The sequence below is a fragment of the Miniopterus schreibersii genome, assembly GCF_964146895.1.
Source record: "Miniopterus schreibersii genome assembly, chromosome: 14".
Taxonomy (NCBI): Eukaryota; Metazoa; Chordata; class Mammalia; order Chiroptera; family Miniopteridae; genus Miniopterus; species Miniopterus schreibersii.
In genome coordinates this window covers 12,122,369-12,262,514 of record NC_138114.1, presented here as the reverse complement: position 1 = coordinate 12,262,514, position 140,146 = coordinate 12,122,369, and the positions used below count along the sequence as shown (strand labels likewise).

The following is a 140,146-nucleotide window of genomic DNA, read 5'->3' as shown; positions in this document are numbered from 1 at the left end:
ACACATACACAGTCACGCACACTCACACACACACACTCACACACACTTCTCCCTCCTTCCCCTCGCTATCACCGTAGGACCCTCCCCCTCCCACTTAATTCCTTCCATCTGCAGAATCGCTTTGCGGGCCAGCGCTGCCAAGGGGGGCCCGGGTTCCTGCCCCAGGAAGGGCTCCCCGCCCCCTTCCCTCGCCTTCCCCCCTCCCTCTCCCCCTCTCCTGTTTCTGCTCTGGGGCAGCCTCGCTTCTCGCCCCTTTCCTCTCCCCCGGATCCGCGGTGCCCTGCGAGTTGCCAAGACACCAGATGGGTCCGAGGAAGCTCGGAAGACGACGGCCACCTCCACCCAGGACACCCAGCTAGTCCAAGTGTGCCTGGAGCGAGCCCCCGTCCCCACGGGACTCACCCCCAGCCCTGGAGCCCTGTCACCCTGGGGCAGCCACCCGCTGCCTGCGCTGCACCGGAGCCAGGGACCTAGTCAAAGCTCCTGGAGGTGGCCGAGTCACCTCTCCCACCTGAAACCTGGTTCTGGTGCCATTCCACCAGAGTCCAAGTGCCAGCTCTGCCACCTTCCAGCCAAGTAACCTCAGGGTGGCACCTAGCCTCTAAGAGTGAACCTGTAAAATGGGGCAGCCTCCATCCTATGTCAGGATGTTTGTGAGTTTACCAGTTTGAGCTTGGTAATCAGAATATATCCCATAAAAGTCAGGTCCTTGCCACCCCCTTCCACCAGGACTTCTCCCAGGACCTGCATCCACCCACCTCTGTGGGTACTTGGACATGGAAGGACTTTGGTGTTGGCCAGTGAAGCTCTTTGCCACCATGTCACTAATCAAGAACTCCTTCGATTTTTTTCCTGTCTTATTTGATCATGTTTTTAAAGATTTTGTCTATCAAGTGATTTGCAATTATTGATTCAAACCATAGCTCAAATACCAATCATATCTTAACATTTTTATTTATCAGAGAAACATCTATATGATGCCCTTTATATTTTAAAAGGGTTAAACCTATTTGTTTAAAGGCAAGGTACACATTTGTTAGGAATATGTGTGATAACCATTTTACTCTTGAAAATATTTGGGGTCATCTCTGGAACTCTGCTACTATCTTTGAGGATTGGGGCGGGCCATGGTGGTGGATAGAATTTGGAACCACTGATCTAGACTTTCCTTGGATTTACAGAGAAAACTGCTGTTGAGAGAGGGGACATCTTCCAATTGTACCAGCAGGTAGCTGGGGAGGCCAGAGGAGCCCCTGAGGCACCCACCTCCAGCTAGAGCTCTCGGTCTCTGCCTCCCAATCTTCTTCTGGGCAAGGGTAGTCCTGTTAGTTTGAAGAAGTCCTAGTATGGGTTGCAAATTCAAATTGCTTTAGAGGTCAGGCAGGTACCACCAGGTATAAGGCGGTAAACAGGTAGTGACGAAGCTTGTGGACTAAAGTGCTGGCCACACAAAACCCTTCTGTCCTGGTTCTCAGCCTGAGACTATGAGTCTGGCACCTGCTTAGAGAGACATGTGGCCTGGGTTCCCTGTCCTTCAGAGTGATTTGTTGCTGTGAGGGTGCTTGTCATACCTGGTGACCAGGCTGATGGCCTCTTTCCCTTTCACAACCCCCACCACATCCACCCCCTACACAAGGCCTGGTGCATCCATAGTAAATAACCCAAAACTGTTTGCTAGGTCGATGGTTAGATAACCAGATGACCAGATTATGCTCCCCTTTGAAGACTGGATGGCTCCTTTGGTGGTGTACTTTTCTCCCTCCCCTTGCCCACAGTACACCTGCTTAACACGTGGGCTCTGTACCCAGTGGGTGATCAATAAATTTGAGCAACTGACTGGCGGTTTGCCTGGATAACAGCTGATTGACCTGAGGTCAGCTCCGCAGCTGGATTCCCTGAGACAACACCTCCTGTAGAATGGGGGCAGGGCAATGGGTGAGGGTGACCCCATGGGCATCAGAGGCCTGGGTACCAGGCCCAGAAGACTGGGCCATAGTCACACTCCATGCCTCCCCATTCCCCATCACATACATATTAAAAAGCCTTGCATTTAAAATGTTAGAGGTCCTAGCCCAAGTCTTCGCTTTGCAGAGGAGGAGGTGCCATGGCCAGAGAAGGAAAGGGACTTGCCCAGGATCACCCAGGAAGCCTGATGGCTAAGCCATCTGCTCTTAATCCACTCCGCATCCTAACTCCCCTCACTGGTCCTGGTCTGGCAGTCTCCTGATGTGGCAGCACGGTCCTCAGAACTGCAGGTGGGAGGGAACTCCCAGGTGAGGCTTGAGTCCCTGTCCCCTTCCCTTCTGGTGACTCTGTCCACCCTGTGGTCTCCAGAATGAGGCAATGGAGAGAAGACAGGATTTGGAGAAAAGAAATCTGGCTGCTTGGCCTTAGGCAAGTCCCCTCCCTTTCTGTAAACCTCAGCTTTCTCAGTTAGGGGCTGATGGGGTCAGATGAAGGCGCGAACAGGAAGGTGCTTTGCTAGCTGTGAATAGAGTCAAGTGGCAGGAAAGCATAGTATCAATAATTTCAGTAAAAGTAATATTCAATTTATCTAGAGTGGTGGTTGGGAGGAGCAGGGTGCATGTAAGGAAGTGTCTGCCCCTGAAGTTGCCCAGGCAACAGGTCTGATAGGTGTTTGGTGGAGTTTCAAACAAGAGCCTTGACTTCAGAGAAGCAGGAGAAACTTTAGAAGGAAGAGCAAGCAGATCTTCGTGGGGGAATCAGCTTCCAATTTGCACTTGAAAGGCCGGCAGAGATGAGCAGAAGAAGTGGGGGCTTCACAGTCCTGTGCAGATCAATGCTGCTGTGTCTCTAAACCACATCGTATAGCGGTTTATAATACAAAGGAATCCCTAACCCTCTTGAACTTGCCTACAGTCCATGCCTCAGGAGTAAACAGCAAAGGACACACTGGGCGGCTGAGGTTCCCTCTCCTCTGGCCAGGACTGGGCACTGGGTTCCTTTGGGCCTGTTGACACAGAAGGTGTCGGTTTACAGCAGTGATAGCAAAATGGCAAATCCTCTCCCTGCAAGCGCCACTGCCCATCTCCTCCCCAGGACACAAATCACCGAGTGCAGAGCTCCTTCCCAGGCCACCAGATTCCTTCTCATCACAACCATCTGTGTTGCCACTAACGGTGGAGTTGGCCCAGAAGATGAAAAGAATTTACCATCCCTGACTTCTGTGCACCCTCCCAGGATACTTTCTAACCTATGCAGTGACTGTGCAGATTAGAAAAGAGGTTGCTCTCAACTCCAGTGGCCTCAAATCTTGTATAGGTGGCACCTAAAGTTGAGTATGCAGAGCTCCCTACATTGGGAAAAGTCTTACTGAAATCAAAGAATGGCAGAGAAGCTGGCTAACAGAAACTTTGGAAGGAGTGGAAATTGTCCTTGGTGACCTCTTGGTCTTCCTTGCCTGCTTAGAATCTTTCCATGGCTGCCCATTGGATAAAGTCCAAACACCTACTGGTCATGACATTCAGCCCTTTGTCCCCTGACTCCTGACCACCTTTCTACCCTGATTGCAGGTACCACCTACCCTCCAACCCCAACACCGCATGTGTACTCCTACCCTCTAATGAAATGAAACATCTGGCCTTTTCCCACTCAAGCAAGGCCTTCCTCAACTCCATGCCTTTGCATATGCTGTTCCCTGCCAGGAAGGGTCTCCTTTTTCAGTTTTCCCGGCAGTCTCCTGTCACCCTTGAAGACCCCATTGAAAAAATTACTTTCTCAAAGAAGACTTTTGTCATCATAACTCTGATATCCACTCTCACATGCACCCATTAGATACTCTTTCTTTTATTCTCAACTATGGGGTGTCCATATGGTATTATGATGTTTGTGAAGTGGTCAGTCCTCCCTTCTCATGCCCTTCCCTCCCAGCACCACTGCTCTGGCCCAGTGCTGGATCAGATCAGGCCCTCTGTCGACTTAATGAATGAATAAATGAATTAAACTCAGAGACAGGAGACTGTCAAGTCTGGTCCAGGGACTCAGGGGATTGTAGAAATGCAGGGACTGTTGCAGCTAGAGCTACTGTTCGCTCTGTTTCCCAGCCTCCCTTGCAGTTGGGCTGGGACCATGGGACCTGTTCTCAGCCAGAGGAGGGTGCATAGAAATATTGTGTCTCTAGTGAGGCAGCAAGAGAAGGTGTGGGTTCTCCACATTTTCAATCTCCTATTGGGGGGGGGCAGTGAAAGACTCCAGTATAGCAGACCCAGACCTCTAAGTCAGCATTGCAGGAAAGCTGACACGAAGCCTCTCAGACTGCAGAGTGAGCTAGAAACAAGCCTTCTGGTGGTCAGCCACTGAGATTGGGCTTATTTGTTACAGCAGCAGAGCCTGCTCTAGCTCAGCTAATAGAGTGGCTCAAAGACAATCTGGTCCAAAAAACTCACTTTATCTGTATGAAAGCTGATGCTCAAGAAGAGGAAAATTACAATGGCTTCTGGTTCTGTGATTTTTGAGTTGCCCCTCTGAAAACTACATGGTAGCAGCAGCCAAGTCTTCTGGTTTCCAATACCAACCTTCTCCCTCTCTTTTAGCCCAGGGTCATAGAATGCCATTAGCCATAATCCCTGGTTAGTAATATTTTTGCTTAATTGTTTGTTTATTAATATAATAAGTCCCTGTGGGCAAACCAGCCAACATAAAAACTCAGACTTTGACAAGAGCATATCTACCTATGAGGTCAGTCTCTAGTCAATTCCCCAGGCTCCCCCAACCAGAGAGAATCACCACGTGGAACCCTTCTCTTGCTTCCCAATGTATATAGTTTGTCTTATATATATGTATTCTAAAAGTATATATCTTTAATTTGTTGTTTAACTTTATTAAAAGAGCATCATGGTCTTTGACATCTTTGTGACTCACTTATTTCACTTAATATAGTATTGCTAAATGTTAATCATAGTGAGGTACGCCACTATAATTCAGTCATTTAGATAGCTGTGCTCTATCCCATGTGTGACTACAGCACAGTTCATTCACCCACTCTCCTCTTGATGGTTCTGCAGCAATGTGGCCAGGACTTTCCTGACACACACTTGCTGCACTGTGGAATATGTGATTGTTCATCTTTACAATGGACACCTAAGTGATTTCTAGCACAACAGGTCCTGTGGCTCCACACCCTCCCCAACACTTGAGTTCATTTTTATCTGGACAAATGTGTGTGCAGTTACTTCTGTTGACAATACCGCAGGCTTCCTGACCTCCCTGGACCTCAGTTTCCAAATCTGCTAAAGGGAGGTGATATGCTCCGCACCTACACAGCTCCCGAAGTGAAGTGGCTTGGAGAACAGTTAGCATCTGTGCAGGACACCTGAAGCCAAGGAACCAGAAGGCTGGCTGTGCTTCAGCTGTGGTCTTCACAGTGAAGGAAGGCAGCTACTCCCTCCGATGTCTCCAGGACCTGGCACATGAGGCCACTTCAGAGAAGGGGAAGCTGTAATCACTGTGCTGGAAGATGGAAAGCAGAAGCGGACAGGCATGAGAGCTTGGGGCTGGGAAAGGATTCCGGGCCCACCCAGATTCACCAACTCATCACAGACCCACAGTCGGGGGGTTTTCCTGTCGGCTCAAGAAGTGATATTAAGTCAGAGGTATTGTTTTCCCTGGCCTCTGCCTTTGATAAGACAGTGAAAAACAGCTCTGAAGATTGCACTGATGCCGCCAGCCCTTCCTGCTGCTTGTCTCCCCGTTGGAGTCCTTCTCTCCTATGCCCCTTCCTTTCTCTCCTTCCGGAGACTGTGACTCAGGCCAAGACGCCTGTGGGGCCAAGGACCAGGGGCTGGGCCCAGTTCTCACCTTCAGTGGCCCCAGTGGGCTCATAGATCCTTAATCTTGGACCTTCAGCCTGTCTGAGCCCAAAACACTCCTAGGCAGTGGTGTGCTGGATTCATAAAAGCCTATTGCTAAATGTTTAGGGATTTTGTCAGCTAGTTGTTAAATACAGTCATTATTAAAAATTAAATTATATAAGATTACCATGAAATAAATTATATTTTAAACAAAGATAATAAATACTCAAAATCCATCGCATCCTGATGGTTTGGTTATGTTTTGCTGTTATCTACGCTCTTGCAGTGATTTATGTACTTTATTCATGGTAGAAAGGCTGCCCCGCATCCCTTCCCAGCCTATGTTTGTCACTTAAGCACAAATGTGAAACTGGTGGCAGTATTGATACCACAAAAATCAGCTAATGTTACAAATCAAGAATTGTTTTTTGCGAGCTGGTTGCTAAACATTACCCAGGACACCTCTGCTCCTAGGTGCTTTCCCTAAGACCCTCCTCCAAGGAACCTGTGGTCCAAGAGGGCTCGAGATCTGACCAAGGCTACGCAGTGGGTCACAGGTAGTCCTGAGGTGAGAGTCCAGGTCTTCTGAGGATTCCACCACAACACACAACTCACTTGTCCCGTGTGCCCATATCACACACACTAGATGCACAGACCACTGTCTTTGTTTCCTATTTTTAAAACAAATTCTTTTTTTTTTTACAAAAAAATGTCTTTATTGATTTCAGAGAGAAGAAGGGAGAGGGAAAGAGAGAGATGGAAACATCAATGATGAGAGAGTCATTGATGGGCTGCCTCCTGCACGCCGCCCACTGGGGATCGAACCTGCAACCCAGGCATGTGCCCTGACCCGGTATCAAACCGCAATCTCCTGATCCTTGGTCGATGCTCAACCACTGAACCATGCCAGCCAGGTGGTGGTGTAAATTTTTGACAATGATAACATACAGTCATAGTAAGCACTCATGTAACAGATGTCAGCTATTACTAACTGGTCACCAGTGTCAATGCTGCTATTCAACTATCTCCACTACTGCCCGGCTGGCGTGGCAAAGTGGTTGAGCATCGACCTAGGATCCAGGAGATTGCGGTTTGATTCCCGGTCAGGGCACGTGCCCGGGTTGCGGGCTCGATCCTCAGTGCGGGGCGTGCAGGAGGCAGCCCATCAATGACTCTCTCACCATTGCCGTTTCTATCTCTCTCTCTCCCTCTCCCTTCTTCTCTCTGAAATCAATAGCAGCATTGACACTGGTGAAATCAATAAAGACATTTTTTGTAAAAAAAAATTAAAGCACCTGTAATCCCACCAGACAGTAATAACCAATGTTAGCTCTGTTATATGCATCATTCTAGTCTTTTCTCTGTGCATATATACATACATAATTTTTACCGCAAAACGTCAAAAATTGCATGCACTGCTTATGACCTGGATCCTGCTTTTACTTTTCAACTCTGCAATATAATGTGGTCATTTTCCAAGTGAAGATGCATTCTTCTCCCGCGATGGAGTAGCTCTTTCCTTGACAGAGCTATATTTTGCCATCAGGCTGACCTAGTTTAAATCTCAGCTCTGGAACGTATTCGCTGTGTGACTAAAGACAAGTAAAGTAACCTCTCTGTGCCTCTTCTGTAAAATGAAAATAATGAACCTATTTCACAGCATTATCTTGAGAACTGAATGGATATGTGTAACGCTCTTAACACTGCCGGGCACAGAGTACTCCCTGAGTAGATATTTTAACTGAGTTTTTTGTTTTGCCTTAACGTTTCACTCTGGAGCTGCTTTCTACCTGTTGCGTACTTTCTCTGGAGCTGACTCTAAGTGTAGAACAGAAACTATGAAGAGGAATGAAAGTGACATGGCCCAGACCGAACTCTTGGTGACCTGCAATCTGCTCCTTCCCCAGGTAACCCACGTCAGCAATCAGCACTACTGTTCCCCGGAAACCCAAACCCCAAAGCAAGTCATTATTAATTCCTCCTCTCTCTCCCTTTGCATCTGATTCACTAATAAGTCCCAGCCGTGCTGCCTCTAAGATGCATATCCCGGATCTGCCCACCAGCTCCTGTACTCACCTCCAACAGCCCAGGCCGGTCCTCTCTCCTCTTGCGCCTGGATCTGTGCAACACCCTCCTCACTGCTCTCCCTGCTGCTTCTCCTGCCTCCCTCCACTCTCAATCCCGAAATATATTCTACACCCAGGGCCAGAGTGATATTCTAAAAGCAGTGCAACATATAAGCTACAATCAATGAGCGGGTTGTGAAATCAATGTAGTGGGTAGTGGCCCGATTTTTATTTTATTGAAATAGAAGAATTGAGACTATCAGAATACATTGCACTAAATATCGATTGTTTTGTGAGACTTTTGTTTCATTTATAAAAAACATACACGTATACATCCCTGGTGTACCTCATCATGATATAACATTTCTTTCTTTTTCTCTTCTTTTTTTTCTGTTGTGTGTGTTTGTGTGTGTGTGAAAGAGAGAGAGCGATAAGAACACTGAACCTAAGATCTACCCTCTTAGCATATTTGAAGCATATAATACAATATTGTGAACTATAGGCACCTTGCTGTACAGTAGATCTTCAGTCATCTTGTCTTCCTGAAAATTTACACCCTTCAACTAATACCTCCCTGCTTCCCCTCCTCCCAGCTCTGGCAATCACTGTTCCACTCTCTGCTCCTATGAGTTAGTGGTATCATGTAGTATTTGTCCTTCTGAGCCTGGCTTATTTCACTTAGCACAGTATCCTCAGTATGTACTTCTTAAATATCTATGACAGATGCTATGACAATGCTGCTCAAAACTCTCAAATAGCTCCCACTACGCTCAAAACGAGTGCTTACCCTGAGCACGGACAGCCTGCAGAGCCTGCCCCTCCCTCTCACTTCACCCGCTTTCCTTCTAGCCACTGGCCTTCTTTCTGTTCTTCTAGCGCCCTCGGCTTGGTTGCCCTTGAGGACCTTTGTACCAGCCAGCTCCACTGCCTGGCCACTCGGCCCCAAGTATTTGCCTGGCTACACAGATACTCAGGCTTCTACTCACACTTCCGTCCCTCCCTGTTTATTTGTTCACCTATTTATCGTGTCTTCCCTCACGCCACCAAACACACCCCAGGATGTAGGTCTCATGAAGGCAGAGGCCTTGCCTAGCACAGGCGAGCTGCCTGGGACACAGGAGGGCATCGGTTTATGCTGGCGAATGAACGAACTGACCCCAGCACCTGGGGCAACACTCATTGTCTCCTGACAATTGGAAACTAGTTTGAAGGTCTCCAGAGCTCCTCTGAAGATCCCTCACTGTGAATCCCTCTTCAGCTCACCCCGGGGCTTTAGGGCAGAGGAAAGTGAGGCCCAGAGAGATAAGAGACGCCATAAGGTCACTGAGGGTGTCAGCTGCCTGACACCACTGTCCCTTGCTGGCCCTGGGCTCCCCAGTCTGCAACCAAAGGTTTTGTTCCTGAGGCCACCTCAGGCTTTCCTGAACCTTTATCAGAGGGGTGGACAACTTTTAGTGTTTTTAATTGTGCCATTTTATTTTGCTTTATTGTATTTTATTTTTTATTTAATTTCATTATTTTATGAAACAGTTCACAGCTTCTGTGTTCCAGCAAAAGCTAATGATTTACTAGTGGATCCCGAGCTTTGGTCATTTATCTTCTCCCAGCCTCTCCCTCTCTCTCCAAGCTGGCTCTCTCTGGCTGAGTGCCCTGCCCCTGCCCCCTCCCTGCTCCCTTAGTGGCACCATGCTCTCCAGGGCCTGGTGTAGGGTTTGCCATGGCTCCTGTGGGAGCTGGTGCCCTTTCCTAAGACCCCTTCCTTTGTGACTCCAACTCCAGAACCTCAATGAAACCTCCCTGGACCTCTGAGGCCTGGCTAGAGCTCTAGGCTTAGGGATCTGTGCTCTGCCTACTTCCCAGAGCTGGAGGAGCCAATAAAATAACAGATGGGAGTGCCCTTTGTGGGCTCCAAGGCTCTGCCTGATGTGAGCCAGTGTCAGAAAGCTGTTCGCATTCACTCCACTGGCACTGGTGTCCACAGCTGACTATAGGTTTAGAGTCGTTTTCCCACGCTAACCACCTCCTCTGGCTGACTCTCTTCTCTCAGCCACATTCAGATCTGGCCCTGCTCTCCCAGCCTCCTGGGCCACTAACAAGGCTCCTTAATCCACACTGCCATTCTGGTCTACTACCCTTCCTTCTGGATTGCCAGATTTAGCAAAACAAAACAAAAAACATGCAAACACAAGGTTGCCCTGGTAAATTTGAATTTCACATAAACAATGAGGTTTTTTTTTAGTATTAGTACCTCTCTGTGCAATATTTGGGGACATACTTATACTAAAAAACTATTTGTCGTTTATCTGAAATTCTGCTTTAACTGGGCGCCTTGTATCTTAGGTGGCACCCCTACTGCAGGGGTTTCCTTGGTTTGCCCTGGGTCAGCCACCTAAACCACACTCTGCCGAGGTTTCACTTTCTGAAAACGGGAAGCACAGGTGATCGCTCTCAGGGAAGTTATGAGGCTGCAAATGAATATTTGGAAAAGTCCAAAAGAGTGTGACTGGTGTGTGAGCTTGAACAAATCTCAATATCTAGCTTGTAACCCACCGGGCCTGGAAGTGGGTCTGTGTCTACTCTCCATCGCAGGGCTCTCCCCCGGGTGAGCCTGGCCTGCCGCTTCCCTGCTCTGTGCCCTGCTGCCTGCATGCCCCTCAGTCCCTGCGAATCACCCCAGGGCACTGCCTTCCTCTGTCCTGAGGCCTGCCATCAGCCTGAGTGCCTAGTGTTAAGATGACTATGTCCCGGTTTACTCGGGATGGTCCAGGCTCATGCCAGTCATTCCTGTGTAGATTCTAAGTTAATGATGCCTCCAACCAATCTCTCTTTCTCGCTCTCTCTCTCGCTCTCTCTCTGCCTCTGAAGAGCAATGCAAAAAAACATCCTCAGGTGAGTATTAAAAAAATAAATTAATGAAGCCTCCTTTCACTTCAAGAAGTGGATGGGAAATGATACGATGGTTCATCACCACCCTGCCCTCTCAGGTCCTTGACGGCCTCATTTCCAGGGACATCATCGCCACCGCACTCCAGTCACTTGAATCAACCCCCCTCTGACAGTGAAAATGCAACCTCTCTTTGTGCCCATAACCCTTCTCCTTCCAATGTCACCCCCACCTTCTCTTACTCCTATTTTTCGTCTTTCCTCATACGCCTTACGTGTCCTGGGACATCTTGTCTATCATTCTTGTGGGCACTCCACTGGTCCCATTGACCTGGCATCTCACCTGCCTAGAAAATTTCCAGTGTAGATTAATCCATCACCAGCCTTCTCTGCGTTGGCCTGTACTGTCAGGGGCTGCTGGACAACTTCAGACAACCGCACGGCCTGAGGCCACTCAGTTCTTGGATGAAGACAGGGCGTGAGTGAGTGTGTGCCGTGTGCCCGCCACAGGATGCCTTGGCCTCAGCGTGGAGCATCGCCTGGGGTGGGCCTAATGAGCAGAGACCAGAGGAACTGTTCATTCACCAAAACTTTACTGAGTACCCACTTCGTGCAGGCCCTGTTCTAGGTACTGGATGTAAAATAGTCTCCAAACACACAAAAACCTTTGCTGTCAGCAAGCTTACATTTTTGTGAAGGAATTTAGATAATACACAAGTGTGTTAGGTTCTCCAGAGGAGCAGAACCAATAGGAGATATTTATATCCCTATATCTATGTCTACCTATGTCTATATCCAGTCCACACCTGAGTCTGAAGGCAGGAGAAGACCAGTGTCCCAGCAGAGAGAGAGAGAATTCTTACTTACTTAGCCTTTTATTCTATTCAAGCCTTCAACGGATTGGGTGAGGCCACCGGCATAGGGGAAGGCAATCTGCTTTCTTCGGTCAACTGATTCAAATATTAATCTCATCCAGAAACACCCTCCCAGACATACCCAGAATAACATTTTACAAGTATCTGGGCACCCATTCAAATTGACACCCATAATTAGCCATCACAACAAGTAAATAAGTAAAACAAATAACTTGTTAGGAGGATAAGTGCCAAGTAGAGAAAAACAAATTAGAAAAGCCAGCAGTTGATGTTGTAGATGGGGCAACCAGGGTAGGCCTCTCTGAGGAGGTGGCAAGCGAGGACCTGAATGAATAAGACCCAGGACTGTCTTAAAGTAGAAGACAGTAAGGTTTATAGGGGAAATGAGGGCCCACACAGAGCCTCATGGTCATTGCAAGGAGTGTGGCTTTTATTGGGTGTGATATGGAGGGGCACTGGAGGGTTACAAGTGGAGTGACATGATCTGAATTATGCTTAGAAGTAGGGTAGTGCAGAAGCATGGGCACTGGTTGGAAGCCACGGTGGTAATGCAGGCACAAGGTGATAGTGGCTGGGACCAGCCTGTTAGCTGGCGAGGTGGTGGATATATTCTGAAAGTAAAGCTGGCAAAACTTCTTGATAGATTTCTTGTGGAGTGTGAGAGATAATACTAAGTGTTTTTACCTGAGCGACTGGGAAAATAGAGCTGCCATTAACAAACGGGAAAGACAGACGGCAGAAGAATCGGTCTGTGGGAAAGATTAGGAGCTCAGTTTTGGATATGGTTCCTTTGAGATGTCTGTTTGACATTCTAACGGAGATATCAAGTAGGCAGGTAGAGATATAAATGAAAGAGACCGATCTGGACTAGAGCTGGGAATCATCAGCATAGAGAGGGTATTGAAATCCATGGGACAGGAGAGATCACCCAGGGAGTAAGTATAGGTAGAAAATAGGAGTTAAGAAATGAGCTCCAGCCCGGCTGGGTGGCTCAGTGGTTGAGCATCAACCTAGGATTCAGGAAATTCCCAGTCAGGGCACATGCCTGGGTTGCGGGCTTGATCCCCAGTGGGGGCGTGTAGGAGGCAGCCGATCAATAACTCTCTCATCATTGATGTGTGTGTGTCTCTCCCTCCCTCTCCCTTCCTTTCCCTGAAATCAATAAAGATATATTAAATACTCAGAAACCTAAGCATATACATTCTTTTTTTACAGGAAAAAGGAAAGAAACCATTATTTGTACAGTTGATCTTGGAAAATATATGGAGTTTGTATGATGCTGTCTTTTAAATGCTGCCTTTTAAAGGTTAAAAAAAAAAAAGAAAGAAAGAAATGAGATTCAAGGAGCACCAACAGTTAGAAGCAGCAAGATGAGAGTGAACCAGTAAGGGAGGCTGAGGGGATGCAGCCCAACGGTTAGGAGAGCAATCAGGCAAAAGAAGCGTCCTGGAGACAAGGGAAGATGACCTCTCAGGATGAGGAGAAGTCCACGGGGTCAGACGCAGCCGGTGGGCTTGGTGGAAGGCACTGGAGATCTTCGAGAGCAATCTGGGGAAGTGAGGGAGTTAAAAGCCTGCTGGAGTTGGTAAAAGAGGCCCTAGAAAGACACAGAGAGGGAGTATGTGATGTTGCAATGTCCTGGGAAACTGACGGGGTCCCCCGCTGCACATGGGCCGTGGGACAGGGCAGGATGCAACCAGAAGACGTCCAAGAGGGTTTGGTGACCTAGCGGACATGGGGAATGGGGAAGGGCGAAGCTCTAGGATGCCGCCCAGCTTCCTGGCTTGGGTCACTGGCTGGATGGTCAGGTCTTTCTGAGACTGTGAACATGGGAAGAAAAGCAAGTTTTCAGGAGGCGATAGGAGTTAAGAGCGAGCATGGCGAGCTGGGGACCCTGAGGCTCCAGGTGGACAGGCCTGAGAGGAGCTGGATATTCAAGGCTTCAGGAGAGAGAGCAGGGCTGAGGTGCCCATTTAGGAGATTAAAGAAGGGATTAAAGCAAGACCAGGTCTGCAAGCTGGCTCTGTAGTAACTGATTACAGTACCTTCCACCTATCAAGCCCATCCTATCGGACATTAGACCCTTATAGGCCTCACATCATTTGCTCTCAGAGCCACCTTGCAACATCAGTGGCATCACTTCTCCATTTGTGGGACAAACATTTGAAGGTGTTAAGCGACTTACCCAAATCACACTCGAATTAAATGATAATTTAACATACAAACTGGTTTAACACCCAAACCCAGGCTCTTTCCGGGGCCTCTGAGTTTAGCAGGGACGTTGGACTCCCACCCAAAGCCCAGCTCTGCCAGGCCAAGCTCTGAGGGCCTGGGTGAGGGCCTGGGGTGGCACAGGCACACAGTGGGAGGTCTCAACATGACTGGATGGGAATGTGCTAGTGAGTCCTGCAGAAGTCTGTGAGTGTGGGCAGCCTGGGAACTGGAGCCAGTCAGTCGTGGTCCCTGTCCACTGGCAGGAGGTACGTACGCCTTATTCAGGGCTGGCTTGCCCTGGCAGAACCTGGGAAGATCCCCCAAGACAAGCTTCCCACAGGGCAGAGCGGACCCCAAAAAACTGCAGCCAGAAAGTGTCTCTGGAGACGAGGAGCTGAGCAGCACCTTCCTTGTGTCCTGCGCCTGGCTGCCTTGCCCACGTTCCCACCCTCAGCCAGAGCTGCCGGTGCTAGAGACTGGGTCTTGCCCAGGCAGCGCAGTTTTTTCTCTTGGAGTGGGAAAGGCCCCCACCACTGTCCCAGCACAAACTGCTGCCCTTGGCTTGGTGGGAAGCCAGGCTCAGTGGAAATCCTTGCTGCTGGTGGACAAGCTCCGAGCAGGTCAGTCACTGCTGACCCCCCCATTGGGTTTAAGTGTCTCCCCTTTTTGCGGGGCCTTCACATCAAAGTCCCCTCAGAACCTGTGAAGGGGAAATGGATTTGTTCTGCAATATGTGGTTAGACCTGAAGAAGAACTTACTGATCACTGGGTCATTATTGCAACCAAAGCTTTAATTAGTTTCACAGCGTGGACTAGTTTTTCAGAGTTGGCCACAGCCCTGGGAATTTGTAATTTCAGACAGGGAGACTTGCTGAAGATCTGAGTGATAGAAAGGACATTCGCAAACGTCAGGCAGAATTCAGAACTCCACAGGAGGGAGGAATGTGATCTTAAGGTTAAAGACTGAATATTCTTACATATGCCCCCAAAAGCATAAGTAACAAGTAAAATACATACATTGGACTTCATAAAAATTTAAAATTTTTGTGTTTTAAAGGGCACTATTAAGAAAGTGAAAGGAAAACCAATAGAATAGAAGAAAATATTCACAAATCATATATCTGATAAGAAATTTGTATTCAGAATATGTAACGAACTGTTGCAACTCATTAATAAAGAGACAAATAATCAATTTTTGAAAGTTGACAAAGGATCTGAATAGATATTTCTCAAAAGAAGACATTAAAGATATTTTTTTAAAAAAAATAATACAAATTTTCAAAAAAAGAAGACATACAAATGGCCAATAAGCCCATGAGAATATGTTCAACATCATTAGTCACCAGGGAAGTGCAAATCAAAACCACAGGGTGATACTACTCCACAGCCACTAAGACGGTTATTTTTCTTTTTAAAAGAAAATTACGAGCACTGGTGGGGGAGGTGGAGAAACTGGTGGTGGAAATGTAAGATGTAGCAGCTTTGACGGTTCCTCAAAAGGTTAAACCTGGAATTACCATATGACCGACCAATTCGACTCCTCGGCATATGCCCAAAAGAATTGAAAGCAGGTCCTCAAGCAAATATTCGTGCGCACGTGTTCATAGCAGCACTGTGCACAGTGGCCCAGAAGTGGAAACAACCAAAATGTCCATCAGCCGATGAATGGATAAGCAAAATGTGAATATCGCTCAGCCACGAAACGAAGTAATGACCCAGGCTGCAGCGTAAACCTTAAAAACGTTCCACTACGTGAAAAAAGCCACATGCCAAATGCCTCATTGTGTATGACTCCATTTACATGAAATGTCCAGGATAAGCAAATCTATCTATCTATCTATCATCTATCTATCATCTATCTATCTATCTATCTATCTATCTATCTATCTATCTATCTATCTATCTATCTATCTATCATCTATCTATCTATCTATCATCTATCTATCATCTATCTATCTATCTATCTATCTATCTATCTATCTATCTATCTATCTATCTATCATCTATCTATCATCTATCTATCTATCTATCTATCTATCTATCTATCTATCTATCTATCTATCATCTATCTATCATCTATCTATCTATCTATCTATCTATCTATCTATCTATCATCTATCTATCGAGAGAGAGAGAGAGAGAAGCAGTTTAGGGGTTCCCAGGGGCTGGGGAGAGCAGTGAAAAAATGGGTGTGGGGTTTCCTTTCATAATGATGTAATTGCTCTGGAATTAGTGGTGATGATTGCACAACTCGGGGACTACACTAAAAAACTCTGAAGTGTACGCTCTAAATGGATGAACTGATGCATGTGAATTACAGTAGCCCACCCTTATCCGTGGGGGATACAATCTAAGACCCCCAGTGGGTGCCTGAAACCGTGGATAGTACCGAACCCTATACGTACTATGTGTTTTCCTGTACGCACATGACTTTTCACTTGAAGGAGTAACTTTACAGCTTCTCTCTGGCATATCCAAATTGCCAGCATCACGACTCTTGCACTTTGGAGACATTATGAAGCAAAAGAAGGGTGACTTGAACACAAGCACTGAGATACCCCGCCAGTCAATCTGATAACCAAGATGACTACTAAATGACTAACGGGCTACCAGGTAGCACACATGGTGTGGAGACACTGGACAAAAGGGTGACTCATGTCCCTGACGGGACAGAACTGGGTGGTACTAGATTTCATCAAGCAACTCAGAATGGTGTGCAACTTAAAACTTACAAATGGTTTATTTCTGGAATTTTCCATGTAATATTTCTGACTTCAGTTACCACAGGTAACTGAAACAGCAGAAAGCAAAATCACAGGTAGGGGGAACTACTGTATATCTCAAGGCTTTTTAAAGAGCCCAGTGTCAAGTCTCAAGTCGTGTAGAGACCCATTCTCCAGCGCCCCCTATTGGTGGACACAGACTCTTGTTTGTTGCTCCATCTTGGGCTGTGTCAAGGAAACAAGCGTGGGGGCTCCGACAAGGAGCCCTTTCAAAGCAGCTTGAGCAAAAGGAAAGGTTTATCAGATAGATGGAGAAGAAGTTCGTGATGTCTGAGGGCAGGCAGAGCAGGACTGGGGGAGTGAAAACAAGACGAGAAAGCTGCCAGGAACCAAGGCAGCCCCTCCCCCAGCCCCCCTCTTGCCTCTGCTCCAAGCTCTATCTCTGCTTATGTCAAAAATCCACATGACTGCCCCCAAAGGCTGGTGTTTACCTCTAGAGCTCAGGGCTGGCTAATATCTGATCCTGACACTCTATGCTCCAGTTCTAAGATATATGCAATCCAGTCGGACCATTCCTGCTTCTGGATAGATTCCCATGTCAATCAGCTGGATGCAGACGAGGCTGGGGGAAATGGGCCATTCCCTTGTATGCTACGGATGGTTTGTGCCGCTAAGCAGTGGGACAGACAGGCTGAAGAACACCTGACCCATGGACTCCAACGTGCTGTGTCATTTGTTCCCCCCTCTCTCTGTGCCGGCTTTGTTTCCACATGGCTGCCGACAGCTGCAGATCTACACACCTTGGAGAAGGAAGGATTCTTTCACTTCCAATGTGAAGAATCAGAGAGCTCTGTTTAGCCCAACTTAGGTCATGGGGAAGGACATGAGGTCAACGGAGACCCAGCTATGGGTAGTAATCCAGCAGGGTGCCCCTCTATAGACATATGAATGGGACTAGGACAGTTCCCAAGAAGAAGGAGGGAAGACAGAACTACATATGTCTTCTATAGGGTCTCTAAAAGTTGGAGATTGGGACATTTGAAAACACTGCCCTGTCTGGTGGATATGTGAGGGCATCTTGGAGGAAGGCAGGAGTTCAGACGTGTTTCCATGACAGAAGAGTTCCACCTGGTGCCTTCAAAGTTGCAGGGTTACTGCAACGAAAGGTTAGTAACCATCTCAACAGATTCTGATCATTGGGGACATCAAGGGAGGCCTTCACCCACAGAGCATCCTAATTCACACACCTGTTAAGAACCCAGTGTATGCCCGGCATTCACAGTCCCACAGCACCTTGGCAAATGAGTTCTTTCCCTGCTTTTCCGATAAAGGAAACTGAGGCTCTGAGAGGCAAAGTCAGCCTTCCCAGAGGAGCAACATTCACTGAAGGACTTCAGACTCCGGCTCGGACGCCTTCCATTGTCGTGTACACCTCACCCTTTGCAGACATCTGGGGTCAGGGCTGGGGCTGAGTGTGGAGCCTAGATGAGTGTGGCCGGGGGGGAGCAGCCTGCACCTTAGAAACTACAGCTATGGAGCATGTGGCCAGACACTTCACGGCTCCTGGGGGAGCTGCTGGGGTAGGAGGTAGGCAGAGTGTTTGCGTGTCTGGGAGATCACATCCTCCAAATAAACACGTCCACGAGGGAACTGGGGCTCCTCCCTGTGACCAAGGCCATTTGTTTCTGAGCAGTAAACTGCAGCTGACCTGGAGATGGGCCAATGCTTTCGGGGAAGAAACTCATTTGTTGCTCCAAGGTGCCTGCCCTGAGGGCCTCTCCAGAGCCCCTCTCCAGATGTTGGGGCCTTTCTGTGGCCACCACCACTGCGGAGACAGGCCTGGGTGGGGTCCGTTTGTTCCAGAGGGGTCTTGGGGGAAATGCGGTCACTGTTCACAGTTTCCCTTAAAACTGAGATTTGGGGCAAATGAAACAGATGTGTCCTAGAAATCCCAGAAAAGACACAGAAGGAAGATCCCAACCCACCATGAAGAGAGACTTCTAAAGATTCAAGATGTCTCTAAAAAAAATGTGGGTTACTCTGCGGGTAATGGACGCCTGTCATTGGAGGTGTCTGAGCTGAGACAAAACGTCACTTTGGAGGACAGATGAGGAAGAAATGGCAGCAGGTCCGGTGGCTCAGGCTATGTGGCCTCCAATGTCCTCTCCTAGCACCGGGTCCAGGCTTCTGTACTCCTCCTTTCCCAGCTTTATTCCCATTCCATGCCTCTTGTTTTTAGGAATACTTGTGGGATGGACATTGTCGTTTGCTTCCTGGCATCCTTCCCACCCTGCCAGCGTCCGGGACAGCCACCATGCAGTCCTGGTGGGCTGGCCCCACGTCCAACCCTAGAAGGGCGTGGGGAGGCCTGGCAGCATGACCCCATCCATCTCTTGCCACAGTGATGGGTTGCCAGGTGGGCAGTCACTGAAGGCCAAGACGGCCAGGCAGGGTAGTCACCCGGACAGAGGTTTGGGTTCAGGTGTGGGCATAGGATGTCAGCAAGACGAACCAGAGTACCACCCAAGGCTATGGCCTGAGGGCCGTGGGAGGGATTGCTCCTCTCCTGTGGGCACGACTGATGAAGCCCACACCAGCATCACAGGTGTACTCAGGGGCTTCCCCTTCCCATGCCCGCTGCCCCATTTCCCATCGCTAGCTCTTGTTTTAGTTAGTTAGTTAGTTAGTTAATTAGTTAGTTAGTCAGTTAGTTTTGGCCTGAGGCTTTTTCTGGCTGCCAGAGCCCACTCTGCCTGCTCCCAAGGTTGTTGGGATAATTCTGATACATGGTTCTACATCATTCCCCAGAATTCCTCAGTGAGATTGCTCTAGTTTTAGAGCAAGGCTATTTTCTAGATAACCCTGTAGGCACTATTTCCCTTTCCTATCACAGTTTCCTATTTTTCTACTAATGTTTCTTGGGATTGCTTCCCAATAAACTATTTATTCTTTCATCTTCATCTCAGGATGTAGGGGAATCTAACCTAAAGCATCTAGATTGTTGCTGACAGCATCTTGAGGTCATGTAGGAGCCAGGGGTAGAATGAGACCAGACCATGGAAGAAAGCAGGCTGGAGAACAGCAAATTGGGCCCTTGGGGACCTCGATGACTCATTGGGTCCACCCTGGCTTGAAGTCTGCCTTTCCTCTAAATACTTCATTTTTATGAACAACAGACTCCCTTTCTGGTTTAAGCCACCTTGAGCTGGGCTTTCTGTTGCAACCACAATCATTGTGAGTGATTTGATTCACCACATGGAGAGCCCCAAGCTTGGCCTTGCAGGCTGGGGTGGCAGACAAGGGGTGCTTGATATAAGAGAGAGAGAGACAGCCTGCCGAGGAAGGCAGAGCCAGACAGACGCAGTTCAGCTCTCAGCCCTGCCACCTATCGGGGCCATTTACTCTCCCTCTCTCGGGCTTAGCTGCCTTATCTATAAAACTGGAGTGAAGTTATCAGCCTGTCAGGGTCATTGGGCGTTTTGAAAAAATAACACTTAAAAAGTAACTAGCATGTAGCAAGTGTTCAATAGGTGGTAGTTATCATTGATAATAGAGGAAGGGAAAAGGGGAAGGGAGAGGAAAATTTCATCTGTGCCCTTGAAGACTCTATTGACAGAAATTCAGCTTTGGGGAGGGGAGCAGGAAGGGGCTCAGTCTCATGGAGAGGAGGGTCTATCTTGGGATGCAGAGAGGTGATGTCGTCGCTGAGGGTTACAGTGCACTTTCTGAGCACCGGACACTGTTCTGAGCCCCTCTCATATATTATTAGTTCATTGAATCTTCACAAAAACTTTATGAAGCATATACCATTACTACTATTACTTACCAGGAAGGAAACTGAAGCATAGAGAGGTTAAGTAACTTGCTCAAGGTCTCACAGCAAGCGGGTGGCAGAGTCTGACTGGAACCTAGGTGGTCTGGCTGCAGAGCCCACATTCCTGACCTCACTCTCCTGGCTCTTTGCAGCCTCCGAGATAAGAGCCCTAACGCTGCAGATGTCGTGTGGCTTTAATCACAGGACAAGGCACTCGGGTTCTATCCTGTAGGCAGTAAATGTTTACTGGTACAGGCCTGGGACAGTGGGAACATTGCACAAACCCCTGGTAATTGGTTAAATAGCCGTGGAGTCATCCTAGGAAGATTTCACCCCATCCTTCCCATGGGAACAAGACCTCCAGTGCACTTTCCAAAGGGGAAACCAGAGATCCGGGAAGCTGTTCCCATCCCTGTGAGAGATGAGCTAACGATGGAGGAGAAAGAATGACTGTCAGAGTAAACTTGAAGAAACACTGCCAAGTGCTTGCGAGACCCTAATCTGTACAAGAGCTCGGGGAACGTCATTTTCTGAGGAAGGAAGGCTTCTTCTCATCTCGAGATGGTCTGGGTTAAAGGAATTCCACAGGCCCTTCAAAAAGGAAGCCCAGGAAATGAGATACATGTTCTTCCAAGTTTCAAGTCACACAGCTGTCTTGCCACCCCCACCCAAAGACCTAAAAAATTATAACAAAGATACTTAAAAGCCACCAAATAAATACATAACAGTTCTCAGAAACAAGGAGGAGATATAGAAGTGAACCAGAAATGCGGAGAATCGTTAAGAAACCTCAAACGGACAATGGGCTCGGGTAGGAAGAGGAAATTGTGATGCAGAGGACATGTGGCTGTGAGATCCGTGGGACACCCAGGGCAGAGATAAGAAAGGGGATGGTGGCTGGAGATACAACTTGGGGAGTCCTTAGGATCCAGGCTGCAAGTGAGGGCACTGAAAGATGGAGTTGCCCAGGGAGAAGGCGCTCTGGTTAGTGTGAAGCAAATAAGGGCAAAAGATATTAGGGGGTGACCAGAGAGAAGTGAGTCTACTCAATGACCCATCATTCAGGTTCTTGACTAACCCTGAATGTCACCATCTCCACCACTCCCCTCAGAAACTTTGCTGCAAGGCATTGTTAGGGAGATGAAGGTGGATGTGCCAGAGACAGATTTATTGGTGGGATTCTTGTTCTCTTTGCCCCTAACCCCCGCTCCACTGTTTGTGTCATTTCCCCAGGCCGAGTCCTGGCCAGACATGACCTTGCTCTGAGGCCTCTGCCTCAGAACGTTGAACCAATGCCCTCCCTTCTCAACAGTTTTGGGCCTTCAAAGCCCTAAGGAAGGGCTCATCGAGGGCAAGGGGCTGGGACTGAGGCCTGGTCTGGGACAGATTTGAAGCAGAGGGTCTTTTCACATGACTGGAGTCACAGCATCCACGACTTTACAAACACTGACTCTCCCTCCTCCATCCCCAGGGAGATCAAATCTCAGCCTCTGAGAAAGAAAGGGGAGGTACTTCTGGTTGAACTTGGTGGGTTGAACACTGACATTAGCTTTCACTCCATCATTTTCTAAAATGACAGTAAAACATCAAGAAAAAGTAAACCGACAAAATAAATGGGCCTAGCAGAGGGAATTATGCAACATTTTTCCAGGCTGGAAAGCTGATGTAAGAGTGTAACTTGACTTAGTAGAAGGGAGAGAGCTGAATCTTAAGGTGCAGGTAGAAAGCCATGAAGCAAGTTGATTTTCAGTCCAGAACCCCAAAAGCCCTGAAAACAGGCAACATCCCTTTCTTCTGGAAGTGGGTGTGAAGGTGGAGCCAAAAAGAGGAATGATTGGGCAAAAACCTGTCTAACTACCCAACTGATTTGAAAACTTAGGCCCACACAAAAATCTGCACGCAAATGTTTTTAGCAACTTTATCCATAATTGTCTCAAACTGGAAACAACCAAGATGTCCTTTTATAGGGGAATGGACAAACAACATTGTATACACATAGAATTGAATAATATTCAATAATTTAAAAAATGAGCTATGAAGTTGTGAAAAGACATGGATGAACCTTAAATGCATATTGCTAAGTGAAAGAAGCCAGTTTGAAAAGGCTACATGCTGTGATTCCAAATATAATACATTCTGGAAAAGGCAAAAATATAGAGAAAGTAAAAAAAAATTTTGTTTTTAAATCATTGATTACCAGGGAGTGGGGGAGGGTTAAGCAGGTAAAGCACGAGGGATTTTTTTTAGGGCTATAAAACAATTCTGCATGATACTGTAAGGGTGCATTTCTAAAAACCCATAGAACTTTATAGCACAAAGAATGGACCTTAACATATGCAAAAAATTTTTTTAAATCATTTAGGAGATCAACAGATCCCAGGGTGGGATGCGTAATGTGACAAAACAATCTAATTGTATTCAGATGTTTGGACGAACCTAACTAAAGGGGATGGGGGAGAAGGTATTGACCTAAGTAACGCTGGAAATGAGAGACGTCTGTAGACTAAAGGCAAAGGAAACTGCATAATCACTGTGCTCTAGTTTTATTTCCCACAGGAGTAAATGAAAGAGCAATTCTGATACTGCTGTACACGTACCACAGACGTAAACAATTAGGTAAGTGGACGGAGCCTGTTTCTCACTGTTGGAGTAGGAGGTCACAAGTAAAAAGAGGTTAGAATGCTCTACGATTTGTAAGTGGATTAGAGTGGGAGGCAACAGTGTAACACATGTTTAGCCTGACATAGACACCGTATAGACTGTTACATCTGGGGTTATTTATGGACATGTGTATATACATGACTTAGCACACACACATATTTTTTGCTCTATCAGCTGAGTAAGCATCGGCATCAATGAGCACACTCAGCACTTGAATTTTGGTTTCTAATACCACTGTCTAATAAAAGGAACCAGGACTCCTTGGAGAAATGGCTGATCTAGAACCGGTGCAGAAAAATATGGAAATGAGCCTGGAGCATCTTGTACTTCCAGAAAACAAGGAAGTACCCGAGCGTGCGCGCACACACACACACATGCACACACAATGCGTCCCTGATGATGGGGCATGTCAAAGGACACTGAAAGAGCTCCTAACAGTCAAAGAGGGAACAACTTGAGCAACTAAATAAAATAGTATTGGGTTATAACTCAAAGAAGAAAATAAATATCAATGTGTCTATACTGATATAAATGATTAAATTAATAAAGAAAAGTTAACTCTCCTGTGCAGAAGGATTCCAAATAATTTATGTAGACACTCTGCCCTCAAGGAGGTGGGACATACTGCCCAGTCCTTAAATATGGGTTGTAAATAGTGACTTCCCTCCAAAGAGAACAGGATGGGAGGGAGGGGGAGCAGGAGGAGGAGAGAGTCACTTTACAGTGAAGGAGCCTGACAAACAGTACCTCGGTCAGGTGATCAAAGTTAACACTATCAGTGATAAGCCATGTTGATATTATGTACTCTTGACAATGTGATCAGAATGGCACTATACCTCTGAGGCCTTTCTTTTAAGAACATATAATTCCAGTCTAATCATGAGAGAAACATTAGGCAAATCCCAACCAAAGGCCATTCTACAAAATACCTGACCAACACTCCTCAAAATTGTCAAGGTCATCAAAAACCAGGAAAGTCAGCCCAGCCGGCGTGGCTCAGTGGTTGAGCATCAACCTGTGATCCAGGAGATTGAGGTTCGATTCCCAGTCAGGGCACATGCCTGGGTTGCAGGCTCAGTCCCCAGTAGGGAGCGTGTTGGAGGCAGCCGATCAATGACTCTCTCATCAACGATGTTTTTCTCTCTCTCCCTCTCCTTTCCTCTGTCTAAAATCAATAAAGACGTATTTTTAAAAACAACAAAAAAAAACAAAACAAATTTTAAAAACCAGGAAAGTCTCAGAAATTCATAGCTGAGTAGCCTAAGGAGACATGACTACTAAATAGAAAGTTTATTTTTAATAAATACTTGGAAACAGTAAATAGATAATGCTAGCCAGAATACCTTGAAGAATCTACTCAACTAAATCATATAGAAATATTTCCTAATAAGAGTGTTTTGTCCAAGTTCCTTCATTATAAGTACAGATTAAGGGCAATAAAGCTGGATCTTTGGATGAACAAATGATAGAAAAGTATAAATTTTAGTAAAATCTCATTTTAGGATGACAGAAAAATAACTTTATTATATTTTTATTAAAAGAGATTATTGGAAATCAGTGTAAGTACATATACACATAGTATCACCATTTCTGATTAAAAGGCCACAAGTAACATGAAAAGATGTTAGATGTTATCTTCGTAGAATACTAAAACACTTGGGAAAAATGAAATTTTCCCTTTGGAATAAATTCAATATATTGTGCCCAAAAAAGCCTAAGAAGGTCCATTCCCCCCCTCACTGCACAGGTGGGGGACTGTCTGTTCTCCACCTGAGCAGGAGCCTGAAGATCCATTATCTAGAGAGGGTAAAACGAGGCTATCCAGACCGGAAGATGCCAGGCACAGATGTGTGGGTATTAAAAATAGAGATTAAGCCCCACCGGTGTGGCTCAGGGGTGGAGCATCGAGCTAGGATGCAGGTGGTCGCGGTTCGATTCCCAGTCAGGGCCCATGCCTGGGTTGCGGGCTCGATCCCCAGTAGGGGGCGTGCAGGAGGCAGCCAATCAGGGACTCTCTCATCATTAATGTTTCTATCTCTCTCTCCCTCTCCCTGAAATCAATAAAATATATATATTATTAAAAATAGAGATGAAATGGAAGTGTATGAACTAGATGGTAAAACCTCCAATGTTCTCCCACAGTCAAATCCTAAACCACTAGCAGCCAGACATAGCAGGTCCAGCAAGGACTGTGTAGGCAGGCTCCCTGCAAAATGCTCCGCCGATTACCCTGGGAAGGACCCCACAGCCACCAAGCCGCCCACCCACCAAACACACGCACACGCACACACACACACACACACGCATGCCCGCACAGAGCATCCAGTCAGATCTTTGGTGTTTTCCTTGGACAAGACAGACAAAAACCACATATTGTTTAAGGGAAGCCGATACTAAGAAATAAAAGCAATGTGGAAGGAATGGAGGCCATGCAGGGAGAAGAAAGCCCGGGGATAATTGTCATGGATCTCTTCGGAGAGGTGAGAAGAATTACTGCCTCCGTGAAGCAAAAAGAAGGAACCCAAGGAAAGAGCATCCAGAGAACAAAAATGAGCCCGTAGAACTTAAACACATAATAAGAGTAGGAGTTCAGTAGATTGAGACAATGAAAGGACATGCTGAAGACTGGGAGAAAATATTTGCAAAACACCCATCCGATAAAGGCTTGTATCTAAAATATAGAAAGAACTCTTAAAACTGAACAGTAAGAAAACGAACAACCGTATTAAAAATAGGCAGCCCCAGCAGGGTGGGCTCAGTGGTTAGAGCGCCAGCCCACGGACTGAGGGGTCCCGGGTTCGATTCCAGCCAAGGGCACGTACCTCGGTTGCAGGCTCGATCCCCAGCCCCGTTCCGGGACCCACGCGGAAGGCAACCAATCGATGAGTCTCCCTCACATCGCTCTCTCTCCCCCTACCCCTCTCTCCCCCTTCCACTCTCTCTGAAAAGCAATGGAAAAAATATCCTCAGGTGAGGATTAAAAAATAATAATAATAAATAAAAATAGGCAAAAGGCTTGACCAGATACCTCCTCAAAGAAGATATACAGCCGACAGTTATGAAAAGAAGCTGAACATGCTCTGGCTGGTGTGCTCAATGGGTAGAGCGGGGGCCTGAGCACCCAAGGGTCCTGGCTTGATTCCTGGTCAAGGGCACGTACCTATGTTGCAGGTTCGATCTAGCCCCCGTCGGGGCACGTGCAGGGGACAACTGATCAATGTCTCTCTCACACTGATGTTTCTCTCTCTATCTCCCCCTCCTTTCCTCCCTTCCACTCTCTCTAAAACTCAACGGAAAAAATATCCTCAGGTGAGAGCTAACAAAAAAACAAAAAACAGCAACAACAACAAAGAAGCTCAACATCATATGTCATTAGGAATTGTGAATTAAAATAACAAGATAACGCTATACACCTATTAGAATGGCTAAAATCCAAGACACTGACAACACCGAATGCGGTGAGCATGTGGAGTGACAGGCACTCTCACCTATTGCTTGTGGGAATGAGAAATCTTACAGCCACTTTGGAAGACAGTCTGGAAGTTTCTTACAAAGCTAAACATACTCTTACCATATGATCCAGAAATCAGGGTCCTCAGTATCCACCCGAATGAGTTGAAAACTTACGTTCACACAAAAAAACCTGCACGTGTTTATAGCAACTTTACTCATAATTGCCCAAAACTAAAAGCAACCAAGATGTCCTTCAATTGATGGATTTGAAAAGTATCAATACAGCCCAGCTGGCGTGGCTCAGTGATTGAGTGTCGACCTAGGATCCAGGAGATCGTGGTTCGATTCCTGGTCAGGGCTCATGCCCAGGTTTTGGGCTCGATCCCCAGTAGGGGACATGCAGGAGGCAGCCGATCAATGACTCTCATCATTGATATTGATGTTTTTATCTCTCGCTCTCTCCCCCTTCCTTTCTCTGAAATCAATAAAGGCTTTTTTTTTAAGTATCAATACAGGCCCTTCCTGGGTAGCTCAGCTGGTTAGAGTGTCATCCTGGTACACCAAAGTTGTGGGCACATACAAAAATCAGCCAGTGAATGCATAAACATGTAGAACAACAAATCCATGTTTCTCTCTCTCTCAAAAATAAATAAAATTTTAAAAATAAAAATAAATAGAGATTAACCAAAGAACTTATATACATATATGCATTGCCCATAAACACAGACAACTGAGTGGTGAAGGCCCCGAGGGGGGGTGGAACAGAGGGGAACATCTGTAATACTCTCAACAATAAAGATAAAAAATAAATAAAATAAAAAGTATCAATACAAGCAAGTTACTTTGAAATATGAAAGTAAATCCCCGAAGAGCTGTTTAAAAGAGTTGAAAGTGGTTGCCTCTAGGGAAAAAGAAATAGTGAGGACAGGGCGGGAAACGGTTTTTGTTGTAACAAGAGAGTAATTTGCCGCTTTAACTATGTCCATGGATAGCTGTGATGAAGACAAAAAACAAAAATAGAGAAAAAGGAAACAAAAAAGGAGAGGAAGGAACACTGAGCACGCGCTCTGAGTGGGCACTGTTCCCGAGAGCCGGCACTGTTCCCCACGCCCCGGCTCTGCCTCAGCGAACCCCCACCCCCACCAGCATGTGACCCCTCCTGTTAGCAGGTGAGAACGGAGGCCCAGAGACCTGAGAGCCTGCCTGGGGGCGCACGCGGGGCCCGCGGTGCTCAGCCCGCCCATCTCCCTGCGCCCAGCCCTCGGGGCAGCGTTTTCCCGCTTCCAGTTCAGTGTTTTCCTGCCGACTGAGTTCCTCTGAGGCGACAAGGTCGGAGCCCTTCCCCAGAACCGCTCTCTATCTGGCCCCTGCCGACCCGGGACATAACTCTGTCAGTGCGTTAATTCAATCCAGATGGGATTGGCCCCTAAAGCCTGCCTTTGGCCGCGCTGAGATTTGCAGATAAGCCTGGGATGCGGGAAACCAGAAACCAGGAGGGTGACAGAAAACGAAGGCTGGGGGTAGGAGAGTCACTTAGGGATGAGTCGGAACCTAATGAAGCAGCCTCCTCCGCAGCTGTCGGGCTCGTGGCCAGGCCGTGGGGCCCGTGGCCAGGCCGTGGGGCCCAGAGGCAGAGACACATCGCTCGGCCCGTTCACAATTCCCCAGGCGCCGCTGAAGGCCCAGCGGCGGGCACCGGGGTGGCAGCTGGGGCACAGCGTTGCATCGGACCAAACCTCTGCCTTGAGGGGTTCACAGCCTGGTAAAGGAGATGGTAGGACGGACAGATGGGCAACCAAATATTTAAACAAACATGATAGCAGAGGGAGGGACAGAGTACAGGGGAAGGACAAGGGAGAGGGGGTTGTGAGGAAGGGAGGGTGAGTCAGAGAAGCAGGAGAAACTTTCTGGGAAAAAGCTCAGGGCGGTTTGGAGCTGGTGCCATAATATATAGCGTCTTTTCCTGGTCGCTCCTCAGTTTCTATGTAATCTATTTAATGGGCAAGGTAGATTTTAAAACTTAAAACATGAAAATAATAAATTACATTGCGTTTAAAATCAAGAAATGTTATATACATTTGTGCAAAAAAGCCAAGTTTCTTGGTTCACTCCTCCCTACCCTGATTCATTCTTCCCCAAGGGAACCTCTTTTAACAGGTGTATTTAGTTTATTCAGGTAGTTAGTTAGCCTCTGTAATTCCAGATGAAATGCTTGGGTCTATTTCTTGATTTACCAGCTTTAGGTAATCTGTTGACTCCACAGTATAAATGAGAATTTAGTCCCTTCCTTTTTCTCTTCAGCTCTGATCTATCTATCATCTATCTATCTATCTATCTATCTATCTATCTATCTATCTATCTATCATCTATCTATCATCTATCTATCATCTATCTATCATCTATCTATCATCTATGTATCTATGTATCTATCTATGTATCTACCTATCATCTATCTATATATCTATCATCTATCATCTATGTATCTATCATCTATCTATCCATCTATCTATCATCTATGTATCTATCATCTATCTATGTATCTATGTATCTATCATCTATCTATGTATCTATCATCTATCTATCATCTATCTATGTATCTATCATCTATCTATGTATCTATCTATCTATCTATCTATCTATCTATCTATCTATCATCTATCTACCATCTATCTATGTATCTATCTATCTATCATCTATCACCTATGTATCTATCATCTATCTACCTATCAACCAACTACGTCTCCTACTGGTTACATGTGAACATTGAAACCAGGTGCTGATACTTCTATTCCTCATTTTATCACCTCAGTTCAGTATCTCAGCAACCCTGTGTGATGATCAGACTGACTCTTTCTTTATGTCACCCCTCTGGCTCAAGTATACACTTGTTACATATTCATTTTTATACTGTCAAGATTGTTAACATTAACACTCTCTCTTTAATCATCAAGAAGCGTCTATGCTTTGCTGATACGTTGTTTCTAAAAATAGAAAACAGTGTTTATGTTCTTATAACTACAGAATATTTACAACGTAATCAATATTGTTATAATTACATTGCCTTTATTGTTTTTCTTGTCTTTTTCCCCCTTGGAGTTTATAATTGGCTTTCTTCTTTCTTTGCGTTGTTTTAGTCTCCCCTATCCACAGGTTTTTCCAGTGTCTTGAGGATAATATAAATCTATGGGTTTTCTAATCATAAGCTCCACAAGGGCAGGCATTTTTATCTATTTTGTTCCCTGCTGTGTTTCCTCACTCTGCCACCTTGAACCTGAAGTCAGAATAATGTTTATCTGCCTCTTAAGACTATTTTAAAACTCAGTTGTACCAAAACTATTTATTAAATGTCAAATACCATAAATTTAAAATTACTGTTTTTGTTTTTTCTATTTAATTTTATTATTTTCATTTAAATGCAGTAATCTTTTCCATCGCCTCCCAGATTAACGACTCTTCAGCCTCTGTATTCAGCAATGAGAAGCTCACTTTCTTTATTTAGACATCTCTGATTCCTAGAACTTCTTTCCTCTCTCAAGCTTAAATTTGCATCTGTAATTTCTTGCCATTGGGCCTAGCTCTTTTTTTTCTAGAGTCTCAGAGTGACAGACAGCTCACTGCTTCCTGGGCCAGTCCTTCAGAGAGGGAGGGCCAAATCATAACCTTCTTGGGGCTCATCTTCTGCAGAGCATACTTCCAGCTCCTCCCTTTACTCCTCGCACCAAGCAGGTTCCCTCCCTTCACCTTCCTGACCATGCTACCAAAGGGCAGTGCCTAATACTGTCCACAGATGCTAAGCCCATCTCTACTTTCACAGTAGGCACTAGGCATGCAGATGGTATCATTTTCTTAAACTCTCAATCTTTGGAATAGCACTAGGACCAAATATAGAAAACAATTGCAATAATATCTCCTTTCGTTTAAAATGTCAGGTCTTAATATCTCATGAAATATGTACTGAAAGCCCAGTACCACCTTAGTATTGCAATCACAGCATAGCTGGAGCTGTGCTCAAGCCAGGTGCTCACACCGGCCTGCTCCCCAAACCCTGGCCCAAGGACACAGGCTGCCTTATGGTCAGTTTTTCATTTGTTTGCACAAAATAGAAAACTTGGGGGCAATATAATGAATGTTCCACAAAGTTAAATTTATTAACCTGGAAGATTTTTCTTGATTTGGACAGTCTGTTTCTCTTTCTTGTTTTGATATTAAAGTAAAAATATTGATATTAAAATCTGTGCCCAGCCAGAGTGGCTCAGTTGGTTGAGTGGTGTTCTGTGCACAGAAAGGCTGCTGGTTTGATTTCTGGTCAGGTCACGTACCTGGCTTGTGGGTTCAACTCCAGGTCGGGGCACTTATGGGAGGCAACTGATTGATGTTTCTCTCTTGCATTGATATTTCTCTCTCCTCTCTCTCTCTCTCTTCCTCCCTCTCTTTCTCTCTCTAAGCATGTCCTTGAGTGAAGATTTTTAAAAAATAATAAAACAAGTAAAAGGAATGCTTCTAAAATATTTAATAAAAAATAAAATCTGTCATAAAATTATTTTATAAAATGATGATTTATTCCCATTTTCCCATTCAAAGGCTCTAGGAACTACATTTTGGGGGGAAAAGATGTGCAGATCAGATAATATTTCAACGGGCTTCTTGGTAAAACTTAAAAGTTGGGAACTTGAGGCCAGCTGGTGTGGCTCAGTGGTTGAGTGTCGACCCCTGATCCAGGAGATCGTGGTTGGGAACTGAATTTGGCCCTACAAATCGAGAGTTACTTACAAGCCCTTGAAATCCAACAGCCTGGGGACCACAGGGCTAAATGGATGGAGTGTAGAAATCCAGCTGGTCTCTGACTTTAGTCTAGGCCTGCACATCTAGGGGGGAGTTAGGGGAGAGTTAGGGTGTGGTATAGAAGCAGCAAAGTGCTTGATGTTGCAGAGACCGTGGAGGGGACAGCTGGTTAGGCCCGATGGCAGTCAGGGTGACCTTCTCAAGGTATGCTGCATGTGATGCAACTATGTATTAAACACGGGAAAAGGGGTTTTCTGTCAATTAATTTGGAAAATGCTACATTTGGCAAAGTCATACAGGCTTCTTTATTACAGGGCTTTTAACATGATGGTATGAACTACGACTCTCCAGGAATCAAATGTGCCATGTTCCCCCAAATGACAGGTCCTTTACCTGGGAACTGCTATGGAAAAGGGGGGAGAAAGGGGCGAACAGGTTTGACTGGCGAAGATCACGGAAAGCCTTGAACCCGAGCTTCTGTCTCTCCTGTGTATGAGAGGGACGTGGGCTGAGTTCTAAACATGCAGATCCCTGGGCTCCAGAGGTCTGGAGCAGGGCCCAGGAACCTACATGTCTACAAATTTATTCCCATACAAGGGGTCCAGGGACCACAGTTTGAGAACCTGGATGCAGATGAGTCAGTATCAACGGACAGAAGGCCAGGAAACTACAGTTTATACCATATTCGTGGATTCAAGCCTCTGTGTGGATAGAGGGCTGAGAGTTGGGACCCTAGTCAGCACCCCCCAAAGGCCCGGTGGGGAAAGCCCAATGGGCCTCCTTTCCAGCTGAGCGTGGGGGGCCCGGCAAAGCCACTTGTCTTCCCCCTGGTGTCCAGATGCGACACCGCAGGTCAGGGCTGGCAGACCCAGCAGGCTGGCCAGCAGCTGCCCTGCCGAAAGTGGGTGAGCCTAGCGCAGACCCCGCCTCTTCCCCAAAACCTCTCCTAACTCCCTCCTCCTCTCAAGCGCCGCAGCACTCGTCTCTGACCCACGCCACCCCACCTTGCCATGCCTCCTGCTGATGTCTCTAAAGCAGTCATTTTAGAGCTCATGGAGACCCCGAGAGCTTTAGCTCAGAAAGCGTGGAGCCCACACGATACCGCCTACAGCTAAAGGTCGCACGTATTAACCAGAGTTACAGAGAAAGCGACCAGGGAACAAATACCGGTGATCTAGCTGGACAAAGAGAAAGCTGGAGGGGAGATAGAGTCATCTCCCATCTCATATGGACAGACCTCAACAAAGCAGATAAATCAAGAGACAACAGAAGGCTACACGCTGTAAGGTTCATTTATACGACCTTGTGGAAAAGGCTTTTAAGATCATGGAGACCACAGTTACATCAGTTATTGTCAAGGAAGATTTGGGGATGAGCTGAGGAAGTTAATTGCTTTGCAGTCAGGCTTGGAGGCAAGAGGAAAGGGAAATACATTGGGGAAGAGGCGGGTAGAGAAAGTCCCAGAAAGCACCTGCCTCTGTAGACCACGTGACAGTTGTGGGAAAAGCAGCCTGCTTGCCCAGTGCATAGGACTCTCCCAGCTCTGCTCTGGCCGCTGACTAATGTCTTAGGGATGTGAGAGGCCCGGGAAGGGATGTGGCCAAGGATTCCGGGAGAGGAGATCACAGGATCTTGGGTAGGAATGAAAACAACAACTTGGTTAGAGCTTTCCGTGTGTTACATGTAGTATCTCATTTAATCCTTACAACAATCCTATGGAATTATTATTGCCCCCAACTAACAGAGGTGGAGACTAGAGCCCAGAGATGTTAGGTAATTCGCACAAAGTAACAGCTGATAATAGAACGGGATTCTTTTTTTAAAATATATCTTTATTGATTTCAGAGAGAGGAAGGGAGAGAGAGATAGAAACATCAATGATAAGAGAGTCATCATTGATCGGCTGCCTCCTGCCCGAAACCCCGGCATGTGCCCTGACCGGGAACTGAACCGTGATCTCCTGGATCCTAGGTTGATGCTCAACCGCTGAGCCACGCCGGCCGGGCTAGAACGGGACTTGAAGGCAGGCACCTCTGGCTCCACAGTCCTTGCCCTTTACCACCACAGCCCTTTACTGCCCCACAGGCCATCTCCCATCACTCCAGTGGCGGCGGAGTCTCTTCTACCACCTTCCTGCGATACACCCATCCTGCCTCGGCTTTCACACCTCTGTTGGCAGGTACTCACTATTTCCCTGGGAAGCTCATGCTTAAATGGACTTAGAGTCAACTTTGTAACGCATTTACCCATAGCCCCAGCTACCCCCTTAGGGCCCTGAGACAATTATTAGTACGGCCCATCAAACAATTCCTTCTGCTTCTGGCACTAGATAGGATACAGTTTCATGACCCCCTGAAGTTCAATATTTCCAAGCGACTTCCTTCAGCCAAGCTTCAGCCAAATGCGAAGCTTCAAAAGCCAGTGCACAGTTCCACTCTTTCTTACACTGCAGTGCAGGGAACTCATGTATGGAGGAAACCCCACTTGGATTGGATCCCTGAGTGACTAGAACAAACAGAGCTTTCTCCTGACCTGTGCTGAACATGTGATATGAGCAAGAAATAAGCCTAAATTGTGTAAGCCACTAAGATTTGGGGATTGTACATTATTGCAGCAGAACTTAAACTAATAGAACGAATCCATCCCACAGAACCCAGCCTCCCCTAAATCTTCTTTAAGCTAGATACCAAGGTTTCTCAGCTGAGCCTCCTGTCACGTGATTAATTGACATCTCACCTGATCTTTCCTTCTGGGCAGAATGCAATGTGAGAATTGGATGTGATAGTCCGGGAGCAATTTCAAAGGCTGTTGGCCTTCCCTCCCTCTCAGGGCTCTACCTCAGTGATGCAGCCAGTGACTGCCCTAAGCCTCCGGTGGGCCAGCCCTGCCCTAGCCTCCATCTGACCGGCCTGGTTCTAATTCTTTGGGGCCAGATAAGGAGAGGGCTCGGGATTTTGAATTAGATTGACCTGGGTTTTTATCTTGACCCTGCTACTAACTTACTGGGTCACTGTGGGTAAGCTACTTAATCTCTGAGCCTGTTTCCTCAAGTAAAGGATGGAAATAATAAGCCCAACCTTGAGATAGGTACAAGTATCAGGTAAAGCAGCCATCACCTCCCCGGGATCCAGTGGCCCTTCCCTTCTTGTCCCATGTCCTTCAAGCTCACAAAATGGGGGAGGGGGAAGGCATTTCTGGAATGAGGCCCCAGGCGGTTCCTGTACCATTGCTGTGTCCTAATCCCTGAGTCTTAGGCCATTTGGGGCCCCTCCTGCCCCCCTCCAGGTGGCAGCTGTCTGCGTGCCCTTCCCCCATCACAGGGGAGAGAGGGGAGTGGACTCCAGCTGCAGAGGTTCAGAGCTCAGAGAAGGTTGCAGAGCTAATCCCGGGCTGCTGGGGAGGCTGGGCCAGCGCCTCAGAAGCCGGCTTCCAGGAGGCCCTCTCCGCCTGTAGCAGCCCAGGGCTCGGCTCGAGTTTCCGAGGCCCCCAGCCCAGCAACAGCTGCGCGCCTTCCCCTCCCGGCCCCCGCTTTCTCTCCTCTCTTCCCCAGCATGAGTCAGAGAGATGTGAAGCGGGGCCAGGGGGGCCTGGACAGAATCCAGGAGGCTCCCCGTCTCGCAGCCCAGGTCTCTGAAGCCGCAGGGAGCCACAGACACACGCGGTTTCTTGGGCCTTTCAACTCCGGAGACACATTTCCTGCTGCTCTTCTTTTGGCTGAAACCTCAGGCCCGGCTTTGATGTTTGGATTTTTGTCCATCCCTTTGCGCCCTGGCTGGCGAGGCTTCCCCAAGACACCTCTTCCCAGTGCGGGGGCGGGACCAGACTTGGGGTGGGGCCTCTTGGTTCAGCAGCACCCCACCTACAAGCCTTCCAGCCTCTCCCCGCCCAGGTCCCTAAATGTCTTTCCCAGCTGCCAGCCTCATAAAGGTTCTGTTAAGTGTGTCCTTGCAGGTGTCGGACCTCTGTCCTCACGTTCCCACCCACACCTGCCACCTCGCAGAGGGGGGTGCGTGTGTGTGTGCCCACGTACATGCGCAATGCTTGTTACATGAAAACCTTGTTTCATTTTATTCCCAACTATCTTGCTTTTTCCTCTCTGACAAAGAAGGAAATACAGAACCAGAGAGGACAAGAAACTTGATTTACTCACAGGAATAGGATATAGCTAAGCCAGGATTTGAACCCAGTTCCCACGGTCTGATGGCTTTTGAGCCTGGGCTCTTCCTCCCCTCAGCCACCTGGCCTGGTAAAGACCAGAGCGACCCTATGTGCCCAGGAGCGTGTGGGGCGGCTGTGTGATTGCCTCTGCCTGGGCGCGCCATGGACCTGAGCCCAGGGGACACGGCTGGCCAGGAATGAGTGACAAAGCCCATGCTGGAGACCCCGTGATCCCGGATGCCCTGGGAGGAAGTGTGCAGTCGGAGGACTGCATCTGTCGCCCTCGGCTGAATCCCCAGTCTCTGGCACAGTAGTCGTTCCTTTTTGTGATGGGAGTGATTCTGGGGGAGCATAAAGGTGCTGTTATGTGTGACCTTGAAACACAGGTCAACTGCTTTACCTGGCACCCACCAAAGCAGCAGTGGATGGGCAGGGCCAGGGGGTTACCTGCCCTCATGGGTTTGCTGAGGGACTGCATGGACCGGTCTGCCAGGTGTCTCTTAAGATGTCTTTAAGGATAATTTTTGACTCTACACAGTCTCTGCCTGTGCTTACAAACTAACCTCAAACATTGAATAGTTGTCCCTTACCACCAGAGAAATCACCTTTAATGGTGGGATTCCAGGCCTGGGGGAAAGTCTGGGGAGACCCTGGGGACGTGGGGCCTCGTGGGACCTTAACCTGGTGCTGTGAGTTCCCAGGAACTCCCTGTTGTCTCTCCCCATTTAGGTCTTCAGCGTGGTGCAACGAAGGAGTGTTGGATGGGGAAAGAGATCTGGGTCCCAACGCAGCTGTGTAGTGGGACCCTGAACAAGTCACTTCTACCCCCTCTGGGCTGGTTACCTCATTTGTCAGAGGTGGCTGTTGCACAAGCGTCCTGATGAGATGCTAGAGGCCCCTGGGCACCCCATCTGGGCCAGGGAAGGCTCAGGCCCAGGCCCAGGGGCCCATGCTGGCTCCAGTACCAGCTATAGCTTGTCCGGGGCCCCATGAAACCTCTGCCCACCACTAATGTTACTTTTGGTCCAGGGTTGGCTGCTAGACCTACTTGCTAGGACGGTATCATCACCTCATTTTCTAGGTGAGAAAAGCAACTGTGTTGCCTGTGGGACATGTGCAGCCTTCCCCTGGCCTTCCCAACAACCCCACCCTCCCGCGGTGCCCCTGGTCTAAAGCCCCCCTGTTCTGGCATCATCCTACCCAGGCTCAGGTCCTCCAACATCATGCACTTTGCCACTTCTATCCCATGCCCTAACTCTCCCCCAGACGCACAGGCCCCCAGAAACTAAAACCAGAGACCACCTGGATTCCTACGCTTCTTCCATTTAGCCCTGAGGTCCCCAGACACATGAAAAAACAGAGCAGATCCCTGCCCTCAAGGAGCTTACATTCTGGGGAAGGGGGGACAAATTAAAACCAGTGAAGTAAATGACACAGAAAGATAGTGCTATTTAAAAAGGAGGAAAGGGGGCCACCAAGAGGGGGTCAGGAGTGCAGGGGGGAGGGCTCTGCAATGGAAAGAGGGCGGTCTCCCGGACAGGATGACAGCTGAGGCCACCATCGGACTTAAGTGCTTAGAAGGCTGGCGTCAGGCACTCACTCTGACTTTTTTGGGGGGTGGGGAGAACAAAGAGGTTTGACATGGCTCTTCTGGGTCAGGCTGGCGAACGGCTTCTCCTGGTCCCGGGCAGGGGCTCCTTTGTGGGTGGAGGGCCTGCTGGAGCTGGGGGCAGCGGGCACGGCCCAGACAGCGCCTGCAGTCAGGGCCGGGGCCGGTGTGAAATCGAGTCTGTGCCAAAAATCTGGCTGCGTTTAAAACAAAGGAACACACACTGGACACATGGAAACGGGCCTCGGCTGGGTATGCGGACCTAGTCAGCAGTGACGCCAGGGCGGGTGCCTCGGGGGCCGCGAGCCATGACACGCGCTGCAAGAGGCGCGGGGGCCCTGTCCTGGCCCCTCAGTTCCAGTCCTGCCCCCCCCACTCACACACACACTTTCACACACACACTGCACAGGCTCATCCATGTAGCAATCACATGCCTGTCTACACTCAAGAGAACATATCTAACACACAAACACACACACACACACTGCACAGACTCATTCATGTTACACATCACATACTTGTCCGCACTCACGAGAACATATCCACCACACACACACACACTCACACACACACGCTAATTTTAACCTGCCCACATCTCTGCCCGTAGCCTCTTTATTACAGCACCTTCATGGGACCAACTGGGGTGATTCTGTTTCCTGTAGAGCCCTAATGGACACAGCCCTCAAGGGAAAATGACATAATCTCTGCTTGTATACTTCCAGTGGTGGGGAGCTCAGTGCTTCTCGAAGCAGTTCCTCCTATTTCTAAACAGTCTGTTTTAATAAGAACCAAAGCCTGTCTCCCTCTATTTCCACCACAGGACACAGCTGTGACCTTCACGCAAGTCTGTTCCTTCTTCCATACAACAGCCTTTCCCCAAGCATTGCACGTCTCGCCCAGCCTCCCTGGCTTCCGTCTCTCCCGCCTTCTTACCTTGATATGAATCATTTGCAGAATGTTTCCTGGGGAGATGGAAGGAGAATTACATCTCACCTCACACAGAAACTTGACATTTCCCCTCGCACATTTCTGATTTCCCCTCCAAAGTCTCTTTAGCCCACTGCTGCTTAATTTTCTCCCCTCCCCTCCAGAATGACCCTGTCACCTGCCTGCTCAAAATTCCTAATTTTTTCCCCTCTCTCGCTCTCCTTTCCTCTCTCTGAGAGAGAGAGAGATGCATTTTTTATCTTATCCCAAATCAAGTGACATATGATTGGAACGAACAAACAATTTAAAAGATTAGAGAGAAAATTGCAGATCTGAAAGACAGATGAAGAACATCCAATATAGGGAAAATATGTCCCAAGACATATAAAAATTTAAAGAACCTAAAGAAATATTTATAGATGCAATTGAAAGCTTCCAGGGCATGGCAGGTTGAAAGAGCTTCACTGTGTATGAACACAATGAACACAGACCATCCGCACAAAGCCCAACCCAGCTCTGAACCATCTCAGACCCTGGCTGGAGCAAGGCGACCTGTGCATGCTCTCACTGCAGGACAGAAGGAAACTGTGTCATCTCTTGTGGGAGGTAGCACCATCCTCAGTCTCTACAGTTCATGCACCTGGTCTGCCAGGAGGCAGGGCCACAGGATGGAAAACCAAGAGAGAAAAAAATAGCAAGAGACTCACAGATGATCCCACTTTATATCAGAAGTTACCAGACACAAATTTAAACATAACCATGATCAATAGTCATAAAGAACAGATGAAAATATGGAGAATTTCACCAAATATTTGGAATTTATTTTTTAAAGGAATTAAATAAAACTTGCAACTAGAAAATGAGTAAGTCTGGAGATGTGATGCACGGCATGGTGATTATAGTCAACAACACTGTAGTAGAAGTTGCTGAGAGACCAGGTCTTAAATGTGCTCACCACAAAAAAGAAATGATAATTATGTGACACAATAGAGGTGTTAGCTAAGCTCCAATGGTAATCGTATGACAATACATAAACGTATCAAAGCAACACATTGTATACCTTAAACTTACACAATATTAAATGTCAATTACATGTCAATTTTAAAAAGGTAAAAAGTGAGGAAGGGAACACTGGAAAACCTGTAGCGACTGCAAACAAACAAATAGAAATTATAGGATTGAAAAGAACAATTGAGGTTAAGAATCCAATAGATGGGTTTAACAGCAAGTTAGACAAAACAGAAGAGATTAGGGAAGTGGAAGCTGGGTCAGTAGAAAACACTGACATTGAAACTCAGGGAGAAAAAAAAGAATGGCAAATATAGAAAAGGGAGTGAGAGACAGGGGACAGGTTGCAAAGGTCTAACGTGAGTATGTCACAAATTTAGCAGCTTAAAACTGCACCCATTTGTCTGCTCACAGGCCAGAAGCCTAAGCGGGCCGTGCTGGTCCTCTGCTCAGGGGCTCGCTGGCCGGACTGGGGTCTCCTCCGAGCCCCTGGCTCCTCTCCCCAGGTCGTGGGGCTGTGGCAGACTCAGCTCCTCCCGGTCCTCGTCTGAGGATGTGGCTAGGATCACTAATCAACTGAGCAGGAGTTCATCAAGGCGGAGGTTGTCCGGATGGGCCTGACCAAGAGACACGACCCCTCACACCGGGTCTAGAGAACGGAAACAAAAAGTCAGAGAGTCAAAGCACAAGAGAGAGCTGACCTGCCATTGCCGGCTTTGAGGATGGAGGGGCCTCCGTGGCGACACAGGTTGTCTTCGGTGACTGAGAATAGATCCTGACTGACAGCCAAAAACATAACATGATCGTGAATGACACCTGTCATATTCACGGGCCTTGTCTGCTCTCAGGGGATGGGAGGCGGGACAACGTACCAGGGTGGGGGTCATGGGAGTCATCTTAGAACTGTGTCTACCGCAATTATATTATAATAATTCCCATTCTTCAAGAGACACATAACAAAATAGAGACAGACTCATAGATAGAGAGCGGGCAGACAGCTTGGGGGGTGGGGGAGGCTTTGGGGGGGGAGGGATTGAGCACAAAAGAAAAAAAGAGAGAGAGAACTCATGGACATGGACAATGGGGTAGTGATTGTGGTGGGGGAATGGTGTAGAGTGGGTAAATGGTGATGGAAAAAATAAAATAAAGAGACACATAAGAAAGTGGAAAACTAAGCTACAGAATGGGATAAAAATTTTACAATATACATAAATGATAGAGTTGTATATAGAATATATTTTTAAACTCTTACATACTAATAAGAAAAAAGACAAAACAATAGAAAAATAGACTAAAGAAATAAACAGGCATTTCACAGAAGGAACTCAAAATATCAGCAAACATGGAAACATGCTTACTATGAATTAGGGAAAGTAAATGAAACCCATTTTACCCTACCGAAGGATTAAAGCTGTAAAGTATCTGCCAGTAAGTGCTTGCAGTGGACTGGGAGTCATAAGGACTCACAGACACACCTTCGCTGTGAGTTTAAGCTGGCGCGACCCCTGGGGATAATAAACTGTAACCGTCTGCCAGGCTGACCCGAGCCCAGCCAGCATGTGCAGAAGCCACAGTGCCCCCGGGCGCGCGGACGGGCGCATCGCCTGGGTCCCAAGGCAGCCCCGCGCTGGAAACGGTGGGAGCCACTCCCGCATCCATTCGCAGGAGAATGTGTAAAGAAATTTAATATATTCACATAACAGGATGCTTTTAAGGTAACAATACGGTTCTATTTCTTAACGTTGGTGGAGACTCTATAGGTGCTTATTTCGTCTTTCCCTCCCGAAGCCTTTCAATGCCTCCCACCCTTCCCTTGGACAGATGTCGGAAGATGCCGTTCTTAGAGATCTGGAGTCCAACCCTCAGCCCCAGGAACAGAGACAGGGGAAGGGGCACACGTCGGGCCCCTCCTTTTCGGCTGCCTAGCCCACCTTCCTCCTCGCCTCCTCAGTGCCCGCCTGTGACAGCCTCCCTCCGGATCCCTGCACCTCACGCTGGTCTGTCCCCCGTCTTCCTCCTGCCTTCGTCAAGGGTAAGCAGGAGCTTTGCAGAGCTGTTAAATTTTGAAAGTGCTGCGCAGAAAATCACCGGTGGGGGGCAGCATTCAGCTTTCCCAGCTCCTGACTTCCCCGCCGCCGACCTGAGGGGAGAAAGTTGGTTTTTCTTTTCTGTTCTCCACACTCTGCTGTCCTTGTCTCGGGATGCCCATCGCTCCCATTTGCAGCACTCATCCTGCTCCTTTGCTGAGAAAATGTGCTGAGCATCTGCAGACGCCCCAGTTTTAGACGTGGGGGCAAGGGATACGCAGCAGGAACATGACCCCTCTGCTCTCTTCAGAGCCGGTGGAAGGCTGATTCCCACAGCAGCCCTGGGGGACAGCGAGCAGGGAAGGCATCTGAAGATTCCCACTTTCAGTTGGGAAACTGCGGCTCCAAGAGGCCAGGTCATATGCTCAAGGTCACACAGCAAGGTCAGATTTTCTGACTCCTAACCCAGTGCACTTTCTGCTTTACCATGAAAGATCTCAAAGACAAAATCTACCCTGAAGGCATTTTCAGGCTATGTGTCCAGACAGGAGGCCTGAAAGTTTAAAAATAATCCAAAATGCTATGTTGGGACTAGTAAAGGAACAGCATAGAAAAGAGTGCTGGGCTCAGAGGAGCAGACCACACCGCTTCAAGGTGTGTGTGTGTGAAAGACCGTGAGGTCAGGGGAGGAAGAGTTCTGGAAAGAGAGGTGCTTTCACCCTTGGAAATAGTCAAGATGTGCAAAGGAAAAGGAGCCAGGGGCTTCGGTGGAAAGTCTTGGTCGGGATGACAAACCTTCGGCCTGGGCCCACTATTTCCTTTCACCACCCACCCCCTCCAGACCCATGCCCATGAAGTCAGCAGGAGTCATCTGTGGGACTCTTCCCCCGCCCGCCTCCCAGCTCAGGGCCTGCCCAGAGTCCATGTTGGCACGTGCTCCAGGAGACCTACCACCCAACAGGAGACGGCGTGACAGGCACAGCTATTAGCTCCCCCTCACCCTGCTTGATGGCTTCGTTTATTGTGCACGTACTATGTGCCAGCAGTTGTGCTGAGCCCTTTACACTTACCTTCCATTTAGTCTACTGGACCACAAATTCCCAATTTTACAAACAAAGAAAACTGAGGCACAAACATGTTATAAACCCCATGGTAGCAGAGCCAGGATTAAACCTTCGCCCGTCTCTAAAGCCCATGCTCTGTAATTGCTAGATCAGTGATTTTCACCCTTTCGCATCTCACGGCACACATAAACTGATTACTAAAATTCTGCAGCACGCCAAAAAATATATTATGTTTTTTGCTGATCTGACAAGAAAAAAATAGATATAATTTTGGTTTATTCACACCGAATGGCTATTGTTGTGTTGGCTGTTGTCATTTTTTTTATTTGACAATCTAAGGGAAAGGAGGTCAGTACCCCTGACTAATGTCAACGTAAGAGACAGTCAAACCTGTGAAGAATTTTTGTGAGTTTATTTGAGCCAAACCGTCGACAGTTTCCAGGAAGCAGAATCTCAATTCATTGAGATAATGCTCCAGAAAATGGCAGTTTTGTACCTGATTTTATACATTACAATCAAAAGAGCAGAACAAGTGGGTTACATGAAGGCCACTGGTGATCGATTAGGGAGGCGGGAGAAAGCAAAGTGGGGAAACCTGAGGGGTTGGATAAGTAAAATGAGAGACATACACATCTGTTCCCTAGGTGGGTGCAGGATAGTTAACAGTCAACAATTAACTCAATAACAGCGAAGGGAGTTGTGGTCTTGGCAGAGCGGTGTCTGTGCTTTGAGGGGTCCGGAAAAAGGAAAATTACTTTAACATCCCAAAGGTATGTTATCCTAGATGCAAAAAGACAATAGATAGGCTCAGTTAAGATAAAGAGTGACATTTTTTTAGGGAACATTGTCTGCCTAGGACATGACTATCTACCATAAACTACTTTTAGCTTAAAAGTTTTAATTTCAGACCATCCTTTGTGTGGTTCTCTTAGGTCTCTGAGTTTGCCAGGCCTCCCCTGAGCTAGTGAGGTTAGCATGTGGCCTCTTTTCGTCCACACTGCACACGTCCTTGAGGTGTCTGCTAATTATTAACTTATATTCCTCAGCCCCAAGTTCACGCACCCGTCCTGTGAGAATGGTCAGAATTCCCCTAGCTTCTTTCCCTTGCAGTGAGCATAATGCTAAGCTTTCTCGGGAGAGGGTGCTAGAACACTGCAGGAGGAGGGGGCTTCTCTCGCTGGTTTTGGCAGGGGTAGGACATCCTGTGGTGCCCCGCTTACGTGCCCAGAAGGTCCCTCAGAGGTCTTGCAGTCCTGCCAGGCCTTCCCATGACTCACCCAACTAAGACACTGTGCTCTCTATGACGCCGACTCCCTCTACCTACCCACCCCACCCCCGGGGAGATCTGCCTGCTGCTCATCCAGCGACTGCAGACCAGCTCTGGCCTGGGCACCATCAAATGTCCTTGCCATCCAGGGCGCTGCCAAGATACCTTCTCCAGTGAGGTCTGAAACCCAGCCTGGGAAGGAGGCTTCCTTGGGTACCCCTCCTCAGCGGTAGGGAGAGTAGCCAGCCAATGAGGTTTTCCTTACTGTAAGGATTGTAGTTATTCTTTGTCATACCCTAATAAGTCTTTACATTGAACTTGATTGCTTAAACCCCTCGATAGTTTCTTTCTCCTGATTAGACCCAAACTGATTCAGTACTTGTGGTCCCCAAAATATTAAGATTCACCATACCTAGTCCCAGATAAAACAAAAACATGAAAACACTCAGCACATCACCCAGGACATAGAAAACAGTAAATCTAAGCAGCTATGTTACCGCCGTCTGTCGAGATGGAGATCAGTTTCCCTTACCACTCCCGAGAACCTCCCTCGGGCATCCCTCTTGCCCTGTCAGCCTGAGCAGCCAACAAGCAATCAGAGCTGTCATTTATGGGGCACACACTTCACAGCAGGCAGTGTGCCAAGAGTTTTGTATGTATTATGAGCCCCATTTTGCAGATGGAAAAAGCTGAGGAATAAATAAGTTCCAAACATGCCCAATTTTTCCCAGGTGGCCAGGGAAGAGCTGGAACCGGAACCTAGGTACATCCAACTCCAAGGCCCAAACTCCTAAGACCCGGAATGTGTTTCTCCACAGCAAACAGCTCTCTGGGTCCAGCTCCGCGCGAGGTGGTTCACGGCGGTTAGATCACGCGTCTCCTGTAACAGCTGAGGTCGGCGAGCAGGGCTTTTGCTCCTGTCTTACGGATGGAGGGACTGGATGTCCTCCCCAAGGCCACTCAGCCAGCGCGTGTGGAGGCAGGATTGGAGACTGGCCCTCTCACTCCAGAGCCCACACTTTTAATGTCTACAGTGTACCGCTTCCCTGGATTACCTGACAGAAGCGAACTTTGGGGACAGTGATGGTGAAACAGCAGAAAGCACATGGAGTAGTGCTTAACTTCCCAGACGGTGCCCACCGGGTTCCCGCAGCTCTGTGGGTGTAGGACCAGATATGTCTGTCTCCCCATGTAATCACCCTGCCATGGCTGAGCCTAACTCTCACTCTAAGGGAGAGGGGTGCTCTGCAGGCACCTCTATAAGACTTCTTGGAGGGACCTGGGTCCATCTCCAGTCCTTGTCCAGGGAGGGGAGTCCCTGACACTCAGCATGGCAGGCACAGTCCCTAGAGCATCTTTCCAGCACTCCTTGCTCTGATTCCATACTCACCAGTGGTGCCATCCTGAGTGATTTAGTCCCCTTTGTAGCGTCTCATGGTTTTTCGCCACCTTAGCTCTAAGACCCTAGCAGCTGATGGGATGGGGGAAATATGACCCATTATAAGATCCAGAGTATTTTCAGGTTGCCAAGAAAAAGCAACTAATTATTCCAGATTGTGAGACCAAGGAGCAGATTCACTTCCATGAGTGGCCCTCAAAGAGAGGCCCCGTGGACATAAGAAATGTGCCCTCAACATCTCCACAACAGATAGGGGGTCAATGTTACAGACCATATTTTGTATGATGTCCCTCGATGTAGGTTGACGGCCACCAACCAAAGCACAAAGCACTAACAGTAATTCTTCAAGAAGCCTTGGGAGGCAGTCAGGGACACAATTCCCCTGCTCTGGCTAAAGTGGTAACATTTATTTATTTATTTTATTTACTATTTATTTATTTATTTTTAAGTTATTTACTTTTATTTATATATTTATTTTTAAATATATCTTTATTGACTTCAGAGAGAGGAAAGGAGAGGGAGAGAGAAAAAAAATCAATGACGAGAGTGTCATTGATTGGCTGCCTCCCACATGCCCCCCACTGGGGACTAAGCCTGCAACCCGGGCATGTGCCCTGACCAGGAATCAAACCTCGATCTCCTGGATTATAGGTCAATGCTCAACCACTGAGCCACACCGCCGGGCTACAGTGGCAACATTTAAAAACTCCTGTCTAGAGAGTGAATCCAGTGTGCACTTTGCAGGCACTCGTCCACAAACAGCATTTCTCTTGGCCAAGCTCTTGAAAAGAGCTTGTGTCTCTGACGTTGAGATTCTACTTGGAGTGTTGGTACCTTCCACTGCCAATGAAGAAATGAGCCACATGCCTTAGTAATAAACTGAGCTGGGACTTCAGTTAGATCCTCTTATGAGAAGTCAGGCGCCAGCAAGAATCCGTTCCTCAAGAGAAGGCCAGCCCACATGCCCCCTACAGCACGCAGGGCAGCCTCTGCTGGCAGAGCCGAGATCTGTACCGAGGGGAGCTCTGAGGGCTCTCTAACAAAGCGTGAATGGGTAATTGAGGCCCCACAGCTCCACGGCAGAGAGTGCTGTGCCAGTGAAAATGAGCCTGGAGAAACTGTAAAGCCGGGTGTAACCGTATACCCTACTTGGCCTCACACGCAAAATCTGCATCAAGTCTCATTTTGTGAACCGGGCCCTGCTAGTTAAATTTCTTGTGAAATGGACTTCCAAGATAACTAAATAAGGTAACTTGTTATTTATAGTTATTTTCTATAAATCTCTATACAGTTGAAGGATATATATTAAAATGGTTATTTACAATCCAGAATTGGTAGCTTTTATTTCGGAGGTAATGAGGTAGCAGTATCAATTGTCTATTAAGAAAGACCGTGCCAGCCCTGGCTGGGTGGCACAGTTGGTTGGAGTGTTGTCCCCTACACCAAAAGGTTGCGGGTTTGATTCCCTGTCAAGGCACATACCTAGGTTGCAGGTTCAATCCCCAGTTGGGGAGCATACAGGAGGCAACAGAGCGATGTTTCTCTCTGACATCAATGTTTCTCTCTCTCTCTCTCTCTCTCTCTCCCTTTCTCTCTCTAAAACCAGTAAAAAACATATCCTCAAGTGAAGATTAAAAAAAAGACTGTTCATAGTCCATGATATCAAAATCAGGTCACTCGCATCCAAAAATACGCTTAGCTTTCTGTTCTCCAGCGCAGGGCAGGATGGCCTGGTGATCACAGGTAGCAGCCGGCATGGCACACACACTGGCCCTTCAGAACCGACGCTGGCTGGTGGTTGGCACTGACTCCGGCAGGAAAGCATTTCTGCAGCCCACCCAAAAGTGGCGTCAAGTGATTGAAGACCAAGTTAAAAATACAAGGAGCCAACTGGGAATTCCTAACAGTGTTGTCATATTTTTCTCTCCATACTGTGGCAAAGGCGGGAACAGGATCAGCAAAGGTCCCAGACCATTTCATATGAGTTTTGCAGATTTGGTCACTAGATCCTATGAATTATAGCAGATGACTGTGCCCACAGCCTACAAGCTCTGCACATGGGATGTCAGGCTTGCAAATTATTAAGCAAAAGCCAAGCTCATGGATCTTGCTCATACATGCTGGAGCAGAGTGACCAACGTGTCCTGGTTGCCAGAGACTTTGCCTGCTTTAGTTCTGAATGGCCCATATCCTGGGAAACCCCTCGGTCACTGGCAAACCAGAACGCCAGTCACCCTACCTGAAGGCCTTCCTCACAAACCGGTGACCCCTGGTTGGACGTGCGCATTTCGAGATGAAGCACAAACTACTGACTAGAATCTGTGTGGGAGTGGGGTTTGTGCATTGACGGGGTTCACTGCAGGGTGTTTGCAGATCAATCAGCTTTTGCATTGATGAAACCAGCGAACGTCAGTTATTGGGGGACCCTTGTCTGGGAAGCTCATTTTCTCTATGGATGAATCCTCCAGGATCCTGCTTGTGGATTGTAAGTCAGGTTGCTCACGCCCTGGGGATGGGGGTCTCATCATTCAATACGCAGATTTTTGCTTAAACCTTGTACTTTACCTCCCCCTCCTAAATGTATTGCCTCACACCTCTCATTCTGCAGTTCCCACAGCTCAATTTCTAAGACAGATTAATACTCTTTTTCTTCCCATGGCCAGAGCAGACCTTCGCTGAAGGGGAATAGAGAGATGACCTAGGGTTTCCAAACCTAAGTCCCTGTGCCCGGTTCAGCCTCCCCGTGTATCTCACATCCTTAAATTCAGACCTTTCTGAGACTCTGGGGGTACAGTGGGGAGAATCAGCTGGCTTCTCCTTATTTCCTCCCTCTGGGGGCACCCAGTTACAGCACCCTCTGTTCCCCCAAGTCAGTTACCACTCCTCCATATGCTTTCTGTCCTCAGAAAACATGTTGGGAATTCTTGTCCACGGTTTTCTTCCCTCTGGTTCCTCTTGCCTGTGCAGGTTTTTACCTGTGCTCTCCCTCTATGGTCTTTTTATTGGGATTTGGGGATAGAGAGGAGAGAAACTAGCACTGCTGCCAATAAGCACATTGGACTGGACATCCATTACTCTAGCCTCTTTTTCTACTCCCGATGGATGGATGTGGCACTCCTGGAACTATCTTCCATGTTTGTTATTTTTTCTTTTCTACTTTCTATTGACTTACCCCTTTCTCTTGTTTTCAGGGAAAACTGCTTGGTCCAGTTTTGTAGCTCACTAGCTCTTCAGCTGCAGACATCCTACCTCTTAGCTCATTCACTGAGGTGGGGGTTTTTTAAATTATAAATATATCTTTCATTTTTTAAAAAAAAATTTTCACTTCTAACATCTCTAATTGAGTCTTCCTTATCTTTTATTTGAGAATATTAATTATACTTACTTCAAAGCTCAGTACTGGTTGTCTTATTTGTTCTGGTTTAACCTTGAAATCTGGAGGCAGACAGCCCAGGGTTGAACTGTGGCTTCGCGCACTAAGCTGTATGACTTTGTGTCAAGTCACTTAATCATTTACACCTGAGTTCCCTCATGTGTAAAATAGGGATGAAAATAGTCCCACCTTAAAAGATGCCTGTTAGAGATGAAGGTTTTTTACATATGTAATGTGTTTAGAATAGTGCCTGACATATAAATGCTTAAGAAATATCAGCAATTACTATTCTGTATCCTCGGTTATAAGTCTCACTTTCGTGGTGCTGGTGCTTCTCCAACGGTATTTAATTTTTTGACAGTGAACTCATGTTTTCCCATGAGATTTCCGGCAAAAATGTGATTGTGTAGCTCACTATGGTAGAGGAGTAAAACCATTTCATGGATGTGTGCTCCACGTTGCTTACAGGGAGAGTACAGAGTGGGCAGGATCTACTATTGCGTATCCAGAAGTTGGCTTTTGGGGCTTAGCTGCGGCCCATTACTCCCTGGCTTTGCCATCCACGAGGGCCCTGCCCTGTCCCTCACTCTAACACAGCTCATGCCTGGAGACAGGTGCTTCTGTCCTGGCCATCTTGACTGCAAGGGTGCAGTTTAGGTGATGATCAGGAGTCAACTCATCTAGCTACTTCCATGGAAGCGCTTGTCTAACCCACCCATCAGTACCGAGTCGGCCCCTCTTACTCCAGGCCTCCCCTACCTCTGAGCTTGAGTACCCTTATTTCTGCTCCCACTCTTGTAATATATATTGTAGTATATACATTCAAAAATATACATACTGTATTCTTTTATTTTTCAAATTATAAGGGAGTGTATTTAGAAAGTTACAGAGGTAGTAGAAGTGAGCCAGCTGGGCTGCATGGGCTCAGGAAACAAGTTATAGAGGCAGAAGAAGGGCCCTCGGAGCTTAGGAGAGAGAAAGGCAAAAGTAAGGCACCTGGGGGGTGGGAGAAGAGGGGGTTGGGAAAGGTACGGGTGTGCTCCTGAGAGGGAGGGCACAGCCATGCTGTATTCTTTATCACTGCTCATAAGCTGGCTGCAGTGTTAAATACCATCCTGCCTGCTTTGGGCTTCTTGGAAATGCCTCAGCACTTCTGCTTATCTGAACACTCTTTGTTATCATTTTTGAGGATGCCACTTTTCCCCTTTCCTGTCATTTCTGGGAGGTGGAGCTGACTAGAGTGTGTGTTCAGTCCACTATTGTGAAAACAGATGTCAGAGAGTTTCTGTTCCATAAAAAAAATGACAATTAAGCAGGATTGTGGCGAATGAGGAGCTGTTGAAATGAAAGAGGGAGAGAAGGGCATTACAGACAAGAAGAGAGCATGAGCAAAGGCATGGGGACCTGACGCGGTGTGGCAAGGGAGGAGGGGAGGAGAGGTTACAAGCAATTTGATCTTTCCAGAGCCCAGAGGAACATGGGCTGCAGATGGAGAGACATGGTCCTAGGTGCCAGGTTAAGAGGCTTAACCTTATCCTGAGAGCGCCTGGGGGTCCTTGAGGAGTGACACAGTCACATGTACACTCTAGAGGACAGAGTTCAGGGGAATGAAACTTGAGCCAGGAAGACCGGTTAGAAAGATCCTGCAGAAACCCAGGCTAGAAATCACAAAGGCCTGGAAACTAGGACAGTGGTATGGAGAGTGAGGGTCTGATGCAAGAAAGAGTTAGGAAGAAAAATCCGTATACAGGGAGAATTTTCTAATAGTATTTGTTTTCTTTAGATGGAAAAAAAGAAACTCCAGTTCCTCAAATATGGTCAGATGTTTTTGCAAAATTTGCAAAAGTAAGCTATTTTAGTTAACACCACTGGTAATATCACACACATGTTTATAACTATTGTCAAAGTGGAAATACTTCTATCACGTTTCATGTGTGAACTATGAGATTTCAGGGCATTTTAGGTTTTCTTGAGAGGCATCTAATCTTAAATACTTCTTGAATTGATATAAAGTATCTTCCAGTTTGTCATGGATATTCTTCTTGAAGTGATGAGTTGAGCTTTGTGCTGTACTTTAGACGCATTCCACATCAAGTCATCATTAAATTTAATCTTTCCTTAGTGTGTGCATCCAGAAATTACAGACTTCATAAGAATCAAATATGTCAGATGAGCTAAGATGTCATCTGATATGGTAGATGCATAAAACATTTAATTTCACACAGAGGAATACTTCTATTTGTAGTATTCTTGCTTATGTGCCTTATTACACATGATTTCTAATAAAATATATTTCCTGAATTGTTTAAAAAAAGTATTTATATACGTGTGTATGTTATAATTGTATATGTTGCCTTACCAAGCATATTCCCTACAGAAGAGAACTTCCATTTTAAATAGGCATGGATGAGAATAGACTTACACGCTTAAAATTTTACACATACGATGACTAAAAGAATTTCCCATAGACTGGTTTCTGGCTCTGTGTCAAATCTGGTTTCTCCTCCACTGTCTACATATTTCCTAAAACACGTGGGGTGGGACATGTTTATAACTGAGCTGGTTGAATCAGAATGGCGATCCTAGAAACCATTCGTATACTGGGAAGACCATCAGGAATGTAACTACACATAGAAGTACCACAAATAACATAAACATGCCCTACTAAACCCAAACTAAATGTATCTCCAGCTCACCTTTCCCTAGCCAGATCCCCAAAGTGCCTATGGCCACTCCGACATGAGGGGCTTGAGGAGAACTGGGATGGAGGAAAAATTGGAGTAGGATGAGCCCTACATCTTCACTGTTTGCACTTAAAATAGTTTACTTTTGCAAATTCTACAAAAACATATGACCATGTAAGACATTCCCAAGACTTTCCCATGAGGACCCCTTGCAAGAGAGGGGCTCTGCAGCTTCACGGCGAATCCTTCTCAATCTGTAGGACTTGAAAAGCGGGAAATGAAGTAGCTATCAGAACCCCAGCCCGGATGCCTTGGCAGAAAGTGGTACCCTACCTGGGATACAGAAAAAGCAAGCTGACGGGGAAAGGTGGTAGGTTCATTTTTTGTATTGTTTTGTTTTGTCTTTTAAATCCTCACCCAAGCATATTTTTTCCATTGCTTTTTCAGAGAGAGTGGAAGGGAGAGAGAGAAACATTGATGTGAGGCATATTGATTGGTTGGGTTCGAGCTTGCAACCGAGGCACGTGCCCTTGGCCAGAATCAAACCTGGAACACTTCAGTCCGAAGGCCAACACTCTAACCACTCAGCCAAGCCCGCCAGGGTGATAGGTTTCATTTTTTGACATGATAAATTTGTGTGTGTGTTTTTTGAGGAATATTCTGGTAAAGATATTTAGTAGGCAGTTACTTATTGATACACTTGTAATTCTAGTACCATCCCCCCACCTCTGTTTAAATAAAGAAAATTCAAACAATCCAAAGGAAGGTAGAAAAAGTGAAAAAAAAGAAACAAAGAGAAAGCATATTTCACATAATATTCGAAATACTTTTTAAAAAAGAGAGAGAGAAAGAAAATTCTAAGCACCTCTGTGGCCTATTTGCTGACCAATCAGACTTGGAAAAGGTCAGGGAAGGCCTCCCTGGACAAGCACTGCCCCTCTTGTTGCTACACAAAGGGGAGGTCAGGGGTGCGGGCACTGTGAGGTCTCAAAACAACCATCAGGATGGAAGAATTTCAATTTATCACAATTCACAGGGCTACCCAACTTGCTCTAGGTGAATATCAGCCCTGAGGGTATGTGAGTATATATACAAATGGCAGAAATAAGTCCAAATATTTCTGTAAGCATTATCAATATAAACTGGTTACACTCACCAACTGACAGCAGATACGTAGATACATTTTTTAAATATTGTAAAAAAATTGTATGTCATTTCTAAGAGACAAGCCTAAAGAACTATACAGAAAGAGTGAAAAAAAGAGAGATAATATATATTAAACAAATACTATCTTGGGTAGAATATTAATAGCAGGCATAATAATTTTTTAAGGAGAACAGTATTAAAGGAGATAAGTCACCAAAAGATAAAACAATTTTGAACTTGTATGAACCTAATAATTTGTTCTTAAAATTATGAGGCAAAATCAGACCAAATTATGGGAGGAATTGACAAACTATGTTAACTTAAAATTAAAAATCCTGCCTGGCTAAGTGGCTTAGTGGCTGAGTGTCGACCTATGAACCAGGAGGTCATGGTGCAATTCCGTCAGGGCACATGCCCGTGTTGTGGGCTCAATCCCCAGTAGGGGGCGGGCAGGAGGCAGCCAATAAATGACTCTCATCATTGATGTTTCTATCTCTCTCTCCCTCTCCTTTCCTCTCTCTGAAATAATATATATATATATGTGTATATATATATATATATATATATATATATATATGTGTGTGTGTGTGTGTGTGTATATATATACACATATATATATATATTAAAAACCAAAATAATAAAAGTCCTTTCAAATTGAGAACCAAACAGGCATTTATTTAAGACCAATAAGAATAGCTATTTGGGAATCATTAATTCAGGCAGAGCCCAAATAACACTCTGGTTAGGAGACAAAGGCAATGGGTATTTATGAGAAGGGGTAGGGGAACAATTGCATCAACAGAAGAAAGGCATTTCCGTAGTAGGTAGGTAGATAGGAACAAGCCGAGTAGAAATAATAGGCCAGGTGCAGAGGGTTGCCAGGGCAGAGAGCCCTGGGTGCCCAGCAACGGCAAAACTACAAGCTCTTGTGTGACCACACCCTGAAGCATTAACCCTTGGAGAGGGCATCTAGGCCTCAGCTGTGTTTCAGCTCCAGGCCCAGAGAAGCAGCAAAATCAGATGGAGCAATGGCGATAGCTGACAACAGGACCAGCTGCACTAATGACCCCCCAGCCCCTGAGACCACCACCCTGAGGGGGCACACCTGGAAAGCTGATGAATATTCCATTGAGATCTTCCCCTGAGACCTCCAGATAAAAGCCCTTAAGACAGGGACACTGAGTTTTCTCTCTTTCAATGCAGCTGGTCCTCAGGCAGCCACCACATCACTTGTCTGGTTTTGCTGCTTTTCTGGGCCTGGAGCTGAAATACAACTGAGGCCTAGATGTTATCTTTAGGGAGGAAAAGGTCAGGGTGTCAAAACCACATGACCAGTGATATGCTAGGGGAGGATAGGTTACCCTGGGGGTGAGGTAATTGTTTTCCCAGTTTTGCCCCTTGCTATGCATCAGGGGCTTTCTGCCCCTGGGGAGCTTCTGTATCTGGCCCATTGTCCTTGTCTGCTCACCTCTATCTAACCGAAATCTTAACAGGAAAAAACACACACACCATAATATGACTGAGAGATAATGGCATATTAAAATTTGTGATATGCAGCTAAAGCAGAATTTAGAAGGACAATTATAGTCTTATATACATCTGCTAGAAAACAACAAATTAATTTGAAAATAAATGACCCTAATGTTCAACTCTAAAAACTTGAAAAAGCGCACCAGAACAAACCCAAAGAAAGCAGAACGAACAGAAACTAAAGCAATAGATAATTTTTTCAAAAAAGAATGAACAGAATTTTGAACATTAAGTCTGTTCTTTGCAAAGTCTGGCAAGCCTTTCTGGATCAGATCCTCTCACCTGCCCCTCACTCACACCAGGAATCCTTTGCAAGCCTCTGTTAGGTGGGGTATTTACTATTTGTTTCTCAATTAGACAAAGACCTTTATTTAGAGCAAGGGAGTTTTCTTTTGTGCCTCTGTCAGTGGCACTAAGCATAGGGCCAGTCCCAATGGCTGTGCTCAACCATTGCCTGCTGAAGGAATCAATGCAGGGAAGATTATAATACTGTCCAACTCAGAGCCCAAAAGCACGTGACCCTTTTATAAGGCACCTACCTTTCCTTATCGCATTTGAGGTGTCGGGCCCAGGGCAGGCTGCCCCAACGTATTCCACAATGGCATATTATTTCAAAGTAAAATCAGCTAAGAAGCAGCAAGAGCAGAAAGAGCTGACTTTCTTCTGTCCCCCATAAAGCTGGAAATAAATCATCATGATAGGTGTACTTGTTCCTGAAGGACTGAAAGGCAACCTTATCACAAGAAATATAAAATCAAGCCTTGGCCGGGTAGCTCAGTTGGTTAGGGCACCGTCCCAATACGCCAAGGGTTCAAGTTTGATCCCCAGTCAGGCACATATAAAAGTCAACCAGTGAATGCATAAATAAGTGGAACAACCTCCCCCCCTTTTCTCTTCCTCTCAAGTCAATAAATAAAAATTAAGCCCTGTCCAGTGTGGCTCAGTCGGGTGGAGTGTCACCAAAAGGCTGCAGGTTCGATTCCCAGTCAGGGCACATACCCGGGTTTCGGGTTTGATCCCTGGTCAGAGCACATTCAGGAGGCAATCGATTGATGTTTCTGTCTCACATAGATGTTCTTCCCTCTCTCTGTCTCTCTCTCTCTCCCTTCCTCTCTCTAAAATCAATTAAAAAAATTTTTTTTTAATCCAGAGTCAAAAAAGCACGTATAAACAAATTTTTACTCCTTTACTACCCAAGGTCAAACTTTGTTTATATTCCTCACTAACAAATATCCAAACCTTGCTTAGATTCCTTTCTAATGAGCACTTTCTTTGTTCTGTCAGGTTCTCACAAATTTGTTTGTTTAAAAAAAATAAAAAGGGATCCTGTTCAATCATTTCTTTGAATCTCATTTTATGATCTAAGCATCATATTGTGATTCTCCCATGTTTTTGTTTTTGGTTTTTTTTGTTAATCTAGTTTTGTTCCAATTTTATCATAACTACTTCATCCATAAATGAAATAGAGGGTCCTTATGGCTTTGATTAAAATTAGTTTTAAATCCTAGCTTTAAAAAGCTCTCTCACTCTCTTTTCATATACAGGGTGTCCCCTCAAAATGTATACATACTTTGAATAATTATAAAGGCAGTGCTTATTAAAACACATTTCATTTTCAAAATGTAATAGCTATCAGCTGTTAAAGTGTGTATAGATTTTTTTGGACACCACATATGTATATATCCCTCAGAGACCTAGCCTTTCCACAGAATAATCAGCAGCCCCCAGGGAGCAGAAGAGCCATCCAGGCCTGACTAATGGTCACAAGGCCTGGACTCTGGCAGGCTAAAGACAACATGAAATTATGTTTCGGTTCCTGAGCCCTAAGGTGAAAGGACCCCCTGGGTACATTTCTCACGAAATTAGACAGAGGGACCTGGAAAAGACCTCAGAACTTTAAGCCCTGAAGAAATGACTTATTACCCTTACCTCACCTCTGACCAATCGGCTTCCAGCACGACAAATCCCCTAACCCACCGGTGTCTTGCGATTTCACCCTATATAATCTGTAACCTATATGCCATCAAGGAGTTGGGTCTTCAGAATATAAGCTCCCCATCTTCATATTGGCCAATATTAAACTATTTTTTTCTTTCTATACTGCAAGCTCCTGCTCATTTCTTTGGGACATTGCTCACAGGAAGGCGGACTCAAAACAAACAAAAACCCATTGGGGTCCCGGTAACACAAGAACTAAAGAGCGGTGGGAAGGGCATTCTCCCCTCCGCAGTAATGTTTGTATCAGCCCCAGAAGCAACGAAGCAAGGGCTATTTTACGGATTTTTATAAATTGTCTTGATTTTATAGGCCAGAGAACTGACGCTGGAAGAGCGTATCACAGCTTCAGGGCAGTGAAACGTTGGTCCCTTCAATAGCTACCACTGTGCTCACCGCTATGATTTTCAAACATTTATTTTCAACAAACGTGTGTTAACCCCTGACTCGAAGAGAACACCATGTGGAGGAAAAGACCCTACATGTACTGTTCAGACATCTGGGATCCAGTTCTGATTCTGACCCATGGAAGTTGATGGAAATTAAAATTCTGCCACCCTGAAGCTGCTTTTTGGGATATTAGTTTTAGCTGTTTATTAAGAAACAAAGACTCAGAGAGAAGCTCTGACCCTCCCCCATTCCCCATTTCCTGCCCAAGAGATTCAGAGAGAGAAACCTGTTTCAGGAAGGAGATCTTAGGATGGATGAGGGCTTGGCCTAATTTGAATTAAGTATGGTAAATAAGCGGGCTTCAGGCAGGTGCCTGTTAGCTGGATACCCTGGTCGCACTGTTTCTGAGTTGCTGAGCAAGAATTTGCCTGCCATATATATTCCCTTCTTCCTCAACTACCTTTAAATCGCCCAGTCTCACTTCTGAAATCTAAATACCCTGTACCCCTGCTTTCTACTTTGTCCAAAATGTCTTACATACCCAAGGTTTCCTCACTGTCTGGAATTTCCATGCCCATGTGAATGCTCTGTGAGCATGTTTTAAAACTTTTTCTCCTGTGAATGTCTCTGTTAATTTGACCAGCCCAACCAGAACATACAAAGTGGGAGGAAAAGTATTACCTTTTTTAGCCCCCACACTACTAACCGTTCTGAGGCAGGAAAGTGTGCTACATACAGAAGGAACTCCACTCTAAATGATTTATTATTTTTTAATGTGGTAGTTAAATAACCATTCACTCAGCCATGTAAAAATGGAGTCATTCAGAGAAGCTCGATTTTGTGGTTGCAGGGGCTGGGGTGGGGGATGGGGCAGGGGGAGGGCCCAGGGTGCCTAGGTAGAGGGGCTGGGTGGGTGCCAGGTGACCTTCACAGACCCAGCCTCCCCTTCCCCTCTCCTAGAGTTCAAGGGATGACAAATGCTCCCTTGGAATGCTGCTAGTTAGATGGGGGCTTCACAGAGGCTCTGCAAGTCGGTCCAGCTCCTGCACCTACCTGGCGCCCCCCACCAGAGTAGTGACCACCGTTTCCTCTAAGTTGTCCTGGGCCTGGCGGGTGTGGGTCAGTGGTTGAGCGTCAACCCATGGACCTGGAGATCATGGTTCGATTCCCGGCAGGGCACATGCCCAGGTTGCGGGCTCAATTCCCAGTAGGGGTGTGCAGGAGGCAGCTGATAGATGATCCTCTCATCATTGATATTTTTCTCTCTCTCTCTCTTCCTCTCTCTGAAATCAATAAAAAACATATTAAAAAAAAAGTTGTTTGGCCTCACTCACCCACTCATCTACAAAAAATGCAGTCCAGGCCAGAAAAGGAGCCACGCCTTGGGGGTGGGGGAGGAGGGGCTGTGGAAGATGACTGGGTCCCCAGGGCTCATGGAGAGGCTTCGGCTAGGCTGCCCAGTACCTGCTCCCCTGCCAGGGCAAAGTGGAGACCAGAGCCTTCCCCTTTGGTCACTGCACCCAATCTTTCCTGTTTTGCCAGCTGTGTAAGGGCAAACGGGACCTGCAGCACTGTTTGTAACAGCCCCAAATAGGCACCAACCTGAATTCCCTTCCATAAGGAAAGGAGCTAGGTGATAAGGTAACATGCAGGGTGGCACATACTGTGGTCATTAGGAAGAACCAAGTTGATCCAGCTCCGCTTGCATGGAAAGACACTCCAAGATATGGTGTAAAAAAGCACATTGCAGAAAAATACTGCAAGACCGTTTTGCAAGTAATGTATCTACATGAATATGCACACACACATATACACACACATAGAATGTGCTGCAGAGAGAAAGGTCTCGAAGGGCACACCTAAAAAGTGGGTTGACTGAATAGTGAATCTCAGTTTTAAAAAAATATTTTATTATAGGATAAAATGTCCTTTTACCAGGAGAACATACCAGATACCACATTACATTTCGTGTTCATATCTCCTTAGGCTTCTTTTGGCTGAGACAGAGTATGTCTCAGACTTTCTTATTTTTGATGACTTCCACGGTTTTAAGGACTACTGATTAGGTATTTTGTAGAATATTCCTCAACTGGGAATTGTCTCATGTTTTTCTGATGATTAGACGGGGCTTATGTATTTTTGTGGGGAAGACCACACTGGTACATACTAGTCACTCATGCCTAGGTTGCACATGCCTGGGTTGCAGGCTCGATCCACAGCAGGGGACGTACAGAAGGCAGCTAATGGATGTTTCTCTCCCTCTCCCTTCCTCTCTCTAAAATCAATAAAAATATATTTTAAAAGATGGTACTTGCCTGGCTGGCATGGCTCAGCAGTTGAGTATCAACCTATGATCCAGGAGATTGAGGTTCGATTCCCTGTCAGGCCACATGCTCGGGTTGTGCGCTCAATCCCCGGTGGGGGTCATGCAGGAGGCAGCTGATCAATGACGACTCTCCCATCACCGATGTTTCTACCTCTCCCTCTCCCTCTCTCTCTCTCTGAAATCCATAAAGATATCTATTTCTTTTTAAAAAGATGGTACTTAATGAGGAAACATTATACACAGCTACTTTAAAGAGGCATCTATGTTTATAAGATGGGTGTCTCTAAAACAGAGAAAAGTTAAATCTTGCTTTTCTGATGTCTGATACACTCAACAAATTACTCTAATAAAGAACAGCTCTATAATAATTAGAAACATTACCAGAGACACTTTATTTTTAAAAAATATGTTTTGATTTTCTTTTAGAGAGGGAGAGAGAAACATCGCTGATGGGCTGCCTCCAGCAGGACCCTGGCAACCCAGGCACGTGCCCTGACTGGGAATTGACCCAGAGACCTCTTGGTGCAGCCAACTGAGCCACACCGGCCAGGGCCACCGAGACACTTTAGAACCAAACCTCAGTAATCTTCAGGGAAGACAGTAAAACTCATTCCTGGATCATCGTCATTTTCAAGTTATCATTTTCTTCAGTAACACATTTGCCACGTGTTTTTTCTCGTTTTTGTTGTTTTACTTACGAAAATAGGAATTATTTTTCTCGTTGGGATGTAAGTTTCTCTTTCCAAAGCATGTTGTGGGCAGTTGTAAAACCTTTCAATTCTCTTCTCGTTTCCCTCCTTTTTTTTATTTGCTATCTGTAATAGGAAGTCGATATATTCGTCACCGTCCGTTTTCCCTTTTGGCATACTGGAACTGCTAGGCCGCCGGTGCTCGGGCAGCCAGCATGCCCTCTCCTCGTTGCCGCTGCTCGGCCAGTTTCTGGAGCCAGCGTCTCCCGCCCCTGGAGGCACAATCTGTGCGCCCTGCAACTGTAGATGCTGCACACCAAGAGCAAGGCGTTCACATTTCAAAGTGGCATCGCCGTTCGCTTTTTCCAGAGCTGCCATCGCATCTTTCACACAAGGTTTGTAACTGGTAGGCAGCGAGTTTTGTTTCTGAACCTCAAAGCCCTCCACACTCCCACCTGGGAGGAGGGTGGATGGAGCCAGCGCGGGCACTGGCGGTAAAACCAGCCGCCCGGCCGCTCCCGGGCCGCGCGAGCTCGGCCACCCCGAGGGCGCGCTCAGGGGCGCTGCGCCCGCACCCTGCGCCTGCCCGCGCCCGCACCCTGCGCCTGCCCGCGCCCGCACCCCGCGCTCCGCTCCCAGCCGGGAGGGCCTCAGGGTGCGGGCTTGCGCGTCGGCCCTCGCCTCCCCCCGGGGGCAGCCATATTGAAGCCCCGTTGGCCCCAGGTGCTGACCTTGGTCACCTGGCTGAGGTAACTGGTCAGATTTCTCCGCTATCAAGCTATTCTCCCCACACCCTTCCCATTTCCGTACGATAGTAAGACCTTCAGGATGTAGAAAGTTTTCTTTACCTTGAAGAGAGTCCCTAACAACGGTTACCCTGGCCTGGAGGGGATTTGGGGAATCCCCGCCCCGGGAGTGCGGCGCGGGGCGGGGCCGATCTCCCGAGGGGGCGGGGCGTTGTTCCCACGCAGACCTCGCCAGGCGGAGTCCTCCCGGGGCCCCTGGGAGCCCGAAGGCCGTGGTCTCCTCCCTCAGGCTCCGCCAGGCAGCTCGGGCGGGCCCGCCAAGATGGCACACCCTGGGGGCGGGGCCCCCAGACCACGCCCCCACGCCCCTGGACCAGCGGCTCCGCCCCTGGACCCAGCGGCTCCGCCCCGGGGGCAAACCCGCAGCGCCCGCGGAGTTTTCCGCCCGCCTGGCTCCTCCTCCCGCCCCGCCCTGACGGCTGCGGTGCCCGCAGGTCCGAGTTCCCCGAGGGAAGGCGCGGGACAGAGCTCCAGTCCGGCCCTAGGCGCGCGGCCGGGACGCCCGCCGAGAGAACCGCTCCCGTCCGCGTCCCCCTTCGCCCCTCGCGGCTCCTCGCCCCTGTGGCCGGGGACCAGGTGAGTGAGGTTCCCCGCCCGCCCGGCGGCTTCCTGGTTCCTCAGCGAGGGGGTGGGGCGGTGTCCGGCTGGCCGCGGACGCGCCGCCTCTGCGGGCATCGGCTCGGTCGGCTGCGGGGACCTTCTCCCCGTGGGACCCCCGTGGCCAGGGCCTCGTGACGGCGCTGAGCTGCCGGGGTCAGGGGCTAAACGGCCTGGGCCGACTTGGGACCGCGTGATCCTGCGACCAGAGGCGAGCGGCTGGCGTGGGGGTGGCGGTGGCCGCGTCCCCTCTGACCCAGCCGAGCCTCCGAGCGCGCGCCCTTCCGGGAAAGGTTCGCGCGGGGAGCCGGCGGCGGAGGCTGCGCTCCGGCACTTTCCCCCGCAACCGGGAGGGCGCAGAGTCCCGCGGGCGACCGCTGGAGTTTGTGTGTCAGGCGCTTTACCTGAAAGAATGCGGGGCTCAGCCCGGGGCTGCCTCCTCTGCCTTTCCACCTTCGCCAGCCTTGGCGACAGTTTCAGGAAGGGGTTCTTGGACTTGGATCCCCCCTGAATGCTTAACAAGGTGGGAACTGCATCCGCGTCTTCAAGGAGAGTCGTGGGGCTCCTCGCCTCGGGACCGGAGGGCAGAGGTAGGCGCGTCAGCACCGGCTCAAGCAGGAAACAGTCTGCCTGGGACGTTTCTGTCCCCGCCCTGCTACTCGGTGACTTTTTTGTAGAGACGACTGTTTTAAGGACAGACGCTGGGTGTTGAGGCGGCTGCTCTCTCTCCGGGCCCGTCACTTTGTTCCCTGCGGCCATGGCCCGGGCTTGGAGTGGCACGGTGAGGGGCGAGCCTCTGCCCTGTCCACACAGCAGGAACTAGAGCTTGCAGGGCAGGGCCAGGCTGAGTCCAAGGCAGGGTCTGTTACCTTGCTTACCCCTAACTGGCTCTCACTAAGTTCCTTCATTCTCTCCTTGATTCAGTTAACTGTTGGGAATTCCAGGAGGATTAACGGGTGCCCTTCCCTGAGGCACTTTCTGTGGTGTGAGGTGTTCCCTGATAAGAGTGGCTAGGTGAGGTGCCAGGATAGTTTGTTGCACTGGCATTGGGTCCTCAGCTTGGGCTCCTGCATCCCTCCCTAATCCTGTCTCTTAACTAGTCCCCATGCCTTGGTTTCCTCCTCTGTAAAATGGGGGTGATAGCCCTAGCCAGTGTGGCTCAATGGTTAGAGCGTCGGTCGGCCTGCAGACCGAAGGAAGGGTCTCAGGTTCGATTCCAGCCTCACTTGCAGGCTCCATCCCCGGGCTCGGTCAGGGAGCATGCAGGAGGCAACCAATCAATGTGTCTCTCTCACATCGATGTTTCTCTCTCTCTCTTCCTCCTTCCACTCTCTCTGAAAAGCAATGGGAAAAATAACCTCAGATGAGGATTTTTTAAAAAAATGGGAGTGATAGCAATACCTAACTCACAGGGTGATTGTGAGGATTAAATGAATTAATATATTTAACAGCCATACAGCTCAGGCACTGACCTGAATAGGTGGTGACTGTTGTACCCTACCTGTGTGTCTCAGGTGGATGTCACCCAGATTAGACATAAAGCTAACAGCAAGGCTTTGTGCATAAGTAATCATCTGTAAGGGTCCATGATAATATAGTGGTAATAGCTATCACTGCCTTCATGCAACTGAAGGTCCCGCCGAGCTGAACTGCTCTTCTTACCTGCCCCTCTCTCTTACCTCGTGCTTTATGCCCTTCTGGAATGCCTTTCCCTCATTTCTGCCCATTTTTTACCCTCCTGGGTGCCATCCAGGTGCCTGCTCCCTGCAAGAAGGGACAAGATATGCTGTGAACCCACAAAGCTCTCCTCCTCCACTCCTTTGGCACTGACCCACTTCTCAGTACTGGCCTTTCACAGCATTTATATGGCCATGTATCTTACCTCTGCCCTGACCTTTTTCTCTAGAGGGTGAGGGCTATTTCTTACTCATCTCTTAGTTTCACAGCACCAGGATGGGCCTTGCCTAATGTGGATGCTCAGTAGATGTTAGTTGAGTAAGAGAGGCAGGCCAGGGAACCAAGGTTTCCCTGTTGTTAAAATATTAGACCTTGAGATGGAAATGAGTACAGACTGAGTGGTGGGAATAGAAGCTGGCTGAGAGGCCAAGTAGAAGCTCTTTAAATACTCAGAAACCTAAGCATATATGTTCTTTTTTACAGGCAAAAGGAAAGAAACCATTATTTGTACAGATGATCCTGGAAAATATATGGAGTTTGTATGATGCTGTCTTTTAAATGCCGTCTTTTAAAGGTTAACTCCTTTATGTAGCCTTTATGTAGCCAGGGCAAGGGTGACAGACAGGGCTTATCCTGGATTGCTGTTCCTAGAAAGCCAAGATTGATTAGTGATACCTTCGTCATGTGCTTTGGAGGAGGATGGGTAGTGTGGGATGAAGGAGGGAAAACTAAGCCAGAATAGGTTAGTGTGGGTTCTTCTTTAGAATTAACTGCAGAATGGAGAGAGAAAGCCGGTGTGGGCAGGAGGTGAATGTAGAAATGAAATCTGTGCTGCATGCTGGTTGTTCAGAGGCCCTTGGGCCTTTCTGGAGCTCTTCCTCCTTCCTTCCTCTCTCTTCTTAGCTGCCATCTTCTCCCTGTAAGCCTGAAGCAGTTCCTGGCACTTGGTTCCCTGGGGCACTTGGTGGAGAATCTGTATATGGGTGTTCATCACAGTTATAGCCAAGCAAGTGGACCTAGGTTTCTCTGAATTTTTCTCTGCAACACCCTCTGATTTCAGGAATTTGAGTGATACCTAGATAGGAAATCTCTTAAGGGAAAGGAAGAAACTGAAGTTTCCTTGGTGGGAATTTGCATTTTAAAAAGGAGTTGCTGAAATTCAGTGGCATATCTGAAACCGGACAACAATGGGTCCAGGCTGCCTGTCACCACTTGAGCCAATTAAACAGAGACAGGATTGAATCATATATGAGCATTTATTCCAATATTGCTGGCAGTGTGGGAGAGCAGGGGGTCATCCACAAAAATCTGCTCTACTGCTCCCCCCTCAGCCAGCTGTTTATTTTGGGTAGGAGGACACAGGTTACATGGGAAAGTAGGAATTACAGGCGTGGGGAAGTAGGCAAGGAATAATCCCAACAGGTTACACGCTGTGTGGCCTGGACGGCCAAAAGGATGGACTCCAGGGCGGGTGCCTCCGGGATTCCACCCTTTCAGGAGCAAGGCTATTAATCTTCCTGTGATGATAAAAGAAGTATGGACCGCATTCCAGCGTTAACTCCCATGCCCGAGGGTGACTCCCAGCCAGGTTAGAATATGCTTTCTCAAATCAGAACAGAGCGATCACTGTTAACAGAGTGTGATTAATATTTCTTATAACTATAGCTAAAAATCATGGTTAACAGAGCATGATTAATATTCCTGCCCCTCACATATCTAATAACCACTGAAGCCATACATTCAGTCTACTGACCCTAACCCGGAAATAAAGGTCGTATGACACATGATGGGAGGATCCTAACAGTACAGCCTGACCATGCTACACTGCTGTGAGAACTTAACGGCTGAGGGCCACCAAGGAGTCAGGAGACTGAGCTCATTTGTGCTAGGTAACCTGGGACAAGCCATATAACCATACAGGCTCCCAGTGTTCTGAATGGTAAAATGCCTACCTCAAATGATTGTTTGCAGAACCCAGTGAGAAGATGTTTGCAAAAGGGGTTTGAGATCAGTTAGGGGGTGGACGATGATAGTGGTGATATCTTGTGTGTTTTACTGTAAGGAACCTTGAAGCTGGAAGTTGCATGTGCAGGTGGTTGATGCCTGGCTCTGATCACTAGTGTCTAGTCTTCCAGATGCTCCTGCTCCTGAACGTCCCACTGCCTTAACAGAACAGGAGAGGAATCACTTCTGAAATTGAGAGGGAAGTCAGGTGTCCCTAGCCCCTTACATCTGTCGTGTGAGGAGAGGCTGGCTTGGAGCACAGTGAGATGAGAGCAATCAAAGTGAGCTGAGAGAGAAATTCAGAGGCTGTTAACAGGCAGGTGGAGGGAGTATGTGGCAGATTAAACCCAGGGAGTGGCATCTCTGGGGAAAAGGGTGTGTGTGGGGGAGTGGTGCTGGTGATAGCAGATGTGAGGTTGCTGTGTCCACCTAAAAGGTTACAGCTATTTTTAGGAAGTGGGTGACAAGGCATGTTTCTGTTGAACTCCTCATTAGTGAGTACCCACTGTTTGTCTAGTGCCACCCAGCCTGGGTTGTCCTCTGCATTCCCCGGAGACACAGGACACTGGATGGGAACTAGGTGTGGAGAATGGGGAAGATCATGAATTCAGTTTTGGACTTGTGTTGGAGGTGCCTTTGAGATACCAAATAGGCAGATGTGTCTGGCTCAGGAGGAGTCTGGGCTAGAGGGACGCTTTGTCTAGTTGTAACTGATGCCGAAGGCATGATGAAATTGAGGAACTCAACTGGAACAACTGAGGAAAGGAAGTCGAGCCTGTAAAGCAGCCAGAAAAAGAGCAGTTCAAGAAGGGGAATGACCCAGACAATGGCCCACATAGAAGCCTCGGGAGTCTGCTCCAGTGCCCCAGTGCCGCTGTGGGAAGCAATGTGGGGGAGATTGAGCACCTTAGCTGCGGCTGTTTTGTGGGGTGTTAGGAGCAGAAGCTGCATGGAATGAATGGGGGGAGTAGCAGGAGATGAGGTGATGATCTGGGGGTACTAACTATAGACAAGCTTTGAAGGTGTGGGCTTTGAAGGGGGGAGAAAGGGTGGTGCTGGAGGAGGACAGCTTTGAGGGGTATTTGTTTCTGTTTCCTCAACCCATCCCCCTCCCATTTCACCTGAGAAGGTAGCAGTGTGGATGGCCTGCAGCCAAGGATCCCTCCCTACCTCTATCCATGTCACATAGACACAGGCATCTGTAAAACTGTGTTTCGCCAAACGGATTCATGTGTATACCACTCTGCAGCTTATGCTTTTGGTTAATTTCTCATGGACAGTAGCTCTGGGTTACTGCTCTTCCGTGTCAGTGGCAGATCTATATATAATGTTCAGATGTACCATAATTTATTCAACTTTTCTCTTATTGATGGGTATTGAGACCGTTGACTATTTTTATAACTGGAACAGTATTGAAGTAAACAATTTATAGGATCCTAATTGGAATGTCATTGAATGTATTTAGTATTTATAAGGAAGAGTTGACCTCTTTTTATGATGTTAAGTTTTCCAAATCAGGGACAGATTACAGACCTTATATATTTACTAGATATTGTGAATGGGAGTCTAACTGGATGTGCTAGAATTTAAATATATATGTGTATATATATATAGAGAGAGAGAGAGAGAGAGAGAATTTTTTGTATCCTTTCTATTTTTCATGTATTTGTTGGTCATTAGTTTCAAACTTTATCTTTATTCATTCCTTCTTTTGGCATATTTTGTTGCTCTACTTTTTTTTTTTTAATTTAAAATATGTCTTTATTGATTTCAGAGAGAGGAAGGGAGAGGGAGAGAGAGACAAAGACATCAATAATGAGAGTCATTGACTGGCTGCCTCCTGTAATGGAGATTGAGCCCATAACCCAGGTATGTGGCCTGGCTGGGAATCAAACCGCCATCTCCTGGATCATAGGTCATGCTCAACCTCTAAGCCACGCAGGCCGGGCTGTTGCTCTATTTTTAATATATAAACTGGTTCATTTATTTTTAGTCTTAATTTATAAAGCTTATAAAGCTCCACATCTTCCTTTGAGTGCAGCTCTAGTGAATGGGCTTTTGTATGAAATGCTCACCTTCCCATGGCTTTCTAGTCATTATGTAGATAAGTTTTGATTCAAGGATTATTTATAATAGGGTCCTGAATTTCTGAGTAATTCTGTGGGGGGTGGGGTATGATCCTATTTTATTGTTGACTGCTACATTGGTTGGATTATGATTAGTGAATGTGATCAGCAAAGTCATCTTTTTATCAGGCTGTATTAAGATTTTCTTTGTGGCCAACTACATGATTAATGTTAAAAGGTTTCATGGACATGAAAGAAGACTGTGTATTCTCTGTGGGACACAACTTTAGATTTATCTATTAACTTGAGCTTGCCCTTCTCTGTCTTTGCTTATGGATCTGTCAGATTCCATATAAGTCTCCCTATAATTTTTTTAAGTTAAGCTCTGCTTATATTTGTTCTAGCTTTATGAATTTGGCCTTCATGTTTGATGTATGCAGGTTTATCAAGCTTATCTTTGTACATTGCACCCTCATTTGATGTTTATTTAATGCTTTTGGTCTTTGGCCATAAATTCCATATTATCCGTGTTTAGGAGACTATATCGCCAAGGATCTAGAAGAATCCCTCCTTCTATACAGTCCTAAAGTTAACAAATTTCTGAGAGGCTCAGAAATTTAGAGGCAGGTACCAGCTTGTGGGGTGAAACAGGGTCATCCATGCCCCTTTAGTTTCAATTCAGGCTGTGGAGTAGGTAGTAATCGGGTCTCCCCCACCTTCTCAGCTCTCCATTACCATGAACTCCTCCTCCTTGACTGTCCCAGTGGTTCCCCTGAAAACCAGATTTTTGGAGGGATGGATAAAATGAGATTTGTGTGCAAGTCCCAGGGTCAGGCCTGTTGTCCTCTATTCTCTTGTGGTTTCTGCCTGCTTTCTTTAGGTTCAAGGAGATGATCCAATTGCTTCGATTGCAATTGTGTGTTTCCTTCCTCATTTGTGGCAGCAAGGTGGACTTTCTCTGTTCCCCAAAGGGTATGACAATAGTACACAGAAAGGACCCAGGGCCAAATGTCAAATGTAAAGACTTGGGTCCCCAAGTCTTAATGTTCTTTTCTGTGTTGTGTTTTAAGTCACGTAAACTGTTTAAACGGACCGGGAAGGCTAAGCCTTGTTGTACCATGAAATCCTAGTGAGTAGTTTTCCAAGGTCTGTTTTTCCAGATAAAGGCAAATGGCTGGAAAAACCCTCAGCCTGCTGAGTGAGGCAGGATTATTGGAAAGTCCTCAACATATTTTTAATGTTAATATTTTCACTTCTAGTTTTTCTCTGTGTTTATCTAATATGTTTTTGCCCAACACTTAATATTTTTTTTCTTATTCAAATTTTTTTAAAAATACAACTCAGATTTCTTTTTTAATATATCTTTATTGATTTCAGAGAGAGGAAGGGAGAGGGGGAGAGAGAGACAGAAACATCAATGATGAGAGAGTTGTCATTGATCGGCTGCCTCCTGCACACCTCCAACTGGGTGTTGATTGAGCCTGCAACCTGGGCATGTGCCCTAACCAAGAATTGAACTGCAGTCTCCTGAATCCTTGGTCCTGCAATCTCCTGGATCCTTGGTCTATGCTCAACCACAGAGCCATGCCCAACCAGGCACATTTTTTTTTTAATCCTCACCTGAGGATATTTTTTCCATTGCTTTTCAGAGAGAGTAGAAGGGGGAGAGAGAGAGGGAGAGAGAGAGAGAAACATGGATGTGAGAGAGACACATCGATTGATTGCCTCCTGCACTCACTCGACCAAGACTGGGGATCGAGCCTGCAACAGAGGTACGTGCCCTTAGCCTCAATTGAACCCAGGATCCTTCAGTCCATAGGCCGATGCTCTAACCACTAGGCCAAACCAGCTAGGGCTCAAAATTACTTTTTTTTTAAAAAATATTTTTCAATTACAGTTGACATACATTGTTATATTAGTTTCAGGTGTACACCCCAGTGATTAGACATTACATAACTTACTAAGTGATCATCCTGGTAAGTCTCGCACCCATCTGACACCATACATAGTTATTAGAATGTTATCAACTATATGCTGTACTTTACATTCCCATGACTGTTCTGTAACAACCAATTTGCACTTCTTAATCCCTTCACCTTTGTCACCCATCCCCAACACCCCTCCAGTCTGGCATCCATCGAAATGTTCTTGGTGTCTATGAGTCTGTTTCTGTTCTGCTTGTTCATTTTGTTTTTTAGATTCAGTTGTTGATAGATATGCACTTTTTGCCATTTTGTTGTTCACATCTTTTATCTGTTTCTTCTTCTGTTGCCACGTCAGTGGGAGGGATTTAGCCCCAGACTGATCAGCTGCAAGGACTGGCTGTGACCACTGTTGAGGATCAGCTGTGCAGGGGCCACCCACAGAATAGAACTTCAGCGGGGCTCTGGTGCCCACTGAGTCCGCCCCTTGAGTGTGTCGCTTTGGAGGTGGTTGGGTAGTGGTGCTTTGATGTGTTCCACTGGGGGCGCTGGTTCTGCCAACCATAATTTTTAACCTTTCTTTCTCACTTAACAAAGAAAATGTTTCTCTTGTAATCAGCGCATGACTGGGGTGTGGGAGGGAGAAAGGATGACAGAATCTTTCTCACTTAAGAAAATGTTTCTCTTGTAATCAGCACATGACTGGGGCAGGGGCGGGAGAAAGGATGGCAGAAGACAATGAATGTGGTGGCTTGTGTCTTTGGTAGAGCATTCAGACTGTTCACATACCAGATATTCTTGATTTTATTCCTTGCATTTTGTTTCCTGTTCATTATTTATTGTCCTTGGGTGTTACTTCTTTCCTGATTGCTGCTTTAAGTTTCTCGTCGTTCCTCTTCCCCACCAGCCGGCATTAGGGTTCAGGTTTGGTTATGAATTAAGAGAGGAGCTTATCTCTCTGTCTCGTCAGAAGTTAGTGTCTGTTCCATGAGGTTGTCCAGGCACCACACTCCATATGTAAAGTTGCTCCCAGCATTCTCTAGGACTGTGGTTTTCAAACTTGAGCACATATGCAAACAAGCTGGAAGGTTTGTTAAAACGCAGATTCCTGGACCCCACCCCCAAAGGTTCTGCTATGGGAGGTCTGTGGAGGGGCCTGAGAATTTTCATTTCTAATAGGTGCCCAAATTGTGTAGATGCTGCCATTCTGGAGACCACACTTTGGGTCTTCCTCAGTTGCGGCACTTCCCTTACCTGCCTGGCCCAGGACAGCTGGCCTTCACATCTATACAGCAGGGCCTACCTGGCAGCCAGGGAGATTTCAAAACAGTCCTTATTTGGGGCTGCCATGTGCCAGAGTAGAAGCAAAGGGGGGACAAAGGGTTTAAGGGGGACAATCAGAAGTTTCTGGAACACCACCCACTGCTCTACTTAATTTGAAGCTATTACTGTGCTTGTGCAGTGTTGCCCTTGGCTAAGCCAGTGTTCCTCAGGTTAGGAAGTGGGAATGGTGGGTGCCTCATGGCAGTGGTGAGCCGGCAGGCAGTGGGATCCATGGCAGCCTCTGATCCTGGGGGCTGGTGAAGAAACTGGCAAGTTGCTGCTGCTGCTTTGCTGAGGTGCTGATTCCCACTGGTCAGGTCTGGCAGCCACACGTTCTGCCACATGGAGCCACCTCTCGCTTTTATAGGCCCCACGGCACGGGGGTGGGGGCTCCAAGACCCAGTTCTGGGATGTAGAGTATCTTGCTGTGCTTCTCTTCCCAACTTGCCTCCCTCAACTTCAGGTATTATACACATAGGTGACTATTTCTGGGAGAGCTTGGGGGCAGAGGCCATTCGAACCCTGAAATGAGCTGGGCGAGTGGTCTGTGCAGTTCCTGGTACCCCAGTGAGACCAGAACAAGTGGCTGCCAACCCTGCCATCTGCTGCTGTTAACACAAAGGGAGGTGAACCTGGGGAGAAAGAATGTCACAGGCTTCCCTGGAGCAGGTGACACTTGCTGTGTGGCTCAGTTCTGTGGAGTTTTATTTGGAAGGCAGCAGAGTCACTTTCTCATTCTGTCCTTCCCAGGGTAGCCTTTTCATTTCCCAAGTCCATTCTCCAGCTGATAGGTGGAGTGGAGCCCAGAAGTATGCTGAGTGGAGGGGAGCCAGTCTGGGCCGTAGTGCATCTGCCTGGAAGTGGAGAAACATGGTTCTGGAGTCTGTCCTGCCCCAGCCAGTCCTGAGACCTTGGGCAGGCCCCTTCTGCTCTCCGGACCTGGGCTCCCACCTCAGTAAAATGAACAGTTGAACCAAATGATTTTACAAAGCCCCTTGCAGCTCTGATGTTGCAGGACTCATATATATGATTGATTTTTTATTCCTAAGAGGTGTCTTTTAGAACCTGCTTGTTCAAGTTCAGCCCCTTGGTCAAGCCTAGACACTGCCCCATTGCCACTTTCCCAGCCTGCTTTGCCCACACTTCTCCCAGCTGGGCAGCACCAGGTGCCAGCCCTTGGAGGGCAGCGTCTGAGGCACTGCTGGCTAATGATTGATGTAGGCTCCAGCTATTCTTAATTCAAGGCATGGGGGTGGGGGAGCTGAATGTTTAACAGCACCTTCTGTGGGCTTTTTGTTCAGTGTGTGGGAAATCCAGTCAGAGTTGGTGGAGTGCTGCCCTGGGGCTCTCCCTGGCTTGTTTCTGTGGCTTAATGGCACCTGTGACCCACACCTCAGAGGCGAGACAGAGCCCAAAGAGGGCAGGGCCCTGGGACTCTGCAGTGCCTCCAGAGAGTAGGGCCACCTACCCCCTTCTTAGCAGAGTTAGAGATGTTCATATACCCATGAGGTCCTGTCTTGGCATGGAGGGAGAGAGGAATGTCCTAGATGTGTCGTCTGCCCCCACAATTCCTGGAGCCTACATACCAGAAACTGTGACCAAAGAGGCCCTCAGAACAGGTGCCACCCAGGGTGTGGAAGAGATGATGAATCAGGGTCCATTGGTGTCTCGTAGGTGTGTGTTGGCCTGGCTGTGCCCAGCTCTGTGTCAGCCGGTTGCAGGAGGAGGAGACGCCTCTCCTACAGCCTGGACGTGATGTCACTGGGAGGCCTAGGAAAAAGTAATTCTAGCTCAGGTACTAGTTGGGTGTCTGACCCTTGCTTGTCAAGAATCACCTCTGAACCTTAATTCCCTTGAGGTGTTAATACCTATCTTGTAGGAACACTGTGAAGATCAATGAGGGAAGTATAATGAAGTAATATGTGTACCTGTCATAGGCACTGGAAAACAGGAATGTTATTAGCACACTATGGAGGACATATAAAACATTTTAGGCCAAGTGCTGGTAAGGATCATTGTGGGTGGGATATCAGGGTGGGCTTCCTGAAAGAGGTGGGCTTTCTCTGTCCTAAAGGAAGGCTGGGATTGACGTAGGCTTAAGGAAGGTGTAAAGGAAACCAGGAGGACAGAGCAGGTTGAAGGACTGTCTGAACGGAAATCCTGAAGATGCAAAGTGCGGAGGTATCAGCGTGATTGAGCCACAGACATGCATTCCTGTGACTTCTCATCACACATATACCTACGGGAACCTTCCATTTTCTTGCCATGGCTCCGTGTCACTCAGCCCAGAATCCTTTGGCAGAGCTTAGGATCCCATCTACAAGGGTCAACCTGTAGCTGAGATCCAAAAGAGAATCTTCTCTAGTGTAATCTTTTGGCTCTGTTGGGAATTCCTTTTCTGCTTCTTGCTTGGCGAGGCTGGCTGGGGATCTTGTCGCCATCAGAAGAGCAGCCCTCAGCAAGTGCTGTTTGAAGGAGAGTGTTCCTGCTGCTGCTTGGCAAGGCAGGGGTGCCTTAGCCACTGGGAGGTGGAGTAGGTTCTCTCAGGTCTAGGTGTGAAGGGACCGGGGTTTTCCAAAGCTGTTTGAACAGGCCCCAAGGGTTGGGCGTATCAGGGCCTTCATGGTAGAGGCCAGGGGGTGCTCTGCTGCCTTCAGATCTTTAGTCTTACCCTTACCTGCTACCCCTCTCCCCCATTTCATTGTGAGTGAGGACCTATGACAGACTTTCATATGGAGGTGAGATGGCTCATGCATGTAACTGGCAGGGCCCCGGGTGACATCTGCTCCTTTGATTACAGATTCAGGTGCCTGCAGGCACAACCCAGGTGGGGATAGGAGGCAGCGAAGCAGGCATACTTGGCTGAAGGGGGCAGTTGCTACGGCCAAAGCATATTGCCAGGCTTCCTATTTTTCCATTAAAGTAAAATTAAGTCAGAGAGTTTCTTTTGCACCACCCCTCCCCACGGAGAAATAAATGTTTGTAAACTATGAAACCTTCATAGAGCTCCAGGTTCTGGGCAGCACAGGTTCACAACGTGGATTCCTCGCAGGCCCCCTCATTTAATAGGTGAGAGAGATGCCTTGGTTTCACTGTCAGAAGCAACACTCCGCCCACCCCCACCCCTTCCTTGCTCCCAAAGATAGAATTTCCTGATTCTCAGCCTTCTCTTCGTTCTTCCTTGGAATGGCTCTTAAACAGAGGTCCGTGTGGGTATTTCCTGTAGCTGCTCTATGGTGTTTCTCTCCCCAGCTGGAGGGAGAACCTGGAGCAGGCTGAGGCTTGGTTTACTGTGAAGCTAATGGAAGTTAAGCTTCAGCTTTAGACCCCACTTGAGGCACTTGCCTGTGGGCCCTTGAAGGCCCTGCCCTGGGAGGGGATTCACAGAGTCCTGTGCTTTTGTGAAATTTGCCAAAAAGGGTGGTTCTGTATTCATTTTCTTGAATAGGGCCCCTAAAATTGTACAGGCTCCAGGCCCCACATAACCTGGACCTTCCCTATAGATGCTGGCTTTTACCAGCAACTGGCTGGAGAGCTGCCTTTCAGACAGTGAGCTCTTGGCTTGGGGGCAGGAGGTGCAGGTCCTGGGCCAGTGCTGTTAGGATCTTGCTGTGTCACCTTGGCAGGTCACTTCTTCCTCTCTGGTTGTCAGTTTCCCCATTTGTGAAATGTGAGCAGAGGTGGGTTGGGTAGGAATGAACCGAGTCACCTCTAGGGCTGAGTTACCTCTGGTGTCCCAGTTGCAGGGCCCTAGCCCACTGGGCGTGATCGCCCTGCTCCTTCAGATCACGCTGGGACCTGACCTTTTCCCTCCCAGAGCATTTGCATTGCCTGCTGGGTGTGCCTGGCCTGGCCACAGGGAACCCATTCAGAGTCTCACCATGGTGACTCATGTTGACAGATAATACAAGTGAGCAAAGCTTTTTCAAACTCTTATTCCCAGACCTGCAGGAGAGGTGAGCTCCTTGGCCCCTTCCTTTTCTGTTAGGGTAGTTTTTCTGTGGTCTTGGGGGTTATTACTTCCCTTATCAAGGAAAGCTTGCTGAGTGCATGGATCTCATACAAAGAGAGCAGAGGCCTTTTCAATAGGGCACTGGGTGGATCTGGAGAGGAGGAGGGAAGCAGTGGGCACAGGTTGTATTCATTTTCTCGTGCTGCTGTTTAACGAATTACCACACACTTAGTGGCTTAAAATCACTACTTTTTTGTGGTTAAATATATATAACATAGAATTCACCATTTTAACCACTTCTAGGTATGCAGCTCCATGACATGACATAGAATACATTCACCTAGTCATGCAGCCATCACCACCATTCTTCTCCAGAACTTTTTCATCTTGTAAAACTGGAACTCTGTCCCTGTAACTCATCATTTCCCCTTCCCCAGCCCTGGCAACCACTCTTCTCCTTCCTGCCTCTGAATTTGACCACTCTGGGTTCCTCATATAAGTGGAATCATTTATCTTTTTGTGACTGGTTGGCCAAGTAAATTTGATAATGCAATTCATGAATCAGGCAGCATCCCATCTAGCAACTAGAAGGGTGCTCTGAGAGGTTGTAAAAATGGAAGGTTTTCATAAGAAGAAGGGTAGGGCAAGGGAGCTATTAACAAAAGAAAAGAAAGGATTATTTGGGGGCCTGGACATCTTTTCTTTGGGGGAAGAGAGTGGAAACAGAAGGGTTTTATCCCCTCCGCCCCCCATTGATTCTAGGAGTGCAGGAACATCTCTTAGTTGCCAGGGCAAAACAGAGTGGTGGGTGGTTGTTTTTTAAAATATGTTTTTATTGATTTTAGAGAGAGAGGAAGAAGGGGAGAAACATTCATCAGCTGCCTCCTGCACGCCCCCTACTGAGGGTCGTGCCCACAACCCGGCCCTAACCAGGAATTGAACTCTGGCCAGGAATTGAACCAGACCTCTTGGTACATGGAATGATGCTCTACCAACTGAGCCACACAGGCCAGGCCTAAAGGGAAGGGTTTTTATGGTGTAGATTGCCTCTTTCTGTATGGGGGGCTGGAGATGGAGAGGGCCTACCTGGCACATTGCCTTACTGGTGCTTGATCAGGAAATTCCAGACTGGTAGATTAAGATTATGTTTCTGGGAAAGATTGAAACTGCAATTAGATCAGGTATTAAATCTAGATTTGGTATCATGGGCTTTTAGCAAGAGTGATGCCATTTTGGGCCTATGTCTTTTTTTCTTTAACACTGGCTTATTTTACTTAGTGTAATGATGTTGTAGCACGTATCAGAATTTCCTTCCTCTTTTTTTTGTTTGTTTTGTTTATTGATTTCAGAGAGAGGAAGGGAGAGAGAGAGAGATAGAAACATCAATGATGAGAGAGAGTCATTGATGGGCTGCCTTCTGCACACCCCCTACTAGGGATCGAGCCCGAAACCTGGACATGTGCCCAGACTGGGAATTGAACTGTGATCGCTTGGATTCTAGGTTGATGCTCAACTGGTGAGCCACGCTGGCCGTGCAGAATTTCCTTCCTCTTAAGACCGAATAATATTCTATGTATAGGCCACATTTTGTTTATCTGTTCATCTGTTGATGGACATTTGGGTTGTTTACATATTTTGACTGTTGTGAATGTCAATACAAGAAACGTCCAAACCTGTAAAGAATATTTGAATTTATTTGAGCCAAACTGACGACAGTTGCCAGGAAGCAAATCTCAACGAATTGAGAAAATGCTCTGGAGAGTGGCAGTTTTTCAGCTTATTTTATACATTTATAATCAAAGGAGGGGACGTAAAGAGGGTTACAAGAAATCCGTTGGTGATTGATTAGGAAAGTGAGAGCGAGCAAAGCAGGGAAACCTCTGAGATTGAATAAAGAGTAAAACGGAGAGACACTTTTGTTTTTAGTCTTTTTTTCTTTTTCTTTTCTTTTTTTCTTCTACGCACATACTTCTTTGTATTGGTGGGTATAGGATAATTATAATGAGTAGAGCACGTAGAGATGGTATTTGGGGAACAACATACCAATGAGAGGTTCTGTGGTTTTGTACTGTGGGTCTGAGGGGTCCAGAAAAAGGGGATTACTCTGAAATTCCAAGGATATGTTATCTTAGATGCAAAAATGCAGGCTTATGTGGGTAAAGATTCTTGCCTTAGCCGGGTAACTCTGTTGATTAGAGCGTCCTCCCAATATGCCAAGGTTGTGAGTTTGATCCTTGGTCAGGGCACATACAAGAATCAACCAGTGAATGCATAAATAAGGGGAACAACAGGTCGATATTTCTCTCTCTCTCAAATCAATAAAAATTTAAAGGTAAATGTTAGCGATGACTGAAATGGGTACAACGCCAGGTATTGGACTGGTAGGGCCAGACTGAACCTCACTTCAGCAACCTCAGTACTTGAGTTCTGGCTAGGAAAGAATTCAGAGCCAAGACTCAAGCTATAAGAGAACATTTACAGTATTTGGACAATTACAGAGGTGGAAGAAATGAGTGGTAGAAGAAATGGGCTTAGGAAACAAGTTACAGAGGCAAAAGAAGGGTCCTTAGAGCTTGGAAGTAAGGAAAAGGTAGCACTCCTGGGGAGACTGCAGGTTAGGGGTGGGAGGAGGCACCGGTGTGCTCCCAGAGGGAGAGTGGGGTGGGGGAGTGTGCTGGGTCCTCTGTCCTAAGGGTCTTAAGGGTGGAGATTTTGAGAGAGGACTCAGGGGAGGATCTCAATGGGATATTCAGCAGCTTTCTAGGTGTAACCTTTCGGGGTGGAGTCTCCACTGATTGGTCGGCTCCAGGGCAGGAGGTCTTAATCCATAGCAGCTCATCCTGAGATCAGCTGGTGGGGTCCCTTGTCTGGTTTTGCTGCTTTTCTGGGCCTGGAGCTGAAACACAAGTGAGGCCTAGATGTAATCTCTAGGGAGGAAAGGTCACCCTGGGGATGAGGTCCCACTCTACAATTGTCTTTGCTAGGTTCCCAGGGCTTTCCACCCTGGTGACCTTCTGTACCTGGCCCATCATCCTTGCTTGGCTCACATCTGTCTAACTGCCTATCACAGTAAAGACTGACATTTGTCAAGGAAGCTACAGGCCTAGGATGTGACTACCCACCACTACTCCCTTTCAGTTAGGAATTTTTATGTTTAGACCATCCTATGCGGTTCCTTTCGGTCCCTGAGTTTGTAAGGCTGCCATGCAGGCCTCCCCTAAGCTTGTCAGTTTACTACATGGCCCCTTTTTTGTCCACATGAGCAATACTGCTATGAACATGGGTGCACAAATATGTTTGAGCCCCTGCTTTCAGTTGTCTTGGGTTAATGCCCAGAAGTGGAATTGCTGGACCATGTTTAATTTTTTGAGGAACTGCCCTCATGTTCGCCATAGCAGTGGCACCATTTCGCCACGTGACCTCTGTGTCACAGTTTTGTCTATAGGCCTTACAGTTCTGGGGGGGGGGGGGCTGTGTCTTTTCTGGAGGCCCTGGAGGAGACTCTACTTCCTTGTCTTTTCTAGCTTCTCGAGGCCATTCCTTGGCACGTGGCCCCTTCCTCCACAGAGGGCATCCCCCTCAGGCTTATCTTGTCCTTTTCACCCTAAATTTCTCCTTTCTTTTCATCCTAACAGCCAGGGAAGGACTCGTGTAGTTAGACTGGGCCCACCTGGATAATCTCCCCATCTCAGGGTTGTTCACCTGATTCACATCTGCAAAGGAACTTCTGTCAGGTCAGGTAACAGCCACAGGTTCTGGGGGATCAGGGTGGGGACTGTCAGTTTGGGGTATTTTTGAAGGACATAATCAAGGAGCCTTATGGTGCCTCGATCTTGGGCTTTCAAAAGTCTTCCTCTCTTTCCCCTTTCCCTTCCCAACATTGTCGTGACTCCCCCCCCACCTCCCCAACAACTCCCCACAGTGTGGGCTGGACACATGTGGACTGAGCATCAGACCCTGTCCCTCTTTAACCACTGGGAGGGAACAACACTAGTTCAGTGGATCACAGGGAGGACTGTTTGTACTTTACAGAGGTAAAGTCCTCTCTCTAATTCCAAGGTAGCAGATAGCAGGACCTTCAGAGAGGTTAAGTTGTCAGTGAAAGTCACTTAGCACATGGTGGAGTTAGGACCCAGACCCCAGCTGCCAGGCTAATGATGGTTCTTAGGGATGTCAACCTAAGAAAAGTCCAAACCCATAGAGAATTTTAGTAAATATTTGTTTGAGCCTGGAGGCAAGATCTCAATAGACTGAGATAAATGCTTCTGAGGCTAATGTGACAGTTTGCCGTTTCTTCTGTGCATCTATGCATTTGAGGTTAAGGAAGGTTACCTGAAGGTGGGAGGAAGCAACTGAGATTACAGGATAAATTAAGATTATGTGCTCTCTTGGGGTTTATTTCAAAGATGTGTTAACCTACATGCACAGAAACAATAGGCAAGCTTGCTTAAGGCAAAAATAAACCTTTTACTAAGAAGTTATATGCCTGGGGCATGACTACCCACCATGGCCTGCACCGCTAGGAATTTATGATCAGATCACCCTGTGAGGTTACTTTCCATAGAACCCCTTTTTCATCGATAGGGGGTAAGTTAAAATTAAACTGAGTATATACTAGATACTAATAAGCTACATGGTGGATGGCTTTCTATGTGTGTATTAGTGCATCAGAGCCTCACAGCCACATAGTAAGATGATATATTTTCCCCAGTTTTACAGGTGAGGAGAAAGGCTCAGACAGGTGAAGCGACATGCCTAAGGTCACACAGCCAGCAAGTTGTAGAGCTAGAATTGGAATCATTGTCATTGGCTCCAAACCCTTTGTGTTGCTCTGGTTCCCCAGCAGCAGTTAGAAGATGATATCAGATCTGTGGGCTGTAGTAGAAAATCATACAGCAGAGCTGAGAAGTCTCTTGTGACTGCCCTGTGATGTTGGTGGCTCTTGAGGGGGAGTGGGTTGTGTGAAGATGGGGGAGCTGGTTTAGCATATGGAAGAGAGTAATTGGGGGTGATAGAAGGACCTGCAGAGAATCTGGAGTTGGACACCCAGCGTTGGTGCTGCTTGGCTGCGTGACCTGGGATGAGCCTTTCAGCTTCCCCTTCCCCCACCCGGACAAGGGAGGGGTTCAGAGAAGGAGCTCCCCAAGTTTCCTTCCGGCTCGGCTGCGTTGTGCATTGTATAGACATAACTGCTGTGGGGTTTGGGGTGTGTGGCACCCCCATGGGGCGAGGTGATCATAGAGAAATAGCACTTAGGATGGACTTTACAGAAGATGCAGGGACTTGAGAGCTAAGTGGGCTCAGCAAGGGGGGCTCAGACACCTCTGGCACTTTGCTTGATTAACACCTGTGGGTCCCTCCTACCTTGTTTCTCAGGCTGGGCTTTCTGACCAGGTGGTATAATTGGGACCAGCCTCCCTGTGCAGAAGTGGTGAAACAAAGACCCCGGCCTGTTTTCCCCAGCCTGAGCTGCACTTAGAAACACAGCCCACAATTTCCTTTTTTTAATTTTTATTTGAGGGGGGTGGTGTTTTCTTATGTCCTGACCATACCTTTAACTTAGACTTGGGTGGAGGGCTTTTATTATTTCTGCCACTGTCATAAGAACCTTGGCATCTATAAGGACCACAACCTGAGCCCTGTCACATTATGGGCATGGGTTTCAGCCAGATATTACTGACACCATGTCTGGCTTCACCTTCCTCTGCTGCCTGCTTTCCACTCCTTCAAAATCCCGAATTGGGATGGCATTGACTAAGTGATGGCTATTCTAGAAGCCCGTTTAGTGGGCAGGTGTCAGTGGGGACTCTCCCCAGGAACAGGAATGAGCTAGGTTTGCCAGAGAGCTGTGCTGCGGAGGGGTTGGTAGAGAGAGCTCATCTAAGAATCTTTGTGCATGTGAAAGTGGTCCTTCTTGTCTTGCTCCCTCCCCTTCTCAGTTCCAAGGACCTGGTCTGGAAAGGCAGCTGAGAAGAGAAAATGATGTCTGTCGGGGTGGGGGGCCCAGAGTGGGAGTACAGCCATCCCTTGGTATTTGCGGGGAATTGGACCACCAAATCCAAGGATGCTCAAGTCACTTATATAAAATGGATTAGTATTTGCATATAACCTATGCACATCCTCCTATATACCTTAAATCATCTCTAAATTACTTACAATGCCTAATATAGTGTAAATGCTATGGAAATAGTTGTTATACTGTATTGTTCAGGGATCAACTTTCTGGAAATTTTTTCAAGTATTTTTGGTCCATGGTTGGTTGAATCAGTGGATGCAGAATCCGCGGATATGGAGGGCCGGCTGTACTGACAACAGTCTCCTGGGTACCCGAGGAGCTGGACCTCTGTGCAGGCCAAGGCCCTGCTTCCCCAGTCCCTCTTCCCAGGCCAGTTTCTTCTCCAAAAGGCCTTTTCAAAGGTGCCTCCCCTTCCCCACCCCACCCCTCCACCCCCACCTTCCCAGTTTCTGCTTCCTGCCCTTCCCATTCCTGGAGCTTGGCCCGGGCCCCTGGGCACCCAGGCATGCAGAGGGGATGGAAAGAAAACACTGCCAGTTTCCTGTTGGTGATTTCTCCTTGGGGAGATTGGAAAATCCAACAAAGCCATTCACAGGACCTGCTGCTGCAGGGCTGGGCATGGTGGAGAAGGAATCTGCAGACTTCACTCCACTTTTTCCTTCCTCTGTCCTTCCTGCTGCCCTGACCCTAATACCTCTCCTGTTGCTTCCCGACCCCATCCCCAGCCTGCCCCCACATTCCTCATCCTGAGTATTATCAAACGGCCCAGGATCCCTCTAATCCTGTCTGCTGTTTTATATTGGAGAAACTAATATAATGAAAGGTTAAGTGATATGAGAACATTTGTATTATTAAACTGTTACCATCAGCGTTTTACAGAACGCTGGAAAACGGAATCCCAGAAAGGTTAAGTATAAGCTCACACAGACCTGAGATTTGAACCTGGGCAGTCTAGCCTCAGAGTTCATGTTCTTACCACCATCCTTCTGCCTTCAATGAAATGCCTGGAGTACGGTGAAACCTGACATCCTGAGTCCTAATCCCTTGCTCAGTGTTTTTTAACATTTCAGTCTTTGAAATACTAATTTCTGGGCTAGTGAATTCTGTGAGGAAGTAGAGCATGGGGGGAAGTCTCTGGGCTTTGGAGCCTGACTGCCTCAGTTGAATTCTGGCTCAGTCATTTACCAGCTATAGCTTTATGCAAGATACATAATGTCTCTGTTTCCTTATCTCTAATATGGGGACCATAATCTTAGTATTTGTTTAATGGAGTGGTTGTAAAGCTGAATTCCATGTAATGCACTTAACACAGTGCCTAGTACATACTAAGTATTCAATAAATGTTAACTATTGCCTAATAAGTTTGGGAAATTTGGGGATAAAGATAAGGAAGCTCCTTTGTTACAGGCCTTTTCAGAGCCTTTGTTATGCTGTTATGAATCTGCACTTTTCCTGGAAGGGGATGTAGTAGGCAGCATTTTCCAAAGATTTTGGACAACTCATCTCTCTCTGTTTTTTTAACTGGGTACCTGGTAAATTCTCAACTTGCAAGATGTTAAATTGGTGTCAGAGAACCCAGTTCCAGAAGCACTGAGCAGCTATGTACATCATGCAGTCTGTTTCTGCTTGACAAGGCAGCTGGGGATGGGATGCAAGTTAGACTTAAGACAGCAAAACTCAGCGGGGAGGGAAGTGATGTGAACTGAGGCTCCTGAGGGTTTCTGGAACCTCCTGACCATGAGGAATGGCCTTGATCGACCCAAGTCAAAGCACAGTTACTGCACTGTCTTCCTACTGCCCTTGGAGGAGGGGTTTTAAAGTGGGTCACCAACTATAGGACCAGCTGGGCCCACCAAACAAGGCAGTCCAGCTCAGGTTAAAATGGTCACTGGATTTGCACCATGCTTTTGCAGCATTGTTAGGGGAAGGAAGGCCGCTCTGCTCCCAGCAGGCCGAGTCCTAGCACGTTGGTGTATTTTAGCTATAAAACCAAGGTGGCTGGAAACTAGATAATCTTCAAGATCCCTTCCGGTGTGGACATTCTGGGATTGTATAAATATAGGGCTAGGCTGAAAACCTAAAGAGGTGTCTACTTCAGGAGTCCAAAATCCAATGGGAGAGCCCTGAGAAGTGAGTCCCCTGTCACACCCATGGGATAGTGAGGTCCAAAGGTGAGGGCCTGGCTCCAGGTCACACTACTTGAGATCCTTGTCCATATGAGATTCTTGGAACTGAACCACCTTAGATGTTTCTGCCTTGCTTCGGGCCCCATTCACAGACTGTGCTGGGCTGTTGCCTCCCGCCAGCTGTTTAGCACAGTGACCTGGGGAGGAATGTCCAGTGCTCTGGGTGGTGTATGGAGGCCAGGAACTGCTCAGACCAGCTGAGGGCTGGCTGACTCTTCCTCTCCCCAGCAGCGCCCGGAGGTGCGCCAGGTAGGAATGCGGATGACTAATTACACTGAGCCTAATTACACCAGCTTCCTACTGGAGAGAGGGGAGTCTGCAGATAAGCAAATAAATACCTTGTTTTAAAAACAAATTGTACATATATATGAATACAGTATACATAAATTAACATACCCACATATATGCATTTGCATTTATGTGTGTATTTATTTATTTATTTATTGGTCTTGAATTCTACTTTAGAAACTGCGCAGTGGCGACCTTTGCGTAGGGGGTTAGAGGGGAGAGTGACCTTTGCTTTTCACTTTGTGTCTTTCTGTTCTGTTTGAATTTCCCTACAGTGTGCTTATATTCCTTTTATTTTTTATTTTATTTTTTTAATCCTCACCCGAGGATATGTTTTTATTGATTTTTAGAGAGAGAGGAAGGAGGAGAAAGAGAGAGAAACATCGATGTGAGGGAAACATCTATCAGTTGCCTCCCTTAACGCGCCCCTACCCGGAATCAAACCTGCAGCCTTTGGTGTATGTGATGCCACTCCAATCAACTGAGTGACCTGGCCAGGGCTATTCCTTTTATTTTCTAATTTTAAATGTAATTTATTTTTACACTAGTTTTAGGTTCACAGCAAAATTGAGGGGAAAGTGCAGATTTCCTATATGCCCCCTGCCCCCACACAGCCTTCCATCCCCCCTTCTCTTCCATGCCCCTGGAAGTCAGACAGGACATCGTAAGGCATTCGAAGTGCAGAGCCCCTCCAATGTCTCCATCTCAAGTTGGTGGGTGGGGGAAGTGAGCTTCTTTGTGTTCTGGGTGATTCTGCCTCTTCTTCCAGCACAGCATTTCTAGATTCCTGTGTTTGGGGACTCTGTTTAGTGCCTTTATGGGACCTTTGAAATCTAATAGTATACTTGTGTACATATACACAGCTTTAGGGAACAGATTCTTTAACGGTCCCTGAGTCCCCTAGTGCTCTGAGGCTTGGTTCTGATGGGATCCAGGGACACCCAGGCTCTGGTGCTTTTCTTCAGAGACAACTGCTGAGAATAAAAGCTAGAAAGTGTCCAAGTACCTGAAAGAAGGAGTCTTTCCTGGAGTGTGGAGCACAGGATCTTGGGGGTGGTGCTGGGGATGGGGTGCTGGTTTAAGTTTCAGGTTCACAGGCCCATCCAGGTTGAAAGACCCAGAATGACTGGGGCCCAGCCAGCTGCAGTTTTTAGTGAGCTCTCCAGGTGAGCCTCATGCATGGTGACCAGTGCTGCCCAAAGTGTGGTCAAGCAGCATTTGGGGCCCTCCCCCAGCCCTACTGATTCAGACACTGGTGGGGGGACCCAGCAATCTGGTTGTAACAAGCCCAGCTGATGGTGGTTCTGCAGACTGAATTTGAGAAGTGGGAGGGCCACAGCTGGATGAAATCGGGTGTGCAGCTGCAGCTAGATGGGCCCAGTGAGGAAGGAAGGGTGGTGTTTGTGCTGCAGCAGCCCCAAGAGAGGCAGGAGCAGAGGCCCCAGTTCCCTGGAGGCTGCTTTCTAAGAATTGGAGCAGTATTAAAAGGCCAGCTGCGTGCCCTGAGTCCCTGTCAGAGGTCTGTGACTAGAGCCGGCATAGAGCAGCATGTGCCCTGTCAGAATTGCATTCCCACCCAGGCACTGTTGTCCTCTGTGAGAGGACAGAAATAGAAGCATTGGAGAGCGTAGAAGGTGGGATGCTGGTGGATGCCAGAGAGAAAGCAGGTCTGCTGGATTGTAACGCACTGTGTTCCCTTCTGTCCTGGACAGTGAGGTTGGACAGGCAGTGGGAAAGGCCGGGGAGGGGCCCCTGGAAGCCTGCCAGCTCCAGGATGTGGCAGCCCCAGGGTCCAGGGAAAGACTTTGCCAAGGACAGCAGGCCCTGGTGGTGGCTTCTTATGAGAAGCGAGGCCAAAATTACCCAAAGACGAGGCTGAGCAGATTTCTTTTTCTTTTTCTTCACCCAAGGATATTTTTCCCATTGCTTTTCCAGAGAGAGTAGAAGAGAGAGAGAGAGAAAGATGGATGTGAGAGAGACACATCGATTGGCCGCTTCCTGCACACACCCCAACCGGGGCCTGGGATGGAGCCTGCAACTGAGGCATGCACCCTGACCAGAATAAACCTGGGGCCCTTTGGTCCGTGGGCAGACGTTCTGACCACTGAGCCAGACCGGCCAGGGCTGAGCATATTTCTTACTTTTCAAAAAAATGGGGAAGAATGTGAATGTTGAGTGGGACCTGCATGAGGATTCCTGTACCCTCCCAGGACATGCTGTAGTTGGGAAGGGAAGAGGCAGGCACTGGGAGCCAGGATGGTGCACCCTGAGGTTAGGTTGCCCTGGACTCTCCGGCAGGCTTGATTTTCTTTTCTCCTGGGGGTTAAATTGGGAGGCTCTAGGCACGGGAGATATGTTAGGGCCCTCATCAGACAGAGGCCCTCTTTACCCTGTTGTGAACACCATGGGAAATGTGCACTGTTATGTGGGTTAGTTAGATGGCCAGATAGCTGGTGAGTAACTGTACCCGCTGTTTCTAGCTGGGAGTGGTCAGCGGCGACAGCTCGGGAGTGTCCGTCCTTGGCCCTTTCTGTATAGATGGATATAAAATACATCTGGGAAAGCACACTGAGGTGCTTGATTTTGGTCAGAGTCCCAGGAGATCTCAGAGGGCTGGCACTCCAGGCAGAATATAAGGGAGGAATTTAACAGGAATCTGCCTCAGGTCTCCATCACCCAGAACATGCAAGTGTTACCAGTATGGGAGGTGGGAGGAGGAAGGGGATGGTCCCACCCTGAACTCTCCAGGCCACATATGGGGCCTCTAAGGGACTCACAGAAAAAGAAGGGAGTGAGTCACAGATTTGAAACTATTTCAGGCAGGAACTGGTGGGGAAAATGACTTTTCTTTCAGGAGGGGAAGACTGGAGGTTTCTTGGGGGAGAGAGGGAGACCCAGAGATGAAGGACTGCTCCTTGGATGTTGATTAGACCCAGCCTGTGGGGCACTCCTGGGCAGAGTTCACTGCCTGGGAACAGATCTGACTCTTGCTGGGAACTCTGAAGCCCTGGTGGGAATGAGCACTGGCAGGCGGAGGCTGACCTGTGGTCCTGCCCCAGGTGGGGACACCAGCGCTCCAGGCCGGAGTCCTGTGGTATATTTATATAATAATGCTAACCCCAGGCTCAGAGGGGGGCTGTCTTGGACTGAATGGACCCTGTGTGTGTTATACAAATCTTGGAAGAACATCCGCAGCCTACAGCAAGCTCAGAAATCCCCACCTGAATTGGGCCTTTTTAAAGTTGTCTTTTAATAGGCAATACTTATGTGGCAAAAAATGCAAATATAAGCAGTTAGCTTCATTTCTGTCCCCAAAGTTAACCAGTGTTACCCAGTTTCTTGTTTCTTGTTCCAGGGAACGTCTCTGTGCATGTGTGTGTGTGTGTGTGTGGTATACACACACACACCACTAAGTTTGGATGTTTAAGTTTTCTTTTAAAAAATATTAACTTAGTATTATACCTTCATATATAATGGTAATCATTTCATATCCCCATATGTAGAGCTAGCTAATTCTAAAAATAGCTATAGAGTATCCATTGTATGGCTCCTTTGTGATTTATTTAGGTGCATATTTAGGGGTTTGTTGTTGGAACAAATGACATTGCAGTCAGATCCATGTGTGGATGTCATCTCCCACAGGTGTATGTATGTCTGCGAAATAGACTTCCAAAGGTCAAGTTTCTGGGTCAAAGAATGTCATTTTGTTTGTTTGTGTGGTTTTTTTTGGTAAATCTTCACCTGAGGAAACTTTTCCCATTGATTTTTCTTTTTAGAGAGCATGGAAGAGAGGGAGGGGGAGGGGAAGAGAGAGAGAGAGAGAGAGAGAGAGAGAGAGAGAGAAACATTGATGTGAGAGAGAGACATTGACTGGTTGCCTCCTGCACTCGCCCCAACCGGTGCCCAGGATCGAACCTGCAACCCAGGTACGTGTCCTTGACTGGGGATTTAACCCTTGACCCTTCGGTCTTTGGGCTGATGCTCTAACCACTGAGCCATATTGGCCAGGGCAAGTGTGTCGTTTTTAACGGTGACATCTGTGTGTTTTTAATTGGCAGTTCTCAGCGTATTAGTGAGAGTGAACATCTTTACTCCTTAGTTCTTCTTCTATAATTGCCTGTCCCCATCATTTGAGTATTTCTAGAGGTTATTGATCTTTTTCTTATCGTAAAACATTTTTCAGAAACTTGTTATTTCTCTTTACGTTGTTTTCCTTATTTGTTTTTTATTACACAGAACATTAATTTTATGTCTTTGGGGCTTGGGGACACTTTTTTTTTTTTTAATATATCTTTATTGATTTCAGAGAGAAGAAAGAGAGAGAGAGAGATAGAAACATCAATGATGAGAGTCATTGATCGGCTGCCTTCTGCACGCCCCTGACTGGGGATCGAGCCCGCAACCCGGGCCTGTGCCCTGACTGGGACTCGAACCCTGATCGCCTGGATCCTAGGTTGACGCTCAACTGCTGAGCCACGCCCAGCCGGGCAGGGGCACTTCTTACATTTGAACCTTTGGTCTGGTTGAAATTTATTTTGGGGTATGGAACCAGAGTAGTATCCCCTTTTGTTTTTTTCTGCCACCTTGATGTTACTGGGGCCTTTTGGCCTCATTGCTCTGGGTGGAGACGAGAAGTAGACAGGAGTCTTTGGTGCCCGAAGCTTCTGTGGAGTGGTGGTCTCCAGAGGGAAGGGGTCAGGAACACAGCTGCAGCTCACCCTGTTCCCTCGCGGAGGGGCTCCCTCAGAAGGTTCCCGGCTTAGCCGTCATTCAGATCCCCAGGATCTCACCACAGCAGCGAGGTCTGAGGGTTCTGGCAGAAGGGTCAGGTCGAGGGCAGAACCCGGACGGCTTTGTGCTGATGGCTCATCAGCCACAGGGAGAGGAATCAGCCTGAGGGAAGCCCCATTGGGTCTTGACCATCACACCACAGTGTACAAGTAAAAGGGTCTTTGGTCATGCTGCAGGTAGCCAGTTCTAGCCCTCCCCAAGGTCACTTGGCCATCGTCTGGCCTCCCATTGCTTTGTCTATGGTCACCTGGGCCCACTGACCAAAACAAATTACCTCACTCATAGGGCTAAGAACCAGGCCCACCCTGGAGGGAACTGGTGGCACCTTAAGGAAGGCCTGCAGCTTCCTTGAAAACTGTATGCCCAGTTCTCCAACATAGCTACAAACTAGAATTCTGTAGGTAGATAGCAGCTCTAGAGCAGTATTTCTCAAAGTGAGGTGCTGGACCAGCAGGCAGCATCACCTGGGAACTTGTGAGAAATGCAAATTCTGGTTCTACTAACTCAGACTCTAGGTGGAGCCCACTGTTGTGTTGAACAGCCTTCCAGGTGGTTCTGTGCTCTACAGTTTGAGAACCAGTGGTCTGTGCTGGTCAGGAGCCCAGCATGCAAGGAACGGCTCGCTGGGGCCAGCAGGTGTGATTGTCAAGGGGGCCTACAGGTTCTGCCACACTCCTCACCTGTCATTGGGTTCCTCAGCAAACCCTAGCAGCCACTGATTAGCAAGAGCAGGCAGGTTGTATGACAGTCTGAGTGGCTGATGGCATGGCAGATCTGTGTCTTCCTGGGCAGTTTAATTGGCATGGGACACAGCATAGGGGTCTGTATACAAAGGGACTTTGTGAGAGCAGATATCCCATCCAGCACCAGCAGACAACAGCCCCAGCTTCCAGGCCTGTATCCCTCCCTTACTCCTGATCTGCAAGTTGCTTACCCTCGCTGAGCTCTGACTGCCTCATTTTAGGAACAGCATGGTGCTGCTTCACTCACCTGATTCCAGATCCTGGATCAGAACAGCTCTCCTGAGGTCCCTTCTGGTTTCTGGAACAGTGATTCCATGCCAGATTCCCTTGCAGGATGAACCAGAGGTTGGAGCGTGAAAGTGTAGCCTGGGGCCAATCCAGGCTGGGGGCTGCTATGAGAACTTGGGGTCTGCAGATTGGGCACAGGGAGATGGGCTGTGGTCCTCTGTTGGATGGATGGTGGTAAGAACACTGAAAAATAAAGACAAACAGACCTGAGGAGGAGGCAGTGTGCTCTCCTGAGGCCGGAGGACTTCTCCCGCACATACGCAGCCTCCCTGGTCGGGAGAGGTGGGAATGAAGCTTGGGTGAAGCGGGGTTTTCTTTTTTTAAAAATATAATCTTTATTGACTTCAGAGAGAGGGAGAGAGAAACATCAATGATGAGAGTCGTCATTGATCGGCCGCCTCCTACTTGCCCCCGACTGGGGGTTGAACCCACAAACCAGGCATGTGCCCTGACCAGGAACCTAACTACAATCTCCTGGATCCTAGGTCAATGCTCAACCACTGAGCCATGCCCGGCCGAGCAGAAGGGGGTTTTCGAGGAAGCCGCAGTTTATGATGGGTATGGGCCTGAGCCTGGCCCTGAACACGAGCTGCCCCGGGTGCTATTTCTAGCTGGAGGCTCTGACAGGTGGAGGGTAAACTGGTTGCCACAGTCCAGCCTGATGCAATTTCTCCTGCAGGGACCTGCCTTGTGTTGATGTTCTTCCGAGAAGCTGCTGATAAGGCTGGTGGGAGCTCCCGGCAGAGCCTGAGCTGTTTTTTTCTTCCTTTCAGATCTGACCATGAGTTACCCAGGTTACCCCCCGCCCGCAGGTGGCTACCCACCAGTTGCACCAGGTAAGAGGGTGGGTGGGGGAGGGGATTCCCTCTCAGCTCCATGCCCAGGAGTGGAAGGGAGGAGTAAGGTTGCTCCCATTGTCCCCCGTAGTGTAGCCAGGTTGCTGGAGTGTGGGGGTGGTAGTAGTGGTGGCAGTGGAGAACATGGACCCTGAGGCCAGGAGAGCCTGGGTTTGAAGCTGCCTCTGGAAGGCCAGGATCAACCAGGTCTCTTGACTTATTAGCTGATAGCAGTGGCCTTCTCTCTGGCTCAGCTTTCTCCTTCACGGGTCTCTCCCTCACTAGGCTGTCCCAGATGCTAACAAGATAGTCAGGTAAAGCATCTGGCACAGTGTCCTCGAAGCATTGTTAGGTGACTTGTCACTTCTACCTTGTGCTCAGGGTTCATGGTCTTGCAGTACAGGGTCCCCCTGCCAGGGGAGGGAGTGAAGGTGGTCTCTAAGGATCAGGTGCTGCTTTTGCGGCTGCACCAGCTGGTGAGGTGATGAGAACCAGGCCCCAGTCCCAGTGCTGCTCTGCACACCTAGAAGTCATCTCCTCTGGCCTGGGCTCCTCCTGGGTTCCTGAAATGAGATCTAGCCTCCAGGGTAGGAAGGAAACATGAGGGTTCCTGGGACAGGGGGAGAGAAGAGACCATTCCAGGCTGGTCATCCTGAGGTGGCCTTAGCTGCATTGCCCTTCACCTCATGAGACCCCTGGGCACATTCATTTCCCTAGAGCTGAGGTTCTTGAGTCTGAGCACTGAGAGGCTTTGCAGGCCATTTGGATCCACTCTCTCAATCACCTGGTGAAGGACAGGCCCAGAGCTGGGAGGCAGCTGAGCTACTGGCTTATCGGGTGGAGCTGGGCAATTTCACTCTGAACAAGCCCATATTCAGATTTGCCAGTACTGGGCTGAGTTCCTCTCCCTAACAAGAATCCTATCATCTCTGTCCTACCACTGCCACCTCTCTCAGCACCTGAGCAGCAAGAGAGAGCAGGCAGGTGATTCCGGGAAGGCTCTGTCCTGAGTGTCCTGGAGCCCTGGAACTGAAAAGTGAAACATGAGGCCCCAGGGCCTTTTTGCTGCTAAGAACAGAAATTCATCTAACGGGCCAGCAGCCAGCACGATGATGCTAGCTGAGCTGCCATGTTGTTTGTCTCAGTGACTGCTGTAACATAGGAGCTCACTGGGCACCCAGCTAAGCCCTGCATGGGCATTAACTCTCAGCCTCAGCACAGCAATTTGAAGCAAACACTACTTATCCCTCCTTTGTCAGCAGAGGAAACTGAACTTCGTGGGTGAGTGCCTAGCCCAGGGCACATTCCCTGGTTCTGCTGGTTTCAGAGCTGGGCTTTTCACTGATGTCCCCCAAAGTCCCCCTTACAAGGACAGTGTCTGTTTTTTCCATGACTCAGGCTCGTCTCCCTCTATCCTTCCAACATGCTTCTCCCTGCCTCTTACAGACTTGTAATAGCAAACAGAGCAAACAGCCACAGTGGCTCCCCTCACCCCCATGCTTTTTCACCTCCCTGGATTCTCTGTGCTTCCTGAGCTCACTGCTATCATGGGCTCAGCACAGTGTCCTAAAATGACCTTTTTGTCTGCACTCCCGTTCCATGATAGTGAGCCCGGGGGTGGGGGTGGGCAGATTTGCCCTTGACCCTTCTGCATCCTCAGTATCCCACTGAAGGGCTTGAGAGTGTTTGCTGAACCACCCCCTTCCTCCCTGGAAGGAGAGGAAAGGTCCCTCTTCTCTTCCTTTGGCATTGGATTGTGTTAGACTTTTTTGCCTGGATGTTTTCTGTGTGGTCTGTAGTGCTGTCTCCTATACCCTGCTTGGCCTACCCCTGGGCCACCTGGGAGCTTGATGTCTGCTTTTCCCTGTTGGGGGGCTGACCAGGGGCTAACGGGCTTGGTGTTGCTTTCAGGTGGTGGTGCCTGGGGAGGTGCTGGCTACCCCCAGCCCAACATGCCCCCTATTGGGCTGGATAACGTGGCCAACTACGCAGGGCAGTTCAACCAGGACTACCTCTCAGGAATGGTGAGTCCAGCCCTCCTGCTGGGCTGCCTTGGGCCCACTCCTGCATAGCCAGAGGCGTAAAGGCTGCTGGCTTCTATGGCATCAGAGGTGTCTCTGTGTGTTACCTAAGGGTGCTAAGTGTATTGACGGGTATCTTAGGACATACGGGATTTTATCAGGGCTCTCACCTATTCACTGTTCCTCTCTGTGACTGCATTTGCCCAGCTGTCAAATTAGGGAAGGGTAATGCATTGGGTCCACAGTTCGGTAGGTCCTTCTTGGCTCTGCGGGGCTGGGTAGGGTAGTGCCTTTTTGGAACGTGTATTGAGCGCCTTCTGTATGAGCTCAGAATAGGGTCGGCAGGGAGGTGAGGGTGGGTACAGTGTATGTGCGTGCATGTGCCGTGTACAAGTGCCCATCTTTACATCTGTGTGTGTATGTATGTGTACATATGTGTGGATGGCTATTCTGGTTGGGCCTGGGAGTGGGTGCCTGGTAGCATGGACAGACATGCTACTTTTAGTTGTTGATTTGCTTTTAAAATAGTATATTTTGTAATCTAAACAAATGTTTGCTCAATGTAAACAGTACAACCAATAGGCAGTCTAATTTATGCCTAGTGATATGTGGATAAAACAAACCACAGTCTGAGCCCTGGAGTACTTATTGGCCCCTGGGAAGAGACAGGCAATTGCCTTAAGTAATAGAGCAAGTGTGGGGCTTTGGGCACAAGAACAGGTTGGGGGTGAGCAGTGCAGGTGGGATGCATGTGGGACAGTGTCAGGTGCTCGGATTCTGCTGGAACTCCGAGTGCAGCTCCTAGACCCTGCTGCAGGGCTCAGGGCAGGGAAGGAAGGAGGGGAAGACTCCCTCTTCTCTTCCCCTGGCAGTGAGATTGGGTTAGACTGTCTTGCCCGGGTGTTTTCTGTGTGGTCTGTAGAGCTGTCCCTGGGGCCCTGCTTGGCCTCATTAGTCTTAGGCTCTGCTTTGTGACTTTCAGGCAGCCAACATGCCCGGGACGTTTGGAGGAGCCAACATGCCAAATCTGTACCCTGGGGCTCCTGGGGGTGGTTACCCTCCAATCCCCCCTGGGGGTTTTGGGCAGCCCCCTTCCACCCAGCAGCCTGTTCCTCCATATGGAATGTATCCGTCCCCTGGAGGAAACCCGCCACCTGGGATGCCTTCATACCCGCCATACCCAGGGGCCCCTGTGCCAGGCCAGCCCATGCCGCCTCCTGGACAGCAGCCCCCAGGGGCCTACCCTGGGCAGCCACCAATGACCTACCCTGGGCAGACACCAATGCCACCTCCTGGGCAGCAGCAACCGCAGCCAGTGCCAAGCTACCCAGCATACCAAGGGTCCGGGACCGTCACCCCTGCCGTGCCCCCATCGCAGGTGAGTGCCAGCCCTGTGCTACCCTCAGTCCTAGCATGGCTCCAAAGGCCCAAGACACATGGCCCTGTGTCCTCTGGCACAGGGCCGGCAGGATATGGAGGGGAAGGCCAGGGCTTAGTCCTCCAGCTGTAACTTCTTGTTTTAACAGTGTCATTTTCTTAACTCCCAGCCCTGGTTTGTATTCTTGAAGACCAGGGAGCTGCCCCGTCTCTCCCAGTTTGGTTAGGTGTTCTGTGTGCCTGTTGGGTATGAATATCCCAGGCTGCTCTTTCTTCCTCTGTGTTATTTACTGCCTGGGCTCTATGTATTGTAAGAACTGCTCAGGCCACTGGCTCAAGGCTTTATGCCCAACAGCTCTCTGTCTTCAACTGGTTGTGCCCCCTCCTCACCCCACCACCCAGCTTGCTTAAGAGGATTTGTAAAACCTCCTTGGGGCAGGGAAGATTGTTGGCAGTTCCTTCAGAGCTGCTCTCAGCTCATTTTGGAGAGCAGTTCATGTTTGCAGAGCCCAGAATTCATTGTCATGGTTACATGGCCAAGCCGGCAAAGTGCAAGGCTAGTGGTATGTGCTTGAAGACTATTTTTAGACAGAGGGTCCCCTGTCCTCCCTTCCCCTACACATTCCCCCACCCCCGTCCTGCTCTCCTCCCCCTTTCCTTCCTTCCACCTCATCTTTTCTCTGAGTTTACCTCCTTAACTCTGTTAAAATCAGTCTGTATTAGCCATAGGAGATAATCCACCAGGAGACTGTTTAGGCAGGGAAATTCAAGTTTGCTGGGAGCACAGCTGCCAGGGTCAGGAAGACGTGAGGCCGGCAAGCAGGTTGTAGCAGCTAGAAAACATGTCAGGAGCTCAGTGCTAGCCCAGGAGGTGGGCAGAGTGGACCACTGTGAAGGTGGGACACCTACTTCCCTCCAGAGGAGTTACCTTTTTCTAATTTGCACAGAGGTGCTCTGTGGACTAACTAGGCCCCATTAGGGGGACCCTGTGCTCATGGTGCTTTGGTGGAGCGGCATTGAGGAGAAGCCAGTGGCTCCTGCACTCAAGGCCTCCCCTTTAGCAGAAACCCAGGCAGCCCTGGAGGACCTGGGTGTGGGGCCAATTTTCAGCATCAGGACTTAGCTATAGATGGGCTCCTAGCTGTGAGAGCCAGGCAGAGCTTCCGCACCAGGACACAGGACAGATAATGGCCACAGTAAGGCCAATCAGTGTAGATTCCTCTGTTCATTGTGAACTCCTTCAGGCACCCCAACTCTTAGAAAAAAACCTTATTCCCAGTCTGAGGTGGAGCAGTCTCACATCTGGGCAGGCAGCAGCTCACCTAAGTCTGTTTGTCCGAGCAGTTTGGAAAGCGAGGCACCATCACAGATGCTCCTGGCTTTGACCCCTTGAGAGACGCCGAGGTCCTGCGAAAGGCTATGAAAGGCTTTGGTGAGAAATCCCGGTGGCTCAAATGCTCATTGCGGCTCCCCCCCCCCATTCCCCAGGCAGTTACCCAGTGGCTCTGTGGGCTGGGGTCGCTGGGTGGGGCAGCCTGGCCCTAGTGGTAGAGGAGAGAAGATGGATATGGGGGTGTATTGGGGTATCAAAAGAATGAGAGGACCCACACCTGGGGAGTCTCCAGCTGCAGAGCACCCCCACAACCCCCAACCCTGCCTACTCCCACCTTTCTTCAGGGACGGATGAGCAGGCCATCATCGACTGCCTGGGGAGTCGCTCCAACAAGCAGCGGCAGCAGATCCTCCTGTCTTTTAAGACCGCTTATGGGAAGGTGAGTGTGTGTAGGGGGAGTGTACAAGGAGGCCTGTCCTCCAGCACAGCGCTATTCACCCCTGCTTTTCCTTGGGGCTGAGTAGGCCTATATCTCCTGGATGGAGAGTAAGGCACATTAGGGTACTGCCTGCTGCCCACCCAGCCAGTGGCCTCTGGGCTGACACCATCTTCTAGGGGTGAATGATGCTCTGAGGGAGAGACTCAGAGTCCATAGGGTACTGAGATTTCATGAGAGGCACCCAGAGATCTGGGCTCTCACCTTGGTTCTGCCACGATTCACTGAGACCTGGGGCAAGTTATCGCCCCTCTGCTCCCACCTGGCTTGTGTCCTCTCCTGGGAACCTTGGCTGCTGTCCCTGCCCTCTTCACAGCCACCCTGTGAGGTTCAGCTGATAGAAGGGCTTTGAAGGAAAGGCTTTCAGTACTGAACAAATGCAAAGGACGCATATTTTTAACTTTGGGGCTTTTGAATCTTAGGAGAGTAAAACCTGGGTAAAGATTGAACTAGTGTTAGTGTTCTAGGCTAGTGTTCTAGGCGATTTCTTCTCCAACGTTACTGTGCCCTGGATCCCCTAGGAACTGGGTTCAAATGCAGGCTCCGGTTCTGCAGGTCTGGGCTGGGGTGGAGATTTAGCTTTTCTGCCTATGCTCCCAGTCCTCAGATCTGTGATGTTGTCCCTGTTTGTCACCTATAGATTGTCTAAATAGGTTTTTTTGTTTGTTTGACTATCCAATCAGGATTTGATCAAAGATCTGAAATCTGAACTGTCAGGAAACTTCGAGAAGACCATCTTGGCTTTGATGAAGACCCCAATCCTCTTTGATGTTTATGAGATAAAGGAAGCCATCAAGGTGTGTAAGCGTGTGTAAGTGCGTGTGTGTGTGTGTGTGTGTGTGTGTGTGTGTGTGTGTGTTTCATACGCGTGGACACAGCCCGGGGAGGGCCTGGACCACATGGTGTGTCTTAGCCCATTCACTAGCTACTGTTGTCATTTTGGCTCCTACACCCCCTTGGGCTGAATCCAAGTGCTGTAGGAAGGGGAACTTCCTTCCGGCGAAGTGTCAGTCATTGTCAGGGAACATCTAAGTCTCTCTCCATCTTGAAGACATGGTGGGAGCTGGGGTTGTAGGAGGAGTATGAGGCATGGGTGGGGTCATCCTCATTCGTTAGGACCTGCTATTAGCACATAACAGAAGGACCCTTTAAGCAGAACAAAGTGCAGTCGGCTATGAGGACAAACAGCCTGGCTTGGAGAGAGATGGGACCAGAGGATGTCACGAGCAGATGCCCATGCAGGAGTTCTCTCGTCTCAGCATCCTGCGTCCACATTATGCTTCTGTCTGCTTCCCTGCTCCTTCCATGTCTGCTCGGCAGAAGGTCCCTGTCCCTTTGCCCGTCAGACATCTAGCCATAGAAGAAACCACCTGCTCCTGAGTCCAGATTCCAAATAGGGGATAAGTCGTGAATAGCTCGGTTTGGTTTAACATCTGCCCCAGTCCCTCAGTTGTGACCAAGCAGAGTCCTCTGTGTGCCGTATGCGCCGGGGTTCCCCAGACCCACAGCAGGAACCCTGTGGACGGGGAGTCCTGCCCACAGAAGGATCCTTGTGAATGGAACAGGTGATTTGGAAGGAACTTAACATTTCCTCAGTGGCAGAGAGGTGCAGCGACCTTTCCTGCCCCAAGAGGAGAGGTAGGGACTCAGTGTGGAGCCCGGGAGGGAGAGAGGACTCCCCTGAGACACCCTGTGTGCTTTCTTCTGCAGAGGGGTCAGGAGGCAGTTGGGAAGGGCACCTGGGAATGGGCCCTCGACCTCTGCCCAGCCCCTGCCCCCAGCCGTTCATGAGGTGGAAACAGCACCTCAGGTGTGGGGTCACTGACTGTGTGTCCCTGAGCACCTGTGAAATGGGAATGTGGCTGCTCTCTGTAACATGCGGCGAGCACTGAGCCAGGAGGTTGGCAGCAGCGCATCATAAACTCTGGGTCACCTACAGTAGCAGTGAACACAAAACAGCTAAGCCTCTGTCGTGCTTCCTGCGTGACAGGTGTTGCTCTGAGTGCATAACTTATGTAACTCATTTCATCCTCGTGACTCCTATGAGGTGGGTACCAGTATCACTCCCATTTTACTGACAAGTGAGCTGAGGCATGGCGAGGTTATGTGATGTGTACGGTTACACAGCTAGTCAGCAGCAGCGCTGAGACTCAGACCAACAGAAGCCAGGCTGGCGACCTTGCCTTCCACCTTCTCACTGTCCCTGACGGTCCCCCCTCATCTTCATTGTTGCTGCCCTTTCCTGGATGTCTGAAGATGCCCCCACAGTTCATTCTAAAGGCTCATTTTTCCACACGTCCACTCCAGCTTTAAACCCACTTCTCAGTTGTTTCTCATCTCATTCATGGGCTGAACTTGGCATAAAACAGTTCTGGGTCCACATCTCAATCCACTTGGCCTTGGACAAGTTACTATACCTCTGATTCAGTTTTCCAGCAGGTAGGATGGGGATGATCCTTCGTGTGATTGCTACTCATCACCATATGGCTGTCATGTGGTACTTTCCTGGAGCTCTGGGGGACAGCTTGGCTGCTCTCAGATAGCAGCAGCAGCAGCACGAGGGGCTCTTTATGGCTTCTGTTGCTGGGATTTGTACCCTGGGGAATAGGGCAGAGGCACTGTTTCCTGGGTGCCAGTGAGGGAGCTGTGACAAGCCCGTGGTTTACTGTGTCCTCTGCAGGGGGCCGGCACTGATGAAGCCTGCCTGATTGAGATCCTCGCCTCCCGCAACAATGAGCACATCCAGGAACTGAGCAGAGCCTACAAAGCAGGTTTGGCTGCCCCAGGCCCTTTGCCCTCTGCCCTCTGCAGAGCCCTGGGTGTTCTGGGCCCTGTCCACACCCCCTCCCAGGGCCTCTGTTCCTTCCTGGCCTTATCACCTCATATCCTGTCACAACCAACATAGGGGGCTTTGATCCGAGACCCAACTCTGCCTGCTCTTTGCACACAGGATGGGTGACTAAAGGAAGGGAGGGCTAAGGGAAACCTCTTGGGTATGGTTTGGGCCAGGTCAGCCTGCAGTTCACAGCCCCTCCTGGATTTCCAAATGTGTGTCTCTGGAGAGCCATGTGGGCCACCTGTCTCCTGGAGCCCAGGACTCCCAGGCCCTTTTCTTGCCAGTGCCCACTGTTGACTGTGTCTGCAGTGGGCAGCTTTGTCCACTGGGCTATAAGGTGGGCCTTTCCTTTGTCTCCCAGAATTCAAAAAGACCCTGGAGGAGGCCATTCGAAGCGACACATCAGGACACTTCCAGCGGCTCCTCATCTCTCTCTCTCAGGTACCTTTCCCACAACAGAGCTCAGAGCAGATAGGGGGCCTCCCTGAGCAAGGAGAAGGAATGGGGAGGGAGGGGTGCAACTCCAGGAAGTGGCCTTGACCACACAGCCTGTCTACTTTCAGGGAAACCGGGATGAAAGCACAAATGTGGATATGTCACTTGTCCAGAGAGATGTTCAGGTGAGTGTGGTGGCCAGATCAGGCACCCTATGTGGACTTCCTAAGCTGGTGGGGGTCCCACTTTCTTTCTTCATGAGGGAGGAGCTCTGGGATGGAAGGGGAACGAGTAGGAGTGGATTCCAGATGCTGTGGCTTCCAGACGGGCTCTGCTGCTTATCAGCCGTGTGGTCTGAGCATGTCTCCCAGCCTCTCTGGGCTTCAGTTTCCCTACCTGTAGAGGGAACACACGAGATGACTATCACAGCAGTAGGTAGATCACAGTTACGAACGTGGAACTTCCTGTGACTTGGTATTTCTCCTATTTGGTTGCATATGCCATTATGTTTGCAAATGGGTAGAATCCACACTTGCTTGTGAAGCTTTTGAGTTTCTAAGCCTAGAAAACCAGCTGTCGCATTAGTTGTGCAGCCTTAGAATTCTGCCCTTGTCACCAGTCTGGTGTGAACTGCAGACAGAAGGGGGAAAGTCACCATTTCCTCTCTTTGACCAGGCATCTCAATGCCCCTCTGGAGGAGTTTGGATTTCCCAGTAATGAATTCGGACCATAGAAGTTCTGGAGAAAGCCACAGCTTCCTGGTGGGACAGAGCTGGCCATACCTCTCTCCCTCTTCGTTGCTCCTGCCACTTCGAGCAGGGCTTCCCCAGGACCTTCCATGGTCTCTTTATCTCCCCTATCTGTGAGGTTGAAGAGGTTTCTGTGGAGTGCCCTCTTGTTAAGGTTGAAAGAGAGCCACTCTTATGATCTGGTCCATTTTGCTTTCCACATGGAGAAACTGAGGCTCAGAAAGGTTGAGCATTGTGCTCAGAGAAACTTGGAGGCAGAGCTGGGACAAGGGCCCAGACTCCTAGCTCTGTCTCTGCAGGGAGCACACAGACCCCCTGGTCCCAGGTGCCTTCCTTTAGGGTCTACCTTAATATCTCCCTGGCTTGAGACATGCATTCCCATTTCCAGGCTCAGTTGGACAGTTTCAAAGCTCCGGTACTCTGGCCCTGGCCTCAGTGGGAATATTTCTATTCCTATTTTCCTATATTGGCCGTTTCCCAGCTGATTGGGAAGTCGCCTCAGTTTCAAGGTGTCATGCCTGCTGCTCTGCCTTCATAGTTTTGGACCTGCTCCTGCCTCTCCTTGACCTGTGGGATCTCTGAGCCCCTGATGGCCACCCTCTCTCCCTGGGTATTGGTGCCTTTAGATCCAAGAGCTGTTTCCTGAGGCCGGAAGGCACTCTTAAGCCATCTGTTGCAGGGTTGCACATTGGCAAATATTCTGGGCTCACACTTTCGAAAGCTTAACAGACAAATGCAAATTCTGCCCATTTGCAAACATAATGGCATATGCATCCAAACACAGGGAAAGTGCCTAGCATATATGACATCCAAATCTGTGACTGACTTATCAGTTGTTATAATACATATTGTCTCCCATGTTCCTCTTATAGAGAGGGAAGCTGCTTTTAAAGACTGGGGGACTTTATATAGAAGTCAGGATCTCTTGCCTCTCCTGTGAAATGGGCCTGGCAGCTGTGAGCCTGCATCTCTGTCATTGCTCAGCTGGTGCCCAGAAAACCAGCCCTGTGTGGTTAGCCTTGATCCCTCCACTCTCTGGCCCTATTCTCCTCAGGTTACCTAGCTGGCCCCTTTGGACTTTCAGGTTTGTGACCCCCAAATCTAATCCAACCTTCACGTTGTAGAGATGAGGAAGCGGGGCTCAGAGAGGGCCAGTGGCCTGCCGAGACTCGCGGCTGTAGAGCGAGGACTCGGGCCCAGGCCTCTTGTTCTTTTTTACTTTGGGCTGCTTCTCCCTCGGTTGGGTTAAAGCTGTTCCGTGCCCATCCTGAGCTCCAGTTGGCCTCGGTTCTCCTGATTCTGAGTTCTCCCCACCTTCAAAACACTTTGTGTTGCCCAGCAAGGGGGATGTGTAGTTCTGCAAAGTGAATGGAGCACAGCTGGGGCACTGGCCCTATTTCCTTCCCCTCTGGGCTTGCATGGCCCGAGTAGGTGACCTGGACCTGGTGCCTGGGGTGAGGCCTGCATTGTATGCCCGTCTTCTCCCCCCCCCCCCCCATCTAGGAACTGTACGCAGCTGGGGAGAACCGCCTGGGAACAGATGAGTCCAAGTTCAATGCAATCTTGTGCGCCCGGAGCCGGGCCCATCTGGTGGCAGGTAAGGCAGTCCCAGGCCTCCCTGGGCCAGGTAACCAGGTCAGACATGGTGTGGTGGGGAAAGGGAGCTTGCAGGAATGCTTAACAGTTCCTCCCTGCACGGGACTTTCACTTCCTAGTGGTAAAGGGGGCCAAATATATGGTGACAGAAGATGATTTGACTTTGGGTGGTGGGCACATAATGCAATATGAAGGTCATATGTCATAGAAATGTACACTTGGCCCGGCCGGGCGTAGCTCAGCGGTTGAGCGTCGACCGAGGATCCAGGTGATTGGGGTTCGATTCCCAGTCAGGGCACATGCCCGGGTTGCGGGCTCGATCAATGACTCTCTCATCATTGATGTTTCTATCTCTCTCTCTCCCTCGCCTTTCCTCTCTCTGAAATTAATAAAGATATATTAAAAAAAAAAAAGAAAGAAATGTACACTTGAAACCTATATGATCTTATTAACCAATGTCATCCCAATACATTTAATAAAACAGAAAAAAAAAGATATTATCAGCCCAGAATGGCCCACACTGTGGAGCCACTGACAAAGAAGATCTTTAAAGGAGTTTCAATAACTTAATTTGTGGGCATTTTGGGAGCATGTATTTTGTTTAATAAGATGAACACAAGCTAAAGTTTTAGGCAAACAATGAGCAAGAAATTTCCCTTCATCTTGGAAGTTTATTACAAAGCCATTCAGACATCCTGTCTGGGTCTACATAACTGTGGCCAGGTGGTCTAGAACACAAAAAGTGGTTTGGCCCTGGCTGGGTGGCTCAGTTGGTTGGAGCATTGTTCCAACTCCAAGGTTGCAAGTTCAGCCCCCAGTCAGGGCACATGCAAGAATCAACCAATGGGTGCATGGATAGGTGGAACAACAAATCAGTGTTTCTCTCTCTCTCTCTCTCAAAATCAATAAATAAAATAGAAAAGAGAAAGATTTGTAAGACAATCTTGGGATTGTGAGTCGGTGATGTTACCTTAAGAGCAGAAAGAGAACAGAGCTATACATTTTCATGCTTAACAGGCTGTGTTCTTCTGTTACCTTAAGCAGAGTGTACCTTCTGAAACTTGCTTTACAGGCAGGTCTATGGGCCCTGGGACATGCCTACATCCCAGCGTGGCTGTGACTCCTAAGAAGGGCTAATTTATCCTAACCTGGCAGGGGAGATACCATGATTGAGAAGGTGGTTTTCCCAGGGTGAGGCTTATCCATTGCACACTGGGTGTGCTCACGCTCTCTCCCGGCATGAGAAACTCAACTGCATAATTTGTGGTAGTGGGGGACTGCGTTCGTGCTCCCCCCTTAAAAAAATAGTCCATTCAGTATTCTGGAATGTATGGAATCAGAGCAAGATCAGAAAGAATGGTGGCGAGCAAAAGTTATCCATGTGGCTACTGATCAAGGTTTCCCGTTTCCTAGTATCAGGCAAGGTTAAAATGCCAAAGTTGACATGGATGGATTTTGGAATATTTAAGGCAAAATATAAATTCTAATTAAGCCAGAGGTTTTACTTGTTGGAGTAACTGAAGAAATTGATAGAAGGCCCTCACCAGGTGGCTCGTTTGGTTGGAGTGTTGTCTGTGCATGAAAACGTTTGCAGGTTTGATTCTTGGGTGGTAAGGATTAAAAAAAAGAAGAGAAATTGATGGAAGGTATGCTTGTTATGTTATAAAATTTTGTTTGAACTACTTAAAATAACGTTTTCTATTTTAAAAAAACCTCACTTGTAATTTTGAATATATAAACTTTTCAAAATAGATAAAATAGTAACATCTACTTTTAATATTAAATTTTAGTTCACACATTTAAAATCTCATTATCTAAAATTGTGTTAACTAGGAATACTGCTTCGATCCATTTCCTGAAGCAGCACTATCCACACTCATACCTTTGCCATCAATGTCCCTGGCACTATTCGAACCACTGTTTAAAAACAGCCGTACCAAGGAATAAAAATTTGCCATATATATGTATCAGCAAGGTTCCCGAGTTTCTGCCAGCGCCGGAGGAAATCACAGGAGGAGGTGAGGAAAAGGTCAGCCTCTCGGCTGGTACCTCTAGGATCTGGAATGTTAGACTTGAGAGAGTCTTCAGAAGCACCAAATCCAATGTTTTCCAAAATGTGGCATAAAAAAGTAAGGGTAACAACTAGTAATGCTAAGTAACATTTTAGTCATTCAAAGATCTATATATTGGGCTCCTGACACACGCAGGGTCATGGAGTCGTGTGGGAAGCGGTGGAGAACAGCACTACATAACCTCTGTTCTCATGGGGTTCACCTTGTTTGCAGAGACAAATTAAGTAAAACCTGTACCAGATGGCACGTCATTTAGGGAAAATAGCAAAGTGGAAGACAGAGATAGGGAGTGTTGAGGACTGGGGGGTGCTGGGGCAGTGCTCACAGAGGTGATATGCGGCATTTGAGTTAATGCGAAGGAGTTGCAGGTGCACAGGCCCTGAGTGGGGGGCTCCCTGGATGACCAAGAAACTGAAAGGGGCTGTGGGGCTGGAGCAGCTGGAGTGAGAGTGGTCAGATCAGAGATGGCGGGAGGCCCTGTGACAATTACATGGACTTAGGTCTTTATCCTGAGTTAAACAGGAAGCCGTCGAGGACTCTGAGCAGAAGAGAACATGACTTAGGTTTTGCAAGTTCACCGGCTGTTGTGTTGGGAAGGGTGAAGGGGTCGATGGCAGATCAGGACACCATTTAGGAGGCTGCTGCATATCCAGAGGAGAAATGACAGTGCCTTGGGCCAGGTGTCAGGGGCTGGTGGTGAGAAGGGGCCAGCTTCTGGCCTTGTTTGTCAATGAGTCGGACGTGGAGTGTGTGAAGGAAGCAGTCGGATGTGACATATCATTTCTTCTGACTGTGCCGGTGGAAGAATGAGCTTAGATGGACCTCGGGAGGGGAGGGGAGGGGAGGGCAGGGGAGGGCAGGGGAGGGGAGGGGAGCCTTGGGCTGGAGATAAGTAGAAAACTGGACTTAGGAGTGTGGAGGTCAGGAGAGGTCTGGGCTGGAGATGGAGGTTTAGGAGCAATGAATGGATAGGCCAAAGGTGTTTGAGGCTGTGGAACTGCAAGAGGTCCACTCAGGAGGGAGCTGGAGAGAGACCAGCGGTCTGAGGACAGGGCCCTGGCCGTAGCAGGAGACTAAGAAGGAGCACCCAGAAAAGGGACGTGCTGGAGGCTAACACGTGAGGGCGGGCGAGGGCGAATGATGACCACACTTAGCAACATGGATGGCCCGGGTGAGAGCACAGGCCCTGCTCTATTCATGCACTAAGTCTTACGATGCACACAAATAACTGCTCCTGTCCTCCCATCTTACAGATGGGAGGCCAGGCACAGGGCAGGCGGGCAAGTCAGGTCGTCACCCAGCAGGTAACGGGCGGAATTTGGATTCGAACTCAGCCTCTGGCTGCAGAGCATACTTTTTAATCTCTGCACTGGAGCGTGAGTGAGCATAGTTTGATCTTAGTTATTTATTTTAATGAGCATAGAATATGTAAGTAGCATATCAGACCCTGGTTTCACAAACGTTATTACTTAGGAGGAAAGAGGAGCTGATCTAAAGACTATTAATAAGACAGCAGAAATCAACACACTGACATGCAGATGACAAGTTTGGAGAACTGGTGGGGACCCAGGCTGGGGAAGAGGGGTTTTATCCAAGGTCAAAGCTGAAGTTAGGACCCAGGGCTCCACGGTGCCACCTAGAGTCACTTCCCATGGTGCCCAGCTTGTCCTAGGGTAAGTTGGGGGGCTGGCAGGGCGTTAGCTCATAGTTTGAGAAAGACAAGACTGATGCATGGAATAAGGGAGATGGAATGGAGGGAATGGCGTGGGCTGGAAGTGCGAGGATTTCAGAAGAGGGGTCATTTACTGTGTTGGGCGTGTCCTGGATGGGGCCTAGGTGCGATGTGGGTAAGCAGTCTGGTGAGGGCAGCCCTGGGAGTAGGACTGCAGGAGCAGGCATGGGGGTGGGGTCACACGATGCGTGGGGTGAAAAACCTGGCTGACGAGAGAGCTGGCCAGGTGTGGTCAGTGGGGCCTCCAGATGTCGGGAGCAGAGGGAGAAGTGGCTCGGGAAGGGACAGAGGCCTCCTCACTGTGTATCCTGTGTGAGTTACTCTGGCTACTGTAACCAAATACCATATACCGAGTGACTTAAACAACAGAAGTTTATTTTCTTATGGTTCTGGAAACTAGAAATCCAAGATCAAGGTGTCAGCACATTTAATTTCTTCTGAGTCCTCTCTCCTCGGCTTTGTATGGCCACCTTTTTGCTGTGTCCTCACATGGCCTTTCCTCTATGTACCTGTCCCTGGTGTTTCCTTGTGTCCAAATTTCTTCTAAGGACACCAGCCGGACTGGATTAGGGCCCATACTAAAGGGCCTTATTTTAACTTAATTACCTCCTTTTTTTCTTTTTCTTTTTTAATCTCACCCAAGGATATGTTTATTGATTTTCGAGAGGGAGAGAGATCTGTGTGAGAGAGAAGCGTCAATAGGTTGCCTCCTGTGTGCATCCTGACTGGGATCGAACCCACAACCTTTTGGTGTACGAGACAATGCTTCAACCAATTGACCCACCTGGCCAGGGTTAACTTAATTATCTCTTTAAAGATGATTAGGTATCTCCAAGTATAGCCACATTCTGAGGTCCTGAGGGCTAGGACTCCAACACTTGAATTTAGGAAGGGTGACAGAATTCAGCCCGTGACGTTCTTTTTCTCTTCTCGCTAGTTTTCAACGAGTATCAGCGAATGACAGGTCGAGACATTGAGAAGAGCATCTGCCGGGAGATGTCGGGGGACCTGGAGCAGGGCATGCTGGCCGTGGGTAGGTGTTGCGGGCCGCCTGCCTGACGGGACTGGCACGGACTGGAAGCTTTCAGGGTGCCCACCATCCTCCGGTGGAGGGGCAGGCAGTGCAGTGCAAGCACCGCAGGACCCACGATTGCTAAATCCAGCGTGCCTAAGCCGGTGGGAGTCACCCTGCTTCCCGATCGCCGCGTGGTTGTGCCCCCCGCCGTCCTGGAGGTGTCTTGTTTCTATTTCAAGTGCAGCTCTGGGAAGGGCACGCAGTGTGGGTATTAGTGGGAGAGCAACCAACTGCCCTGCTGGAAGAGATGACTCACATCCTGCCAAGTTTCCTCTAAAAATATATCCCTGCAGGCAGTTGTCAGATGTTTGTGATGGAAACACATGGTTGCAACAGCAACACGCCTTGTTAAAGGAAAGCTGGCCTGGCCCCCGGACGATACTGTGCTCCTTGCAGCCCGCACCCTGCCCTCTGAGGGCTCCGGGTCCCGCCCCCACCAGGGGTTGGCCCTACTTGGGAGATGCACAGTGTGTCTATCTTTTGCTTTGCTTTCCTTGGAGCTTTGTGATGGGAGAGGTGCTGCATGCTCATTTTCTGCACGTCCCCCATAGTAGGTTCTGTGGCCTGAGGACACTAGGGAGACATCGTCCCACTCTGCTGTCCTTTCTCCTCGAGGTTCTCGGCATCTCCAGTCACCCCTCCAGCTTGAGCAGCAACACCATGCCCGTCACCGTCCCCCATTACTCCCCCACACAGCTCCTCTCTGTGCTGTCACCAGGAAAGAGGCTGGGGTGTGGTCCAGGCTCTGCGTGTTTCTACCTAAAGCACTGGAGCTAAGACCATGGATAGTTGATGGAGCCCAGAGGAGCAGTGGGAGGGAAGGTGGCCTCCTAAGGGGACCCTGTACTCCCTGCCACCTGGGCTGAGCTGCTTGCAGATCAAGTTATGCTGTGTTTCTCTTCCAGTGAAGTGTCTCAAGAATACCCCTGCGTTCTTTGCTGAGAGGCTGAACAGGGCCATGAGGGTATGCAGCTTCCACAGGGAGGGGCTGGGGGTGTCAGCCCCGCCTGTGACTAGGACCAGGGGCTCGGGGTCGAGGGCATGGGGAGAGCCACACCTCAGCCAAGAGGACAGAGGGCCCACGGGCAGGAGGGCACCAGAGGGCCCTGGGAAGGTGGGACGGTGAAGAGGCCCACTGCTCACACCCTTGGTGGACTCTCTTTAGGGAGCAGGAACAAAGGATCGGACCCTGATTCGCATCATGGTGTCTCGCAGCGAGATCGACCTCCTGGACATCAGAATGGAGTACAAGCGGCTGTATGGCAAGTCGCTGTACCATGACATCACGGTAGGGGCCTCGGGGTAACTGGGCCGCCTGCTGGCAGCCCCCTGGCCTGGGGTCTCCCTGGCCACCCCAGTCTCTTGACCTTCCTTTAAAGCCCCCACGGCCTGGCCTGCAGAGCATGGGTGTCTTATTGTGGACCTTGAACTTTCTCTCTTCAGCTTTTACTTTTTCATCCAGTTGCCCCCAAACAGATTGTAACTCCTGGTGTCAGGTCGGGGGGTCTTTACCTGCTGTCACCCCCTCCCTGTGGAGGCTCTGGGTTCAGGTCACTCTGTTTGGGTCCAGCTCTGGCTCTTCTGCTTGTTCAAGATCTGTTATTGTGAGCAGCTGTCTTAAACCCTCCTAAACCCCAGTTCTAGCTTCCCTACGACAAGGGTGATGATACTCCCCCAGGAGTGCTGAGTCTTGAATGAGGCTGTCTGTGTGAAGCACATTGAGTGACACGTGCAGGTGTCTGACAGTGACTGTGTGCAGAGCCGGTGTGACAGAATGTACACCGGCCTGGGTGGTCTGACATTTTAGTTCCAAACGCACATGAACCTTGCAACTGCAGTCATCGTGACCGAGTCCTAATTTCAAACTCACTAGCATTAGCTATTGGGCGTGCCACTGAGAAGCTAATTCCATTGCTCTCGCTATAAACCTGATGCTGTCAGTAGCGGGGAATCAGTAATTAGCACAAAGTACCACTTTCTGTGTGCCAGTGGGCTCTGGGCATCTGGAAGAAGTGGTAGGCCTTGCCCTCAAGGAAGGAAATGATTAGAAATTAGCTAAGCGTGGCCTGCATTTGAAGTAAGTCCCGTGGGCTCAGGTGAAGGAGATAGCAGTGTGAGCTGGGATGCCCAGATAATAACAGCGCCTCCCACTGGAAGGTCGTGGCGGTCCCGTACACCTCCTGAGTGGGACATGCCACTGTGTTACGATGTTACCCCACCTGAGTGCAACAAAAAGCACTGGGAAGTGTCCCCATTAGTTAGCCCTGGCCGGTGGTGTTTGACTGCTTAAATTTTTTCGTGTTTATTTTTCTAATTCTAACTTTGATGTTGGGGTGATTGTAGCTTTCTGTTTTTCAAGGGGGGATGGGGAAGGCTAAACTGCATTGTCAAGGCCTGCACTGCCTAGTCTGAGTCTCAGCCGCTCCAGGCCTGCACGGTGGGGCATTTCCCTGGGATGGGCCTGCCGCTCTGTAAGGGCACTCGGGGCAGAGGAAAATGGGGAGCCAGGAGGCCCAAACTGGCCACACCTCCCTCAACTGATGCACTTGTTTCTGTGACCAGGGAGACACCTCGGGGGATTACCGGAAGATTTTGCTGAAGATCTGTGGTGGCAACGACTGAGCGGTGACCAGTGGCTCACTAACAGCAGCAGTGATGCCAGGAAGAGGCCAAAAGAATGTCTGCCTGTTTCTATCAAACCACAAAATATCCCCCGACCCTGCCCCAGTGTCCCAGTGCGACCACCCGTAGAGCCCTGGCCCTGTCCTCCACGCGCCCCCGATCCTGTATCGTGCCCCTGCCGAAGGGCTGGGTTGGTCTGGAGCGCTCTCAGGATGCCGTTTCCCCGCCCCCTCACAGCCTCTTGCTGCTAAAGTAGATGTTTTGTTTCCTGACTCACGCAGTCATTCCCCTTTGCTTGTAGCTGAGACACTCGGCTTCATTTTAGTCATGTGATTTTACTGTTTATTTTGGAGGCATTTTTTTATAGTCACTGCCAGGCAGGTGCCTAGACTCTGCTGCCACACCCATTTCGGAGGATAGCAGCCAGGCGGAGGAACGCCACATCCTCACTGAGGAGCAAAAGGGAAGACCTTTAAGGGCAATCTTTGAATCTGGTGAGAATGTGTCATAAGCTTTGTTATTGCCAAACTCACTGCTTTTTAGAGAAAACAGAAAAAACGCCAGAAAGTCATCTGTTCCTTCTTCCACATAAAACCATGAAAACAAAGCCAGCTCCCTGACAGTTACAGGGAGAATGTGCCTTAAACCTGGATGTTGATAGCCAAAAGCTGTTTCTAAATTAAAGTCTGCCAGCTCTGGAACATTCTGGAAATGTTTCCCTGGTGCCAGTGTGTTTTCTTCTGTTTCATGATTCTGCCCTGTAGCCCAGTGAAAATTTGTGTGGCTTTAAATAGAACCTCGAGCACAAGTAGTTCACACGGACCCAGGCTGTAAGGACATGAGCAAAGGATGCTCTTGAAATCCATGCAGGACCCAGATGCTGAGAAGGTGCAGAGATTTTGGTCACGTGTTATGTCCAGGCCTTAACAGGGGATCCCGAGAGGCATGAGATCAGCACCTTCCCTGAGGACCCTGCGGTCTGAAAGGGTGGTTTCCTGGCAGGCTCCTTGCCCCTTGGTTGACGGTGTTAGGATAGGGCAAGTCCAGAAGGGGCAGAGTTTCCAGAAATCATTATTATGCCCAGAACCCAAAGCTTGCCTTGCTTGTCAGGGGTCTCTGTTGACTCCCTTTCTGACCTGCGTGCAAAGTGTAGAAAGGAGAGAATCCAGAGACTAGGCTGGGAGATCAGCCTCCTGGGCCCTGGCCAGCGGCCCCAGGGGTGGCTTGTTCAGAGTAGACATCTGCTCGGGGATACCTCCTGACTCCTCACTGCCCCTTGGACATGGTGAGAGGAGGGGATAACCTGAGGGCATGGAGCAGCCATGAGCTGGACATGAGTCTGGTCTACCTAGACCTGCCTTCCCCAGCCTGAAAAGACTGACGTGGGCACTGGAATCGGTGGCAAGCCCTACACATTGCATCAGCTCTGCCTGTTTCTGTGTCTGGAGCCTCTTGACCAAGACCCAGTATACTTGGCTGAGGTGTTCCCTAGGGCTCGCCCCTTACCTTTGGGTGCCAGGTGTGCCCTGCCTGTTGGGATGGACTGCTTGGCATTTGCACAACTTGCCATGAACTCCGGCTGACCCCAGTGGCCTCCAGACTTGTGCCAGGGCCTAGATTCAGTCTGCTCTGATGTGACTGTAAACATTCTATGACATTGCTTTCCCCTGATGTTTACACCAGAGGTTCAACCTGGTGCCCAGCAGGCATTCACTGTCTAACCTGCACATGCATTGACTTTGGTCTCCAAGGAGTTTTTAGACATTTGAGGTTGTTGCCAACATTTAGGCATTGAAAGACTTCATATTTAAACAAACAGGCTCCTGGCTTCTCTTTTTTTAAAAAAATAATGGAGAAAAGGGGATGCTATTTTCTTTTTTAAAAAATTGATTTTAGAGAAGGGGGAGGGAAAGAGAGAGAGAAACATCAATCAGCTGCCTTCCACACACACCCCGACCGGGGATTGAACCTGCAACCTGGGTATGTGCCCTGACTAGGAATCAACCAGCGACCCTTTGTTGCACAGGACAGTGCTCCACCAACCGAGCCACACCGGCCAGGGCACTCCCGGCTTCTCTTGAAAAAACAAAAATTCTGACAATATTGGCCCAGCATTCCTGCACAGTGGTTGCTGCTGTTGCCCCCTTCAGGCATGTATTCATTTCACTACAGGCCCCACCACTCTAACGTGTTCCATCATCACATTACCTCTTTGGCCCCCGCAGGCCTTTGCGTTTGAGACCCTGGTCTCTGCACTTGGGGCCACCTCTGCTCATCCTGCTCCTGGTTCTCTCTACCTTTCTGTCCCTCTGGCTGCCCTCTTTCTCATGTCTGTGGGGCCCAACCCACAGGAAGTATGGGCTGGGGGACTGAATGCACAGATCTCTCCAGGGGAAAGGTATCTTGGCTTTTAAGGTCAGTGGGAGTAGGTTGTTAACAGTATTGATTATGCTCAGAACAAAAAAAGATGGGGAGGGGAACATTGGACCTTTCAGATCATCATTTTGGGAGAGGACTACGCAGGGCCTTGCAGCCTTCTGGAGTTGTTAGTCAAGGCCAGTCTGCAGTTCACATCTAACATCACTCCGGAGCAGGGTGAGGCACCAGATGAATTCAGTCCTTAGTAAATCAGCAGCTGCGGGCTACTGGGAGGAACACTGTTCAGGGGAGAACTGAGACTAGGGTGAAGCGAGTGAGTCACTTGTCTCGGGTGCAAAATTTAGGAAAGGAAGCTTGGAGTGCTCACTGCGTAGATGGGGAAATGGTCCTGAAGTGATGGCTCTTAAACCTTAGTGTGACATAAAATATCAAGGCAAGGGACTAGTAACATTAAAGAAAGAGGCGGCCCTATTGCAGAGTCAGGGAGTCTGTGCTGTAACGGGATCCCGTGGAGCTGAGGCTTGAGCTGGGTAGCCCAGAAGATAGGAGAGAGACAGAGACCCAAAAAACAGCAGGGAGCCACCACTGTGAAGAAACACCATGAACTCCCCTGGGAAATACTTTGGCTCTGAGAATCAAATTCTGCCTCCGCCACAGAAGCCCGTTCAGTATTTCCATCGAGCTGCAGTTGTCCGAGTGGTCCTGAGTGCTTTAGATTAGAAGATAGGACGGAAAATGAAGCACAGGGGAGGTAAAACTCCAGCTCTACATTCACCACCTTAACCACAATAATCTTGACAGTGCCTTCATTTATCACAATTCCGTCTCCATAAAAACGTGTGGGTGAGGGAGGTGGGGAATTATTTATCAGATGTCAGTCTTTTTAAACATGCTATTGATTTGTCTGAGACGTGCGTTTCTATGACACTGAATTGGATAAAGGTCAAAACAAAACCCACCCTCAGGATGTATCGGGACCATCTGAGGAGCTTATTGAAGATGCAGGTCCCTGGGCCCCGCCCTCAGATTCTGAGCAGGCCTGGGGCCTGGGCAGCTGCTTCTGTGACCTGCTGGCCTCGTGATCCTGATGCTCATCTAAATACTGAGAGAGCTGCTGAGCACAGAGGCGTTCACACAGGAGGTGGGTGTACAGGTGGCAGGGTGTTTGGAATTCAGGTAATGGGAGATGGGACGTGTCCACTCCCGGCTTTGGGAAGAGGGACCTGACAGATGAACCTTTGCAGATACCCATGGTCCAGGAAGCAGCTGGATGCCATACCATGTCCAATATCTCGCTTTGGTAGGGAGTTGTCCTAGCCTAAGGTTTCACCCCATTTCTACTGTCAGCTTCTTCCTGCCCTGGCTGATAGGGAGTGGAGTCAGACCTAGAAACAGAAATCAACCTAAACCATTTCCCCAGGCCGATAACAGCTTAACTTTTCACCCCACCACACTTACCGACCTATGTTCCTCTAAGAGACGGGGCTCATCACTCAGTCCTCCACCTGAACTTATACAGGGTCCCCTCTCAGCAAAGGACTCAATCAAGCCCCCAACTCCATGAGGGGCTTATACCCTTGGCCCTTGCTCCTCGGAAAGCTCTCCTTTGCCTAATACCGGGGTTCACTCTGAACCTGGTTCCTTCCCAACAATCAGCTGATCTACACCTGAAGTAGAAAGAGCGCTGGTCTGGGAATCGAGCTTCCCTATTCTGATCTCAGCTGAGCCAGTGATTTGCTGTGTGATCCTGGAAAAGTCACTTCCCATCTTTGGGCAATTTGCCCCTTTGTAAAGTGAAGAGTGGACTAAATCAGAGCTTTCAAAACTTCAGTGTAGTCAGCAAAAATGGTGGGGTGGGGAACTTCAAAAGTCTGGCGCAAACGAGACAAACTGAAGAGCTTGGGGAGGAAAGACTGGAGGTGATTGCTTCAGGGAGTAATGGTTTTGAAGAGTTTCCACAAACTGGGAATCTAGAAAGCACATGCCCAGGGCCTGGCACGTGCTTAGAAATGACTTGAGAAGGCCCTAAGTAAGCTCTTTCCTCTGGCTGACCTTTTAAATTGTGCATAAGCAGGAAGTGAAGGTTAAGGCAGAGTCAGTTTTTGGCTGAGTGTCAAAAGATGTGCCCCAATATACACACATCTGCAAAGACTGGGAGATTATTTTCAGGTTTTTTTGGTTTCAGGAGTTTAAGTAAATTTGTTGAATCATTAGTGTGAACTAAGCTAACTGAACAGAAACTTCAATGGCCACACCTGACAAAGAATACAAATGTTTAAAAATCAGTTTTTAAAAAGTTATTAAACTACAGTAAATACAACAAGCAGCAACAAATCTGATTTGTAGAGTTGTGAAATTATAATTTTCAAAATGTCCAGTTTTCAACAAAAATCATGAGGCATGCGAAGAAAGTACAGACCCTGTGCAGGAAAAAAACTGTTGGTAGAAATATGAAAGCCCAGATACTGGACTTACCAAACAAAGACTTTAAATCAACTGCCTTTAAAAAAAGCTAACGGAAGCCACGAACAAAGAACTAGAGGAAACCAGAATGACGTCTCACCAAATAGTATCAATCAAGAGCAGGAGGAAAAGGAACCAAACAGAAATTCAAGAGTTGAAAAGTACAATAATAAATGAAAAATTCACTAGAGGGATTCAAGAGATTTGAGAAGGCAGAAAAAGAATTGGCGAACTTCATGGTTTGTGAGTTGCGATTTCCCAGCCTGAAGAGCACCATCAAGTGTACCAACATGCTCACCATGGGAATCAGGAGAGAAGAGAGAAGCAGAACTATTTGAAGAAACTAGCTGGAAACCAACTTTGGTTAAACAATCTCCACATCCAAGCTTACACATGAAATATAAATGGAATAAATTCTCCAATTAAAAGGCAAAAATTAAGCCCACATAGGATATCAAATTATATCCTGATAGAAGGGTTACTCTATCAAAATATAACAGTTATAAACATATATGCATTGAACAATAGAGCCCCCAGAAAGTTTGAAACAAAAACTGACAGAATTGAAAGGAGTAATAGTTCTACAATTATAGTTCGAGACTTCAACATCCCACTTTCTCTGCTCAACAGAATAATTAGACAAGATAAAAATGGAGACAAAACTTGAACAACACTGCAAACCACCTAGACCTAACAGACCTAGAGAACAGTCCGCCCAGCAACAGAATATCCATTCTTCTCAAGTGCATGTGGAAAATTATCCAGATCACAAAAACTAAATAAATTTTAGAAGATTAAAACCATACAGAGTATCTCCTATGACCACATGGAATGAAATTAGAAATAAATACCAAGAGACCTGGAAATTTTATAAATATGTAGAAACTAAACAACATACTCTTTAAAAAATAACCCAATGAGTTAAAAAGTCACTAGAGAATTTAGGAAATACTTTGAGATTAATGAAAATGCAAACACAATGTACCAAAATGTGGGATGGATGCCGTGCTCAGAGGGAAACAGACAGCTGTAGTGCCTACATTAAAAAAAAAAAAAAATCTCAAACCAAAAACCTAATCTTTCATTTTAAGGAAATAGAAAAAGAAGAGCAATCTAAATCCAAACCAACCAAAAGGAGGGAAATAAAGATTAGAGTTCAGGTAAACAATAGGATCAATGAAACAAACAATAAAGGCTATTTGAAAAGATCAACAAAATCGACAAACCTTCAGCTAGATGGAGAAGAGAGAGACAATTCAATCAGAATCAGAAACAAAAGGGGATATTACTAACAAACTTACATAAATAAAGGATTACAAAAAAATATTAACAATTGTATGTCAATATATTAGATAACCTAGAGAAAATGGAAGAATTCCTAGGAACACACAAATTTTCTAATCTGACTCAAGAAGAAATAGAAAATCTGAATAGACCTATAATGAGATTAAATCAGTAATAAAAAAAAAAAACACCCTCCCAATAAAGATAAAGTCAAGACCAGACTTCACTGATGCATTCTATCAAATGTTTAAAGAAGTAACACCAGTCCTTCTCAAACTATTCCCAAAATATAGAAGGGAGAGTTCCTAATTAAGTCTACGAAACCAGTGTTACCCTGATACCAAAGGCAGACAAAGAGATCACAAGAAAAGTGCAAAAACCTTCAATGAAATACTGGCAAACTGAACCCGCCGGCACATTAAAAGAGTTATCTACCATCACCACGTGGGATATATCAAAGGAAAACAAAAACTGTTCAATATACAAAAATCAATCAATGTAATACGCATTATTAATAGGAGATTAAAAACCACGTGATCATCTCCATGCAGAAAAAGCATTTGAGAAAACTCAACATTTTATGATTTAAAAAAGCTAAGAAACTAAGAACAGAAGGGGAATTTATCAACCTGAAATAAAGGGCATCTGTGAAAAATCACAGCTGACATATTTAATGAAGAAAGAGTGAAGTTCTAGCCAGGGCATTTAGGCAAGAAAAAGAAATAAAAGGCATCTAAATTGGAAAGTAGGAAATAAAACTCTATTCACAGATGACATGATTGTATATATAGCAAATCCTAAAATATCCACACAAAAACTATTAAGAGTTAATAAACAAATTCAACAAAGTTGCAGGGTAAGATATATAGAATGAACATACAAAAATCATTTGTATTTCTAAACATTAGCAATGAACAATCTGAAAATGAAATTAAAACAATTCCGTTTACAATAATATCCGAAAGAACAAAATACTTAAGGATAAATTTAACTAATGTGCTGTAAGACTTGTACACTGGAAAATGCAAAAACATAAAGCATCCTGTGCTCATTGATTGGAAGACAGCATTGTTGAGATGGCAATACTCTGCAAATTGATCTATAGATCCAATCCAAATCCCTATCAAAATTCCAACTGCCTTTTTGCAGGTCTGGACAAGCTGATCCTAAAATTCATATGGAATTGCAAGGGACTGGTCCCCAAACAGCCAAAACAGTCGTGGAAAAGAGCAACAAAGCCAGGCAACCCATACTTCTTAGCTTCAAAACTTAATGCAAATTTATAGTAATTTATCTAGTGTGATACTGGCATAAAGATAGGCGCATAGACCGATGAGACAGAATTGAAAAATCAGCCTAAACGTCTCTGCAGTATTGATTTTGACAAGGGTCCCAGGAGCATTCAGTGGGGAAAGCATATTCTCTTCAGCAAATAGTGCTGGGACAACTGGATATCCCCAAGCAAAGGAATGAAGTGGAATCCCTACCTCACATCATATACAAAAATTAACTCAAAATAGATCAAAGAACTAAATGTAAGTGCTAGAGCTATAAAAATCTTAGAAGAAAACAACAAATATCCATGACCTTGGCTTTGGCAATGGATTCTTAGATAGGACACCGAAAGGCACAAGCAACAACAACAACAAAATTGGACTTTATCAAAATTAAAACTTTTGGGTTTCAAAGGACATTATCAAGAAGGTAAAAAGAGACCCACAGAATAGCAGAAAATATTTACAAGTTGTATATCTGATAAAAGCCTAGCATCCATAACACAAAGAACTCTAACAACAACAAGAGGCAACCCAATTTTTTAAATGGGCAAATACTTGAAGAGCCATTTTTTTCAAAACCAAAAACATAAAAATAGCCGACAAATACATGAAAAGATGCTCAGCACCACTAGTCATTAGGTAAACGCAGCCTAAAAGCACAGTGAGATACCACTGCCCACCTAATAGGATGGCTATAACCAAAAAGACGTGAGGCTGTGGAAGAGCTGAGACCCTCACATGGACATTGCTGGTGGGGATGTAAAATGGTACAGCTGCTGTGCAAAAACTTCCGCTGATTCTTCGAAAACCAGCAACTCCATCCCTAGTTAGAGACCCAAGAGAAATGAAAGCGTATGTCCACCCAGAAGGGAATGAAGCACTGCTACATGCTACAACATGGATGAAGCTTGAAAACACGCTGAGTGAAAAAAATGTCAGATGCAAAAGGCCACATGTTGTATGATTCCATTTATATGAAATGTCCAGAATAGGCAAGTCCATAGAGACAGAAATGTCAGTGTTTTCCGGGGGGGGGGGGAGGAGAAATGGGAAGTAATGCTTAATAGGCACAGGATTTTCTTTAGGGCTGTAGCCACTGAATTTGTTCAGTTTAAAATGGTTAAAATTTTGAATTTTATGTGAATTTTACCTCACTAGAAAAAAATTTTTAAAACTTTAATGGGCACACAAATCCCCTGGGGGGGGGGGTGTCTCATTAAAATGTAAATTCTAATTCAGGAGGTTTGGGTGGGGCCCCAAATTCTGCATTTCTGACAGACTCCCAGGTGTGGCCGTACTTGGAGTAGCAAGGCTCCCCAGAGGGCCCTGCTACTGTGTCATCTATGGTTCTGGCCTCACCTCTGTGAACCGACCCTGCCTGTCCGCCCCTATAAAGGAGGCGGGCCGAAGCACAGCCAGCCAGGGGTGCCCAGGCCTGAGCCTTCAGGGGGGTGCGGAGTAGGTGGAGAAGGGGCTGTGGCTATAGGGGATCAAACACACGGGATCAAAGGAGTAGCTTTTACTTGGCACAAAGCTGAGGAAGGAGGGCCAGATGCAAGGCTCTGAGCTCAGAGGAGAGCTGTCCCACAGGTGTATCACTTCCAGCTGCTGGGCAACTCGGTCTCCGGTGCTCAAAAATGATCTGGAAGAAAGGGGCGGCTCCAAGTGAGGGGGCACCCTGCCCACCCCTCCAGTTCCCCGGAACTCCTGTGCCAGGGAACATGGGGTTCAAAGAGGTAGCAGGGTGGCTCCCTCCACTGCCCTGTCGGGGGGAAGCCAGTCTTTCCTGAAAGGGTTCGTGGTGCCACAGGGGTGGTCCTTGGAAGGGAGATGAAAGGAACCGAGGAGCTGGGGGTATGAACACGGCCAGTGCGGGAGGCAGCTGCTCTGTGCCAGGCTGGCAGTGCTGAGTGAACAGGTGCTCTCCCAGGAGCCCTGGCCTGACACTGGGCTGCAGCCACCCGGGGTGCGGGGCGGGTGGGATGGGGGCCGCGAACACTTGGGGTGAGCTGGGGGAAATGCCTTCCTACTTCTGTCCCGAGGAGGAGCTGGAGCCCCTGGCTTGTCCAGGCTACACCAGCGTACCCATCCCCATCCCGCGTGCCCGGCCCCAGGGGCTGTCATCTCTGCCAGGAGGTCGCTCACCATCGCCCAGGAGGTCAGGGGCTGGGCTGAAGGGTCCGGGGGGAAGGTTCCAGGCCAGCTCCTCCAGCTGGCTCAGCAGGCCTTTCACTTCTGCCTCCAGGTGCTCCACCGTCTTCTCCACCTTCTAGAGCAAGGAGAGATGGGAACCCGGGGAGGGGGGGGCAGAGGGTAAGAGTGGTGCCAAGTCCGGCCTCATCAGGAGCACCTGGTGGTCCAGTGGGGCGAGCTGCGCGCCAGGGGACCTGGGTCCTTTTTGTTCAGTCTCTGCCCTGCCCGCCTCCCGTTCCCCAGATGACAAAATCTCAGGGGCTCCCTCTCTGTGGCTGCTCCTGGCTCTGGCACTGGTTTTCCTAGTCACGGGTTTGGCGTGACTAGGATTCCCCTTCCCCTTCAGGACTTCCTCGCTGGGAACTCACAGTCCTTTCGTTTCCTCGCCCCCTGGTGGCAACTCTGCCAAACGACGGGTTTGGATTTTACATTTTCTTTATTGGGTGTTCTTTTCATGAATGAACTCTAGGAGCAATCCGGAGAAACCTACAGACCCCTGCTTAGAAAAATAATTTCCTTGAAAAAATAAAACGTACAGGATTTCCAAAGACACCAAGTGCATTAAAATATTATTCAAGTATTAGAAATTAAATTTTTGATGTAAAAATTTATGTTTTAACTAACTCACTAAATAAGTTCTAACAACTACTGCAATTTTGACATACTGACAAAAATCACAGTACTGTTAATACTACTACAGTTTGTTGAATTTATAATAAACTTGAATGGTAAGGTTTTTGAAAATAAAGTATATTTTTTCCCCACACAAGCTTATGAACCCCAGGTTACCAACCGACTGTATAACCAAATGCAGTGACTGAATTCCCACCTTTTTTGCCTGGAGATTATGCAGAGATTTCTGGCTGGGTGTAAGCAAGGCCCCAGGGGTGTAAGCAGGTTCCACTGGGGACAGGTCAGCCTGACAGCCCAGGCAGGGCAGGGAGCAGGACTGGCCTGGATTTCCCTAATTTTCCAAAGCAAGGTTGGCCTGAGCCCCATAAGGCCACCAGCCTGGCAGGTGGTTCCAAAGGGGCATGTCCTCCCAGGTCACCCTTATTACCTCCTCGATGACATCTAAACGGCCGAGGACAGCCATGTGTGCGTCACACCCTGTGCTCCGAGCTGGGTCTCCTCGGGAGGGGATGAGGGGGTCAGCAGCTGTGGGAAGGAAAGTCTGGTCACTGTGGGGCCCTCAGTTTCCCTGCAACACTTGAGACTCCTGTAAGCACTGGGTTCAAGTGAGGTGGGTCCTGGAAACAGTCACAGAGAGAAGCAAAGGCAGGTGCAGTGGGGGTCAGGGGCAAGTGTGGGGCTGCCCCAATCACTCGTCTCGGATCTCTCTAGTTCACCTACAATCCAGGTGGGCTTCCTCAAGGAGGTGCTGCCTGAACTGGGTAAGTTAAGGAAGGGAGGAAAGGTCTCCCCCAGGGAGAACGGCGCGTGCAAAGACAGAGGAGCACATGTGAGCGTGGCTCTGTGTGCAAGCCCAGGAGTTTGGAGTGGCTGGGAAGAACAGGGTGGGTGGGAGACGAGAATGGAGAGGTGCACCCTAGAAACCAAGGAGAGGCCCTAATAAACCAATCACGATGCTTGGTTGGGGGTTTAACAGAAGGGTCGCCTAGTCACATCTGAATACTTTAAATGCAGAGGAAGGATTGGAGAGATTTGTCTTTGAAGACAGAGCGTTACTGCAGTGATCAGGGTAAGAAGTGAGGAAAGGAGGCAACAGTAGGAATAAGAGGAAGAATGAGTGGAGATTTTTTAAAAATACATGTTTTTATTGATTTCAGAGAGAAGAAGGGAGAGGGAGAGAGAGAGAGAGAGAAACATCAATGATGAGAGTCACTGATCGGCTGCCCCCTGCACACCCCATGCTGGGGATCGAGCCCGCAACCCGGGCGTGTGCCCTGACCGGGAATCGAACCTCGATCTCCTGGATCCTAAGTCAAAGCTCAACCGCTGGACCACACCAGCCAGGCGAGTGGAGATATCTGAATAGCAGTATTGACACTGGTGACCAGTTAGTAACAGCTGACATCTGTTACATGAGTGCTTACTATGTACCATGCAGTGTGCTAAACAAATGTATTAACTCAATCAAATCCTGCAACCACCTATTATTAGCCTCAATTTACACGTAAGGACACTGATGCCCAGAGGGGTGAAATGATACGTCCAATGTCACGCAGCCAGTAAGTGGCAGATTCGAGGTTCAACCTGTTCAACCCCTGATTCATCGCTTGTCTCCCCAACGTTGATGTCTCCTTAGTTCTTCTGGGCACCACCAACCCTCACACCGGAAGCCTCAGACCCCGGCTCTGAGCTCAGGTTTCAGAGCTGGTGGCTCTGAGGGGCCTGTGGGTCATCGGAGTTGAACACCCTCAGGAAGGAGGACACTGTCCCAGAGGCTGAGAGGGGCAAAGGGCTTTGCACAGGATGAAGCGGTGGGCGAGGCCTGGAGCAGCCCGGAGGTCCAGCAGGAAGAGGGTGGAAGACTGGAGCCGCAGAAAGTTGCTGCTAAATCCCAGCCCAGCTCCTGGGGGGGGGGGGGGGGGAGCAGTTTAGGCCGCAGGGGGCTGAGAAGGGGAGAGGCCAGAGGGCGCACACCTGGATCCTGGGAAATGTTTCCAGGGAGCTCGGCTGGGAAGGAAGGGGGAGATCACAAGGCGCCACTTCTGCTCTTCTGCACCTTGAGGAAACACAAGCAGGCTTGTAGCCTGGGGAGCGGGAACAAAGGGGACTGAAGGACTGCAGGCGGGAGAGGCCATGCAGCCCGGGGGGCAGGGACAGCAGGAGGGAAGGGCAGGAACACAGGCCAAATGGGTGAACCGGCTCTGCCTAGAGGCCGGGAAGCGGGGCGAGCTCCCACCTGCCGGCCTCTGCCCGCCCTGTAAGAGGCTGAAAATTCGCTGAAAATTCGCATGAGGTTGGGAAAGGGGAGAGCCAGCTGTTGAATTTTCAGGAATTCTCTGAGTGGTTGTTGAACACAGGCGCTGAAACAGAAGCCCTGGTTGGACATGTACAGCACGCCACTGGGTAGGGGGCTGGGAGAAAGGGGGGGCTCCCGAGGGGGTGAGGCCGGCAGGAGGGCCCCACGCCAGCCAGCAACCCTGGAGGCGCCGTCGGGCCCCAGCGCTCCACAGGCCCGGACGAGCAGCAAGGACCGGGCTGCATGAGCTGAAGCCCGGGCACCCGCAGGGTGAGTGCAGCCGAGGGCGGAGAGCAAAGGAACTGGGGGTTAGACCGGCAGAGGCTGAGGGAATGAGCCCTGGAGTCCTGCCTGAACCAGCAAGAAGAGGCCAAGAGGAAGAGCAACGGGAGAAATGGAGGCGCTGAAGGGGCTGGGGCCTTGATGCAATGAGGGAGAAGCAGGAACAGGCGGTAAGGGATAGTGTAGTTTTTGCTTTTAAAGGCGGAGCTTTTGTCAGCTTCACAGTGACAATATCAGGGCTGTGGCTCTGGGTGTGGGCCTCGGAAGCAGAGGGGGTGAGGGTTACTGCTCTGGTCTCTGTAGATGCGAAACTCCTGGAACTGTAAGGCCTCGGTGTTGGTTGGGTTGTCCAAGGGGACATTTAATTGCCCAGAAGGCTGGCAGGTCTTGAGGCAAGAATGGGGATGGTAAGCCATTTTGCTGGTGATGAATGTGTCACTCACATTCAAGAGGTTGAGTGACTTGCTCAGGGTCACACAGTCAGCAAACGGCTGGACCCCAAGCACCCTGGCTTTCTCCTGGCCCCTCCGCAGCAGGCTGGCCTTCAGGAGCTCTGCCGGAGCCCCCGCCCGGAGAGTCGGGTTCCAGCTCCGTCTGGATCCCAGCTCCACGCGGGCCGAGGACCACCAGCAGCGACAAAGCTTCCTTCCACTCCAGGCATCTTTGTGGAGAGCAATTTGGCTGACATTCCCCATTTCTTCATTTCCCCCATGGAACTTACGAAAGCCTCCTCAGAGGACAATGGTCTCCTTGTGGACTTTGGGCAGGAGGGGGATGTTATAATGGCGCTTCAGTTACGTTTTTTAAAGGGAGTCCTTAGAGATCTACACTAAAATATTTACAGATGAAATGCTAGTATGTCTTGGATTTATTTCAAAATAATCCAGGCCTGGGAGTCGGGGGAGCCTGGGTAGGAGTACAGAGCAGACAAGATTGGCCAAGGTTGACACTGGGTAGTGGGGACGTGAGAGTTCACTGTATTCTTTCTACTTGTGTATATATGTATATGGTTTGAAACTTTCCATAAGAAAAGCCATTTGTCTGATGGGTTGTTAGCAAAACACAGAAGCCATTGTGGGCTGCATGCATTGATGTAAATGCTCAGGATCAGGGAGGGGGTGATCTGAGAGTCCCCCTAAAGAGCTGCGCTCCACTCTGGGCCACATGTCCTAGGAATGTCTAGAGGTGGCCAGGATGAAGGAATTCCACATTTTGACTTACTTAGCTCAGCTGGGGTGCTCAGCCTGGGAGGGAAGCCTTCGAGGGAGCAGGAAGAGCTGCTCTCCCCACAGGGCGGGCTGTCAGGGGAGAGGCAGCTGACCTGGGTGGGTCTGTGTCCACACCCACCTTGTGCTCAGGGGTCTTGGGCCAAATTTTCCCCCTGAGCCTCACCTGCCCTCTCCCAGGCCCTAACCTACCCCATTCCCCTCCCCCTCTCCCCAGCTTAGGCCAAGAGGGAGCACTATGACCTTGTGGGCCAAGTGGGGATCTGCCAGCTTGAACATGCAGTCACGAACAGCATGAATATGCTCCTCCCATTGGCCTAAAACATACTGTTCTTTACGTGTCTGTGATGAGATCGAACTTGGCTCCAAAACCCGTCGAGGGAGAAGGCTGGACTGAGGCTGCTCGCCACATCACACAGCACTAATCTCTCACATCTGGACAGAGCTTCGCCCTGGGCTCCCCCGCCCAACTGTCCATGAGCTCATCCAGGCTCCTGAAGAAAGCTGGGGTGGAACCAGGGCCAGGGCCCTCACAACCACCCTGCCCCACCACTCCCTCGCCCACGTGGGTCCCCACGGCATTGAGCTCAACCCAGGACAGCAGAAAACACACTGGACCCTGAGCTCTCGGCCCAGCTCAGCCATGAACCGCTGTGGGCCTGTGGGAACCTTTCCTCTTTGCCCTGAGCCTCTGCAGCCTCCTGTGCAACACGGATGGGGTAGGCCCGAGGCCCTGCCACCCAGATACAGCTCACCCATGGCACTGCTGGGTCTTCCAGAGTCTTCCAAGAGGCCTCAAAATTAGCCTCAGGGACAGAACTGGGATGAGGCAAGGACAAGTTGCTTCCTGGACCAGAACCTCCAGCAAGGCAAGATCTGGGTGGCTTCTATTTTTTTCTTTCTTTTTTTGAGCTTGTACACATACACACACACACACACACACACACACACACAATCTTGGAGCCTTGGCCACCTCATCAGTAGAAGGCGCTTATGATAACACCCAGCTTTTAGGAGGGGTGGCAGAGGCTGAAGGACTACCATGATCCACCTTGAGGAGCCAAGGCTGTGGTTCCCAGTCTTCCCTTCCTTCCTCTGCCCCGCCCTCCCTGCCCTGGCCAGTTGGGAAATGGACCTTCTTGGATGCCGGGTTGTTTTCCCTGGCCTGGATCCTGCTCAGGGCCTTTGTGCACCCTGGAGGGTGGCCAGGGGTGGAATGTCGCGCTGGTGAGAACAGGCTGCCAGTAGAGGCCAGAAGCCCTGGGGAGGAGCTGGGCTGGCTTCTCCAGTGGACTGGACACAGGCACTGCTCCCCCGGGCGGAGGCAGGAAGTACAGCCCCCCTTACGGCAGAGGAGACCTTTATTATCTGGGAGCCAAACACTAAGAAAGCGCCCACAACTCAAAAGATTCCCGCCATGCCAGGTGGTGACAAACACCTCAGTGGTGAGGCTGACGGGTGCCTCATGAGCCACCAAAGATACTCCTGTCACTGGGGGTTAATTATATTTGACCACATTCAATATAATAGAATAACAAATTTTACCACATTTGATATTTGTATTAAAATTTGTGATTCATTCAAAACCATCAGTGGTTTTTGATTTTTGAAAGCAGAAGAACATTATTTTCAAACAATTATGTGAGGAACTCCAATCTGTGGAACTGCTCTGGCTGAAGCAGGAGAGGGACCCTCAGTCCCCTAGAGAGAGAGTTTAGATTCTGAGAAATATTTTTGTTTAGTTTGGTTTGGTTTTGTTTTGGGAGAGACATGTCCTGCTCCCTTGGTCTCGGGTCATTTTCCAGATGTGGTTGGAGCCTTGCCGATCACTCTGAGAGCACAGCACGGTCATTCCAGTACCTTCAGTATCTGGCTAAATTCATTTGTTGCTTAGGATACAAGCCAGGCTGCTGTAACAAAGAGGCCCCTCGGTTAGACACGGGTGTGTTTCTTTCTCATGTATCAGTTCAGCGGTAGACTGGCTGGTGGTCAAGGCGGGCAGGCAGCTCTGCTCCCTGACTGCACAGAAACCAAGATTCCTTCTGTCCTGGAATACTGTGTTTGTTAATCCACTGGATTATAATGTATTAGAACATTCCAAAACTCCCGTAATGTGGAGAAGGTCTAGGAAGCCATCTAAGATAACTAACCTCTCTCCACATGCTGTGAAAAAGAACACAAGGCTGGGAATCGGAGGGGCAGTGCCACCTCCCCTACTTACTGACTGTGCTCTGCCTCTCGCTGGCTTCCCTGTCTGACAGGGATGTGCCCTGCTCCGTCTACCCCGCGGGATTGCTGTGTCCATCACAGGGGATCCTACGCTTGAAGATGCCTTGGAACTGCCAAGTGATGTACAAATGCCACATAGGGCACTGAAGAGGTGAGCTGAAGACTGAGCCGGTGGGTGAAAGCCCCCACGGCTCCCCTTCTACATGGAGTCAGTGCTCTTGGCTAGATCACTCCAACCAGCTCTCCTCAAGTTGGGGAGGCATCTGCCCTAGAACTAAACCCGTCCAGGAGTCCAAGGGATGCTTGGGAGGGCTTCTCCTTCAAGCACAAAAGGGCTCAGTGCTGACCCAGCTCTCTGGGCTCTTTTAAGCCAAGCCCACTTGTTGGATCCTGGGTATCTTCACTTTGGAATGGGCATAACTGTACTCTATATTCAAAGCTACTCTTTTTTATTTTTATTTTTATTTTTACTGTTGACACTATTACAGATGTCCCCCACGTCCCCCCTTTGCCCTCCTCAAAGCTACTCTTGATTTGTGATCACTTACTATGTGCCAAGCTTTTAGTTGAGTGCTTAAATGCATTACCTCATTTAATTCTACCCGTGAGCTCAATACTCTTATATCCATTTTTTATACATTAGAAAACCAAGATCAAAGATGTTGATGCCCCAGATTATACAGCTAGCAGGTGGTAGGGGCAGCATTTGAATCCAACCTGCCTGACACTGTCTCTACTGTGACCTGGCAGTGGTGTGACCTTGTGTAAGTTAAGGGCCTCCTACTTGGGGCCTCAGCTGCCTCGTCTATAAAATGAGGGGCTGGACATGTGTGGGGCAAAAGGGACCTATACACCTGACACCCTTGCAGCAGTCTTGAGGCCCCACAAGAGCCCAAATGTGTGCCTTGGGCTCAACTGTCCTTGAGTGGCTCCCGACAACATCTATTTTATAAGAAGAAATGCCGTGATCCTCACCACAGCCCTTCAGCATCTTCCTCTTCCACCCACAGCAAAAAGCAGAATCCCAAGGGAAGACAGGTGTCCACAGGGACAGGGAGAGTCGGTGGTGGACAGTGAGAGCTTCCCCAGTGGGCCCTGAGGCATGGGTGAGAATGGTCATACAGGCTAAAAGGACCAGGCTCTAGGACTTCAGATCCCTCTGACAGCAAAGTAGGAAAGGAACTCGGCCAAAGCCTGAACCTAAAAAAAATTCTCTACAAGGGACACAAAACGGTTTGCCTCACCCAATACATCAAGAGCATTTACAGATCAATGTGAACAATCCCAATACCACAACTGAAAGGTCAAAAACGATTTATTAGCAAGGACCAACATGCATTTGAAGAAAAAGTCCAATCTTGGTAGTAATCAGAGAAATGTAAATTAAAGCAGTAAAAACCATCTTAAAGTATTCTTGCAAAACAAATTCTAACTGGAATTAGATCAAGCTTCTAGACCTAACTACTAGTTTATAGACAATGCAGGGGTGAAAAGAATATTTAAATGACACCTGGGGGGTGCAGGCAGCTAAGTGGGAAGCTGTAGGACAAGCATCTCAGTTCCTTCAACAAATAAAACTTAAGAAAAAAAAAGGCAGAAGAGAACTTATGTATTTAAAGAAACTTAACAGACACATCAACCTAAAGCAGTGTATGCATGTTATTTGGATCAAACAAACCAAATGTAAAACATGACAAAATCAGACATTTGAACCCTGATTGGATCTTTGATGGTATTAAGGGAGCTTGTCCATTTTTAGGTTATGATAGTGGTATCGTAGCTATGGTTATTAAAAGATTACTGATCTTTTAGAGATACATCAGGAAATTTTTAGAGATGAAAATATGTGATGCCTGGAATTGTCTTCAAAATAGATTGAGGGAGGAGAGAAAGGGCGGGCTTATAGGTGATAGAAGATTGGCTATGAATTGAAGCTTGTTGAAGGGGGTGGACAGGTACAAGGGATTCATTATACAATTCTGTTTTTACAGGCATTCCTTGATTTATTTTGCTTCGCAGATACTGCGTTTTTCACAAACTGAAGGCCAGCTCCTCCACCAGCAAAAAGTTATGACTTGCAGAAGGCTCAGATAATGGTAAACACTTTTTAGCAATTAAACATTTTTAAATTATTGTTGTTTAGACATAATGCTATTGCACGCTTAATAGACTAAGGCATAGTGTAAACATATCTTTTATATATATTGGGGGACGAAAAAAATCATGTGACTCACTTTCCTGCAATAGTCGCTATACCGTGGTGGTCGGGACCCTAGCCCACAGTATCTCCAAGGCCTGCCTTCACATCCGAAAGATTCCACAGTTAAAAGTTAAGAAAACAGTGGTACACTGTCTGAAGGTTGAAAGATTATAAGCAAAAATGTGTGAACTCGGTGTGAAATTACACTAATACATTTATACTTTCCTTCTTTTTTTCTTTTTAATATATTTTTTCTCTGTTTTATTTAATTTTTTTCTATTACTATGTGTAGCAATGAGCATGCATGATCCCAAAGAAAATAATGTTTTAAAAATGGTTTTAAATGAAAGGGTATACGCCAGTCATGGCTAAAGGGGCCACAGAAAGTCAGCCACTTGTGGGCAGGTGGCCACCCCGCCCACCCTCTGGGGAACAGACCAGCTTTGTCTCCTCTGCTCTGGGAGGTGGGGGCTGCAGGGGAGGGACCCCGAGGGGGAGAAAAAGAAGGACCTGCACTGTGCTGAGCCACCCCTCACACAGCCTGCGAGGTCCTCTTAACAGGGGGAAACTGAGGCTCAGAGGGATCAGCGGGGCTGTCGGGGAGGAGAGACTGAGCCGATGTGTTGATCTATCTGGCTCCCTCTTTGGTCCCGCCCCGCAGGCAGCTCTGTGGGGTGGGCATCATTCTGTCCAAGGTACAGAGGAGGAACAGCCTCAGAGAGGCCAAGTGACTTCCCCAGGGCTGCTCAGCCAGGGCTGCCAGGGTCAGGACTGGCCTCCTTCTTTCCCTGGTGCTCACTGGGCCCCGAGGGGGCTAGGGCTGGGGCTAGGGCTTCCACCCCAGTGCGGGGCACTGTGCCTGGGTGACTCACCGTCCCCTGGCTCCAGGTTGACCCGGAGCAGCCTGGCCTGGGGGCAGGAGGCCTGGATGCTTGGCGTGGGCTCTGCTTGGGCCCGGCCCCGAGACGGAGCCTTCCGCTCACCTGGACAGCTGCGGGGAGCACCAGCTGCTCTGGCTGAGGCCTTTCCGAGACGCTGGGAAAACGGGGACCTGCCCTGTAATCCGCAGCATACTTACAGCAGGCAGGGTCTTGGGGAGAAGCATGCGCACGTGTGTGTACAGTAAACAAACACACCTGCAGCCGCCTGGCCTCGGCCTCCGGGCGAAGGGGCAGCACTGAGGCTGCTGTCAGCGGAGGGCGCGGGGACAGTGCAAGACAAAGCGCCCAGCCGGCAGAGCACCCAGTGGGCGTCTCCCCCCGCACCCCTCCCCCAAGGCAGCCCAGGCTCCGGGGGACCTCGCTGGCAGCCCGGAGGCTGGCCTGGGGACCTCGCTGGCTGCTTGGAGACTGGCCTGGGGACCTCGCTGGCTGCTTGGAGACTGGCCTGGGGACCTCGCTGGCAGCCCGGAGGCTGGCCTGGGGACCTCGCTGGCTGCTTGGAGACTGGCCTGGGGACCTCGCTGGCAGCCCGGAGACTGGCCTCGGCACCCTCGGGCCGCCTGACAGGTGACGCAGGGGCCTTTCTCCGGGGCCCCTGCCCGGCCCTGCCTGGCTGAGCGGGGCCAGCCCTGGGGCGCCGCCTGTTGGTGCTCAGTTTCCAAGGCCCAGCAGAGCCAGGCCTGGGGGCCTCTGGGGGCCCTCGGGCAGGAGCGGGGGGGGGGCTCACGCCGACCTGACCTCCCACCCGCGGCCCTGTCTCCACTCCTTCACACCTGGGGCTTCTCCACAATCTCAAGTCCTTCCCTTTTCCTCTACACTCCCCCTTCTCTTGCCATGTTAGGTCCTCTGTTTCTCGCCCCCCTGTTTCTTTGCCTCTCGAACGCCGTTTTCTTTCCATCCCGGCGCGCAGCTCCCGGCTCGCGCCCGTCGGTTCCCCTCCGGGTCTCTGCCCCGTCCCCGCGCGCTCCGCTCTCCCCTCGCTCGCTCCCGCCTCGCCCCCGCCTCCGCCGCTCTGCCCTCTCCTCCGTCTCTCGCCTTCTCTCCCCATCGTCCCCTCTCTCCATCTCTCCATCTGGCTCCATGCCCCTCCCGCCTCCTGCTCCCCGGCTCTTCCCCGCCCGGCCGCGCGTGTCCGTGCCGCCGCGCCCCACTCACCCGCGTCGGCGCCCGCGGCGCGCAGCAGGGCGAGCGCGGCCAGCGCGCAGAGCAGGGGCCGCATGGTGCCGTCCGCCCGCCGGCCGCGCGGGAGGAAATGCTCGCGGCCCAGCCAAAATTCCTGGGCGGCTCCGGGTTTCTGGCTCGAGCGAACCCGCCCCCTCCAGAGGCCCCTCCGCACCCCGCGGGCCGCGCGGAGCCCAGAGACCCCTCGGGCGGCGGGCGGACGTGCCAGCCTGGGCGCCTGCCCGGCGAGGGGCCGCCCTCGCGCCCCTGCGCCGCCTGGGGGCCGGGCGCAGAGGAGGGGGAGATGGGCGAGGGGCGAAGGGTGAGGGCGTGGGCTCCCGCGACCCCTCCCCGGGCCCGGTGTCTGCCGTGAGCCCATTCCACAGACCGGCCGGCCAACTGAGGCGTGCAGAGCAGTGCCTTCCTCCGTGCCACCCCAGCTATGGCACGGGCCCTGCGCCGAGTGTGGGAGCTCGTCTCTGTCCCCACGCGGCCAAGTTATTCCTTCTAATGACATGGCACAGTGTCTGGCACTGAGAAGTGTATCTGCCGTCTACAGAAACGTCCTGTTCTGCTAAAAGGAGTCATAGTAACGTTAGAAGATACTTTTCAAACAAAGGTGAAATCATGACAGATGAAAAACGAGCGTGTGCGGAAAGTTTTACTTAACTCATCATTAATGAGGGAGGCAGTAACAGGTGACAGCCAGACCAGAGGACAGACGCAGACCTGAACACCAACCTGAAGACGCAGGTAGAGATGAAACTGGCCTCTGCCACACCCCGAGGGAGAATTAACTGAGCCTCTAACAGGGATAATTTACATACCTATAGACAAGCTGTAGTCTGCATTCCTGTCTATGACTTAGAGGCTCGTCAAACAGCTTAAAGGCAAGGAAAAGCCCAGAACCCTAATAGAATCAGAATCAGCTCTGGGCTGGACAGTTAGGTCCACTCTGATGCAGGGAGGAAATGAAAGATTCTCCTTCACGTATGTCTGCCCTCCAGTTCACAGTCTAGTAACTACCATAATGTTACCAGACAACAATGGTCCCGGCACCACTAAGCCAATAAGCAGAGACAAGGTTGAATTTTTTTTTAAATATGTTTTTATTGATTTCAGAGAGAGGAAAGGAGAGGAAGAGAGAGAGAGAAACATCAATGATGAGAGTCATTGATTGGCTGCCTCTTGCACGCCCCCTACTGGGGATTGAACCCGCAAACCTGGCAAGTGCCCTGAAGGGGAATGGAGCCTTAACCTCCTGGTTCATGGGTGGATCACTGAGCCATGCAGGTCAGGCAAGGTTGAATCTTTTATGAGCATTTATTAATCAGATAGCTGGCAATCTGAGAGAGCAGCAGGTATTAGTACCTTGAAAAACTGCTCCGACATTTCATTTTAACCAAACTCTTATATAGGGTTAGTAGGTGGGAAAAAATCTAAAGTTAGTGAGTTCCCAGGGTCTGCCTTTTTTTCGTTGTCCTTGCAAAGATCAGTCCCAGACACTGCGAAGATTAGCCTGGAACGCTGTCTCCCCTCAGATAGGTCCTGTCCTTGGTCTGGGCTCTGGGCTGCCCTATCTCCAGCGCCTGCTCTCCTTCTTATAACACATCCTTCAGTTTCCCAGGGCCTGTAAGAAAATCTCTCCATGATGTCAAAACAGCTTAGCCCATTCCAAACAGCTTAACCCGTTCCTGGAACCGGAGAAAAGTCAGCATTTACCGAAACAATGTCAAATGAATGGTGGGATTGGTTACAATTCCCGCTGTTAAAATATTAATAAACAGTAGCTAAGCTGCTCTTCTCTCTGTTCTTCACTGCAGCTTGGTGAGGGGCACATCATTACGTCCATTCTGCAAATCAAGAAACTGAGACCCAGAAATGTTAAGAACCTCGCTGACAGCCACCCAGCTGGTTGCAATGTGGGGTCAGTATTTGAATCCAGTCCTGCTGCCTCTGAAGGTCAGCCGTTAGACCAGTGATTTTCAACCTTTCTCATCTCAGGATACACGTAAACTAATTACTAAAATTCTTCTCACACCTAAAATTATATTTTTTGCCAATCTGACAAAAAAAAAAAGGTATAATTTTGATTCATTGACATTGGACAGCTATTGTGTTGGCTGTTATCGTTATTTTTTATTTGACAATCTAAGAGAAAAGAGGTCAGTGCCTCCGACTAAATAGCCAGGTATTGTATGTTTGAAAAATTCTTGTGGCACACCAGTGTGACTCATTAAAATTTTTTTTTTATTCACAGTATTTATTTATTGTTATTGATTTTTAGAGAGAGAGAGAGAAACATTGATGTGAGAGGGAAACATGGATCGGTTGCCTCCCATACACATCCAACCAGGAATCGAACCCCAAACCTAGGTGTGTGTCCTGACTGGGAATTGAGCCTGCAACCTTTTGGTGTAAAGGACAATGCGCCAACCAACTGAGCCACCCGGCCAGGGCCAATGACCTTTTGTGGCACACCGGTTGAAAATCGCTGCCTTAGGTAATAATCCTCATCATGTCCCTGGGGGCCGGGTTGTCTTCGTTCTAAGCAAGCCCAGAGTAAGAGGTGGATGAGTTTTTCAGTGAACTTCAAATCCACCTTCCTCCAGTTTAGAATACAATAGTCGAACCCTCATCCCCGGGATACACACATCCAACAAGTGCAAAAAAAGTTAAGTTTTAGTGAAAACAAAAGCCAAAGCTGCAGCAGCCCTAACATCTGCGCTGCAGAGCCTTGAGCGCGTAGCCTGGCTCCTGCGCAGTGCCTTCATCGCCAGGCGCAAGGGGATGCATTTACCCAGCGAGGGCCCCCTCAGGGTTACCAGGAGTCCTTGCAGATCAAGGCTGCCCTTCTGCCTTCTCATTCCCAACGGAGCTGTGCAGTTCTCCCATTCAGTCACCATGCTAATCAGTAGTCCTCACTTCTCCCTTCCTCCTTAGGATAAGAGCCTCAGGCACAGAAATTCCGGTTCTGAAGCAGCAGATCTTGGACAGAGACGTGGATCTAATATTTAAGATGCTCTCATGGGGGTTAAGATGCCCAAATGAGCTGGCTCAGAAGAAGGGTTTATTTCAGAAAATGCCAAGAATTTCTCACACTTGTTAGTAGGACATTCCTGGGTAGGTGAGTCAGGTGGGAAGTTGTCAAAGAACAGCCAAACCCACAGGGATTCACGCAGCTCAGAACCAGTGGACTAGCTAGTAATTCGAATTTGCAATGAAAACAACACACATACAGTACTCTCTTGTGGTAGAGTCATGAAGTATGAAAGCAGACAGAGGAAAATGTGAAACGCCTCCCTGTCACTAACCCCCCTACCCAGTGATTCTAGTCCAGTCCCCTGAGCTTGGTGGACTCTTCCAGTTCCTTGTCTATGCATTCCCACCTATCTAATATATATTCGGACACACACAAACATAGACCTGGGATTGAAAATCAGATATTTTTGGAACTTGCTTTCACATTCATGTTTATCTCACTCAGAGCATCAAATCTTGAAGATCATTCTATGTTAGTACCCCTAAATCTACTTCATTCCTTTGAAGAGTTGCAGAATATCTTATGAATGGATGCACCATTATTTGCCCAAACAATCCCCTACTGGTGGACACGTAGTTTGTTTCCTTTTCCCCATGCTTCAACGAACATCCTTTTGCATGTATCTCTATGTACATGTTACATACTCATGTATTTCTGAAAGGCTAGATTCCTGGAAGAGGAATCATTGAGTTAAAGGACCTTTTATATTTTTCTGGATATGTAAAAAATGCTCACTAAGCCCATCGGAGGGGCCTGGCACTGAGAGCAGCTCCAGGGGCCTGATTCCTGCTTTTGCCACTCACTAGCTCTGATTGTTAAGCTACTTAATTTCATGAGGCCTGTTCTATGTTGGAGTTGTGCTGCAGGGGGCGCTATTTACACAAAATAACTTCTGTAGTGGAGAAACCTGAAGTCAATCTAGTAGCCTTGTACATTCTCCAACACTGGGAGGATATCTTTTAAAATATAGACAATTTGATGATGAAAAATGTTACCTTGTTGTTGTTTTTATTTATATGCTATTTATTATGAGTCAAATTGAGCTTTATTTGCCAATTTCAATACTTTTTTTCCTCCCACTTTTTTCTTTCCGTATTCTGATTATCAATTCAATGTCTGTTATGTACGTTGGCAATTTTTTCCCCCATTGTCCCATTGTCTTTAACTTTCTTTGTGGTGTCTTTCATCATACAGAAGATTTAGATATTTAGGTAGTCAAATGTCTCAATATTTTCTTTTATGGCTTCTAGGTTTTGCAACTTGTTTATGATTCCTCATACCAAGACTATAAAAATATTTTCCAATATTTTCTTCAAGTAGTTTAAAAGTTTTCTTTAAAAGGCATAATCTTTAATCCATTTAGAGTTTGTATGTGGTTGTAGGGAAAGATTCAAACTTAATTTTTTTTCCTAAATGGACATTTAAAATCCTAATGCTCTTTATTGCATAGTTCATCCTTTAGTCACTAATTTGAACATAAAATAAATGGTTGGTTAGCTGTTCATTCCAAATGGAGTTCCAGAAAATCTCTAGCCATCACGTCTATCATAAGGTTAAGGAAACTAAAGTAAAAGCTTATCATTTTAATAAATACTGAAACTATTATTTGATTAAATTAAACAGCCATTCCAGACTTAAAAACAATAACAAATGCTAAAAGGCAGAAATAAAGGAAACAAAGGGACATTTCCTTATCAAGATAACTATCTTAAATAGGTTACATATACGTACTGGAGGAAGGAGTGAGGCATTCCTATTAACCCAGGCACGAGGTAAAAATGCCACCAATGCTATTGATTATCCACGGTCTGAAGCACAAATGAAAAGGAGAGCTATTATGAAGGAGACAAAATATTGCTAACAGTGGAAGATTTGATTGCTTTCTCAGGAAATTCATTAGAACTAGGAGAGCTAAGGTAAGTGTTGGAAAATCAATTTATTTCCTCACATCAACAGAAATCAGCCTAAACACACGAAGGAAAAATTCTGGGCAAGATGACAGTAAGGACTCAGTTTGTTGATGTCCTGCTTCCAACATTCTCTAGAAATGACCAATGGAACTAAAAACAGGGGAAACTGGTATCAGGGCCAGGAACTTGAGAAATATGCCACCCATATGCCAGGCCTCAAAGCGAGCTGATGGCCAGCTGGGATTAAGGGCAATAAGTATCATTAGGTGGCATTAATTTGTTATTTGCTAAAGTTCTTTGAGCCTGGTGTTGTGCTACGCCTGTACACGTGTTACTCATGTAACCCCTGAGCCAATCAGCCTATAAGGTAGGTTTCCTTACCTCCATTTGTCAAAAATGACGTATTTGCTCAAGGTCAGAGGGTGGCAGGTCTAAGGTTGGGAGCAGGCAGATCTGATTCTAAAACCCATGCTCTAGAGCATTATCAGGTCTCTCTACTCTCAGGCCCCAGGGGAGTAGCCAGGGAGTGAGGGGATCTGGAGAGAGGTGTACATGAGAAGAGGGCCAATGGGGTATTTGTGGGCTCAGAGGAGCAAGGTCTTCGCAGTGAGGTGCAGCCCACCCATAACTGCCCCTCATAAATGAAATGCCATGATGTTCCTGCCACCTGGCAGCGTCCAGATCCACAGTGAGCAGTGTGAGGTTCGGAGAAGCTGGGAGGTGCCCGTGTAGAAATGTAGGGCATGTTCCCAGGGTGCCCGTGCCTCCAGAGGCAATGCCACAGGATGCCCACGGGCCTCCCAGCCTGGCTGTGCTGAGGGGACCCATGGGGGGAGCCTGGCCGGGGGCCAGGGAAACAGGAAAGAGGGGCTGGCCACCTCTCGGGGGTGGAGTGAAAGGGTGGCCGCGAGGGTGGGAGCTGCACAAAGCCCCCTTGTCTTCTCATCTGGGCACAGGCAGGATGGGGTCCAGGAGAGCCCTCAGCACTGCGGGCCAGGCCTCCTCTCTGCAGAGATGCAGGGGCGGGCCCAGGGCACACAGTTTATGCTCAGAGAAGTGGAACCGTGGAGTGTGGGTATGAATGTCTCTGTTGGGGGAACAAAAAAAGGGGGACTTGACAAGTTGAGGTTTAAGAAGTTTTTTTTTTGTTTTTTTAATCTACCCCCTTGTGTGCAGTCCTGAATCCTCCCAGATAGGGAAGGTGGGAAACCTGCTGGGTACAGGAAGAAGTGAGGTGTGGGAGGAGGGTAGACGTGTATTATTAACCATTAGAATATCAATAACTAGTCCTAACAGTCGATGTTCATTGATTCTTTGTGTCAAGCACTGTTTAGAGCACCGTGTGCTTCATTTCTCAGCTAGTCTGGGCTACTTACTGCAGGAGCTGGGTTCTGTGGTTATCCCAGAGCTTGGCCATAGCAGCTTCCCAAACGGTGTTTTGAATCCACATTTAAAGGTGGCGTAATGGGGTCCTGCCTGCTTGGCTTTGAGATATTTTTGCACAGATTCACATCACTCTTAGGTAATTCTGTTAATCCGTGCAGGATCCTCTGTGTGCTTGGGGTTTAGGAAGTGAGTTGGTGTTTTCCCCAGCCCTCTGAGAACCTTGTTTGCAGGGCTCTCTAGGGACATCTCATTTCGCTCCTTGAGGTTGGAGTTGGGGTAAAATGTCAACTGTCTGAGGACCCAGTTTGCCGACTACTCAAAGCATTTCAGTTAGAATCCCTCAGTAAGGGGAGGCTTCAAACCCTGACTCTGTCCTTACTGGCTGGGTAGCCTTAGGCAGGTCACCTCCCTTCTCTGAGCTTCAATTTCCTCACCAGCAGAGAGGGCTAACAGTGACACCTGCCTCACAGTGGAAAATGTGAATTCCCTTGCTTGCCTCTGACCTGCTTGTCCAGCTTTCCTGGGCGTCACTGTTTCCTTGCCTTATTTACTTGCAGGTTGGGCATTTCCTGAGAGTGGAAAGGGTGTGAGCAGTGCCTGACAGGCCTGCAGAGGCCCTTGGAAGGAGTTCAAGTTTTCCAAAGCGTCAGGAAAGTCAACTGCCGACCAAGTTGAGAGCCAGCAGTTGACTCTGCTTTCTGAAGTAGGAGCAGCAGGATCGCAGCCTTTGTTTCTTAATCTCGTTTGGAGCAATCTCATTTTAGAATTTGCTAAAAGCAAGGGCCCTGTGCCCTGAATATACACCTACACGCACACACACGCACATGCAACTTTGCATGTAATTTCAAAGGCCTAATCGACTCTCTCAGTGTATGAGACGTCATGTGGAAAGCTCAAACTAACCTCCCGGAGGGTGAGATACCCTGTAGAAGCCCGCCGTGCTAGTCTTCCCAGACAGGTTCATAAGTGAGCCCATCTGAAATCGGCAAAGACCAGCAGAACAACCACCTGGCTGAACCCAGCCCAAATTGATACTGTGCAGAATCATGAACTAAATAATGGCTATTGTTTAAAAACTATTACATTTGGGGATGTTTTACTATACAGCAAGAGCTAACTGATACAATCTCCATGCTGAAAACTTGGAAATGCTATTGGCAGACACAAAAGAAGACTTAAACAAATGGACAGATGTGCCGTGTTCTTGGACAGGAAGAATCAACATCATGGAGATACCTTTTTGGGTGCCCAGCCCCCACTAGTCTCAGTGGCATCTTAATCTCTACCTTGAATCTGCTTGAAGCTGCCTGGTCTCTGACTCAGAGGTCCTGAAGGCCAATGTCCATTTACCTACCCCCTCCACCTAGTCTGGATGTAGCAATTACAGATGACCTGCTTGGGGTTATCCTTCCCACAGTGACCATGGAAGAAAAGCTTGGTCAGAGATGGGGCCTGGCCACGCTTACCCCAGCAGGCCTCAGTGCCACTGACATGACCTTGGATCATGCCTCTTAGCCACATCAACCCCCCCTCCCAACCAGGAGGCATGGCTGGCTCTGTGCTCCTGAGTGGCCCCTCCTCCTTCCCTTGAATTAACTCCTATGGTGAGAAATCAGGAAGCGTCACTGCCATCTTTCACAAGGCCCCAGCCTCTGCGGGGCCATTTCCCAGTGGCTTCAGAGCAGGCTGCTCTAGCCAGTCCTTGCTCAGAGTCATGGAACTGTCGTTTCCTGCTAGAGACCATTTCAAATGGAATAATTTCTACATAAGGAATTAAGTCCATTTTAAATATTTATTTCACAGAGCCATGCGTTTCACTGTGAAAATATTGATGCCAGGGATTGACTTTAGATGCTACGGTTATATCGGTAATTTACAACCAATAGACCATGAGCACACACACATTACAAACATAGGCTGTGGAGTCACAGGGGTCTAGATTGGATTCCTGCTTTTGCCACTCACTAGCTCTGATTGTTAAGCTACTTAATTTCATGAGGGCTCAGTTTTCTAACTGGAAAATGGCATAGCAGCACCTGCCTCCTGGTGGTTAAAGTGCGGAGTAAGTGAAAGAATGCAAGCAAGGCTCCAAGCATCATCCTGGCACACAGTGAGTGCTTCATCACTGATGGTTCTGCTTACTATTAAGAAAGAGGCCATTCTGTGGGATTCCTGCAGATACAATGAGATTGCATAAGGAATTCCTGCTTCTGGTCAACAGTGTGTTTTGCAACAGGCATGACAGGCTGCCAGGACAATATTAGTGACACATTGAAAATTGAAAATGTATAATATATTTATTTTCAGTTTCCTAGGAAATACTCTGTAATACTCTGAAAAGCCAGCAAGCTCTCTAGCTGTGCAGATATTACAGCTTCATAAATGCTATGAATACCTCCATTCTGTGTACATGTGCAACTTATTATTACTGCACCTTTAACCAATGGCAGGAAAACCCCTGGGTCTGCAGAGTGTTTACGGTATTTGTTCGTTGCTGTGGATACGGAATCAGAGGCGGGCTCCAGGAACATGAACAGGATACAGGGGTTTAGGGCCACTAACAATGATGGAAAGTTTTCTCACTCTTAATGGGTCATTCTTGGATATTTGTAAAATATTTGGGAGGTGAGGCATGCTGTTGAGAACATTTCTTTGGATGTTTCATCCAAAGCTGCTGACAAGCAGCTTGGTGAAATATTGAGGAGTCAGGGACAGAGGTCTGCCACCAAATTGGCTGTGTGACATTGGCGGTTACTTTGCTTCGTAGGCCCTGGGTTTCTCCCAGTGTTGAGTGAGGGTTTTTTTCTGCAGTCCCTTCCAGCATTCTGGTTACAAGTGGACACAAACATGATATTATCTCATATCCTGTGTAGTTTAATGCAATTCTGGTGCAGCTGAGCAAAATTAAGATAGATTTCTGGAGGCATCCAAGATGAGCTATGCTAGCTGGCCAGCCCGGAATTTCTTTTTCTGTTATTGCCCGTCTTGTTCACGAATCTCATGGGTTCCAGTTGGCGCTCACACTGTCTTGGAGACAGATTTTTTCCCCTCTCCAAGGGAGCAAGATGGAATGTGGGCAACTCAGCTCTTGTTGGCAAGCTGTCAAGAATCAGATGGAAATCAGATTAGGTAACCAAACTCACACTGTCCTCAGGGGTCTTCTCAAGGGAACTGAGAGGACATACTGTGTTGGAACACGATGGGGTCTTATCACAACACTGTTTGTTTAAGTTAAAAATACACTCTCACAAAACAACAATATGCATTTTGCAAGAATACATGCACAGCAAACCCACTGGAATCGTTGCCTGGGGGTGGGGGCAGGAGGAAAACTGGGATAAAAGGAAATAAATCAAGAGGGAGGTAGACACTGAGATTCAACGAGAGGATGGCATTTACCCAGGGCAAGTGGCTAGAGAACAGCGGGTAACGACTGAGCACAGCTGTCACTCAAAAGCCAAGGGCCCTGCTCCATTGCATTCTTCTGCCTTTTGCTCTTTGTGTGTGTGTGTGTGTGTGTGTGTGTGTGTGTGTGTATGTGTGTGTGTGTGCTGCTAGGACTCCCCCCCCAATTGATTTAGAGAGAGAGGGAGAGAGAGAGAGAGAGAAACATAGATCAGTTGTCTCCCATACACACCCGACTGGGTTTTGAACCCGCAACCTAGATATGTGCCCTGATCGGAAATCGAACCTGCAGCCTTTTGGTGCATGGGACAATGCTCCAGGGACAACGCTCCAGGGACAACGCTCCAATCAACGGAGCCACCTGGCCAGGACTGCCTTTTGCTCTTAGTGGAAACAGGAAAATAGCAACAAATGATCAAAATGTGACCTATTATTTATCAGTTCTCTCAGAGGGTTGTTATGTTTTTACTTTTTCCTTGGAAGTAAAGTACCTGCAAGATTCCCTCTTAGGGAGCTTTCTCTCTTCTTGTATTTTTGGGGTGATTTCATTTCCCAGTAGCAGGAAAGATACAGTAATTAATTAGAATCAGGTTTTCTGAGATTGTTTCAGGATAAATAATTCCAGCTCATTGAGATTTTTAGAGGACTCTTGAGGGTTAGAAAGTGGAAAGTTTTTCAAAATGTATTTCTTAATCTGGCATACCACTCTCCCAGGAATGGGCACCTGAAACACCATGTCAGGTGTTTTGTCAAAGGGCCTCTTTCTATCTTTGTCTGGGGAATCTACACTATGATGGCATCTGTTACAGGAATTGACACTTAGGGAAAAGCCAAAATAAGAATATTTATATGTGTTTGCTTTCATTTGCAAAATTACACACAGGAAGGATAAACCAGAAATGAATGATATTTGTTATGTTAGGTAAATGAAAATAAGATTGAATTTTCCCTGTTGCCAAAGGGAGAGATCTTTACTCCCTCCTCTTTCCTTAGAGCATTTCTTTGAGAAATTGTATTTATGAGTCTCTAATTAATATAATATAATAATTATATTATGTATAAAATACATTAATAACATTATATTATAATGTATAATTAATATAACATATACAATATATAACCTATTATTAATACAGATGGATACAATTACCAGGTGAATTTAGGAGGAACTATGAAAGAGTGTACAGCAAATGGTGCTGTCAGGTCCTCTACATGAGGACTAGCTGCCATTTATCTTTTATTTTATTTTATTTTAAATCCTCACCTGAGGATATTTTTTTGCACTGCTTTTCAGAGAGAGTGGAAGGGAGAGAGAGAGAAACAGCGATGTGAGAGACACATCGATTGGTTGCCTCCTGCACATGCCCCAACCAGGGCGGGGGACCAGGCCCACAAGCAGGGCATGTGCCCTGAAGCGGCGACCTCTTGGTTCACGGGACACGCTGACCAACTGAGCCACACTGTCCAGGGCTCTACCATTTATGCTGAGCACATATATGTAATGGGTGGTATCTCACCCTACAGAAGGGTGAGATTTCTTTCGGCCTTTGCAGTCTCATCAGCAGACTGCTTGCCTGTGACACATGCCGCAGTCTGGTTTAATGCTTGTTCAATAATAAAACCGTTTTTTCTTTTCTGCATTTGTGGGGAGGATTTTCTAGGTTGGCAGGAGATTTTAAAATACAGTTACCTGCAGGGGGCGGTGTGAATGAGCTGAAAGGACAGAGAATAAGGAATAGACTTCTCCAATGTCTTTTTGTAGTTTTGCCTTTTGAACCCTGCTGATGTTCTACATATTAAAGGACATAAGAGAAAATTAACAAGGATTGGGGGGAAGGGGAAGAAAACTCTAAAACTGAATACAAATTAGCAAAGGAACCTAAAGCCTAATACCAATTAATAGCATATTCACAGGAAGAAAACAACTATAACTCCTATGACATATACTGTAAAAATTAAAGAACTGCAAAAAAAGTTTGCTGTTCATAGTAATATTGGCTGACAAGCTGAGATATTCGGAAATTATTCTGTGCTTGTTGTAGGACTGATTAAGTAAATACACTGACTTGGTTCCACCTACAGTTCTCTCTGTGGGAGGAAGCACAGGAGAGGAAGAACCCCCTCCTGTGGGAAGAATTGGAACTTCAAGGTATCAATATCAATTAATGATTTTAAAAAGTACACCCTTAGCTCTGTCCACTGAACAGTTCTAAAGCAATGACACCGCTGACAGCAAGGGACACACCAGATGTTGTTTTAAAAATACTTTTCTCCAATAAAAGGAAGTCAGACTGCTTGGAAAAATGGCTGAGTCTAGGACTAGGGTAGGAAAGTTACAGCTGGTTGAAAATACTCAAAAACTAATGAGGGCATCTCAAAAGGACACTGGAACCACCTTGAAGGGGCTCCCACTGGCCAAACTTGAGCATCTAGATCAGGGATGGGGAGACTTTTTTCTGTCAAGGGCCATTTGGATATTTATAACACCATTTGCAGGCCATACAAAATTATGAACTTAAAAATGAGCTATGAAAAAAGTTCCTAGATTTATTGAATTTCAAGTCCCGCCTGTGGGTGCCTTGGCAGGGCCAGAACAAATGATTTTGCAGGCATCATATGGCCCTTGGGCTGGACGTTCCCCACCCTTGATCTAGAAAAATAACTAGCAATGCTCCAGGAAGGGCTGGGGCAAAGATAAAAATATGATCGCACTCTGTACTCTAACCTCAATGTCATGTTACCTAACTTGTGTTTTCAGTCTCTCCATGTAAATACGTACAGGCTCTCAGATGGCAGGTTGTTTTGCTAAAGATCTCATTAGTAAAATGTATAACCTATTCAATAGGAATATAACCTCTTAAACCCAAGACATGTTTTAAACCATGGTTTATAAAACACATTTAGACTTGGATTGCATACATGTTGAATGTAGGAAATAGTGTTAGTTTCAAACCTGGCCTGATATTATTTAAGTTGTGAGGTCATTAGTGTTTTTATTTTCCTGTTGGTCCTTTTTTGTTGTTCTGAACTAAACATGCTCTTGACATTTTTGGGGTGCAGGGAGGAGGTGGGTAAGAAAACAGTTTAGTTTGGCCTCCATGGCTGCTTCAGTTTCTGGATAGGGTC

The 140,146-nt window shown here is 48.1% G+C and overlaps 2 protein-coding genes across 2 annotated transcripts; one reads left to right on the top strand and one right to left on the bottom strand.

Moving 5' to 3' along the window:
- The first annotated feature begins 60,021 nt into the window (after positions 1 to 60,021).
- Positions 60,022 to 107,428, top strand: ANXA11 (annexin A11). The gene is made up of 15 exons (XM_081158084.1): positions 60,022 to 60,255; positions 88,306 to 88,368; positions 90,280 to 90,392; positions 91,372 to 91,767; positions 93,111 to 93,198; positions 93,444 to 93,538; positions 94,279 to 94,392; positions 96,276 to 96,366; positions 96,793 to 96,872; positions 96,995 to 97,051; positions 99,119 to 99,212; positions 103,953 to 104,048; positions 104,996 to 105,054; positions 105,256 to 105,378; positions 106,653 to 107,428. The coding sequence occupies exons 2-15, from the start codon at positions 88,314 to 88,316 to the stop codon at positions 106,710 to 106,712; spliced, it is 1,521 nt and encodes a 506-aa protein (XP_081014210.1). The 5' UTR covers positions 60,022 to 60,255; positions 88,306 to 88,313; the 3' UTR covers positions 106,713 to 107,428.
- Positions 107,429 to 115,065: 7,637 nt separating this feature from the next.
- Positions 115,066 to 127,525, bottom strand: PLAC9 (placenta associated 9). The gene is made up of 4 exons (XM_081158458.1): positions 127,271 to 127,525; positions 117,369 to 117,466; positions 116,261 to 116,384; positions 115,066 to 115,757 (listed from the first exon to the last, which is right to left on the bottom strand). The coding sequence occupies exons 1-4, from the start codon at positions 127,332 to 127,334 to the stop codon at positions 115,747 to 115,749; spliced, it is 297 nt and encodes a 98-aa protein (XP_081014584.1). The 5' UTR covers positions 127,335 to 127,525; the 3' UTR covers positions 115,066 to 115,746.
- Between the last annotated feature and the right edge of the window lie 12,621 nt (positions 127,526 to 140,146).

What these genes read in the sequence shown, in the direction of transcription:
- ANXA11 (XM_081158084.1), top strand. Translation starts at nt 88,314, where the DNA reads ATGAGTTACCCAGGTTACCCCCCGCCCGCAGGTGGCTACCCACCAGTT. An exon ending in CTACCCACCAGTTGCACCAG is followed by an intron (nt 88,369 to 90,279) that starts GTAAGAGGGTGG and finishes TGTTGCTTTCAG; the next exon opens with GTGGTGGTGCCTGGGGAGGT. An exon ending in AAAGGCTATGAAAGGCTTTG is followed by an intron (nt 93,199 to 93,443) that starts GTGAGAAATCCC and finishes ACCTTTCTTCAG; the next exon opens with GGACGGATGAGCAGGCCATC.
- PLAC9 (XM_081158458.1), bottom strand. Translation starts at nt 127,334, where the DNA reads ATGCGGCCCCTGCTCTGCGCGCTGGCCGCGCTCGCCCTGCTGCGCGCC. An exon ending in CGCCGCGGGCGCCGACGCGG is followed by an intron (nt 117,467 to 127,270) that starts GTGAGTGGGGCG and finishes TCCTTCCCACAG; the next exon opens with CTGCTGACCCCCTCATCCCC. An exon ending in GTTTAGATGTCATCGAGGAG is followed by an intron (nt 116,385 to 117,368) that starts GTAATAAGGGTG and finishes TCCTTGCTCTAG; the next exon opens with AAGGTGGAGAAGACGGTGGA.